General features: G+C 40.0%; 4 protein-coding genes across 8 annotated transcripts; 1 reads left to right on the top strand and 3 right to left on the bottom strand.

Moving 5' to 3' along the window:
* Positions 1–18,511: 18,511 nt before the first annotated feature.
* Positions 18,512–41,763, bottom strand: GART (phosphoribosylglycinamide formyltransferase, phosphoribosylglycinamide synthetase, phosphoribosylaminoimidazole synthetase). The gene is made up of 21 exons (XM_065876075.1): positions 41,586–41,763; positions 38,821–38,916; positions 38,172–38,346; positions 36,980–37,091; positions 35,843–35,911; positions 34,791–34,916; positions 33,856–33,943; positions 33,213–33,298; positions 32,856–33,024; positions 30,005–30,236; positions 27,496–27,590; positions 27,096–27,205; positions 26,169–26,367; positions 24,912–25,163; positions 24,600–24,752; positions 22,793–22,999; positions 21,569–21,706; positions 20,343–20,473; positions 19,954–20,095; positions 18,801–18,916; positions 18,512–18,703 (listed from the first exon to the last, which is right to left on the bottom strand). Exons 1-21 carry the CDS (start codon positions 41,728–41,730, stop codon positions 18,512–18,514), a joined length of 3,033 nt encoding a protein of 1,010 aa, XP_065732147.1. The 5' UTR covers positions 41,731–41,763.
* Positions 41,764–45,422: 3,659 nt separating this feature from the next.
* SON (SON DNA and RNA binding protein) lies at positions 45,423–76,605 on the top strand. 5 transcript variants are annotated; one of them, XM_065876863.1, is made up of 12 exons: positions 45,423–45,615; positions 48,712–48,878; positions 50,628–56,546; positions 57,878–58,038; positions 59,948–60,094; positions 60,275–60,463; positions 67,528–67,638; positions 68,610–68,726; positions 72,839–72,986; positions 74,664–74,735; positions 74,840–74,955; positions 75,456–76,605. In XM_065876863.1, the coding sequence occupies exons 1-12, from the start codon at positions 45,539–45,541 to the stop codon at positions 75,513–75,515; spliced, it is 7,284 nt and encodes a 2,427-aa protein (XP_065732935.1). In that variant the 5' UTR covers positions 45,423–45,538; the 3' UTR covers positions 75,516–76,605. The 5 variants fall into 5 exon arrangements, with proteins under 5 accessions (XP_065732935.1, XP_065732934.1, XP_065732937.1 ...); XM_065876862.1 differs by having other exon boundaries at positions 75,509–76,605; XM_065876866.1 differs by lacking the exon at positions 50,628–56,546 and having other exon boundaries at positions 45,539–45,615; positions 75,456–75,515.
* Positions 76,606–77,628: 1,023 nt separating this feature from the next.
* DONSON (DNA replication fork stabilization factor DONSON) lies at positions 77,629–86,486 on the bottom strand. Its single transcript, XM_065876738.1, has 10 exons — positions 86,181–86,486; positions 85,352–85,432; positions 84,006–84,209; positions 82,797–82,975; positions 81,184–81,359; positions 80,469–80,550; positions 80,257–80,361; positions 79,458–79,656; positions 78,525–78,737; positions 77,629–77,766 (listed from the first exon to the last, which is right to left on the bottom strand). Exons 1-10 carry the CDS (start codon positions 86,484–86,486, stop codon positions 77,629–77,631), a joined length of 1,683 nt encoding a protein of 560 aa, XP_065732810.1.
* A 661-nt stretch (positions 86,487–87,147) lies between these two features.
* On the bottom strand, positions 87,148–120,612 carry CRYZL1 (crystallin zeta like 1). The gene is made up of 13 exons (XM_065876217.1): positions 120,558–120,612; positions 112,830–112,901; positions 111,128–111,205; positions 108,774–108,846; positions 105,691–105,735; positions 104,174–104,242; positions 96,480–96,613; positions 95,307–95,418; positions 92,900–92,998; positions 91,386–91,507; positions 90,451–90,556; positions 88,232–88,277; positions 87,148–87,704 (listed from the first exon to the last, which is right to left on the bottom strand). Exons 2-13 carry the CDS (start codon positions 112,893–112,895, stop codon positions 87,605–87,607), a joined length of 1,050 nt encoding a protein of 349 aa, XP_065732289.1. The 5' UTR covers positions 112,896–112,901; positions 120,558–120,612; the 3' UTR covers positions 87,148–87,604.
* Positions 120,613–129,415: the final 8,803 nt, after the last annotated feature.

Genomic DNA, 129,415 nt, shown 5'->3' on the forward strand with positions numbered 1-129,415 from the left:
TATTATTTTCCACAAAGTCTAATTATTACCTCCAGTCTGTCAGCTGGGTTGTAGTATAATCTTACACATAACGGCTGGTTTTAAAGTGTGTTGGATTAGATGTGTGTGACATTTCCTAGTCTGGAATATCTTTTTCATAATTCCATGCTCTCAGAATAGGGTTGAGCATTTTGAAACAAATTTCCCCATAAACAAGGGAGGGTAGAGAATTGACATGAATTTAGTTAGCACACCAAAACTTAATCATTAATTCTGTTTCTGAGTGGGTGGGAAATAGATGTGTGATATTTTTTAAAAGTTACCAGAAAACAAATTTTCTTACCTTATAGTTATATTAAATACTTCACTGAGCTACTGCAAGAAGCATGGCACTACAAAAGTAACCTCTTTTCTCTTTGTACTCTCAGATGTAGTTTCACACTTTGACTAAAGCAAGTGAGGGCTTGAGACTTCCCTGGTGCTCCAGTGGTTAAGTCTCCGAGATCCCAATGCAGGGCGCCCAGGTTTGATCCCTGGTCAGGGAACTAGATACCACATGCATGCTGCAACTAAGAAGTCTTCATGCTGTAACTAAAGATCCCGCATGCTGCAACGGAGATGCCACAACTAAGACCTGCTGCAGCCAAAATAAATAAATATTAAAAAAAGAAAATTAAGCAAGTGAAGACTCTGTTTTAATCCATCTGTTTCTTCTTTTCCCCTTTCTTTCATTTGCTCGTTCTGTGGTAACTGCAAAGAAGTTGATTTATTTCCAATAAGTGTGGTGCCGTAGTAACCAAAATCACACTCCCCTCCCTGAAGATTGATTTATGGTTCCATCTGCATCCTAAAATCACATATTTTTCAGTGATGTTTGCGAATCTTATCTTCTGAAGCTACAATTCCCAGAAGCACTATGAAATATGCTTCTCAATTCATTCACTATGAAATATGATTCTCAATTCATCTGAATTCATTTTTTTGTTTATTTTATTGAAATAGAGTTGAGGTACAATATTATGTTAGTTTGAGTGTATTAATTCATTTTTTACTCTATTTGATCAAGGAAGAGTTGGCTGTAGGCAGTGTCAGCTTTAAAAGAAAGACAACGAGGGAATTCCCTGGTGGCCTAATGGTTAGGTTTCAGTGCTTTCACTGTGGAGGCCTGGGTTTTATCTCTGGTCCAGCATGCTGCACGGTGTGGCCAAAATTTTTTTTAAAAGGCAGTATATTAACTTAATTAGCATAACAAAGACCTAAAGTCTAGGGGGGTTGGGAAAAGGTACCCTGGAAAAGAGGAGATTCACACTCATTTAGATATTTTTCCATTTTCCCTCTTCGCAGGTGGGTTACCCAGTTATTGAACCATTCTAAGGTGGTCAGTAAGGGCCACACACAGGATTTGTGGACATTTGCTAATGGAAAACTGCCTTTCCCAACCCAGGATGCCAGTTTCCATTTTTGGCATCGAATTAACATGTTGATTTATTGTCATTTGAGCCTGAATTATCTGCATTTGACTGGTGCTGATCTCTAGTGCTTTCTGTTCCTTGAAACTATGAATAATGTATATACCTCACTCTACTTGCAGGCTACTAATGGGGAATGCACATCAGCTGCCTGAGAATCAAGATTTGAATTGATTCCAACCCATATTATATTTACCCAACCTGTTTATCAAAATCACTGCTTTACAGCACAACACTATGTTTTTCTCATCCTTCAAAATTTGTTTCCAGCTTTATTGAGGTATAATTGACAAAAATTGTATACATGTAAGGTGCACAACTTGATAATTTCGTATATGTATAATTGTGAAATAATCATCACAACCATGCTAATTAACAAGCTAGCATATCATCACCTCACATAGTTACCGTTTTCTTTTTCTTTTCTTTCTTTCCTTTTTTGAGATCCCAACTGCAGGGTGGAAAGCCTTCATCAATCCTTGGGAAACCTGGGACTTCATTTATAGGTAAAGAATTTTTATCTGAAGTTAAGATCCATTACGTTCTTTTTCTCTTATGCATTGGGTTTGTTCAACAATTAAAGTCCTGTGTGATCCGAATTCCCCTGGTAACTACTACCATGTACATTCATTATCTTTGGCTTTAAACATTTTGGCTCTGATGTGTCTGGATGTGAATCTCTTTGAGTTTATCCTGCTTGGAGTTCATGGAGCTTCTTGGATGGTAAATGAATGTTTTTCCGTAAAATTTGGGATGTTCTCAGCCATTATTTCTTCAATTGTTTTTCTCATCCCTTTCTCTCCTTCTGACACCCCCATTATGCATTTGATGGTGTATTTAATGGTGTCAGATTTCTCTGAGGCTCTGTTTATTTTTCTTCATTCGTTTTTCTCTCTGTTCCTCAGGTTGGATAATCTCTATTTGATCTATCTTCAAGTTCACCATTTCTTCTGCCGGCTCAAATCTACTACTGAGGGGACTTCCCTGGTGGTCCATTGGTAAAGAATCCGCTTTCCAATGCAGGGGACTCGGGTTCGATCCCTGGTTGGGGAGCTAGGATCCCACATGCTGCAGGGCAACTACCGAGCCCATGTGCTCTAGAGCCCACATGCTGCAACTACTGAACCCTCACGCTCTGGAGCCCGTGCACACAACTAGAGAGAAGCCCGTGAGCCACAACAAAGAGCCTGTGTGCCGCAACAAAAGATCCCGCATGCCACAACTAAGATGCAACACGGCCTAATAAATAAAATAAATTAATTAGTTATAAAAATAAAAACTTAAAAAAACCCCCAAATCTACTGAGTCCCTCTAGTGAAGTTTTCATTTCAAATGTTATATTTTTTAACTTCAGAATTTCTATTTGAATCTTTTAAAGTAATTTCTATCTCTTTATTAATATTCTGTATTTGATGAGACATTTTCATGATACCGTCTTTTAATTCTTTTTTTAAATATTTATTTATTTATTTATTTAGGCTGCGCCAGGTCTTCAGTTGCGGCACGTGGGATCTTTGTTTTGGCATGTGGGATCTTTAGTTGCGGCATATGGACTTACCCACAGGGAAGTCCCCCTGTCTTTTAATTCTTTGTACATATTGTACATATTTATAATGGCTGCTTTGAAGTCTTTGCAAAGTGCACCATTCAGGCCCCTTCAAAGGCAGTTTTTATTACCTACTTTTTTTTCCTGTATATGGGTCACACTTTCCTATTTTTTGCATGTCTTGTAATTTTTTGTTGAAAATTGGACATTTTATGTAATATACTGTAGCAACTTTGGATACTGATTTCCCCCCTCTAAAGGTGGTTGTTATTTGCTTTGTTGTCTGTTTGTCTAGTGAATTGGCTGAACTAATTCTGCCAAGTCTATTTCTCCACAATGCGTAGCCTCTGATGTTCTTGCTCAGATATTCCCCTCTTGCTTTTCTGTTTCTTTTGTTTTGCTTTTTGTTTTTGTTTTTTTGCGGTACGCGGGCCTCTCACTGTTGTGGCCTCTCCCGTTGTGGAGCACAGGCTGCGGACGCGCAGGCTCAGCGGCCATGGCTCACGGGCCCAGCCGCTCCGCGGCATGTGGGATCTTCCCGGACCAGGGCACGAACCCGTGTCCCCTGCATCGGCAGGGGGACTCCCAACCACCGTGCCACCAGGGAAGCCCTTGCTTTTCTGTTTTAACATGGCTATTTAGGGGTTGCCTCTGCATGGGAATAAGACACTTATTGGGCAAAGGTTGTGCTTAAGCCCTCCTAGCCAGTTAGATTTTTGCTCTTTACCATTGTATGTGTGTGTGGCTATCATGGTTCAGGGAATTTATGTTTTTGCCTCATGTTCAGCCACGGAATAGTAACTTGGAGGTTTCCTCTCTGATCGTTCCTGAAAGGGCACAGCCTTGGACATGCACACAGTTTTCAGACTGCCAGGGATGAGTATGGTATTTTTAGGCCTGGCTTCCTGGAAGTTGCTTCTGGGTCAGAGTAGCTTGTTGGTGAACCAACGTTAGTAAGAGATTGTGTTTAAGCCTCTTGTGCCCGTGAGGCTTCTGCCCTGTATGCGCAGTTCTGTGTGTAGCTTGGGGAACACTTTCAAGTTTGCTCATGTCCTGCTCTGATTGCTCCTGAGTAGGTGCAACCTACTGTGTGCACATGATCTTCCCAAACTCAGAGTTGACTGGATTCCAGGAGGGCGCTTCTTGGCCGTCTCTTTCCCTGATTAACTCCTTGCTTTGCCATTGTGTCCTGACAGATCTATTCAAGTGAAGCAGAGTGTTAAGTACATGTGCCCTGGATCCATACTGCCTTTGTTCAAATCTTGGATATGCCTAGCACTCGATGAATGTTCTTGGGCAAGTGACTTAACTCCTCTGTGCCTCAGTTTCCTCATTTATAAAAAGGGAGTGATGATGGTATCCCCCTGGTAATATTGCTGTATGGATTCAAAGAGCTAATGCTGTAAAGGATGTGGTGAGCACTGTGTCAGGGTTTGTTTTGAATTCAGTGTTTCAGTAGTCAGAATCAGGAACTTGGAGGCTCTTTCCTTCTTTTGGGCTAATCTGAATTCGAGCAGAGTAGTGTTTGATGACTGTCTTCAGATTTGAACTGGGAGGGCCTAGAGCAGAGTTCTCACCCTATAGTGTTCAAAAGAGTGACTTGAGGAGCTTCTTAATAATTCCAGATGCTGCCTCTAGAGGTTCTAACTCTGTCGTGCTGCAGAGAGCCAGAATCTGTATCTTTAATGCATTTTCAGATGATACTGATGCAGGGGTTCCATTGACCACATCTGAGGCAAACTGAGTAGACCCTGAGATCTGCAGTGCACAGGACAGCCCCTACAATAAAGAACTATCCGGCCCAAAATGTCAGTAATGCTGAGGATTGGGGATTCTGCTGTGGACCATTTTTTCTCTCTTTTCTCTTTTTCCTGTATTTCCCCCTAGATCTATTATGATGTGCTAGAGTTGGTAATCAAGGAATAGAAGAATGTTGGAACTAGAGGGGACCTTCGAAATCATGTAGTCTTACTCATCTGAGAGAGAAAAATGACATGCCCAAGGCCATACAGTTAGTGGCAGAGTCTACTGCACGATGTTTTCCTATGACCCTCCCTATCCAGAGGACAAACATGCTGAAGTGCTGCAGAAGGAAAAGAAGTGCTAGAGTATTTGCATGTTGGCTTGGCACATAGCTTTCTAAATTAGCAATCTCAACTCTAGGAGAAATTGTTTCAAAATGTAGTTAGTAGTACCAGACTGTTGTTAAGTCATTCATTAGATTTTCTTTTCTAATTTATTTGTTTTATTTATTTATTTTTGGTTCCATTGGGCCTTTGTTGCTATGTGTGGGCTTTCTCTAGTCGCCGTGAGCGGGGGCTACTCTTCATTGCCGTGCGTGGGCTTCTCATTGCGGTGGTTTCTCTTCTTGCAGAGCACGGGCTCAAGGCGCGCGAGCTTCAGTAGTTGTGGCACGCAGGCTCAGTAGTTGTGGAGCACAGGCTCTAGAGCGCAGGCTCAGTAGTTGTGGCACGTGGGCTTAGTTGCTCCACAGCATGTGGGATCTTCCTGGACCAGGGCTCGAACCCGTGTCCCCTGCATTGGCAGGCAGATTCTTAACCACTGCGCCGCCGGGGAAGCCCCATTTATTAGATATTTAAACATATTCTTTGTGTCCAAATCATCAGCTGACAAAAGTGTTAAGAATAAGAAATAATTTCTCAGCAAGCCTTTATTGCTGCCTCCTACAGCTCTGGGGCAGGTTTGGGTACTTCTCTTCATATTATAAGATGTCAATGAAAAATGGACGTTTTGCCAAAGATTAGAGGACACAGAGGGGAGGGTTCCATTCAAAGCCACCAAGCAAAACTTCCTAAAAGTTGCCTGTAGGCATCCTGTTCTCCTGCCTTACACCTCTCATCTCCTTCCTTCTCCCTGCCTTGCCTCTGAAATGCGCTCCAAGTTTCAAAACTTCATGTAGAAAATAGAATCACTGAAGTTTGCCATCCACCCAGCCTCTCAAGGACCATTTATTATCCTCAACTGGGTGCCTTGTAAAGGTGGGAGATGGGATGATGGTGTCTGTCTCATTTCCAATGCCGAGTAGTTTCTCAAAGGATTCATACCACAAAACATTTCTCTTCTCTTCTCTAGGTACAGGAGTAAAATTCTGCTAGTAAGAAAAATCAGATTTTTTTATCCAAACCATTAACGTGACAAAAATACATAAAACAAAGTAACAATGACAGAATGTTCTTAATCAATAAATTCTCCATTTAAAAGGCCGTGATCAGCATAAAAACAATTCACACAAACTTTAGGATCTTGATTACATCTGAAAATTTCAGGAAGAGGGTCCAAGAGTTTCATTTGAACCACTAATTATAAGAGCAAAAAAAGGCGGGGGGAATCAAATAACTACAGGAGATTGAAGAAATAAATTATGAGGCATCCTATCCTCTACAGCCTGTAAAAAGATTGACATGGATCTCTAGGCAAAGCCATGGAAAGATGGCCATTGTATTTTGTGAATAAATAAATATTGCTAAATTATGTTTGAAAGGGATGAACCACTTTTCACTACCAGCATATTGGTGATTGCCTGTTACTCTACACACCCTTGATAATGCATTGAGTTAGTAATCTCTCTCTTATTTTAAAAAATATTTATTATTTATTTATTTTGGTTGCACTGGGTCTTAGTTGTAGCAGGTGGGCTCCTTAGTTGTGGCATGCGAACTCTTAGTTGTGGCATGTACGTGGGATCTAGTTCCCTGGCCAGGGATCAAACCCTGGGCCCCTGCATTGGGAGTGCAGAGTCTTAACCACCGCACACCAGGGAAGTCCAGGTAATCTCTTTTTAATTTTTGCTAGTCTGACAGACTCATATGCACATATCTGTGTGTTCATGCACGCTTGCATGCCCACACATGCGTAAAATCTCTTTATTCTAATTGCTAATGAGAAATGAGTAAAATCTGTTTACCATCCAAATTCTTTTTTCCTCAAAGGCTCTCCAGAGATTTATTTATTTATTATTATTATTATTTTTAACATCTTTATTGGAGTATAATTGCTTTATAATGGTGTGTTAGTTTCTGCTTTATAACAAAGTGAATCAGCTATACATATACATATGTCCCCATATCTCCTCCCTCTTGCATCTCCCTCTAGGTGGTCCCAAAGCACCCAGCTGATCTCCCTGTGCTATGTGGCTCCTTCCCACTAGCTATCTGTTTTACATTTGGTAGTGTATATATGTCCATGCCACTCTCTCACTTCGTCCCAGCTTACCCTTCCCCCTCCCCGTGTCCTCAAGTCCATTCTCCACGTCTCTGTCTTTATTCCTGTCCTGCCCCTAGGTTCTTCAGAACCTTTTTTTTTTTAGATTCCATATATGTGTGTTAGCATACGGTATTTTTTTTTTTTTTTTGTGGTACTCGGGCCTCTCACTGTTGTGGCCTCTCTCGTTGCGGAGCACAGGCTCCGGACGCGCAGGCTCAGCGGCCATGGCTCACGGGCCCAGCCGCTCCGCGGCATGGGGGATCCTCCTGGACCAGGGCACGAACCCGTGTCCCCTGCATCGGCAGGCGGACTCTCAACCACTGAGCCACCAGGGAAGCCCCTATTTTTAGTTTTTTAAGGAACCTCCATACTGTTCTCCATAGTGGCTTTATCCATTTACATTCCCACCAACAGTGCAAGAGGGTTTCCTTTTCTCCACACCCTCTCCAGCATTTATTGTTTGTGGATTTTTTGATGATGGCCATTCTGACTGGTGTGAGGTGATACCTCATTGTGGTTTTGATTTGCATTTCTCTAATGATTAGTGACCATCCAAATTCTTGAAGGATCAGTTTGTCTACTCTTCTAGTGCACAAAGCTGATGGGATAAAATTAGTTACTTTGATTTGTTTTGAAACTTTCTCTGCCCTGGCAGTAAACGCCTATTTGAAGGGTGCTAAGAAAAGAAAAATAGAAGAGGAGAAAACATTTCCTAAATGTTCCTCATTCTCTGAGGTCAGTATTATCCTGACACCAAAGCCAGACAAAGACATTACAAGAAAAGAAAACTACAGACTAATATGCTTTATGAATATAGATGAAAAAATTTCAACAAAATACTGGCAAGTCAAATCCAGCAGCATATTAAAAGATTATACACCATGACCAAGAGAGACATTTTAGGAAAGCAAGGATGGTTTAGTATATGAAAATCAATTAATCTACCATATTGATAGAATGAAAGGAAAAAAAACACATGATCATCTCAATTGATGCAGAAAAAGCATTTAACACTATCTAACTCTCATTCATAATAAAAACACCCAACAAACAAGGACTAGGAAGGAACTTCCTCAATCTAGTAAAGGGTATCTACTAAAATCCACTTAAAAGGAAAGATTGAAAACTTGTTCCCCTAGCAACAAGACAGGATGTCAGCTCTCACCACTTATATTTAGCACTTTCTTTTTTTTTTTGCGGTACGCGGGCCTCCTCACTGTTGTGGCATCTCCCGTTGCGTAGCACAGGCTCCGGACGCGCAGGCTCAGCGGCCATGGCTCACGGGCCCAGCCGCTTTGCGGCATGTGGGATCTTCCCGGACCAGGGCACGAACCCGTGTCCCCTGCATCGGCAGGCGGACTCTCAACCACTGCACCACCAGGGAAGCCCTCTATTTAGCATTTTGCTTTAAGTTTTAACCAGGTAAATTAGACAAGAAAAAGAAATAAAAGACATATTTTATTTGGGAAAAAAGTGGGAAAGAAAGAAGTAGAACTGCATTTCCAATGACATTATCTTCTATATAGGAAATCCTAAAGGGTTGATAAAGACACTCCAAGACTTAATAAATGAGCTCAGCGAAGTTGCAGGATACGAGGTCAAAATACAAACATAAGTTGTATTTCTATAAACTAGCACTGAAAAAGCTGAAAAAGAAATTAACAATTCCATTTAAAATAGCATCAAAATGAAAAAAGAAAACAATTAGGAATAAACGTTACCAGGGAGGTATAAGACACTAAAAATTATAAAATAATACACTACTGAATGTAAAATAGATAGCTATTGGGGAAGCAGCCGCATAGCACAGGGAGATCAGTTCAGTGCAGTGCTTTGTGACCACCTCGAGGTGTGGGATAGGAAGGGTGGGAGGGAGACACAAGAGGGAGGGGATATGGGGTTATATGTATACGTATAGCTGATTCAGTTTGTTATACAGCAGCAACTAACACAACAATGTAAAGCAATTATACTCCAATAAAGATGTTAAAAAATATATAAAATATTGCTGGAAGAAATGAAAGAAGACCCAAGTAAATGGAAAGACATCCTGTGTTCATTGATTGGAAGACTTAATATTGTTAAGATGGCAATAGTCTGCAAATTAATCTACAGGTTAAAATAAATTCCTTTCAAAATCTCAGTCGGCCTTTCTGAAAAAAGTTGACAAGCTGATCATGAATTTATATGGCAATGCAAGGAACACAGAATATAAAAAATACTCTCGAAAAAGAAGAACAGGGGACTTCCCTGGTGGTCCAGTGGGTAAGACTCCATGCTCCCAATGCAGGGGGCCTGGAATCTATCCCTGGTCAGGGAACGAGATCCCACATGTATGCAGCAACTAAGAGTTTGAATGCCACAACTAAAGATCCTGCACGCCGCAACTAAGACCAGGCACAGCCTAAATAAATAAATAAATATTTTTTAAAAAAAGAAAAAAAAGAACAAAGTTAGAGAAGTCACACTTCCTGATTTCAAAACTCACTACAAAGCTACAGTAATCAAGACTTTGTGGTACTGGCATAAGGATAGACATATAGATAAATGGAATAAAATTGAGAGTCCAGAAAGAAACTCATACATTTATGGTCAAGTGATTTTTGACAAGGATGCCAAGACAATTAAATGGGGGAAAGAATAGATTTTTCAATAAATGTTGCTGGGACAACTGCATATCCACTTGCAAATGAATGGAGTCAAACCCTTGCTTCACATTATATACAAAAATGAACTTGGGATGGATCAAATGTAAGAGCTGAAACCATAAAACTTTTAGAAGGAAACATAGGTGTAAACCTTTGTGACCTTGCATTTGACAATGATTTCTTAGATATGATACCGAAAGCAAAAGTAACAAAAGAAAAAAATAGAAAAATTGGACTTCATCAAAATTAAAAATATTTGTGCTTCAAAGAATACCACTGAGAAACTGAAAACACAAGCCACATAATATGAGAAAAAATTTTCAAATCATGTATCTGATAAGGGTCTGGTATCCAGAATATATAAAGAACTCTTACAACTCATTAATAAAAAGACATTTAACTCAATTTTGAAATGAGCAAAGAATTTGAATAGACATTTTACCAAAGAAGACATACAAATGGCCACTAAAACATTAAAAGATGCTTAGTCATTAGGGAAATGTAAATCAAAACCACAGTGGGATACCCCTTCATACCCCTGGAATGGCTATAATCAAAATGATAGACAATAGCAAGTGTTGGTGAGGATGTGGAAAAATCAGAACCCTTATATATTGATGATGGGAATGTAAAATGGAACAGCCCCTTTAGAAAACAGTTTGCAGTTTCTTGAAAGGTTAAACATGGAGTTACCAATGATTCAGCAATTCTACTCCTACCTATTTAATACCCAAGAGTACTGGAAACATGCTTCCACACAAAAACTTGTACATGAGTATTCACAGCCACATTATTCATGATAGCCCCAAAGTAGAAACAACCCACATGTTCATCAACTGATGAATGGATAAACAAAATGTGATATATCCATACAGTGGAATATTATTCAGTCATAAAAATGTATGTGGTACCGATACGTATTACAACATGCATGGACCTTACAAACATTATGCTAAGTGGAAGAAGCAAAACACTAAGGTGAGTGAATGCTAACAGATAGGGGTTTCTTTTTGGAGTGATGTGAATGTTCTGGAATTAGATAGTAGTGATGGTTGTACAACTTTGTTCATACTCTAAAAATCACCGAATTGTACACTTTAAAAGTATAGTGTGTGAATTATATCTCAGTGAAAAATCAGAAGTGTTACTTTTTTTGTGTTAAGAAATTAGAGTATATTTGGTATTTTATATAGTTTAATATTTAGAAACTCACACCTAATAGAATTCTGGGACAGTCTTAAACTATAATTGAAAATGTGTAATTGAGTAATTTAGACTTTGATTTAAAATTGAAATCTTCCTAAGTTTATATACATTATTAGCATATCTAAGAGAATTTTAGCCATCAACTTATTTTGTAAGTTTAATGTATCATAGTAATACTCAGGCTTTTTATTTTCTTAAGTCAGATAATAGAAGTATTTGGAAAGGAAAACAAATATAGAAAACTTAAAATTCAGCCTCAAATGTTTTCTATTTGTTAATGGAATCAACTATTTTTAAAAATATTTATTTATTTATTTATTTATTTGTATCAGGTCTCAGTTGTGGCTCACAGGCTCCTTGGTTGCACCATGTGAACTCTTAGTTGCGGCATGCATGTGGGATCTAGTTCCTTAACCAGGGATTGAACCCAGGCCTCCTGCATTGGGAGTGCAGAGTCTTAACCACTGCACCATCAGGGAAGTCCCTGGAATCAACTGTTAACTAAAGTTCCCTTAACAATGACAGTTAACGTTTGTTAAACTTATAAATAAGATAATAAGATATGTAAGCTGAATTTCAATACTGTAACTTTAATAAATTATTTGTTTTAAAAAGCAAAATATGCCTGAAAAATCTCCCCTTTCTTTTCTGCCCCCCTCCTTTGCTGGGGCGACAGAACAGAGTTACTTGTGTCCTCATAGAGATAGTCTATACATAAGCATGCTTGTTTACTCCCACCTTTTAATTCTCTCCCTTCTTCAGAATGACCACTATGAATAGCCAACCCTGGACGGTTGTTGGGCTGGTCCTTCGCTTTGAGTGGCTGGAAGATGGCACTGCAGTGACAGCTGTCAGGCCCAGTAGGCCATCTGTGAACTTGCACCTCAGATTTGGAGATAATAGTTGTTAGGGGCTGAATTGTGTCCCCCCCCCCACAATTAATATGTTGAAATCCCAACCCCTAGTATCTCAGAATGTGACAAATAGGAAATTGGGCCTTCAAAGAAGTGATGAAGTTAAAATGAGGCCATTAGGGTGGGCCCTAATCCAGTCTGACTGGTGTCCTACAAGGAGGAAGAAATCTGGACATAGAAAGTAAAACAGGAGGGAAGGGGGCAGGGCACAACCTTTAAAAGAATGATATAGCCATAGGACATGACAAAAACTGGTTAGAACTAACCAGATCCAAGATGGCGGAAGATTTGACTTCCAGTGGACCTTGAGCCTCTTCATACACTCATTGTAATACATTAGCGTAAGGTAAGTGACACACCCACCAGTGCCACAGACAGTTCTGAGGCCAACCATCAAAGACCAGAAAGTGGGCTGTGGCCCAATTCCTGGAAATCTCTGCCCCTTCCCCAAAATAGTTGGAATAATCCTCCCACTCATTAGCCTATGAAATTACCCAGCCCATAAAAACTAACCATGCAGGCTCTAGAGCGCAGGCTCAGTAGTTGTGGCGCACGGGCTTAGTTGTTCCGCAGCATCAGCGCTCGAACCCATGTCCCTTGAATAAGCAGGCAGATTCTTATCCACTGTGCCACTGGGGAAGTCCCAAACCTGTCACCAAATTGATCTTGGACTTCCAGCCTCCAGAACTGTCACAAAATAATATCCGTTGTTTAAGACACCCAGTCTGTGGTATTTTGTTATAGCAGTCCTAGCAAACTAATACAACAGTTCTCTTTGAGCTCATGCATTCTTTCAGTGGACTTCAGGAATTTGTATTATCCAAGCTGTTTCCTCTCAGATGGAAAACTCTGAAAGCAAGTTGAAGTTTTAGCTCTCTCCTTTCCCTCTTGCAGACATGCCCTGTCCTACAGGTCTCACCCTGGGGCTGCTGCTGCCTCCTCCCCTTTGAACTTTATTCTTTCCTTATTTTGCACACCTAGCACTTATCCTGAATCTTACAGGATGCTGTAAACAGCCTCAGGGCACCAAACGGTGGCACAGTTGAAAAGGCTGATTTGCTGTGAGAATAAGATTATTCTCTTATTTGTAGAGAATAAGAAATAAATTATTTACAAAACTGGAGGTTTTCCAGTGCTTGGCTTTCAGCACAACCTAATAGCTTTGTCAGCTGACTTTTTTTTTTTTTTCCATGTGGGATCTTAGTTCCCCAACCAGGGATCGAACCCATGCCCCCTGCATTGGGAGCATAGAGTCTTAACACTGGACCACCAGGGAAGTCCCTTAGCTGAATATTTAATTAAACATCATTTTTAAATGATAGATCTTGTTTCATTTTGGTTTTGCTTGTAACAGAAGCAGTCAAGGAATTGAGTGATACTGCTACACAAAACTTTTGTTTTTTTGGCTGCGTTGGGTCTCGTTGCTGCACGCGGGCTTTTCTCTAGTTGCTGCGAGCGGGGCTTCTCTTCACTGAGGTGCGCGGGCTTCTCATTGTGGTGGCTTCTCTTGTTGCAGAGCCGGCCCTAGAGCACGTGGGCTTCAGTAGTTGCAGTGCATGGGCTCAGTAGTTGTGGCGCACGGGCTTAGCTGCTCCGTGGTGTGTGGGATTTTCCCGGACCAGGGATGGAACCCGTGTCCCCTGCATTGGCAGGCAGATTCTTAACCACTGCACCACCAGGGAAGTCCCCCAAACTCTTTTTTCCTATAAATTTTTGGAGGTTAGTGGTGCAGAAAAATTTTAAATGCAATTTGACTTTCATTGTCCACAAATATTTCAATTCATGAAACTTAAAAAAATGAAATCGATTTGGAATATTAAAATTTTCATGCAGTGCTTTATTGCAATGCTCAGAATACAGATGGGGCTCGGGAGTTAGCATTTTTAATAAGTTTACCCAGGGAACTACCAGGTTAACAGATGGAGGCTTTGAGGATTAGGCTTGCTATGCTGATGGATAGTCTTTAGTATGGTTTGGAAACCAGGGCGGGGGGTGGGGTGGGGTGACTGTGGGGCTCCCGGGCATGGAGGCCTCTTTGTGCCCCCCTTTCCTTGTAGACCAGACTCCAGCCTCCATGACCTTCCCTGAGTTCCAAAGGGCAGATTCGTACAGTTGCTCATCAAGGGAGGAGCAGCCAAGAAACCAACTGAGGTGAGATTAAAGGGACCAGAGAAGCTCATCCAGATTAAGAGACCCACGCCCGAGACCCTGCTCACACCCTCATCTAACCCCACCCTTGGAGTATTGTCATAAAACTCCTCATCATATCCTCCTGGGTTGGGACACATTTTTCGAGACAGCGGCCCGTTCCGTCCCCCTTTGCCTGGCAAGGCAATAAAGCTATCCTTTTCTATTTCACCCAAAACTCTCTCCGAGATCCGATTTGACAGCGGTGCACAGAGGCCGAGCTTTTGGCATGTTTCCGTGACAAAGTGTGCAAGTCCTGTCTGTATTCATTTAAGTGACTTCATGCTGAACGTGAAGTATTTTGTTTGTTTGTTCTGTTTTTTTGCGGTACGCGGGCCTCTCACTGTTGTGGCCTCTCCCGTTGCGGAGCACAGGCTCCGGACACGCAGGCTCAGCGGCCATGGCTCACGGGCCCAGCCGCTCCGCGGCATGTGGGATCTTCACGGACCGGGGCACGAACCCGCATCCCCTGCATCGGCAGGCGGACTCTCAACCACTGCGCCACCAGGGAAGCCCCAAACGTGAAGTATTTGAAATGTAAGCTTGATGCATTTTATAACATAAGATTACATGTAATCTTGATGTATTTCAAAAACTATGAATTAATCTTTCTACGGTAACAGAGGAGTTGTATCTCTTTTATGGGGAACAGTTTTATTGAATATAATTCATATGCCACAGAATTCACCCATTTAAAGAGTACAGTTCAGGGCTTCCTTCCCTGGTGGCGCAGTGGTTGAGAGTCCGCCTGCCGATGCAGGGGATGCGGGTTCGTGCCCCGGTCTGGGAAGATCCCCCATGCCGCGGAGCGGCTGGGCCCGTGAGCCATGGCCGCTGAGCCTGCGCGTCCGGAGCCTGTGCTCCGCAACGGGAGAGGCCACAACAGTGAGAGGCCCGCGTACCGCAAAAAAATAAATTAAAAAAAATAAAGAGTACAATTCAATGGCTTAGGTGTGTTCACGGGGTGGTGCAACTATCACACCATCGATTTTATTATATTCTCGTACCCCCAAAGAAACATTGCATCCTTTAGTCATCATCTCCAAATACCTCTATCCCCACAGCCCTGGGCAAGTATTAATCCCCTTGGTGTGTCAGGATTTGCTTATTCTGGACATGCCATATAAATGGACTCCTACATGTGCAGTCATGTGACTGGCTTCTTTCACTTAGAATAACGTTGTAAGGTTGGTCCATGTTGTAGGGTGTATCAGTATCTCTTTCCTTTTCACGGTAGAGTAATATTTCATTGCATGGATAGTCTACATTTTATTTTTCAATTCATTAGCTGGCAGACATTTGGATTATTTCTACTTATGGCCTTGTGTTGTGGTTAATGTAAGCTTTACATGGCTTGAGAAGGAATGGCTATAAGACTGTCTAAAAGAGAGTAGTGATGGAAGAGGTAAAATTTATGTACTAGATAATTGGTAAAAAGCAGTTCAGGGAGATAAAGAAGCCAGGAGGAACTGTCAGCAGAACGTGAACTTAAAAAGAAAAAACGAACAACTGGAATTTTATTAATCTTCCTGAACTACTTGCAGCTGCATCTATCAGGTGACCTGTGGAGCTGGACCTTTGTCAAATGGGGGCTGCTGAGTACGGGAATCCCTCGTTGTCTGGGGCATCCACCATTGTGTGAGAGGCAGTTTTTCTCGTGACAGCCCAAAGACCATTTTCCTGTTTTCTTTGACCCCCGGCCATGAGAGCAGGGTGAGAGACCTAGACTTGACCAATCAGATAATCCTGCCTGGGCAAGTGACCCAGAGATAGAGGCATTCTGAGTGCACTTCGATTGTGGGAGCAGCTACAAATTGAATGCTCACTGAAGTAGGGCCGAAGGAGCTGATGTGGCCACGGCAGCAATGTCCTTGCCAGTCTCTTCCTGGGCGTGATTTTGGCCGTGGTTCTGGCTGCTTAGCATGGGAGAATAGCCAAGAAAATTCTGAAAATAAGTAATGAGGAGGGACTAGCTGTACCAGTCGTGAAACTTTATTATAATTAAATACCATATTGTACTTCATTTATTTATTTATTTTTGGCCACGCCACGTGGCTCGTGGGATCTTAGTTCCCCGATCAGGGACTGAACCTGGGTCCTCAGCAGTGAAAGTGCCGAGTTCTAACTACAGGACTGCCAGGGAATTCCCTGTACTTGAGTTATTTTTAAAGTTTATGTGCAGTAGTTAAAAATGGTAAAAAATTTAAGAAGGAACATTTAGAGACTAAAATCTCTTCGAAATTATTGTAACATTCCTCTTTAGAGCATTTGGCTTACTCATCATTTTAGCACTCACATTTGAATCCTTTTTGATTGTTGTGTGTAGCCAGCAGAACTGATTAACAGTTGAACCCTCTTTCCCCTGTCCACCCCGTATCTTTCTACCTGAACACGATGTAGGGGCTCATTTGTTTTACTCCTGTTTACACAAACAGAAACAGAGACATCTATAATAAAAGACAAATATCCACATTTATTACATTAATGAAAGACTAACATCTTTGCATTGCCTTTTTCATAACTTAAATGACCTTTTTTTTTTTTTTTTTTTTTTTTTTTTTTTTTTTTTTTTTTTTTGCGGTACGTGGGCCTCTCACTGTTGTGGCCTCTCCCGTTGCGGAGCACAGGCTCGGACGCACAGGCCCAGTGGCCACGGCTCACAGGCCCAGACGCTCCGCAGCATGTGGGATCTTCCCGGACCGGGGCACGAACCCGTGTCCCCTGCATCGGCAGGCGGTCTCTCAACCACTGCGCCACCAGGGAAGCCCCTTAAATGACCTTTTGAGTATCATTATAAACCAACAGCTGCTCACACACTCAACATGTCCAAATAATATTGTTTATCACGAACTAGACAGCAGGACACCCTTTCAGCTGACTCCTCTGTCCTTTCAGTATCATCCCTGCTACTTTCAACCTTTTTTTTTTTAGTTTCTGTCAACCACGTATTTCAGACACACTTTGATTCTTCCTATCTGAAGATATTGAATCAGCTACCTTCCATGGTGTCCAGGTTCCTTTTAGTGGATATTAGTGTCTAAATAAGGGCTGGAAAATTGTATTCCTCAAGTCATAAACTCTTACTGATTTTTCTAATTTACCCTGGTACCAGCTTCTACTTTTATTACAGTATATGATTTTATCAACCAGTAACATTTTCCTTTATATCTTCTAACTTTCTAAAAACTTCATAGGCTAGTTTGGCATATACATAATAGGTGCTTATTATGTTGAGTGAGCTCTCTAGAAAAAAGTGAGTCAATTGTTTTTGCAGCAAAGACACCTATGTAAAATGATGTACCTGGACATCATTTGATGGCAGTTGCTGACTACAGTCAAGGAGAGGTAGGGTAATGTTGGCCAGCTGCCTGGGGAAACTGACTTGCACCAGAGGCAGTGATGAGGGTCTCTTGGCAAAGGTGTCTGTCCTTTTTTCTGGCACTCTGCTTCTCTTGACCCTCTTTCCTGTATTAAGGCGAGAGTTTACTCTCTTCTGTATATAACTACTGTAAGAGTCCTGTGCCATTAAGTTTTGAGTTTAAACTCCAAGGGAGGACTTGAACAGGGCTTCAAGGTACCCTTCCAGTAAGGTGCCCCCCTGTTGGGCAGGCAGAGCTCTCAGGCCACCCTGAAGGTGGCTCAGCAGTCTAAGGCTGGCTGGCTGCCTATGGGCCAGGTGGCCATTCCCTGTTTGCTCAGCGATGACAGAAATGTGGTCCTATGTGTAGGGTCATGCACATGTGGCCCAGTATGTCAACCTAGACCTCCCAGTTCCAGAACTGCATATCCACATTGGAAATGACTGGCTAGAGTGGGAAATCATGCAGTCCCATTATACTCTTTACTAGTCTGAGTAGATTGCCTTCCATCCTCCCAAACTGTGAAGCTAAAATCTGGGTGTTACAAAAATTGTCAATTATTATAGGAATGTGTAATGATATTTCAAAGTACAAAGAACACTATCCCTCAGAAATGGGAACTACCTCAAAATTTTATGACACCAACTTAGGATCAGAATAATTAGAGAAGTCTCAATTCAAATCAGTACAGATATACAATATGGGGAAGAGATATTAACTTATTAGACTTATTAGCTCTTCGAAAACGAATATATAAGAAAGATTAAGTTTTGGTATCTTATTTGGCTGAAAGTAAAAGGAATTCTGAATGCCTGTTTTGATGATGAACAAAAAGGCCCCAAACAGGTAAAACCTGAAAGACCACTGGAAGCAATACATATATGTCTTAGCTGTCTTTCAGGCTGAGTCCACGATAAAAGTCACCCTGCAAGCAGCTAGAATTCTTTCAAAGCGGGCTCCATTCTTGGATTAGGATGCTTCATTCCTCTTTGACCCAACAGATCTTGCCATTTTCTCCAAGCCGTACAGTTCCACTGGCCACCAGCTGGAGGGCTGAGGGAAATATTTTATGTTCTGCTAATTTTACTCTTTCAGATAGAGTTTCAACAGTGTCACCCCTCTTCACCGGAACAGCTTCTTGTAAAATAATTTGTCCAGCATCTACATCTTCCTGGAAAAGAAAAGTGAGAAAGTTTTGAACATTACTTCTGCCAAGTACAATTTACAGTAAATACTAATAAGATTTTGGTAGAAAGAGACATACTCACAGCTACAAAGTGCACGGTGCACCCAGTGACGGTGACCCCGGCATCCAGGACTTGTTCATGGGCATTTGAACCCTTAAACGAAGGGAGCAAGGATGGGTGGATGTTGAGCATTTTCCCTGGAAATTAATTAAAACATAGTGTTCAGAATTTAAAAACCCTATGTATTCTGTCAAAGGAACATACACCTTCCTGTCTAGAATCAGGAGTCAATAGGAGCAAGGTTTTTCTAGGATGGGTGTCTTCTTTGTCAAAGACAGAAATGAGGAAAAGTGAAATACACGTTCTCATCCAAGGAGGCCCTGGGAGCAGCAGGTTTCTGCCTTGCACAGCTGAAGACACACCAAGGGGCTTCTGAGCAGGCGCCTGCACTGACTCAAAGCTGGATGGGAGGGGTTCTAATCTGGATCATAGGGCTCTTGAAGAAAATTCAGCTTGTCCCTGGCACATAATATTAGAAAGACAGGAGGTTCCTGCGTAGTGTCTATGTGCTTGATTTCTAACCATGAAGTGGCATGTTCACATGTGACTAATCCACAGATGCCGGATTAGTCAGTCTGTGTGCCTTATGTCACCAAAAGCATTGCCTGTGGTATATTACACCACAAGTGCTCTAACTATATTCACTTAAGAAAACAAACTCTCCGAAGAGGAAATACATTTATTGACCAAATATGTGCACAAAAAAGCACCACAGGAAGCAGTCAAAACTTCTGTGGGAAAGGCATTAACAGCAGACACTATGTTATCTGGCAACAATGCCTTCCTTTCCATCTTCTGGCAATGGTTCACAGTCCCTCAGAAGAGGAACTCTATTTTGGGATACAGAGAGTCACCTTCCCTTGCTTCTAAACAAGTAAAAAAAAGTCTCTTCCCAATATTTATCCAGAAGATGAAATAATATGTTTGCAGTAATGTGAAACCAACCTAAGCTACGTTAGAAACCGTAATTACAGCAGGCCAAAGAAAACTGATAGAGACAGCAGGATAATAAATCATTATTCTTTGTGCTAAAGGCAAAGGAAATTCAGTTATGACGTGTGTCAAAATAAACCGTCACAGTAAATACCATGACTGGGATTGTCTGGCAAGTTCACCACCCTATAGCCCATTTTCAGTCAATTCCTCAATGTAGTATCAAACTCTTTTTGCTTACCATTCCATTTTCTGACAAAGGGGCCAGATAAAATTCTCATGAATCCTGCAAGACAGACTATGTCTGTGGAGAACTCTTCAAGGACTTGGTCTACTGTAGTGTCAAATGCTACACGATTTTTATATAATTTATGATTAATTACCTAGAATAGAAAAAGATAAGTACAATCCATTTCCAACAAATTACCAAAAATAATTTAAAACTCAACCTTTATATAGACTATACTTCACCTCCTTCTGAAGATACACGTGATGTCAAGAATTAAGGAATGGACAGGATGAATATAAAGGCAAGCTCAGCACCCGCCCCAAATCCAGGCATCCGAAGAACACTTGGGGGCAGATTATGAGTGTAAATAATCTTGAAGGATACTTTTCAAAGTAACTTACTCTGGTGGGAATTCCGGCTCTTTCTGCTTTATCTAAGCCAGACACTGCAGCTGTGTTGGAGATCACAACAACAATGTGTGCAGAGCTACTTGGCTCCCTAGTGCTGTCTATGAGAGCTTGGAGGTTTGATCCTGAAAAAGGGAGAAAAGCACAGGTGAGTGCACACTTCTTTAAAACGTTTATACCATTTTGAATAGGGAATGGTCAAGATTTTTGAATGAAAATGTCTTAGAAAAGATTGGCAAAATATGTGAGGCTTTAAAATTCCGTTCCTCTTAGAATAATGGATTAGTATCTTACAAAAACATAGGCACTCCTGGTTCAAGGATACGTAATTGCTCCTGCAAAATAATATGATTTAGCATACCAGTAGAAACAGTATAACATGATTTTAAAACTGATTGATGAGGAATAAGCTGCTTAATTAAGTAAAAAAAATCAACCCTCTGAAGAAGAATAAACCACTATGACCCTTACAGTAGTTTCTTTGCTTTACCATCAACTTGGGTCTAAAGTATATTGAAACCTTAAAATAGACTTGTAAAGCAATTATACTTCTGGGAAAGTTAACCTAAAGAAATAACCAGATATGCACTTACAAACTTATTGTATATTAAAAGAATGTTCATAGCAATGTTACTTAAAACAGTGGACGGAATTCCCTGGCCGTCCAGTGGTTAGGACTCTGCTCTCACTGCTGAGGGCCTGGGTTCAATCCCTGCTCAGGGAACTAAGATCCCACAAGCTGCATGGCATGGTGCAAATAAAAAAAATAAAAAATAAAAGGAAAAAAGAATCATACTATATCCATCCATATGAGAGAATACAATGCTCTTAGGACTCTACCCCGCTGTCCGCAGAGTCAAACACAAATTTTGTATTGTTACTATTAACAATTTAAAAAAGCCTCAACTGTCCTAAGACTTTTCAACTACAAAGCTATGATTCAAAAGAAGTTGGAATTTCCATTCTGTCTTTTCTAGCTTCTCTCTCTTCAACCATCTTCCCCACACCCTCTACTTTTCCTTTAGAAGCTGCTTCAAATGCCTGAGAAAGTGGAAAGACTGAGGATGTAGAAAAGATAACACTCCTTAATGATACCTAGCCCCAGTACTAAGAGTGTTCTCACAGTCGGAAGGAGGTTTTTTTTTTTGGGGGGGCGTGTGGGTGGGAGAAAAGGAAGAGCATTTCTACAGCTCTATAGTAAAGAGGAAGCCACATCTCACCTGTCCCAGATATTAAGACAGCTACTCTTGCCTTTTTTGGTTGAACAGAGACATGATTTTTCAGGGTGCCATTCTCCAACACTGATCTATTTATCTGCATGGTTTCAATCAGATGCTTGACTTTCACACGAGGAGAACCTTTGTTTCAAACACACCCAATAAATAAAAAAAGAACAACTGTGAATTAACAGTAATATGGAAAGAGAAGTATTCTATAAAAACTTTAGAGTACTGTATTTTATTCTGAAAATAAGATATGCAAGGACTAAAATAATACGTTTGCTTTACTTATCGTCACTCATTCATACAAACTTCCTGATGGTGAACGTATATAACTGCCCACTTCAACTAAAAGGTACAGCACTATATCTAAACATAAAGTGGATATGTTACTGCCTGCCAGTGTTCTGTCTCCCCTTTCCCGCAAGTCTTGCATCCACAATAGTGCTATGACCTCTTGGCTTCAAGGGGAGGCATGTGACCCAAGCAAGGCTGTTCAAAGACTTGATATAGGATGTTGAGAAAGAGAGGGCCTCTCTTACTGCAATGTGAGTTGAAGGATGTGGGCTCAAGACATCTTTCCGGTATTTGGAGAGCCTGCCTGAAAGTGAAAGCCATACAATAAAGGGATGAAAGGCAGATACAGACAAAATTAACAAGCCTTGACATCTCTGTTAGAGAAACTGAGTTGGTTTTCTGTCAATCTGCCGATTTCTAGTACTGCTAACAGGGTTCTAAGTCATACACAGTACTGGTCAGGGTACTTGCTCACTACTCCTTGAAGTGAGCTGAACCACAAAGCAGAGCCTGAGACAAGGTCTTACATGCGAGGTGATTACTTTGGGAAGTGATCCTAGGGAACCAGAATGAGGATGGGCAAGAGCCAATATAAGAGTGTGTTATTAAACTGGTCACCACTGTGGGCAACTGGGGCTTGATTCCACTGAAACCCTCAAAGGAGCCATGTAGACTGTGCCTCAGAACCGCTCCCTCCTTCTGTCCCTAAAGTGGGCATTTATTCACTAGTTCTCGCCCCGCTGGTCAAGGGCTGTCCTGCAGGGTGTAGTTGTGCATATGTGACTGCTACACAGAGGTGTCAGAGCCCTGAGGCAGAAATGAAGAGATGCATGGTATTACTGGCATGGGTGTTTTCATGTTACAGCTGCGTAAAGATAGTTGCCTATCAATGGCTTGAAACAGAGCAACTAAATAAGGAACAGTTACCTTCAGGACATGCGACCACTCTGCCGATCGCCCAGGCTTCTTCCTTGTGCTGCTGAATATCCTGCAGAATCTGCTGTGTCAGATCCTTTGATACCACGAGGGCAGCCCCAATCCCACAGTTAAATGTTCTGGCCATCTCTTCTTCAGAGAGGTGTCCTTCCTGCTGTAACCACGAGAAGATCCTGGGGATCCTCCAGGTCTGGGCATCTGAAAACAGGCAAGAGTTGTTCAATTAACCTATTATTGACACAAAGTATAGAAGTATGTACATATACAAACCTATGGAAATTAAAACCAGCACTGCTATTTTATAGAGGGTAAAACTATAAACGGGCCTTTCAGAAGTTTTTTTGGGATCCATTTGTACCTCAGGCATTAAGAACACTTTTCTTGTCACACTTGGCCAGTATTCATGACTGAGTGAAGTTTTGTGCTGTGTTAACTAACTAGAGTCTTAGAAATCCCCTAATGAATTAGATGCTCTAATGGCTGAATTCCAGTAAAGGTCGGCATACTACCCTTTTGTGAATGTGAAAAAAAAATCTAGATTTAGGTGTAAGAACCTATCCTCTAATACAACAAAAATCTCTAATAAAAAATTTTAGGTAATACCTATATAGACACACACATAAAATTCTTTTTTTTTTTTTTTTTTTTTGGCCCTGCTGCATGGCTTGCAGGATCTTAGTTCCCTGACCAGGGACTGAAACCGGCCATTGCAGTGAAACCACTGAGCCCTAACCACTGGACAACCAGGGAATTCCTAACCAATAAGTTTCCTGAAACAGCAATCTTCACTCATTGTCTCTGTATCTCTGCCATCACCTCCCCCCCCACTCCAATATATGGGGGGTGGTATCCTCACCAAGCTGCTTTTTGACACTGCTAACCAGTGTCATGTTGAAATCTTTGCTCGGAGTTGATACTTTTACATGGTTTACTGCCTGATTTTGACTATTCTTTTTTTAGAAATTCTACCTCTGCCAAACTTTAAGGTGGGTGGAATATTGAGGAACAACCTTTTGGTCCCTCCTATTCTCTCTGTGATTAACTATTACTATCTGCATATAAGTACCCAACTTAACTTCTGCTCACAAAAACACTACAATAAATACTTCAAAGATGTAAAACACTGTATTTCCACTTCCTATTCCAAATCTACTCACCTACTAAACTAGAAACTTGTGACTTCTTTTTTCCTTCTAAGCACAAAATGATTCTCCAATCTGTTTCCCTTCTCTATGCCTTGGTTCAGGTCTCCTTTATCCCCTGCACAGACTATTTAATAACTACCACTTCCCTTCCCAGCATGTTCCTGATTCCATCTTGATAGAGCTTGAACTTACTGACCCCCTTGGAGAATCTGCTTAAAGAATTTTATCTAAGTCAATCACACGAGGACTTTATGCCTTATAAACACGGCTAATGAAGCGAGAAAAGGTGGAAAAGGGTCAGTCCTATTTTTTCCCCAAGAAGCCCCAATGATTTAAGAATTTTCCAGGTAGGGACTTCCCTGGTGGTCCAGTGGCTAAGACTCTGCACTCCCAATGCAGGGTGCCCGGGTTTGATCCCTTGTCAGGGAACTAGATCCCACATGCCACAACTAAGAGTTCGAATGCCAAAACTAAAGATTCCGCATGCCACAACTAAAAAGATCCTGCATGCCAAAACTAAGACCTGGCACAGCCAAATAAAAAAGAATTTTCCACATAATCATATGTGTACTAACTACCCATAAAGTTTCCTTCCACAATGTATTTTTTCTCATAACAGTTTTCTGAGCAAACGTTCTTTTTAGCAACCTTACCTAAATCCACCCCAAATTTCTGAGGCAGGACTCTGGGGATGTTTTCTAGCAATCCCCCACCGGTAATATGTGCAAAGGCCTTAACATGTCCTGAACGCAGGACAGGTAACAGTGAATGGCTGTAGATTCTGGTTGGAGTTAGAAGTAAATCACCTGTATATTAGGAAGATGAGACAAAAACTTAGTCTATGAATACAAAACCAAAATATATGCAGTTTGTTCCATTCTAACTTTAAGTAATGAAAGCCTAACCCAACTAAGTGGTTGCTCAGACATTCCCAAGCAGGAGAGTTTAAATGTGAGTATGTTTACCTAAGGCCTGGCCACCACAGCCATCAGGTGCTGGAGAGGAGTACTGAAGGGAAGATTTCGCTACAATTTTCCTCACAAGGCTAAATCCATTGCTGTGAAGACCAGATGAAGCTATTCCAATAACAGCGTCCCCTTCAGTGATTCTTTCCAGGTGAGGGAGTTTCTGATCCCGCTCCATTGCACCAACGGCAAAACCGGCTAGATCATACTCTCCAGGAGGGTACATGTCAGGCATTTCTGCCGTTTCACCTCCTGGCAGAAAGAGAAAACAAGAGCAAAGAAATCACCAAATACTTATAAACCTGTCTAGGAAGTAGTGACACCAGCTACTCTTCATATGAACAATTAAACAAAAGCTGTATTCCGCAAACATCTAAGCATGATTTCAGGGGAAATAGCGCGAATTTCCACAAAGGGTGAGTATAGCCTCCAAACATCATTATTTTTACGGGATGAATACTCAGTTGAATATGACACCATTTCTCCAGCAGTTAGTTTCAGAAATGCTTTCACCTGTATTTGATCTTTACAATCACTCTATGTTCCAATAATGATACAGGCTTAGAGAAGTGATTTAATCAGATCTGCCTAACTCTAAATGCCCTGGCCTAAAAAATATGTCATAGTTCATATGACCACCATACTGTGTAAAGACAGGGTCTAGGCAGGCAGATCCGAATTAGGAACTGTTCTCAAAGACGGCTGAAAGGCAAGTTTGGCTTTGGGGACATACCTGTCCACAGAAATGGTAATATAAAACAGGTAGTTTTGTTCCTTGGTCAACCTACAAATTAATTGTGTTCAAAATTCTCATGTATGTATTTAATATTTCTGTAAACCTTGGGTACATTTTATTCTTAGTGTCATTTCTGTGGGAAAATAAGGCTTAAGTTAAGACTCAGAAAGCCAAGACCCGATCTGCCTCTGCTGCAGGGCCATAAGGAGGAAACAGCCCCCTACCCTGTCTGTCCAGGAGGCCACTGAGAGAGATGGGAGTGAGATGGTGGCTAAGGATCAGGGAGAAGATAAGGCCTGGGCAATGGTGGAGTATGAGTCTCAGTCTGGGGACCAAGCCTTGAGGGGAGGGTTCGAGGGCACAAAGGTCTAAGTTGTCCTTAGGTGGTATCATCTATATTTTACTTGCCTCGTCTCATGACACAGTTTGTCTCGTTAGGTATACTGGTAACCGATCATGTTTGTACATAGGGCTGAAATACATAAGAAGGTGTGATGTGTGATTAAAATGGATGATCATACCGAGGAGAGCACATCCGGCTTTTTTACAAGCTGTAGCGATTCCAGCAACAACAGCTTCAGTTGTACTGGGGTCAAGTTTTCCACAGGAAAAGTAATCGAGGAAAAAGAGGGGCTCCGCTCCTTGTGCCAGAATATCATTTACACACATCGCAACCAAATCTTGACCAATGGTTTCATGTTTATGGCACTGTTGGGCAATCTACAGAAGAATATAAACATCCACATAAGAGAATAAGCTCCAAACTATATCTTGTCAATTATCAGTGGAGGCTAACAATATTACTGACTTTTGGCTAGGTGCTCTGAACACCTAACGACAAAAGAACACTAAGTTCCGATAAGCTACTTGGTCCGAAAGTATTCCCTTTTCTCCCCTAAGATAACCCTTCTATCTGGATATAGTCTCACCAACACTGTGTTATTAGAAACACGTAGCTATTGTAGCCAACTGTATGATTACTTGGTGTGGTTCTCTTTAGTGCATATATGTCAAGAAGGGAAAGATATGTATTTTATTTGTTTATTTATTTATGGCTGCATTGGGTCTTCGTTGCTGCACGTGGGCTGTTGTGGCGAGCGGGGGGCTACTCTTCGTCACGCCGCGCGGGCTTCTCACTGCAGTGGCTTCTCTTGTTGCGGAGCACGGGCTCTAGGCGTGCGGGCTTCAGTAGTTGTGCCACGCGGGCTCAGTAGTTGTGGCTCGCGTGCTCTAGAGTGTAGGCTCAGGAGCTGTGGCTCACAGGCTTAGCTGCTCTGCGGCATGTGGGATCTTCCCGGACCAGGGCTTGAACCCTTGTCCCCTGCATTGGCAGGCGGATTCTTAACCACTGCGCCACCAGGGAAGTCCCGAAAGATATGTATTTGATACACAGTAAATTCTTTCATATCTTTCATAAAAGGCCTTTACTCACATAAGTGTCTGATTACCTTCAGTTTAGTTCCAACGCCGTCTGTTCCACAGGCCAGAAGAGGATCGTTGAAACCGGCTGCTTTCAAATCAAAAAGACCAGCAAAACCTCCAAGATCAACATCACAGCCTGTTGGAGAGAAAACTAATTACTTGCTGCATTTCAACAGCAAAGAGTTGATCAAGAAAGCAGATATTAAAGGGGTATACATATCCTTTTGAGTTTAAGATCATGGGTAAGAAATGCTTTTAGTGTTAGAGATAAGAAAGCCGAACACTATGAGTTTGGCTTAAATAGGGCAAAACTTACAGCAACTTGGCATTAATCTGGAACATTTTCCTCAGTAAACTACAAAGCACAAATCAATACACAATGTTTGTCACAGTTAATGAACTAGCAAAGGACAGGCCCTGACTTACCTGGTCTGGAGGTGGCTTTTGCTAAAGGCTTAATTTTCTTGACCAGCATATTTCCAGCTGCAATATCTACCCCAGAGTCCTTGTAAGTCAGGCCCCTAAAGAGTTTAAAAAAACAAAAGACATCACCTAAATGCCAGGGAAGAATTATTTTAACCTTAAAATATTATTTAAAGCAGAAGATATCACTAGTGATTTTCATATCCCCCAATACGCTGGGCCATATCCAGAGATTTTGATTTAGCTGGTCTAGGGCAGGTCCTAGGAATTGAAATGTGTTTAAACAACCTCCTCAGTTGATCATCACTATTTGGAACTTCACTATTTGTAACTACTTCTCTAACTTAACTATTTCTTCCAGAAGTACTTGTCACAGGCAGTTAAATATACCAATATTTGGCCGTAATATTTCTCTGTTCAATTTTGGTATGGGAAGGAAAGGAGTGCCAAAACGGAGTCAAAAAAGTGAAAATTAAGATTATAAGGACTCTACAAAGAAATCCCTCAATAATGAAACTGAGCCCTTACTGCAATAATAGAGAACTGTATGTTTCCTTATAACTAAAGACAGTAAGAAATAAGATTTAAAAAACTCTAAAAAAAGCAAAACCAGGTAATGATATTCAGTGCATCATTTCCATCTATAATAGCGCCAACAAGTTGGAACAGTACATTTAGAGATCGAGTTTATAAATGGCAATGTGAGTTCATTAGTCTTGCCTTACAAAAATGACAACTCTGGATTAGTGGGATTCAGGGATACGTGAAGAAATATGTCAAGTTTTATTAGAAGCAAGGTGCCAGGGTACAGACTTGAGAGAAATGTGGCAGTTAACTCCAATAAAGTTAGCAGTCTGGGGTCATGCTTATATAGGAAACGAAGTTCTACTGGTTGAAAACAACTCTTTTGTCAGGTAGCAATTGGCACTGTAGCCTCTCATCTTCTTCATCTTTGAAGAATCAGATGAGTATTAAGATTTCAAGTCACTTGAAATAGGTCATTTCAATAGAATCTAGTCATTTTAAAATAAAAAATAAAATTTTAGCATGGTATTTTAATGTTCAAAAAAAAATTCCATTATTTAACCTGAAAAAATTTGCCTATCGGTAACAATGTAACTTGAATTAAGTTGCTAAAAATTTCTCATTTTGTCCTAAAACACATTTATTTCTCATAGATGAACTCAATGAGCAATAGTAATTGTGATGAGGTCAAAATACCCACATTTGCAGTTAATAGTTCATTGATTTTACAAAGGAATAGTTAGTTGTATATGACAATAAATGAATCAATAAAGGGTTACAAAATACATTTCAGTAATAAATATAAATCCAGTGACCAAATGAGATGGCCAAAATTTATAGTACAATCAAATAAAGTTGCAAAGTTAGACAACCAATATTTTCATCCTGAATTCTTTGACAAAATCATGAACTAAGATAAATACAACAGGGATTTCCCTGGGGGAACAGTGGTTAAGAATCTGCCTGCCAATGCAGGGACACAGGTTCGTGCCCTGGACCAGGAAGATCCCACATGTGTGGAGCAGCTAAGCCTGGGCGCCACAGCTACTGAACCTGTGCTCTAGAGCCTGAGAGCCACAACTGCTAAGCCCGTGTGCCACAACTACTGAAGCCTGTGCACCTAGAGCCCGTTCTCTGTAACAAGAAGCCTGCGCACCACAACAAAGAATAGCCCCTACTCGCCACAACTAGAGAAAGCCCACGTGCAGCAATGAAGACTCAATGCAGCCAAAAGTAAATAAGTAAATAAATAAATTTATTAAAAAAAGATAAATACAACAGTAATATATAAATATATGATAACTCAAGGAAAAAAAACCTTCCCCCTTCTTTATTGATGAATAATTGACAACTGATTGCATATATCTAAAACGTACAATGAGAAAAAAATCTTTCAACAGCACTGATCTTATTGAGTTTTTCAAACATGAGCTACCATGAAGTTTTTTCCATTTCATTTGAATATTGCTGTAACTAGTAGTTTCAATTCAAACTAAATGCAAATCAAAATCAGATCAGTCGGGCTTCCCTGGTGGCACAGTGGTTAAGAATCCGCCTGCCGATGCAGGGGACACGGGTTCGAGCCCTGGTCTGGGAAGATACCACATGCCACGGAGCACCTAAGCCCATGAGCCACAACTACTAAGCCTGCACTCTAGAACCCGCGAGCCACAACTGCTGAAGCCTGCACACCTACAGCCTGTGCTCCGCAGCAAGAGAAGCCACCACAATGAGAAGCCCGAGCACCGCAACGAAGAGTAGCCCCTGCTCGCCACAACTAGAGAAAGCCCACACCAGCAACGAAGACCCAACACAGCCAAAAATAAAATAAATAAATAATTTATATATATATAAAAAAATCAGATCAGTCTCATAGAGTTAAGAATACAGAATGACAATGACTTAGTACAGGGTTAATGGAGTTTTCTACATCACCATTTATGCCAGTTCTGAAGCTGTGCTATAATCACCTTAGTCAGAAGTTTACCTGGGCTGCTGGAGGAAAGCTATGGCATGATAGCCAATGTCCTTCCTATAAATGGCCCCCTCAAACTTTATAGCAGCTAGTCCTTTCTTGGCTTCTTCAAGGGCTGAGATGAGATTTTCCCGGATGGCCGTTACTGTAAGGACCCTACCCCCGTTAGTCACCACTTTGCCATCTTTTAGGGCAGTGCCTGCTTGGAACACCTCTAGTCCTAAAGCTTGAGCCTCAGGAAACCCTGTAAGAGAGCATATTTGACATATCAATTGCAGTAATAATATTCTACACTGTGGCTTATAATTTCCAGAAGTTTTTTTAAATAAAATCTTTATTTCACTTAAATGAATCTTCACAAGAATTCTATCAGAAAGGAATTAATGTAATATAGTAAATACAGCCTTTCTCCTAAGAACAGTCTGTTCTGCTCTAGGGTGATAACTGTATTACTAAAACCTTGTGTTATCATAAATCTCATGTAAGAATGATTATTTCAATAAGGAAGGGAAAAAAAAGAAGCTAAGCCCTGAAAAGTTTGAAACTAGAAGCATAAAGTTATTTTCTCCTGAAAAGTTAAAAAAAAAAATGAACAAAATCTAAACATCATGAATAAATCCTGCATTTTTTCTTTTTTGTTTTTGCGGTACGCGGGCCTCTCACTGTTAGGGCCTCTCCCGTTGCGGAGCACAGGCTCTGGATGCGCAGGCTCAGCGGCCATGGCTCATGGGCGCAGCCGCTCCATGGCATGTGGGATCTTCCCGGATGGGGGCACGAAGCCATGTCCCCTGCATCGGCAGGTGGACTCTCAACCACTGCGCCACCAAGGAAGCCCTAAATCCTGCATTTGATCACATTTTTTACTGAAGAGTAAAAGAATATCTTTTTGCTTTATCATAGCCAACTAAATGAAGTTGCTTTCTTTTTTAAAAAAACCAGTAAGATCATTGCAATGCAAAACATATTCTTAATCTTTTCCCTAATACAACAATTGTAAAATTTTAACACAAATATGATTTATATTAGGTTTAGGGCTCAGCCTAAAAGAAAATCCCTGGCTTCATTTTTTCTTTTGGCTGCATTGGGTCTTCGTTGCTGTGTGCGGGCTTTCTCTAGTTGCAGCGAGTGGGCCCAGTAGTTGTGATGCACAGGCTCTAGGGCATGCAGGCTTCAGTAGTTGTGGCTTGTGGGCTCTAGAGCACACACTCAGTAGTTGTGGTGCACAGGCTTAGTTGCCCCGTGGCAAGTGGGATCTTCATGGACCAGGGATCGAATCCGTGTCCCCTGCACTGGCAGGCAGATTCTTAACTACTGTGTCACCAGGGAAGTCCCCTGCTTCATTTTCTTTTGAATTAGTTTTAAGATCTCACATATATATTTTACATTTAAAATATTATTAGACTGTGTTTTCTAAATTCTGAAATGACCAACACGGACAGTTTATAAAAAGACAACCTCTTAATTAAAAAGAAATTTTTTTTCCTTATTAATTAATTTATTTTTGGCTGAGTTGGGTCTTTGCTGCTGTGTGCGGGCTTCCTCTAGTTGTGGTGAGCGGGGCCTACTCTTTATTGTGGTGCACGGGCTTCTCATTGAGGTGGTTTCTCTTGTTGTGGAGCACAGGCTCTAAGCTCATGGGCTCTAGAGCACAGGCTCAACAGTTGTGGTGCACAGGCTTAGTTGCTCCGTGGCATGTGGGATCTTCCCGGACCAGGGCTTGAACAGATGTCCCCTGCACTGGCAGGCGGATTCTTATCCACTGTGCCAGCAGGGAAGTCCCCCCCCCAAAAACTTTCATGTCCCTAGTTTGTCCTTTTCCATTTCTCTTTTAGCACCATATTTGGTAATCTGTTAATACACATCTTCCCTAGGTGTTTTTTTTGTTTTTGCTGTATCAAATTTTCTTTAAAACATTTTTTTATTGTAGTTGTTTATAATATTGTGTCTTCTCTAGGTGTTTTTATTTTTTTAAAATATTTATATATTATTTATTTATTTTGGCTGCTCTGGGTCTTAGTTGTGGCATGCAGGTTCTTAGTTGCGGCACGCGTGCAGGATCTAGTTCCCTGACCAGGGATCGAACCTGGGCCCCCTGTATTGGGAGCGCAGTCTTACCCACTGGACCACCAGGGAGGTCCCTCCAGGTGTTTTTATAACATAGGGGCGTTCAGTCACAGGTACTCAAGTATGTGGTGGTATCAGTAACACCCAATATTGGGGTGTCAGAAATAACTATGACACCTGTCACCCCAATCTTAGGGAAATTTCACCAATACAAAAGATCTTGATTCTATCCCTTCCCTTTCTTCATTTTAAAAGGCAATCAGCTCCTAACTGCCCAGCTGCCATGTGTGGGATGCACAGGGCAATGGACTTACTGTCTGGGTAAGACAGTAAATAGGGTGTTTGTATCAAACACAGTATTGGGGTATTAAGGGAGGCCAAATGACAGCCTGCTAGGGATTTTAAAGGTCTGGTGTTGGCCTCATCGTGCTGGAACTTATTTATCCTTGATGTAATTTATATTAAAGTTCCTCCAACTCTCATACATTCCTATTATCTTCCTGGCTCTTGGAGGATGGACGAGAAAAGCAGCACTGGATGATTCTCTGGAAACTTAGCTAGGCCCACTTAAGTCTTCGCTGTGCAGGAAGAGAAACAGATGGCAGTTCTTTAAATACAGTAATTTTGGATATCTGGACACCCGTATCCAATAAGCAACATGCTTATGTTAGAAACCCCTAAAAGGTTACTGATGTCTCTAAACCCTTAAAAGGAACACAACATTGAATGGGACAAAGGCCTACTGTGGTACTGGTCACTTATCACATTGCAATCCAACCTTTTGTTCTCTAATATTCACCTGTTATCTCTACACCTTTGGTGTAGTCTCCTGGATAACCTTTACTTGCCATGACCACAGTTACGGCAGTGCGGTTGTCAAGCCAAACAGGCAGAGATGTGCAGAGCAGGCCATCTAAGGTAGACTGAATCACTTCATAAAGGTCACTTTTAAGAAGTGGGAGGATCACCTGGAAAAACATAATCAACATGGCAACTGAGAGAAATTTCAGTTGTCCTTAGACATTTTATTCACTGGGATACCAGAACTTGCATATGTTTCTCAAAGGTAATTATTTCAAGGCTGATAAATCCTAAGATTAAAACAGCACACATATTCTACAAAGTAACACTTTATATTATTATCTTTATTACTTACTTGGCACTCTGGATCACCAAAACGGCAATTAAACTCCAGAACTTTTGGGCCATCCTTGGTCAGCATTATACCAGCATAGAGGATACCTTCGTTAAAAAATGGAAAAAAAAAAATCTATAATGAAGACACTGTATTGTGACTGTGAAAATCAGAATATAAACTTATAGTACTGAAAGTTTTGGAATGGCCGTAACAAATGTTATAACAGTGGTCAATTAAAAAAAGAAAATGGTGGGCTTCCCTGGTGGCACTGTGGTTAAGAATCCACCTGCCAATGCAGGGGACACGGGTTCGAGCCCTGCTGGGAAGATGCCACAGGCCGCGGAGCAACTAAGCCCATGTACCACATCTACCGAGCCTGTGCTCTAGAGCCCGTGAGCCACAACTACTGAGCCCACGTGCCACAACTACTGAAGCCTGGGCACCTAGAGCCCGAGCTCCACAACAAGAGAAGCCACTGCAATGAGAAGCCCGCGCACTACAACGAAGAGTAGCCCGTGCTTGCAGCAACCAGAGAAAGCCGTGTGCAGCAACAAAGACCCAATGTGGCCAAAAATAAATAATAATAAATAAATTTATAAAAAAAGAAAATGGTGCAAACTTACTTTATAAATAATGTCCACAATGACATCAATATGCTTACCTGTGTATGGCACACCCTCCTGCTGCATGCCATCCACTGTCTTCTGAAGAATAGTATTTTTAATTTCTAGCAACAAATCCTTAGAAACCTAGGGAACATAGAGACTTATTTAAATGTAACTGGTATTTAGCTGAAAAAGTCCTCGTCCACACTGAGGCTCCTTTGTATACTTATAGTATATTCTATGCATACCTCATTAGCCTATAAATTGAGAATCTAGAGTTTATAAATTAATTGTAGAAATTATTGCACATGCATGCTGCAACTAAGAGTCCACATGCTGCAACTGAGACCCAGTGCAGCCAAAATAAATAAATAAACAATTTTTTTTAAGTAAAATATATATATAAATAAAATCACTTTTACCAAATGGTAGTTTTAATACACAAAGTCTAAAGTAAACCCTGTTTGGTTTTTAATCTTTTACTTAAGAAAAATATCTAAAAGGCACCATATTATTAGCACAAACAATTATAACTATCAGCAGTGAAAGGAAATGGGTGAGTTTCTGAAGTGCTAATCTATTTATAATATGCTCAATGCATATTTTTCATAAACATTGTCAAGGAATTGTTTGGAAACATGCTCTATCCGTTATGAAGTAGAAAGACTAGAAGAACAAATGGTAGTCTGACCTGGTTCTCAATTCACCATACCCACTCTTACTGAGCACTTGTGTATAGGGCCCTGGATATCCAAAGATGAATAAGGAGGGGCTAGAAGGATCTGTTCAATCGATACTTAAGTTAGTTCCTCAAAGGCTTTTAGAAAAGGTTAGTTTTAGAGTGAGACCAGAAGAGACACTTTTCATTTAATAGGAAAACCAATTTGCTGATTAGTAATATCATTTACAGAAAAAAAAACAAAGTGTCTAAGAGCTCTTTGAGAAGACCAAAAAATGACTACTGAACTTCAGCTGAGCCTCTGTGAAGTACCTGAGGTGCTGGACAATAGGCTCCCATTCCCCCTGTGTTGGGGCCCTGATCTCCCTCCAGCAATCGCTTATGGTCCTGTGCTGGGGGCATAGGGGCCACAGTCTTTCCATCAGTGAAGCACAGACACTGTAGAGAAAACAAACGGTCCACTTAACCTTAAATGCCAAAAAGTAAAAAAATAATTTAATAAGGAGAACTATATGTAACTTAACTCTAATTAGAGGAAAAGTTTTCTTTTTTAAAGTAAAATGATTTAAAACATAAATAACCCTAAGTTTCCTAGATCGAGAATCAAAAGATCCTGTATACTCTGTTCTGAAGGATCTGTAATTTTTGAGCTAGGTTGGGGGGCGGGGCGCTACTCTCAAAGTAAAAAATTTCAACCTTTCCCCTGTTTAAATAATGGGTGATATAAATCCAATTTGCCTACTGCTACACTGGGGATGATGTAAGTCCAATTTGCCTACTGCTACACTGGGGTTGATTAAAAGAAGATAAATTCTTCGGACTTCCCTGGCGGTGCAGTGGTTAAGAATCTGCCTGCCAATGCAGGGGACACGGGTTCGAACCCTGTTCTGGGAAGATCCCACATGCTGCGGAGAAAACTAAGCCCATGTGGCACAACTACTGAGCCTGTGCTCTAGAGCCTGTGAGCCACAACTGAGCCTGAGAACCACAATCACTGAGGCCATGTGTCACAACTACCGAAGGCTGCACACCTAGAGCCTGTGCTCTGCAACAAGAGAAGCCACCGCAATGAGAAGCCCGCGCATGCAACAAAGAGTAGCCCCGCAGCTCTCAGCAACTAGAAAAAGCCTGCGCAGCAACAGACCCAACGCAGCCAAAAATAAATAAGCTTATATATTTAAAAAAAAGAAGATAAATTCTTTTTTCATTTGTATCTGAAATACTAAACGTATACAAATTCCTGTGTAACTGCTCAGTTTATGCTCTTGGATGAAGCGACCAGAGTAAACCAAGCCTTTTTTGGGATCATAGGTCAGATAACACAGCTTATACTCTGTAAAAGTCCAAAAGATGAATATACATACAGACACCTCTTCTCCTTCAAGAAGTTCTTCAATGACAGTTGTTTCTCCAGCTTCTCCAAAAGCTTTATCCTTATTGTCGGTAAAAACAAAACAAAGAGAAATAAATTATAAGCTTTTACTATTTACTTAATTGGCTGTTGTCATTTTGCACCATTTGTATTATGAACCAACGCACTAGTATTATAATTTCTCTTTCTCTCTCTGAAAGCTGCAAAGGAACATATATAAATGTTTCCTATTTTAATTTTATTTATTTATTTGTGGCTGCATTGGGTCTTCATTGGTGCACACAGGCTTTTCTCTGGTTGCCCCGAGTGGGGGCTACTCTTCATTGTGGTGCGTGGGCTTCAGTATTTGTGGCTCGCGGGCTCTAGAGCGCAGGCTCGGTAGTTGTGGTGCGCGGGCTTAGTTGCTCCGCGACACGTGAGATCTTCCCAGACCAGGGCTCGAACCCGTGTCCCCTGCACTGGCAGTCGGATTCTTAACCACTGTGCACAAGGGAAGCCCGAATGTTTCCTATTTTCAGAGTTGCAATGATGTAGAGTTAGCACTGGTACAGATGAGATGAACACATCATTTAAACTCTTCTGGGGATCCAGGTTTCCAGTTTCAAATAAGGTTAACAGAAAAACAGATGTTTTCATCATTACCATTTAACTCTTATTTCTGACCTATAATTATGTTTGCTTACAATAATTATACTAATGTCTGTGAAAACAGATTTCCACAAGGGGGAGAAACCCACAACAACCAAGAAGGATCATAAAAAGCTAAGTATATTAATTCATTGCTTCACTTTTCTTAGACCTGAGACACAAAGGATAAATACTTTTTTTGTCCTCATGGATTGTTGAGTATTTATTTATATGTTCTGTAGTCTGAGGACTTTCTACTTTTCAGAGCAGACAACAAAGGATGCTAAACAGAACTTACTTGCAAAGAACAGAATCATAGTTTAGCCATCAGTGTAGATGTGTAATAACCCTTTTATAGAGATGGATTATAATACATAGTACTATGAAAAATAACTGTTTGCTATACGTTTTCCTTGCCTTGAGGAATATTTGTAAGCTTAACAGTATTTATTTATCCAGTGTGACTAGAAAATTATAAACTTTTTAAGAGGGATCAACTTACCTGCATAATCTCCTGTACAGCTTTGCAGGCCTCTTCTTTGTTCTTTGCGACAACTACCCCTTTCCCAGCTGCAAGACCACTGGCCTTCACAACCAAAGCAGGGAAGTCTGCACTGTGAAGACAGAGTAAATTTTAATATCCAATAAATCTTTAAGATTCAAAAGTTTAAAATGCTTTGGCATTGTGTAATAATATGCTATAGCAACAACTGAAAAGCAGAAAAAAAAAAAACTGCTAACACAATTCTGATGTACTTCCTGCCAGGATTTTTTTTCCTATGTATTCCTTTATAGTTGTGGTCATATGGTACATACAGTTTTGCTTTTCTCACTTATCATGAGATCATATAAGCAAAATCTTTGGGGGAAAACAGCACTTGCATAGCATGAATATGGAATGACCTTTTAAGATACAATACAAAGTAATAAATCATGCTCTCCTTCAAGTAAAAGATGTAGCTGTATAAGACCAATATAAGCATGGATACACAGATCATTTCTCCAAGTACACATAAGAAACTGTTGTTGGTAGTTTCTTCTGTTGAGTAGAACTGGAGATCTAGAAGGAGACTTACCCAAAGTAAGTAACAAAATTGTTACTTGGAAGGTATCTGGCTACTAGGAAATAATAAAATTCAATGTAGGATGAAGAAAAAACAAAGAATGAAACTGACCCAACTAAAAAGAAAACATACCAGGTAAAAAGGAAAAGTGTCAACAAAAATAGGGGGCAAAGGCATGTATCTACCAACATTCATTTATTGCTCAATGTTCTCCATATAATAGAGAACAGGATGTTTAATTTTAAGATTTAGGATTGAACAGTGGTGGCAGAAGGCCAAGTGATGATTCCTCACTCTAGTTAATTATTGATGAAAAAAATCACTATCCTTTATGTGGTAAGATGCCACTGTGTCAATTTGGCTAAGAAGGAACACCTATACAACCAAATGTATCCTTTTCCCCTAGAAACTATTCAGCAACAAACATTAAAAAATTTATCTTAAAAAAAAAATTTATCTTTCTGCAAGACCGCAAGAGTAAATCCCATTTTATTTTGATGTTGGAAAAAGGCAGTCTACATCCTATGAGTTTTCCCCTAGAATTATCTTACTAAAACTCGTAACATAAAAGTGACCCGTATATTCAAATATCATATAACAAGTGCCCTTCACAGGCTATCTTCTATTTACCTCATAATGAAGCAGCAGGCTTCTTCAGCTTTGGTGAAAGCTCTCCACTGTGCAGTTGGGATTCCATGTCGGTCCATAAACTCTTTGGCAAATCTCTTGCTGGACTCTAACTGAGCTGCTTCTGCTGTAGGGCCAAAGCACCGCACTCCTGCAGATGTCAGGCTCCCAACAATTCCTAGGGATGGAAACAAGCAGCCGTAGCCCAGCTCTCTGCAGGGCCTTTTCATTCTGAAGAATTAGGATCAGGCTAAATATACATTGAGATGAGGCAAATGGCAGAGAATAACTACGTTTTTCATGTTTTATATAGGATATAAACAAAATGCTACTGACACATGATTCAAATCCAACAAAAATCATGTGTGATATTCAAATATATGGATTATTAAATAGACACCAGAATAGAGCAGAATAAAAACAAAATATTTCCTACAGCTGCAAATTTGATCTCTCATTCAAATTTAGTCTTATTATTCATACTACTGATGCTTGGGGGGGGAATCCTAGAATCCATAAATTTCAAGAGGGTGAAAGCTTTTTCAGTGTATTATATTAGAAATCCTCATCTGTAAAATGTATTAGATGAGATGATCTCCAAGCTCCTGTTAGCACGGTGTATACCATAATAATAAACAGAAATGAACTTTACCAGCAGCCAGAGGTGCCTCTGGTCCAACAACTACAAATTCAATTTTCTCATCTTTGCAGAACTGTGCAAGGGCAGTGTGATCACTGATTGAGATGTCTGTGAAAAGAAAAAAGAAACAAACCCACCTTGTTTATAAAAACATTCTTTAAGTTAACTGTCTATCTGAAATGTAAGTACTATACTTTGGTATGCCTATTTTTTTTTTTTTTTTTTTTTTTTTGCGGTACACGGGCCTCTCACTGCTGTGGCCTCTCCCGCTGCGGAGCACAGGCTCCGGACGCGCAGGCCCAGCGGCCATGGCTCAGGGGCCCAGCCACTCCGCGGCATGTGGGATCCTCCCGGATCGGGGCACGAACCCATGTCCCCTGCATCAGCAGGCAGACTCCCAACCACTGCGCCACCAGGGAAGCCCTGGTATGCCTATTAATTGTTGGTTTTCTTTTACTGGTACAGATGAGTTTCACCATGAGAAATTCAGAGCACAGTACATCAGGCTAACCAACAAAGCTCAGTTCTCTGCTTTGTTATCACTACAGTGATAGCAGAGAACTGAGTAAGTTTTCCAAGAGCTATACTTTCTTGACTATGGTGTTCATGTTGCCAGTGTTGATTGTAAACAAAAAAGTGTACCAGAGAATATACTCAGAAACTGGTCTTTTAAATGTCATTCATTCAAGATTTACTGAGAACTGCTATATGCCAGATACTGTCCTAGTCACCAGGTTAAGATGTAAACACAAACAGGGTCCCTGTATTTAAGATGCTTATATTTCACTGTGGGAATGTTGAGTTATAAATATCCAAGCAAAATAATACAAAGTGTGAACAATTAGGCAAATCTGATGTGAGGTAAACTGGGAGGCTATTTCTGATTAAGCCAGAAAGGGTCTCTGTGCAAAGACGTTTAAGCTAAGAACTGAAGGATGTCTTTTAAGACCTAGCTCACTTCTCCAATGTACAAGCCAGGTAAATTTTCTTTCTTGATGGGAGTTCTAAGGAGTAGTAGGATCAACCATATATTAATCATGAGTAGGTTCTATAGGCGCTCTTCTGCTTCACTGTTATTTGGGCCACCATTCTTAAGCTGGCTGAAGTCTCTGTACATATGTGGTATTTGTGATGTGTAGGGGATAAGTGCAGAAAAGGCAGAGTTCTCAATCTACAGGAACTGCCTGAGTGGGATAAGGATGGAGTACCATGCACTCTGGGTTAGTAGCTGCAAACACAACTGGGCTGAACAGAGCCAACTACCTCAGCACAGCAAAGGGTGGCAAGAGGAAGATGACACACCTAACCTGTCACTACAAGTGATAGCAGCCTCATGACAGTATTGGGAGATTTTCATGGGCTGGTCTGTATAACATCAATTGCATCTAGATAAAATGTGCCATTTCTTTAAAGAAAAAAAAAAATACAATACCTCACTCCTAGAGTTAAGATCCCAGGGAAGCAGATATTTTCTTATCTTTTTCTTATTATTTTTGCTCCTATGTACACAATTATCTTCTCCCAGTTGGTACCTTGCTGGGTCTATGTTCTCTCCATAAATATTATGTGCCACGTAGGGTACTAGGCACATTGCACACAGTGCAAAATGAGACAGGAGACACAGGACTTCCCTGGTGGCGCAGTGGTTAAGAATCTCCCTGCCAATGCAGGGGACACTGGTTCGAGCCCTGGTCCTAGAAGATCCCACATGCCGCAGAGCAACTAAGCCCGTGCGCCACAACTGCTGAGCCTGTGCTCTAGAGCCCGTGAGCCACAACTACCGAAGCCTGCGCACCTAGAGCCTGCGCTCTGCAACAAGGAAGTCACCGCAATGAGAAGGCCATTCACCAAAACGAAGTGTAGACCCCGCTCGCCACAACTAGAGAAAGCCCACGCGCAGCAACGAAGACCCATCGCAGCCAAAAATAAATAAATTTATTTTAAAAAAGACATGTGACTTCCTTGCCCTCATGCAGTTTACATTCTAGAGCTTATGTTCTAGGAGGGAAATGAAGATAGGAGACAGACAAAAGTAAAAGAAGATACAGATAATAGTTCATGATTGAAAACAAATGAATTGGGGGGTGAACATGCTTTACTTAGAAACTTTAGGAAAGTCCTCTTTGAGATGGTAACATAAGTTGAGACCTGAATGATGAAGAGCCAGTCATGCTAGGAGTGAGAACGAAGTCCAAGGCAGCTCTGTTTGGGATACTGGCAGGACTGCATGGATAGGGCACAGTGAAAAGAAAACAAGGGCTATAAAAGATCAGCCTGGAAAGGCCGGCAGAGGCCAGATCACAGAGGGTTTCGTAAGGACAGGAGTTTGAGTTTTATGCTGACTACTATGAGAAGTCACTGAAGAATTTAATGCAGCATAAGAATCAATCATCTTTTCCTATTTACCAGTGGAAGAGATGAAGGCTGAGATCTATTATGGAGTAAGAATTGGCAGAACTTACATTTAATAGCACTGCTCAATTTTGCATTCCCCAAAATACACACCAAAACACCTTTAACCTATATTAGGCATTTTGTAACTTTTTCAGTGGACGTGTTTTGTAAGTTTTAAAATAATCTAAGGTAAGAAAATGATACACTCTGAACAACAGGATACCTTAAATTACAACATATGGCAAGTATTCAAATTACCACATAAATTTCTGGGTTAAAAAAAGCATTCAAATCTGAACAGCAATTGACCTTTATAAAGAAGAGATGTGAGTGACAGTTTTATCATTTACAATCGTTCACTTTTACTTCAAAAAAATGATTACCAGTGTTCGAAATCTTTTCAGAGCAGGCAGTGCCTGCATTTCCTGGGGTAACTAACACTTGTTTGACATGATTAGACTGTGCAAGTTTCCAGGCCAGAGTATGTTCCCTTCCTCCATTGCCAATTACAAGTACTCGGGCTGCCATTGCTCAGTCTGCAAAGCAGGAATTCAGCAGGAAAATGAAAGCTGCAGAAAGAAAACCACAGTTGATAGTTTAGAATACATATACTTTAGAAACCACGATTTCTAAATATGATTTAAGTAGTTATTTGTAATCATACAAATAACATTTTATCCCAGCAATTTATTTGTGAACAACTAGGATTCATAATTTGAGAAATATGACTGTGTACTCTTAAGGATTAGAGCAGTACTTTAAAGCTCCTTATTGCATTAAAGCAAAATCTATGAACAATCACCCTTCTTTGGGCTTCACTTTTATTTATTTATTTTGTCCGTGCTGGGTCTCAGCTGCGGCATGTGGGATCTTTGTTGCGGCATGCGGAATCTTTTAGTTGCAGCATGCAGACTGCTAGCTGCGGCATGCATGCGGGATCCAGCTACCCGGACCAGGGATTGAACCCTGGCCCCCTGCATTGGGAGGGCAGACTCCCACCCACTGGGCCACCAGGGAAGTCCCTGGGCTTCACTTTTAGAAGATTTAAAAATCATCAAATCTCAGTTAAAAATGAAAATGTTTTAACTTTAGACACCAAATTGAAAATAACTGTTTTTAAACCTTTAGTCTTATAAATAATAGACTTTAAAGTTACAATAAATTCAAAGAAATGTTTAAGACTAGAGCCCATAAAGGGTCAAATAGTAAATATTTTCTGAGGGCCATATAGTCTGTGTTGCAATTACTGAACTCTGCCACTGTAGTATGAAAGCTGCCTTGGACAAGAGACAAATGTGGCCTGGCTATGTCCAGTAAAAACTTACATAAATAGGCAGTTGGCTGTAGGTCATAGTTTGCCTACTTCTGCTCTAAGTAACAGGAAGCTATCAGAGGTTTATAAAGCATAACTGTGGCTGTGTTTCCATAAAACTGTATTTATGGACACTGCAATTTGAATTTTGTATAACTGTCATGTGTCACAGAAACATCACTTTTCCTTTTCTTCCCACGAACATTTAACAATGTAAAAACTATTCTTATTTGGTGGACTGTACAAAAACAGGTAGTAGGAAGATGGGCACAAGAGCAGTAGTTTGCTGACCCCTATTTAAGAAGTTAGTGCAATATGCCAGAAAATTGGTAGAGAAGGCAAAAATCAAATTTGAACACGTCTTGCTTAGTTCTGGCATTTGATCCTGGGCAGGATAGGCAACTATCTCTCAAGCTAACAGTGTGACCCTGGTTAAGTTCTTACTACCTGCAATTCAATTTCTTCACATCTTAAAAGGTGGAATTAAGAGAATTTGTCTTATGAGGCCTTGTAAGAATTGAAATGACATTTACAAACAATTAGTACAATTTCTTACACTCAGCAGTAGTAAATGCTAACCTGGTATATTTTATTTATTACTTTTGCCAAATTGATGCTTTAGGGAGAGAAAGAAATTCTAACAAGAAAACAAAAAGCCAAAGGAATGAATAACTTGTCACATTCATTTACTAATTTTCAGAAGACATGTAATTATGTAGAAGGGAAACTGATAACAGGAAAAACTGAAATCAGTTACTTCTCGTGAGATGCTAGCAATTACATGTTTAAAGAAAAATATAATTTGCTAATATAAAGAAGATTTTTTGAGCACTAACTTCGTGCCAGATGCTATTCTAAATGCTTTTCACGAATTACTTCACTTAATCTTAAGAATTCTGTGAGGCAGATAGGATTACCATGCCCACTTTGCAGATAAATAAGTAAGGCTCAGTTAGGTTATGTAACTTGCTGCAGGTCACATAGATAAGTGGGGATGTAGCCTGGATTCCAACGGAACCAATTTTGCTTCAGATACTCTTTAACACTTGAAAATATGAGGAAGAAAAAAATGACTAAATTATCATCTCGGAGAAAAACACTATTTTAGCTTACTGGAAAAGACTTGCCGCGTGTATCGACATATCTGAAATGAACGTATCTTTAAATTTAGAGAAAACATTTATGTTTAGTTTGAATAAGAGGGTCAGTGAAGGGAAATTATCCTGATTACTGCCGCGGATCTCAGAAATAGGATTAGGACTCAGCCTGAGGGAATCTACACCCAGGAGTGGCTAGGAGGCCGCCAGCCAGCGTTGCCTAGGTTTGAGTTAAGGAGTTAAGACTTCCTAGCTGGGATACCTTGAGGGACTTAACCTTCTTGGGCCTCAGTCATCTAAATGGGTAACACGAGGAGAATTAGAGAGCCAGGAAAAGCCATTTCAAAGGACTTGGTGAATTGGGACTTCCCTGGCGGTCCAGTGGTTAAGACTCTGCGCTTCCACTGCAGGGGGCCTGGATTCCATCCCTAGTCAGGGAACTCAGATACTGCATGCTGTGCAGCATTGCCAAAAAAAAAGAAAACAAAACACAAAGGACTTGGTGAATAAAATAAGGTGGAAACCAACTACAAAATGGGACTAAGTAATCTGCTAGAGACAAAGGATGCAAAATAAGAAAATATGCAATTTAGGTGCATGACCTAAAAAACCTAAGAAAAGCAGAGAGATGCAAAAAGGCCCTGACATCTTACAAAGCAGAGAAAGTGATAGATCCAATGTAAACCTCAGTTAAAACTGAAAAGCACATGGCCAACCCTCACCCACTGCGATTAAAAATGAGGACAATCCCTACCGCCAAACCAGTTCCTACAGTTTCATCCAATTCCTGATAGTAATCCCCAAACCAAACCATAAAAGTACTTTCCTGAAAAGCGGAGGAAACTTACCCACGGACCCAAGGCTGTCTGGGCGCTCGCACTTAGACCCTCGCTGCGCGCTCTGAGCCCACTCTCCCGCCGCGCGCCGGAAGTCGGCCGATGGGATCCGGCGCGCACGCCCCCCGCCCACCCGCCCCGCCCCCGGCTGGCTTCGCTTCCCCATTGGTCGGTGTGGCCAGTGGGCCCCACCGCGAGGTAATCAAGAGTGATTCCCTCCCGCTCTCGGGCGCGGCCTGAACCTCCCCCAGAGCAAAGCTCCCAAGCCCTAGCGAGTTTACAATGTAACACTGTAGTGTCAGGTGCCACGTAACGTCTCTTCGCTTCTTCCAGAGCCTCCTGAGCTCTGAGGAGGGGGAGCACCAAAATGCTTAACCCATGTTCAGCTAATTGTGTGTTGCTCACGAGTCAGGACTGACCAGCTACCGTGCAAAAGTCTCGTGACACGCCTAGCTCCTGACGAGATTAAAATGCACCAAGGTTTGAACACACGTGGTTCAGGACCTCTGGCCTAATGCTAAAACGAAAAAAAAAGCCGAGGCCAATAATAGGATGCCACGGGAGACAGATGGCGGTAAAAACGTATTCTTCGTATGGGGGCAAGCGCTGATTAATGTTTTCCCGGATGGATCTCCCTGCCGAAACTCGGGGCCATCCGGGCCGGTTGGAGGCCCCGGTCAAACACCATGTTGCCCTCCTTGCTCCCTTTCCTCACGGAATTTAATCTAGGGTGTTTAGTGACCAAAATAAACCTCTTAAGGCCCCCAAACACTGTTGAAGACTGACAGCTTAAGCTGACAGTCGCCTCTAGAGACTTCTCCTGTAATGGCGCCTGCGTCAGTCACTAACATGGCGGACATAGTCGTGCGCGGCGCAAACGTCAGCAGCTCTACCCCAGACGCTCAGAAACAGCGGAGGAGAGCGGGGCCGTGCTCACTGATTGGTTCAGAGGCGGAGCGTGCCGGACTGGGCGCTCCCACAGGAGCCAATCAGGACGGCTAGAGACGGAATTGGACGCTGCGCCTCCTCCCGAGGCATGCTGGGAGCCTGGAGGACTAGTGAGGAGGAGTTGAGAGAACGGAGCGGACGCCATGGCGACCAACATCGAGCAGATTTTTAGGTCTTTCGTGGTCAGTAAATTCCGGGAAATTCAACAGGAGCTATCAAGGTAAACGCTTCCCAGGCTCTTCTGCTCCCAAGGGACCGATAGGGTCTCACGTAGCCGTCCGTGGCTCCTTTCTTCAGGGACGCTGTCGTTCCTCGTCTCAGGCCCGGCTACAGCCCCGCCTGGGCCTGGGATCCATTTTCCGGCCCCCCCCCCATCCCCGTCCGCTCCCTCCCTTCCCAGCGAGGAACTTCGCCCTTTCAGAGGTAATCCCAGGCTCCCTCTTCTAGAACCGAGTTAGGATGCTTAGGCTTCTCCCCCGTTTGGTCATCCCCTACCATTTAGCTACTGTAGGCCTGGTTGTCCACCAGGGACGGGCCTAGTTCCTTCCTCAGCTCCTCAGCCGCCGCGGCGCTTCCCCTCCCCCTCTCTGCCTCCGCGGATTTCGCCGGCCGGTGTCTTTAACCGGAAAGGGGTCTAACGGCCGTTTCTTGGGTAATCTTAAATCCGCTTTATTATTGCAAGCTTCAGACCATTTGGGGGTCGGGATCCTTTAATTAGATTATTTGGGTCCTACTGTTCTGTGGCTTCCACCAGGTAGCATTCTAATAGTTTAATAGATTGGAAATTTAAATTAAAACAGCTCAAATTAATGTTAGCTACTTTGACAGAATATTCGAGGTGAGGATGGAAGGGGACTTTGCATTAGTGGTAATTTTTTTAATTTAGCGAAAAGTGGACTTGATGTGAAGCTCTAAATATTTTTGCCGCCCCTGACCCAATTGACATATTTGACCAACACGCTACTTTTGTCATTGCTACTGGTTTACGCTTGCTTCCCCACAATTTGAATGGGAAGAGATTTTCAAAGAAATACTTGCTTACTCAGAAACGAAAATCGCGTGGGTCATGTTGTTATTCAGTGATTGCCTTTTTACTTTGTATAACGTAAATATTTGTTCCGAGTTCAGATGTATTGCTGGTTGTATTTTAAAAGTTGAGAGCAAGAACCAGACGTAACGTGAATTTGAAAATCAGCCGAAAACGCATTTGTAAACTGAGCGCTCAAATTAACATAAGGTTACTGGGGCAATGATACAGTATTGCTGTAATATTTTTCCAGGGTATATTGTTTTTTCATTGGGAAATAGATCCTCTCATTGATTTAGTTGCTTTTTAAAATTTTGTTATATGCTGGTTATTTTTAGGATGATGATAAACGACCTGAGTCGAGAGAATATAATTTTCCTGGAAACTTTTTTATAGTTGCATATATTAAGTAGTTGTGTTTGCTGGTTGTAATGTCTTTTTTCTATACCTTTTAAAATTCCGTTTTTGTATTAGAAGTGTTATTGTCGTGGAAAGTTTAGGAAAAAAAGAGGAAAGAAAATTTCAAAACACCACATGGTTATTGATCTTTATGTTCTTTAATTTTTTCCTTGTGCATACAGATGCACATATTTTGTCAAGTGTGATCATCTTGTTTTGTGTTGGTTGTTTTTTTCATCTATATATTGTGAACACGTTTGTGTTTTATCAGTCTCGGTAGTCTTTGAAACATTTTTCATGGCTCCATAGAATTCTGTTGTAGGATTGTATTGATGGATATTTAGTTGCTTTGAAATTTCCACCCCTTTGCAGCAGTTCAGTAAGCATCCTCATAGCTTTAAGATGATTATTTTGTTATAGACTGACAGGTTTTTTTTTTTTAGCCCTACTTTTCTGATTTTTAAATCGTGGCCTTTTTAGTAAGGTATGCACTGTGAAAGTGCTTAGGAAAAATGTAAAAGAGCTCCAGGAAGAGAGTTTAGAAAGAATATTAGATAAAGCAGTTTATCACTAAGGGAATATTCAGCTTCTTTTCAAATACTATGCTATATATTGTCAGTATCAAAAGAAGTTTTTGATTGTTTGCCATTTTGATGAACTGTAGTTCCTTTTTTTCTCACTTACTTTTATGAACATGAGTTTGGGTGAGGAGACTGACTTTTAGACAGTTTAAGTTATTATATATAGATGGTTGAGTATGAGCTCTGGTTTTGAATACCAGTTTTACCTCTTAATTAGATGTATGATGTACAGCTAGGTTTTTTTGTCTTCTCTGTGCCTCATTTTCCTCATTTGATCAGAACAATAGTGCTGATATTAGAGTTTTGTTAGGATAAATGAGTTTAAAAATGTAGAACCGTGCAGCCCTAATTAATAGTTAATAAATGTTAAATATTGCTATTGTATGATTAATTGTATTAGAAAACCAAATGTTCTTTAATAACACTTGGTTAACTACTGAATTTTTTTGGGGTTTTGACCAGACTTTTATCAGGTAGTGGAGCATAATTGTCGACCCATTTTGCTACCTAAAATTGAAGTTACATTAAGTCAAACGTGCTGTTTAAAGTATTTTTCAAAACAATTTTGTAAATTTACACAAAATAGTACAAAAGACTAAGTAAATGATATGTTTTTATGTCTGTTAAGATTCTTCTGTTCCTGCGAATTGAAAATATGTTAAGTGATTAGTTTACTGTTAATATAAATGAGTTGTTTTACATGATTTTTGATAACTGGGTGAAAATTATGTAAATGTATTCTTCCTTTTCAACATTATGGCATTTCAGCAAGTCTGATCAGTCTAAACCTGATCCAGTGCTACAAGTTACCCTTTTGACTTAATGTGTCGGTGGCTAAAGTTGTGTTCCTTGATACTGCTGATGGTGATTGTGATACATGCACAAGTGTGGCTTTACTGTGGCTTTACTGTGGCTATAGCTTCTACCATAATGTTAGGTCATGTATTTTTCTTTGGTTTTGTGATTGTGATCTTAATAATAATTTTCCTCCCCTGAGATAAAAATGCTGGTTGGGGAGTATTTTGTTAAAAAAAAAAAAAAAAAAAAAAAGATGAGCTTAGAAACCTGTTTGAAAGACTTTTTCTTAACTTTCACAGTTCTGAAAACTTTAATCGTGTGAAAATAAAAATGTACCAACTGTAAGTAGATAGTGTTAAGGAAGCACTTTTGATGGGGAATAGCATCCAAAATAAATAAAAAATGGTGAAGTGTACAAATAAGATTGTTTTAATCAGTTGAGTTACAAATATTAATTTATTATATGGCATGATAAAAATATTAATGAATTTTGGTAACTTTTCTTGTGAAGTGGAAGGAGTGAAGGCCAGCTCAATGGTGAAACAAATACACCTATTGAAGGAAACCAGGCAGGTGATGCAGCTGCTTCTGCCAGGAGCCTACCAAATGAAGAAATAGTTCAGAAGATAGAAGAAGTACTTTCTGGGGTCTTAGATACGGAACTACGATATAAGCCAGGTAAGTTGGAGATAATCAGTTGTCTTGAAAACTTGAAGTTTTTTTTTTAATAGTTAACAGTAGTATTTCTTGATTGCAGGGTATTTAAGATGTTCATTAGATTTAAAACTTCAATAAGTTTAATTTTTAGTTTAATTGATTTACTGAAGACTTTCTTAAGTATTTTTTTGAAAATACAATTGTACTGGAACCATGAGCATCGATGCATTTGTTTACTTTGCTGGTGGAATATAACTATCTTTGTTTGGTTTAGTCTTACAGTGCCTCAGTGCCAGGATTTTGAATGTAGGTTTTCATTGAACAGTTGTATAAATGTCAGTTTTGGAAGGTACAGGAGTCTGGACCATATCTGTAATGATTCTAAAACCCTGGAAGGTTTTATTTTAAAGCTCAAGATTAGAGATGATCTTGTTTTTGTGTTTACTCCTCTTAAAGGTGCAATGAATGGAGAGGAATCATTGCTGGATATTTAGCATTTGGGGAATTGATTAAATAATTGATGCTTAGAAATGAAGGATTTGTGATCAGCCACAAAAATAACAATATTGTTTAGTTTTGTAAATGGGGGGCCATGGTATGGGTTTTGTTTTTTTTTATTTTTAGTATAGAGTATGGTTAAAAAAAATAGCATGGACTGTAGCCTTGCTTAGATTCATGGCTCTAGCAACTTTTTCTTGAAGTATAATGTAGCTAACATTTGGTACATAATAAACAATTAGTGGAAAATGATTAATTTTGCTTTGGAAGAGGTCTTGTCATGTGTTGATTTGCTTTTTCCATAATCTTGGTGACCTGGATTTCCGATCACCTAAGATCACTAAGGTTTATCTAATATGATATTGGCATTAGAGTAAATCTCATCTGGTTGCAAAGTGGATTATAAACCACTTTTTCTTTTAGATATGCAGATTGAAATGTTCTTAAGTTACATGTTAAGGGCTGTACGAATTTCCTTCTCCAAATGACTTTATTATCATTTTTAAAGTAGAAACATTAAAAAAATTACTTCTTAGTAATTTAGAAGAGTATTGGGGGGAAGATGTTATTTTTATTAGAATGCAACATGGGTGAAAATTCATGTTCCATATTTTACATTTGTTGTTCAGACCTTATACTATAAAAGCAATCTCTAGCATTTGCTGAGGGCTTACTTGGTGCCAGGCATTATTCAGTGTACTTTGTATGTTTTAACTGAGTTCGTCCTCTAACTCTGGAAGACAGAGTGTCAGCGGTTTGGCCACGTCTATTCATGTAGTGAGTGGTGAATTGATTCAGTATCCAAAAGCAGACAGTGTGTTCCAGAGCCAGTGCCATGTTGCTTTCTGTATAAATAAGGGTGATAAAATAGTCACAAAAGTTTTTTAACGTGTGTTTTTGTGGAAATTCTTACAGTTAATAATATGGAAGATATTCATCATAACTGTAGTTTAAAACTAATTTGCTGTATAGTGAGAGCTGGAGAAAGTAATTGTTTTAAATGAACTTAGTAAAAACACATCTTAATGTAATTCTAAAAGTTTTTGTAATAAATTAAGAGCTTATTTTTAACCCAGGCTTCAGTTGTAAAAGAAGTATTGGAAAAGTGTCAGTCTTCAGATAACTGGTTTATGGAAAATAGTTTATTTAGTAACCTTTTGTTTAACAAGAAGTGTTATGGTATCTTAACATGGATTGTAAGTTTTGGTTTATACGACTTACCTAAATCTATTTTGGGGGATATTTGACAAAATTAATTTTCCTAAATTTCAGACTTGAAGGAGGCTTCCAGAAAAAGTAGATGTGTGTCTGTACAAACAGATCCTACTGATGAAATACCTACCAAAAAGTCGAAGAAACATAAAAAGCACAAAAATAAAAAGAAGAAAAAGAAGAAAGAAAAGGAAAAAAAGTATAAAAGACAGCCAGAAGAATCTGAATCAAAGCCGAAATCACATCATGATGGGAACGTAGATTTAGAATCAGATTCCTTTTTGAAGTTTGATTCTGAACCTTCAGAAATGGCACTGGAGCATCCTGTGAGAGCGTTCGGCCTATCTGACACCAGTGAGTCTCCTGCACTTGTGCTAGAACCTCCTGTAGTATCTATGGAGGTATTAGAGCCACACACCTTAGAAATTCTGAAGCCAGCTACAAAAACTGCAGAACTGTCAGTTGCATCTACATCAGTAGTTTCAGTGCAGTCAGAGCAGTCTGTAGCAGTAATGCTGGAACCATCCACAACAAAGATTCTGGATTCCTTTGCAACAGCACCAGTGCCTACTACAACAGTAGTGCTAAAGTCATCTGAGCCGGTTGTAACAATGTCAGTGGAGTGTCAGGTGAAGCCTGGGCTGAAATCTTTGGAGAGCACACCTCCAGAGCCATCAAAGATCATGTTGTTAGAGCCTCCAGTAGCAAAAGTGCTAGAGCCATCAGAAACCCTTGTGTCATCAGAGACACCTACTCAGGTGCACCCTGAGCCAAGCACATCAACAACAATGGATTTTCCAGAGTCATCGGCAACTGAAGTGCTAAGATTGCCAGAGCAGCCTGTAGAAGTACCATCGGAGATTGCAGATTCATCCATGACAAGACCGCAGGAGATGCTGGAGCTGCCCAAGACCACAGCGTTGGAGCTGCAGGAGTCGTCGGTGGCCTCAGCGATGGAGTTGCCGGGGCCACCTGCGACCTCCATGCTGGAGTTGCAGGGGCCCCCTGTGACTCCAGTGCTGGAGTTACCTGGGCCCTCTGCTACCCCGGTGCCAGAGTTGCCAGGGCCCCTTTCTACCCCAGTGCCTGAGTTGCTAGGGCCCCCTGCGACAGCAGTGCCTGAGTTGCCGGGGCCCTCTGTGACGTCAGTGCCACAGTTGTCGCAGGAATTGCCAGGGCTTCCAGCACCATCCATGGGGTTGGAGCCACCACAGGAGGTACCAGAGCCACCTGTGATGGCACAGGAGTTGCCAGGGCTGCCTGTGGTGACAGCAGCAGTAGAGCTGCCAGGGCAGCCTGTGGTTACAGTAGCAATGGAGTTGACCGAACAACCTGTGACGACGACAGAGTTGGAGCAGCCTGTGGGGATGACAACGGTGGAACATCCTGGGCAGCCTGAGGTGACGACGGCAACAGGGTTGCTGGGGCAGCCTGAGGCAGCAATGGTGCTGGAGTTGCCAGGACAGCCAGTGGCAACGACAGCGCTGGAGTTGCCAGGGCAGTCTTCGGTGACTGGGGTGCCAGAGTTGCCAGGGCTGCCTTCGGCAACTAGGGCACTGGAGTTGTCGGGGCAGCCTGTGGCAACTGGGGCACTGGAGTTGCCTGGGCAGCTCATGGCAGCTGGGGCACTGGAGTTCTCGGGGCAGTCTGGGGCAGCTGGAGCACTGGAGCTTTTGGGGCAGCCTTTGGCAACAGGGGTGCTGGAGTTGCCAGGGCAGCCTGGGGCGCCAGAGTTGCCTGGGCAGCCTGTGGCAACTGTGGCGCTGGAGATCTCTGTTCAGTCTGTGGTGACAACAACGGAGCTGTCAACGATGACCGTGTCGCAGTCCCTGGAGGTGCCCTCGACGACAGCGCTGGAGTCGTATAATACGGTAGCACAGGAGCTGCCTACTACATTAGTGGGGGAGACTTCTGTAACAGTAGGAGTGGATCCCTTGATGGCCCAGGAATCCCATATGTTAGCTTCTAACACCATGGAGACCCATATGTTAGCATCCAACACCATGGACTCCCAAATGCTAGCGTCCAACACCATGGACTCCCAGATGCTAGCGTCCAACACCATGGACTCCCAGATGTTAGCCTCTAGCACCATGGACTCCCAGATGTTAGCAACTAGCTCCATGGACTCCCAGATGTTAGCAACCAGCTCCATGGACTCCCAGATGTTAGCAACCAGCTCCATGGACTCCCAGATGTTAGCAACCAGCTCCATGGACTCCCAGATGTTAGCAACCAGCTCCATGGACTCCCAGATGTTAGCAACCAGCTCCATGGACTCCCAGATGTTAGCAACCAGCTCCATGGACTCCCAGATGTTAGCAACCAGCACCATGGACTCCCAGATGTTAGCAACCAGCTCCATGGACTCCCAGATGTTAGCCACTAGCTCTATGGATTCCCAGATGTTAGCATCTGGTACTATGGACTCTCAGATGTTAGCTTCCGGCACCATGGATGCTCAGATGTTAGCGTCTGGTACCATGGATGCTCAGATGTTAGCATCTAGTACCCAAGATTCTGCTATGTTGGGTTCAAAATCTCCTGATCCCTACAGGTTAGCTCAGGATCCTTACAGGTTAGCTCAAGATCCCTATAGGTTAGGTCATGACCCTTATAGGCTAGGTCATGATGCCTACAGGTTAGGGCAAGACCCCTATAGATTAGGCCATGATCCTTACAGACTAACTCCTGATCCCTATAGGATGTCACCTAGACCCTATAGGATAGCACCCAGGTCCTATAGAATAGCTCCCAGGCCATATAGGTTAGCACCTAGACCCCTGATGTTAGCATCTAGACGTTCTATGATGATGTCCTATGCTGCAGAACGTTCCATGATGTCATCTTACGAACGCTCTATGATGTCTTATGAGCGGTCTATGATGTCCCCTATGGCTGAACGCTCTATGATGTCAGCCTATGAGCGCTCTATGATGTCAGCTTATGAGCGCTCTATGATGTCCCCTATGGCTGAGCGCTCTATGATGTCAGCTTATGAACGCTCTATGATGTCAGCTTACGAGCGCTCCATGATGTCCCCGATGGCTGACCGATCTATGATGTCCATGGGTGCTGACCGGTCTATGATGTCTTCATACTCTGCTGCTGACCGGTCTATGATGTCATCGTACTCTGCAGCTGATCGATCTATGATGTCATCTTATACTGCTGATCGTTCAATGATGTCTATGGCAGCTGATTCTTACACCGATTCTTATACTGATACATATACGGAGGCATATATGGTGCCACCTTTGCCTCCTGAAGAGCCTCCAACAATGCCACCATTGCCACCTGAAGAGCCACCAATGACACCGCCATTGCCTCCTGAGGAACCACCAGAGGGTCCAGCATTACCCACTGAGCAGTCAGCATTAACAGCTGAAAATACTTGGCCTACTGAGGTGCCAGCATTACCTCCTGAAGAGTCTGTGTCGCTGCCTGAACCTCCTGTGACTCAAAGTGAGATTTCAGAGCCTTCAGCAGTGCTTGCTAATTATTCAGCATCAGCATCAGAGCCTTCAATGTTAGCATCAGAGGCTTCCATGACTGTTCCAGAACCACCACTGGAGCCAGAGTCTTTGGTCACATCAACACCTGTAGAGTCTGCTGCTGTAGCAGAAGAGCATGAAATTATTCCAGAAAGACCGGTGACTTACATGGTGTCGGAAACTCCCACAACATCAGGTGAACCGACTGTGTTAACATCAGAGCCTTCTGTTATGTCAGAGGCAGCAGAAACTTTTGATTCCATGAGGGCTTCAGGACATGTTGCCTCAGAGTTATCTGTGTCCCTGCTGGAGGCAGCAGTACCTATTCCAGAGCCATCCCAGAGCACTGTAGATCTGCCAGCCATGGCTGTCTCAGAGCTACCAGCTGTGGCTGTCCCAGAGCAACCAGCTGGAATTGTCTCAGAGCCACCAGCCATGGCTGTTCCAGAGCCACAGGCTGAGGCTGTGCCAGACCCAGCAGCTGTGGCTGTCCAGGACCCACCAGCTGAGGCTGTCCCAGAGCCCCTGGCCTTGTCTGAGCCAGAGCATATTACCGTTCCTGTGCCAGTTGTTTCTGCCCTGGAGCCTACTGTGCCTGTCCTGGAACCAGCGATGTCAGTCCTTCAACCTAACGTGATTGTTTCAGAACCATCTATTTGTGTCCAAGAATCCACTGTGACAATTTCAGAGCCTCCTGTCACTCTCTCAGAGCAGACTCAAGTAATACCAACTGAGATGGTTTTAGAGTCTACATCAATGATACTGGAGTCTAACGTTATAAAAGGAATGAATTTACTATCTGGCGATCAAAATCTTGCCCCAGAGATTAGCATGCAGGAGATTCCCATGCATTCAGACGAAGAGCCACATGCTGAAGGACACCTGAAGAATGATTCTTATGAAACTGAAAGTGGTATGAATATAGACCTTAATATAAATAATCACTTAATTGCTAAAGAGATGGAACATAACACAGTATCTGCTGCCAGCAGTGGTGCTGTTGGTGAAACTGGTGAAGAGAAAATTTTGCCCACCAATGAGACTAAACAATGCACAGTATTGGATACCTGTCCTACTGTTAGTGAAACTGATGTAGGAGGGACTCTGTCTTCTACTGGTTCCCTTGCTCTTGAACCTGATGCAGTGGGAACTGGTAAGGGTCTTGAATTTGCCACAGCATCTGCTTTCAGTTCAATTAGTAAATATGATGTTGAAGTATCGTTAACTACTCAAGATACTGAACATGACATGGTAATTTCCACCAGCCCCAGTGGTGGTAGTGAAGCTGACATAGAGGGACCTTTACCTGCTAAAGACATTCATCCTGATATACCAGCTAATAATAACTTTGTCAGTAAGGATGCAGAAGGATCATTACCTATACAGGAGAGTGACCAGACATTAGCAGTGGCTCTCAGTCCTAAAGAAAGTAGTGGAGAAGATAAAGAAGTACCTCTCCCTACTAAAGAGATACTGTCTGATTCAGGATTTTCTGCCAACATTGATGATATTAATGAAGCTGATTTAGTGAGACCATTACTTCCTAAGGACATGGAACGTCTTACAAGCCTTAGAGCTGGTATTGAAGGACCTTTACTTGCAAGTGAAGTTGAACGGGATAAATCTGCTGCCAGTCCAGTTGTACTTAGTATACCAGAAAGAGCTTCAGAGTCATCTTCAGAGGAAAAAGATGATTATGAAATTTTTGTAAAAGTTAAGGACACACATGAAAAAAGCAAGAAAAATAAGAACCGTGACAAAGGTGAGAAAGAGAAGAAAAGGGACTCTTCGTTAAGATCTCGAAGTAAGCGTTCCAAGTCTTCTGAACACAAATCGCGAAAGCGCACCAGTGAATCTCGTTCTAGGGCAAGGAAGAGATCATCGAAGTCCAAGTCTCATCGCTCTCAAACACGTTCACGGTCACGATCAAGACGCAGGAGGAGGAGCAGCAGGTCAAGATCAAAGTCTAGAGGAAGGCGATCTGTATCAAAAGAGAAGCGCAAAAGATCGCCAAAGCACAGATCCAAGTCCAGGGAAAGAAAAAGAAAAAGATCAAGCTCCAGGGATAACCGGAAAACAGGTAGAGCTCGGAGTCGCACCCCAAGCCGTCGGAGCCGGAGTCACACTCCGAGTCGTCGAAGAAGATCTAGATCTGGGGGAAGAAGGAGCTTCAGCATCTCCCCGAGCCGACGGAGCCGCACCCCCAGCCGAAGGAGTCGCACCCCCAGCCGAAGGAGTCGCACCCCGAGCCGACGGAGCCGCACCCCGAGCCGACGGAGCCGCACCCCGAGCCGACGGAGCCGCACCCCGAGCCGTCGGAGAAGATCAAGATCTGTGGTAAGAAGACGAAGCTTCAGTATATCACCAGTCAGATTAAGGCGATCACGAACACCCTTGAGAAGAAGATTTAGCAGGTCTCCCATCCGCCGTAAACGATCCAGGTCTTCTGAAAGAGGCAGATCACCTAAACGTCTGACGGATCTGAGTGAGTCATTTAAAAATTTAATGGTATTAGAGAATGATTTAAAGCTGAGTTTTTTTCTGTGAGTCATATGGAATATTTGGGGTTATTGGTTTAGGATAAATATTTCTATCTTTAAATTTTTGTAGTTAGGTTAGCTTCTGTTTAGAAAATGTAGGAATAAGTACATTTGTAATTAGCGTTTAAAAGACCTGCTTTGGAGTGAATTAGAACCAAGGTATTTCCATATTTGAATGCTTTCTTTTTGCTTTAACCATATTCCATAACTAAAAATGGCAGGTAGAAGTCCAGTTAAAGACAAGGCTAGTATCTGCTCAGGTTGTTATTGTATGTATTCCAACATAAATTCTTGCAGATAAGCCTAAAATCAAATGTTTCTTTTTTAATAAGTTACATGTCTTAAACTGGCAATACAGTACTGTTAAATGTTTGTGAAAATAATTCTGATTGGTATAATGGGTGATGGAAGTGAGTAGGGAATTTTGCATATGGGGAGTTAAAGTGATTTCAGTCTGCCTTTTAAAAGATGAAGTGTTCTAATTTCTCCTAATTTTAAAAAGTGTGCAGAGGTGATTAAAACTTGATGGATCATGCGTGACTACCTGTAATAATAATGGATAATTTATCATTATCCCAGTGGATTGGACATTTCCAGGTCAGAGTTGTCTAAAGAAAAAGATCTTAACAGAACCGTAAGGGAGAATGCATTCAGTTCAACAAATGTTTCTGAGTTCTTTTTTTATTCAAAGCAAAAAACAGTATATAATTCCTGGAGTGATAACAAGTTAGTACAACAGACACAGATAAAATGCATATATGTCTCTTTTACCAAATAGTAAAACTGCCAGAAAGAGTAGAATGTGATGATTGCTGTAATTACTGGTATAGATTAGGTACTTTGGGAGCACGGTGGAGAGGATGTTAAATTCTGACTTAAGACTTGTTACTTTGAAGAGGTGGCAGTTTTGAACTTGGGCTCAAAGAGTGATTTAAAATGTTGTCCGAGATTAGAAGGAAAGTAAGGGGCGTGATAGTTGTGGAAAATAAAGTAGGTTTGGGCAGGTGTGTGTCTTAATGTGTGTGGCAGAGTGATCATTATAGTTGTGTAGTCTAGCTATTTTGTATAGTGTTTGAATGGTAAGCTAAATGTGGACTTAATTCTTTTTTAAATATGGGGCATTTGTTTTGAAACTTTGAGCCAAAGAGTGATTTCATCACAGCTGTAAGTTAGGGCAGAAAATTGATGCCTTTAATTTTGTTAGCATATGAAACATTAGATAATACAAAATGTACAGCCTTTTAGGAAAACTGCTTCTTATATTTTCCTCTTGCAGATAAGGCTCAGTTACTTGAAATAGCCAAAGCTAATGCAGCTGCCATGTGTGCTAAGGCTGGTGTTCCTTTACCGCCAAACCTAAAGCCTGCACCTCCACCTTCAATAGAAGAGAAAGTTGCTAAAAAATCAGGAGGAGCTACTATAGAAGAACTAACTGAGGTAAGCTAGACAGAATTTGTCATTTTTAAATGGATTATTCCAGTGATGTTGACTCTGGAGCGTGCCAAAACCCGAATTGTGGGCTGAACTGATAATGGCTGGCACCGAGTGGCCAAAACCCGAAATACAGACGTGGCAGCGGCAGAAGCTCTATTTAGCAGGCCATTATCCGGGATGGCTAAGCTCCGCTAGCTAAAAGTTACTTCCCATTACTTTTGCTTTCCAGTTTTAGAAGCCAAACTGACTGAGGAGTGGGACGGTTCGTTTGAATGGAGGAGGTGTTGAGTGAGCAACACGCAGAAGCTCGCCTACAGTTTCGTTTCCATTCACGACGTGTTCACTGATCGCCACGAGTGTACTGCATATACGCAAAGACACAGACAATCTTCAGAAATGATCTTTTGCCACCGGAGCTTGGAAATTAATGAGAATAGCTGGCCATTGCCTGAAAGGAACTTCTTTCGCATCAACATTTCGGGTTTTGGCTGTTTGGTACCAGCCATTGGTGATAATGGCTGGCCATTATCAGTTCTTCCTGCGGTTCGGGTTTTGGCAGTAACATATATATTTTAAACACACTTATTTTTGTTTTTAACAATTTGATCTTTTCAATTGAGGCTTTTTTTTTTTGTCTTTATTTTATTAAAAAAATTTTTTTTTGGAGGACGCTGAAATATTGCTGCTAGGATCCAGAAATACCACATTGTTTCAGATATTGAAACTTGTTATTGGCTAGCCTTATGCCAGCCTGCCACTGTCAATATATTCTGTTCCCCTTGGTTACAAGCTTGGTATATTCTGTGTTTTTGGCTAAATGAGCTTTTTATCCTATTAAAATATTTTCAATTGATAAGGGATATGACAGATTCTACTGCTAGTATAGAGACATGTCCACCCAAATTTACTCTGACCTTTTTATAAAGCCAGGTAATGGAGTCGGTTCCTTTGCTTCTCAAGGCGGAATTGACTTTGCTTTATGTGTCAGACCTCATCAATTGCACCCTCCCCATCATGCCTTACATTGCATTCTTGAGTTCTGTTCCTTTAGATAACCTACAAAACATTTATGGAAAGACATGCTATCATCTAACCCAGTTGCAAGTGTTTGAGATTTTATTTAGCCATACATTTGGGGATCATATAGTTTCTTAATCTGTTTCCTTACTTAGATTTATTACAGTATGAATTACAATTTTTTTTTAAGTTTAAGGACCTAGTGAAGGCTTCTGTTGCTTGCTTATCAAATCCAAGCTCCTTATCCAAAACCTTGTGAACACTTAGTGTTTCCCTTTATATTTTAGCCTCATCTTCAGCCCTCTGTCCCTTCTAATAAGTTTTTTCTCACCTCTTTACCACTACCTGACTAGGGTGACTTTCTTTTCCTTTCCCTGCTAATCCTTGTTCTTAACTATGAAAATCTGGCTTAGAACTCTGCAAGGAATATTCCTTGATTATCAGATTCTGCCTGATTCTGTTCTCTTAAGCTTTTGTTCTTTGAGCACTTATGTACTCAGTTTGTATTATATCAGTTTGCACTTGTTAATTGTGTTGCTCTGTAAAAGCGTTCCTCAATTATCTCATGTGTATGTATTCCGTCTATTGAACTAGATTGTAAGCTCCTTGAGAGCAGGGACCATGTCTTTTACTTTATTTTTTTTTGTATTCCCTGGACAGTGCCCAGTACAGTGCTCTGCACATAGTAGGTGCTCAATAAATGTTGTTAACTGACTGACCAGCTAGAGTGTGTTTAAATAGTAACCAGTAAGCTAAGTTACGTATCTGTAACCTATCGTTAATCTTGTTTTACTTTTGAAAATTGATATTATGTGGTTTTGATTCTTTTAAGAAATTACATGTTACTCTGCATAAAGTGTAAGGTTTATCTTTTGTTTGTTTTTACTTTTTTAAGAAATGCAAACAGATTGCACAGAGTAAAGAAGATGATGATGTAATAGTGAATAAACCTCATGTTTCGGATGAAGAGGAAGAAGAACCTCCTTTTTATCATCATCCTTTTAAACTCAGTGAACCCAAACCCATTTTTTTCAATCTGAATGTGAGTATTAGTGTTTCTAGACTAGTGAAACAGCACAACTTGTAGAACTGTTTAAGTAAAATTCAAATGGAATTTAGTTTTTAATTTAGGTTAAATACTATGTGAAATAATGAACAAAGTCATTTTCAGATTATGTTGAACATCTATTGAGTTTTAATTAAGAAAAACATTATTTTTTAGATTGCTGCAGCAAAGCCAACTCCACCAAAAAGCCAGGTAACATTAACAAAAGAATTCCCTGTGTCATCTGGATCTCAACATCGGAAAAAAGAAGCAGATAGTGTTTATGGAGAATGGGTTCCTGTAGAGAAAAATGGTGAAGAAAACAAAGATGATGATAATGTTTTCAGCAGCAGTTTGCCCTCTGAGGTAAGTAAAAGGAATATTATGTATTTTTTTCCTTTTATATACCTGAATCTGCATTTTATTGTTATTTTATATCTGATTTGGATTCTGTTTCACTCTTCTTAGGGCCGGGTTAAACGGCAGGGCCGGGTTAGACGACAGATGAAACAACCCGCAGCTTCTCATTTGACAGTAACTCGATGCAATTCACTTTGTGGAACCAAGCCACAAAGTGAAAAGCATCGAATTGCAGAGAACAGTGTTATCACATCCCTACCCAACATTGGGCCCTCCTTGCACTTGTGGGAAGGTAGCCCAAGGTACAACTATTTAGCTTCCCGTTTTGCTTCAAGGCTCTATAGCTCTAGATTTTGGTGGTAGCAAATTTATTGGGTGGAGGGATTGAGCAGAGAGAGGCAGATCCTCAGGTTCAACACAAGAACTGGATTGGAAAAGGCGTTGTAGGCTGATGTGAGCATCTTGGATACATAGCCCATTGCCCTTAAATAATGGTTTCTATTTCTCTGGGTTGTTTGTCAGATAGCCTTTAATTTTAATTATTTTCCCTTCCCTATGCTACCTTGGCCCTTTGGATTCTTGTGTTTAACCTAATGTTCAGCCTTGGTACTCCATTTCCCTTCTCCTTCCCCTTTTTGCTACTATTAAAAGTTGGAGAAGTGGAATTCACACCTTGAAATTTCCAGGAGGCTATAGTTGTATCTTGTCAAAATGACGCGGTAATAATGCCAAGTGTCAAAACAGCCCCATTAAAATGCCGCCTGATTAAATAATGTGCTGCTAAATATAGTGCACATGAAAACAGCAAGACTGTATATATATGTAAATATATATATATATATCTGTATCTTTGTATGTATCTCTGTATCTGTACCTTTGCTGTATCTTTTAATAAACAGTTTACTTTTATTTAACTTGTTGTGCAAAATCACGCTTGGGGGATCTGGGAGGGTGGAGACTTACTAGGGGGGTGGGAGTTTTAAATGATACCATAGACTAGTCATCACCTCTTGCCCTTCGTTTCCAAAGCCCAGACATTTGTCCAAGGACTGGATTAGATATCTGATGCCCTTACAACGTAGGAATTCTTCCCCAGTTCCTTTCCTTGCGGTTCTGGGATATGTGGGTCAGAGAGACCTGTACTCTTCACATACAGGTTCACTTTATTGGCCATATCATCGTCGTCCAATAAACACCTCTGATAATACAAATAAACGAATTCTGTTTATAAAGTTAAAAGTGAACAGAACCCAAATCAGAAACTTTGATAGTATTTTTTTTCCCCTGGGCTATTCACAGGTGACATTTTCACTGTGGTTTTCTTTTTACCTGTGGCATTTGAAAAGAGAGTGAGTTATATACAATGAAGCTGGACATAACTAGCCAGTGCAACTTACAGTCACTGTTGATGATCTATATTTACATGGGGGTCAACAATTGAAGCAAGTTATACCATCACCAGTGAGGGAGAGGATAGATAGCTTGTTGGGACAGTTTTTAGTGAAGCCAGTTGAGTAGCTCAGTTGCTAATTCCCAAATCAAGCTACCTGCACATTTCAAGAGGGAAAGGTTAACTGACATTTGTAACTGACTTAAATCTTGTAGAGGCTGAATATAAACCATGGTGAGAGGGCTGAACAGACTGACTTAGAAATTCTGATACATACGCTTTTAGTAATTTCTTGAAGATTAAGCAATTAACAGAAAAAAAACATAAGGGAATTATTTATGTGAGAAAAATTTTCCAACAGAGTGAAGCCCTATAAATATTGCAAAATTCCAAGGGATTTTCCTGGGAAGATAAGTGACCATAACTATTTTGACTTCAGTTGAACATCAGGAGAGTGCTTAGTGAATCCTGGTGATTATGGTTCTTACTGATTGAGAGTTTATGTGTAAATATATATATTTCGGTATTTAGCCATTTTCAGCTTTAACACTAAAACCGTGGTGCCTTACATTGTCTGTCATCAACAGTGGTTGTCAGATTTGAATGAAAAGTTGGGGGGAATTATTCCAGAGAGATCCTACGGGGGAGTAGGTGGGTATTCAGATTTTATAATAAGTAAAGGAGCCTTTTATTAAAGCAGGAGGGGAAGAAAAGTTTTGTTCATGAAGCAGATTTCTCCTCTGGGGAGGATATATACAGCTATTTGATATCAGAACTCTAAGCTAGTTTCTTAGATGATTAGACTAAAAAAAATATATGTTAACTATAATTTCAAATAAAACAATCCCAAAATTTTAGGAAGGGACAGAATTTTGCTCTTGCTTTCAGGTCTCCGTGCTTTTACCTAGAAGTAATACGAAACACCTAGAGGAAATGTTTATAATATAAAATGTTTAGTTCCATTTATTTAGCTGTATCTTATAAATATATTTGTAAGATTAATGTTCTATATTCCAGTGTTTGTAGAATACTATTGGTGACATTTTATGGGAGCATTGACTCTTGATTCCCTGTCAGGGGTTGAAATAAAGAATTTATAGAGAAAAGGAAAGTTCTTCTAAATGGTCAACATTTTAACTGAATAGTACTTTTAATTTTTTTTACCTGTTAGTCTTTTTCATTTTAATAAATGTAAACGGAATTTGCGGTTCTTTAGTTTTGAGCATGAAACATTTAGGCAAATATCACAGATTTGATCTCAGCTTTGCTATGATCCTTAATCCCCCCAATTGTTTTGCACATGAGTGCTCTTTGACATAAGTATGAGTGGATAAACGTGGATGGATCAACATAAATCCATATCTTACGGAATATCAACTCATCAGACTGTGTGCCCTACTGCCATAGCATCGTCTTCCTACCCAGAAGCCAACCAGCATCATCCTCAGTAAGGAGTGGCTGCAGAACCTTGATCATATTTGTGTCAATTTGATTTATAAATGAAATCAAAAGTGTTGGAAAACATTTTAAAAATTGTCCTCGGGGGCATTAATTCTTGGTAATAAAGTTAGCAAAGACTTATTGGGTAGAAGATATAAATGTAGTCTCTGACATAAAATTTCCTTGGGTTAACTATTTATATTTATCATAAATGTCCAGAGGTAGCTTGCCATTAAGTCTAGTGATTGTTTACATGTTAGGACAGTTTTTGTCTCTGGCAACTGTGCTTGATTTGTTATTATTGAAGAATATTTCCCTGTCCAGTGGAGCTAAAATTCCCTTATATTTAGAAGCTCTAAATTTTTGAAGTTTAGGAAAGCTGAGTTCTTGTGGTAAGATGAAAATTTTAATTGAAAATAAAACAACTAGGTCCTGGCAGTGCTAGCATGTGTTAAGTACAGCTTTGTTGTTCATTCTTCTCTCCTTAGATTCTCCTAGGTGATTAACATGGAATTTCTTTACCATTTAATGATTTATCTGTTTCTTATTATGATTCATTTGGATTAAATGTACAAGTTAACTAAGAATTGCACTAAGGAATTTTATGTGAAATAATGAAAAGGTTCATAAATCAGTTTTTAAAACCAAGCCACGTAACAACTTGAGGCAGTGTGTATTTAGTGTGGCTTTTGTTTCTGTAGTTTTCATTTTCTACATGAACCTCTTTGTATTTTATTAATTTTGGCTAAATATTTTAAAATCATGTTTTGTATGCAGGTTAGGTGCTTTTTCTTTAATTCTATTTTCTTAAAATTAAAAATTTCCTTTTTTACCATCTTTTGAGATACCTGCAGTTACCCCTGTAGAAAATAATTTGCCTATTACAGGGATTATTTTTTCCTTACCTGAGTGACCACCTTCTAATGTCTTTAGTTCTTTTATATACTTTCATTGACTTTATAGGAAATACTTAAGATAATTGTTCTATTTATATAAACAGTTGGGTTAACAAAGGTGGGGGAGGTAAACTGACTTAGAAGGGTTTTTTAAATGAAGATATAGAAGGTACACAGTTACAACTTAGGCCATGAAATGCATGTTATATGGTGTCAATTATGTTTCATTAGTCCTGACAACTTTTTAGGTTATAGAAGTAGTAATCTGCTGTGTTACTGATGTAGAGGGCTGAAATAACTTGGACAGGTTTTTATTAATGTGAGAAGTGGAATTATAATTCAGGATAGTCTTTTATGTGGATTTCACCTTTTAGAACAAGTCCTAGGGAGAAGGAAATTAAACATTTCCTCCCATTATTACTACACATTACATAGAAAGTCTGTCGTGTATTAGTGGAAATAAATAAGGCTTGATGATAGTTTGATAACAGTATTCTGTACACTTAAAGATAATTTTCCCCCCAGTTTTTAGCATTCTAAAACTTTTAGCATCATTTTGGTACCTTTTACACATTACTGGTTTTGAGCAACAATAAAAGATGATTAAGACTCTAAAGCCCTGCTACACTGTATAGTTTACTATATACTATATATACACAAATGCTATACAGTCCAATACAGTAGTCATTAAGTGAACCACTGAAAAATCAGTTCTTTAATTGCACTAGACACATTTCAAGTGCTCATTAGCTTTCACTGTAGAAAATTCTGTTGGACAGTGCTGTTCTAAAGGGTAGCTGTGATATTTTATGAGTGTTTTAATACTGATGCGTAACATTTGGTGTAGTCTTTGAATATTACTGCTTTGGGGCTTTTTATTGCATATCCTGAGTTACCTTGAAAACCTGGAAATATGCTTTTTGATACAAACTCTTGAGAATCCTTAAGAGATTAAGATAATCCTGATTGATTATACTTTGAGTATATTTTTCCACATTAAAAAGTATGAATATGAAATTAATAGTCAAATTACTATTTGGTAATAAAGTTTTGACATGAACTTACAGCTCACTTGGTAAGCCTGTTGAAGAATAAATGAAGTTGTATTAGGAAAAAACTAGTTGTAATTTTATCTAAAGTAAATTTACATTAAATCCCAATGTTGATATATTAAATAAATACTATTTAAATAAATAAATAAAAATTCCTTTCAGAGTGAGATGTGAATTTAACGTATAATATTACTGAGATTTGAATGAAGTTTCAGCCTGAGGAGGATGATGGGGTATTTAGGTTACCTACTTACTTAATAAAGGTTAAAAGAGAAAAAAGTGTGAAGATATAAATATGTCTTCAGAAGGAAGAATTCACAGATAGGTATGTTAATTTGCTTTCCAGTTGGGAAGAAGTAATTTTATTTTAGAAAAGTTGGGAGTTTTTGGAGCCATCTTAACTACATTTTTATGGCTAATTTACAGTTGGAAATTGGGGGATCGGAGCTTGGGGTGGTAATGGGTAGGTGCATTTTCCTCAGTATCTCCTCTGTGTTTCGACTTTTTAGAATAAAAACCTATTATTTTATACCTAAATACCCTAACACTTAGATTTGTAGATGGGTATGAAACCCAAAGTAATTCTGGCAAGGTTAAAGAACAGTACTTGAGATATATTTAGTGGGCTTTCAAAAATTACTTCGATGATCTTAACATCTAAGGCCAAAGGAATGTACATTTTGACCTAAGATATCTGGGTTCCCACTTAAAGTCCCAGCAGGTGATCACAATTGTAATAGAAGTGAAAAGTGAACCTACTAAGTTTTCTAGTGTTTCAATCTGGCTTTGCTTATATAGCCCCAGAAATATTCTCATTAGTGTGGATAATTTACTAAGTTGACTAAGAAATTAGGACCTTTCATAAATGAGATTATGTAAGCAGTCTAATAAACAGTTACAGAATGAATTCAGTTTAATTCTGCTTTCATTTTAAGAAGGCAAATATATAGAAATCTGTACTTTCTGGTACCTTGTGGAAGAAAAATTGAGTTTTGCTAAAGGAATCTTATTAGGTGATTCAGCAAGATAACTAAGAATGATGGAGTGATTAAGGGGTTCTGAAGATAGGGAAAAGGAAGATTAGTAATCTTTATGCATGAGGTATAATTATTCTCTCAAAGTCATACACCCTTCTCAACTATATAGGTCTTATTTTTAAAAGAAGTATTTCATACTCAACTACACAGTCAAATTACAGGTAACCTTAGTTTAGCTTTTTAAAAAAACCTTTGTTATTTTACTGACTTCCTTGTATTTGTCACATCCATGCAGTACTTACTAGTCATTCTTTGTAAATGAATTTAGGAATACTTCATGTCAGATAAGCGTTTTCCAAAAATGAATTTTCTTGGGTGAAATACTAGAAAATATTAATGGGTTAAGTAGTGTTAGAAGAAAAACAAGTATTAAGAATTGGTGAGTTGACACACATCAATCAACCTAACCTCTTAATGTTAGAACCAAAAACATCAAATTTTTTTTTCTCTGGTTGAGCCCTCCACAAATTTGGCAAATAACGGTATTTGCTCTAAAGATTATCCTTAAAAATTTCTTGGACATTATGATACTTCCTGAAAAGTTAAGTTCCATCTGCTTAGCTTAAGCTTTTTACAAGTAGAATATGAGCTTTGAAAAGGAGGACCTAAGACATTTCAAACGTATTTTAAGTGTTTCAATTAATTATGTACCCCACAGAAGTATTTTAACTTCCACCATAAATGTACATAAACTGAAAACAAAAGATCCACTTACTTATATAGTAAATATATTCTTTGAAGAAACCGAGTTCCTAAGACCAAACTATATGAACAACTGCAAGTAGGTGAAAACGTGCAGACAGACGAGTGAAGGAACGATCACTGATGTGATAGTGGTTTTCTGCTTATTTAAGAACCTTGCTTATTGCTTTTGAGGGTTATGCTGAGAAGTAGGGTAAAATGAAAAATGCTAATGAGTACAAAATTGTTAAAAAATTCGCATTTATTATAAATGACTGTTTTGTTAGTGAAGGCCAGAGATTAAGTTCTTCGTGGAACTTTCTATGATTGTAATTTGATGTAGTAGAAAGAAGTCGGATTTTAGGTTGAGTTCAACTGCTGCCTGATACTTTGTAACTTACCTTAAACAATCCTTGTCTGTCTTTCAAGGTTAGTTTCTTCTCCCTACTTTACAAAATTTTATTCTATAAAACTTATTTTGTTTTTGACATGAAGCAACTAAAGATATGAGCATTTTTCAGAATTTAGGGGGTCTGTTGTTATTTGAGATAATTATCTGTATTTTCTTTCTTAGCCTGTGGACATCTCTACAGCAATGAGTGAGCGGGCACTTGCTCAGAAAAGACTCAGCGAGAACGCATTTGACCTTGAAGCTATGAGCATGTTAAATCGTGCTCAGGAACGGGTATGTAGCAGTTTTAATATCTACATGATCATTTATCTAGCAAGCTCACTTAAAGTGATTTGGGGCTTGATCATTCAGTATATGTTGTGTACTGTGGGGCAGGAGCTGTTTCTTGAGAGAATAAAAATAGAAAAAATTATCTGCCCTCATAGAATTTATAATCTAATGTATAAAAATAGCTAAGTGCCCATAATAGCCCTGTGAGGTGTATTGAGTTTCCACTTTCCATCTGAGAAGACAGGTAAAGAGTGGTTAAATGAGGCCCAAGGTCACAAAACTAGTTAAGTAGGGAACTGGGATCCAAACCCAGACAGTCTGAATCCAGAGTCTGTGCTTTTTTAACAGTGGACAGCGGCTCCATAGGCTGCTTTTCTATGGGGAAGCAGTAAGTACATGTTCAGAGAGAAAATACATTGACTGACAATACCGGGTGTTCAGTAAATATACTTTGAGTGAATGACAGCTAATTCTTCAGTTATCACAGTGTTTGAACAATTTCCTATGTTTATTATTCTCTAACTATGTATCTTGAATTTATTCTCGATTTGTAACACTTCAAAGAAAGTAATTAAAAATTGAGGTTGTCAGATTAGCATGCGTTTATGAGATATGTAAGCAGGAGGGCAAGGATCCTTTGCCATATGAGTGATTTTCTATATTCTTCATGTATCCGTGTGATACTTTGAAGAATGAGTGTGAGCTGTGCTTTTTAGTTGTTAGAGATATATCTCAGATTTTATCAGTGGGATCCACTGAGCAGTTACTGAATTGCTGCTTTGGAATGTTTAGGAAAACAGTTTTAAAGATGTACAAATTCAGTATATTGTTTTTGAAAAGTTGAATATTTAAGTTTGTTATTAAGCCTTTTCGGGAACTAAGTAAACCATTTCATTTAGGGAATTAAATTAATACCAGTAGCACTTTAACTAGAGAAGTAATTTTACTTAATTGAGGCCTCTTCTTTTCTTCAGATTGATGCCTGGGCTCAGCTGAACTCTATTCCTGGCCAGTTCACAGGAAGTACGGGAGTACAGGTTCTGACACAAGAACAGTTGGCCAATACTGGTGCCCAGGCCTGGATTAAAAAGGTACACAGCACATGCACATACAAAAGTGTCCACGTACGAAGTTAAAATTTTTAAGAAAATGTTCTATTAAAAGTGCAGAAAGAGGCCAGTGAATCTAACCAATTTCATGGTAAATTTGCTATGTGTATATATATCCTCCAGGATGGACACTGAAGATGGATCGATTGATGAGACAATGGCTAATGTATAAATATGGCTCAAGAGCCACTTAATTTATATCCTGCTGCTCCTGGGTTTTGTGGGGGTGGTTTTTTAAACTGTGTTTTGAATGCTAACAGTGTATCTCAGGTGCTGTTCAGAATATTCCACAGTTCCTGTTGGACAACCAATCTAATGATTTCAAAGCAGTGGTTCTCAGATTTTTTTCTCATCATGGGATACTTTATTACAGGTTTATTTTTGGTGCACTGCCCCCAAGAGCCTTCTGCCACCTGATTTTCCGTTCCTCTATTCCTGTGCCCTTCTTCCCCTCTTCCTTAGTGCCTGCGCCCTCCTGTAAGCTCCCTTGGCCCCTAGTCCTCATTCCTGTTGTGATCTCCAGCCCCAGGTCCCCATGGTTGTCAGCTGTTGGTTACAGCACGTGGTTGGGAGGCCCCAGTGTTAGTGCTGCATGTGGTTATCTTGCCAGGGGTCTGGAAAGCTGGGGGAGGATGGCTGAAGTGTTGGGTGGGCAGTGCTGAAGGGTGGGGAATCGGGTGGGACGGGGATGGCGAATACTATCTGTGGACCACCATTTAGGCCCTGGTGGCCTCTGGTGATCCACAGGTTCAATTTGAGAACCGCTGATCTCGTGAAAAAACAGGATATGTAAGACCTAAATTCAAGGGAGAGGACGGACGCCTCGTGCTGTGAAGATGTAGGTGCTCCTGGTTTCAGATTCCTCCTGCAGTGAGACGTGTGCACTCCACCTACGGCTGCCTCATTGTTGGGGGAGTCTTAGGTGGTTACAGAGGGCTTTCTGAAGAAAATGTATTCTGGTGAAGGGAGTGGCTTGGTTGGATGGGTGATGGGGAAATTTGTTTCAGGAGTACTGGCAGCATAGCAGTGCTGAAACTGGGAGGCTGTGTGGTCTAATGGATTGGGAAGGTTTCTTTATCCTGCTGTACTCCTGACTCCTTTTGTGATTGTGGCAAGTAATTACTTGGAATTTCAGTCTGCAAGTGCCTTCTTCCTGCCTCGCAGGGTGGTGATCAGTAATGGGATGGGTACCTATAGAAAACTGCTGAGTGCCAGTGAGTGAGCTGAATTTCTGAAAAGTCATATTTTTTGTTGCTTTGGACCTTTTAATCTCAACTTTTTTTTCAATTTTGATAGCATTATCTCTGGTGATCTTATTAACAAGTTAATGTAAAGCATATCCTTACTTTGCCTGCCTCCCTTTTTGGGGGAGGGGGGAATAGTTGCACCAATATGTATATAGTGAGTACACAATCAAGTTGGTTAAAAAAATTACAACTTAGTTTACTAGGGGTTGATGTTGGAAAAAAGATGAAAATCTAGCAAAATATTTTTAAGCTTGAATTAGTTTTGGACTAATTATATTACAGTATTTAAGATACCAAAGTGATTCATGTAGTACTTGAAAAATGGCTTTCACCTCATTGGGAATAATTATAAATGTACATCTATTTCTTTAACAATTTTAGTTCTTTAATACTATTTAATGTTGAAGTTGAGTACTCCATATTTCAGAAAGTTAGACTTGAAGTTTATGTGGGTGTTTAGCATATAATAATTAAATAGTCATGTACATTACTAGGTAGAAACTTCAGAATGTGATTCCATTGCAAAGTTGGTCTTCATTTGTGCAGTGAAGTTCAGATCCATACATAATGCTACAGACTTCTAAACGTCATCGCTTTAACATAACTCTTACAAAATGATTAAATTGGTTCCCTGTAAACTTTCCCTTAATTTTTTTTGATTTCCAGTCTTGTAGACAGTTGGCACATTTTAAATAATTTACATCATTTAAAATGTAGACATAAGTCATTTTTGATAAGTTATCACAAGAGAAAGATGTGTTCATTCATCAGACCAAATTTTTAAATAATTATAGAAGAAAGCAGTGTTTTCAGTTCCATTTGTATGTTACTGAACAATATATGCTGCTAATATCAGTTAAGGCCAGGAACATTTTATTTATAAAAATGAGCAAAAACATGGAAAAAGTCATTAGGCAGCTAGAAATTTAACATTCATCTTCACTGTCAAGTATCACAAACTGTCTACTTGTTTCATTTAGAAAACTTTTTCAGAATGTTCATTTGGTGTTTTCTTGCCTTGCTGTAGGCCAGCACCCTCTTTTAATGTTAAAGAGTACATGGAATGCCAACATTCTCCATATTCTTTTTTAATTTGCTGCAGTGTATTCTTAGATGAAAAAGTATGAGACTTTATTATTAGTAAAAAAAAATTTAAATGGTTGTTGATTTGAAAGAAGCTTTATTTTCTGGAATGAAATGATTTGGACATGACCTGATGAATATTGTTTACTTTTGTAGTCTCATTAATTAGCTTTTTTGTTGAACTGTATACACACTGGTGTAAAGATTTGAAGATATTAGAGAATGGAAACAAAATCGGAAACCTGCGTTATTGGGGATTTGTATTATACTCTGCACAGTTGCCCTTTTTTTTAGGAGTGTTTCCTGGAAAAGAGGGGCGGATGAACCTGGAAGTAAGTAAAAGTAACTTTAGGTGTGTAGCAACAAGGCAGTTGGTATCCAAGCATCAGCTAACTTTTCTCTGTCCACCAACACTGCATGGCCTGCACCAAGTAAGGAACTGAACCAGGGGTATGTTTTTACCTCCACAGCTGCCTCCTTCCATCAGAGTACCATGTTGAACTTAATGTCTAGTCACACTTCATTGGCATGTTTTCTCCCCAGCAGATAATTAAAAAGCTGGGAAAAAATAACAGTACACAGTTTTACTATGGTGTAAAACCAAGATTTAAAAATTCAGTATTAACTTATCAGTAGAGGAGATTAATGTATACTATTTCTAGAGCTACCAAAATTTTTGACTGCCTCTGTTGATAAGTTAATGACTTTTGCTTACATTTGCTAGAGAATGTAAATCTAGAATGTTTAATAACAAGGGGAAATATAACATGATTTGGAGATGTATGTTATAAATTTTTAAAAAATGGACATAAAGATCAACAGTAGAATTCAGTGGTTTGTTACATGTACGTGGATGCCCTTTAAAAAGAGGCATCACATAGTTCTTAACGTGTGAAAATAACTGTTGACCGTGCTAATGTACATAGTTGTGCATCTTACGACATTAAGTGGTTTGCTGCTTTGATGGAAATTATGGTTCAGTGGGTTGGATACAAGAGAGATGACTGTTCACAGAATAACCTGTGAACTTTCACCCCTCTGTATGGAAACTTGTTTCAGGGCCAAATCCTTGTAGCTGTCTTCTTGCCCCGGTCAGTGCCAGCCCTACTATTCACAACACTGCTGCTACCGAGGCCTAGGTATGTAAACGTTTAAGGAGTTTTTTAAAAGTCTTTTTAACATCAAGTTAGGTTTTAAAAGAATTCAAAATTCAGTTTGGTATAATTACAGGGTATTTTATGTGTTATCTTTTTGCTTCATAGGGATTTTCTAAGTAAAAAATTTATACTTGATTTATGGTAGAATGGGGGGAAAAAACTTTGGATGATAACAGTATGCTTCTTCAGTGTCCAGACTATTTCTAAATGATTTCTAGGCTTTATTCATTAACTAGGTACACCTGGGACAATTAATATTATTGACTGTTTTAACATTGCCTTCTTTTTATTTTGCAAGCTAAGAAGAGATACCAGTGAACCTAAATAGTGGACGAAAACAGGAGTGTTCTAATTTTTTTTTTGGAGGGGGGCACAAGGGCCACCGTTTTAAAACTGCCATTTGACTTTGAAAATACTGTTACGTTTATGTGAAAATAATTAGATCATACACACTACAGTATGTATATAAGTATAGAAGCATTTAATTGCTGTAACTATAACAGATCTAGAAGTAAAATAAGCTTTCTTTCTTTAAAAAGTTGCACTGAGTTTGTAGTCAAATTCTAACTATAAAATGGGGATATTTTACCTTTCTTTCTTTGGATAGGATCAGTTCTTAAGAGCAGCCCCAGTAACTGGAGGAATGGGAGCCGTTTTGATGAGAAAAATGGGCTGGAAAGAAGGAGAAGGATTAGGAAAAAACAAAGAAGGAAATAAGGAACCTATCCTGGTTGATTTTAAGACAGATCGAAAAGGTAAGTTTTTTTAGAATGTTTATTATACCTCCTCTAACATTTAGGATTTCATTACTACCATAAATTCTTCTGATGTCAGTGATCCTGAACTGGAGGCACTTCTTACAGTATATATAGCTTTTTGTTAGGAAAAAAATGTTTAACCCATTTTCAGAAGCTTTATATATAGATGGAGACACTAATTTGAGCGTAAAAGGCAACAACCTTTGTTATGTGCAATATATGATTAAGTTTTTAATTAGATTTCATATTTAGATAGAATTTCCATTTTGTTTTCTCTTGACAGGGAACATGTGCTTGTTTTTGTTTCTAGGATTTATTTTTTCTTTCAAAGATATTTATCCCACATATTCTCATTTTCCTATTAGAGAGTTCTGTTTAGTCTTCACTTTCTAAACCCCTTTTGCACATCCCTTTTTTCAAGCTCAGTAATTGAGTTCTGTTGGGTTGGGACTGGAGAGTAGACCCACTGCTGACAGCAGTGTTACCTCTTCACATTGCATTTCTTCCCTTGGAATAATGTCTATTGTAGAATCACATGGGGCTGCCAGCTAAATGTGATTTCAATAGCTTGTTTAAACCTGATTTTTAAAAACTGGAAAATTTAAAACTAATTTATTTTCCTTATCTTTGTAATCAGAAAGTTAAGTTGAAGTTAATGCAGTTAAATTACTGTCCTAATGAATTTGGAAACCAACTAGCTCTGACTAAATTATGTATTTTAAAAAAATGTTTTGCATCAGAATTTCTACATTGTCATCTACCAAGAGTAATATGTTGCCATTTTATTCCAAATTGGAGAGAATTTATTCTAATAGTGATACTCGGAAATAGGCTGGAAATAACACAATCATCCAATAATGCAGCATTATTGCAAACTTTAAATTAGAAAACGACATGGTACTTACTGTCACATTGACATTATACTGCTTATACAAGTTGCATAGATTGTGTGTGTCATAAAAGGTGGTTTATGAGAAGACAACATCTGTGGGTGCATTGCATAATTCCAGGGAATAGTCCCTTTGGAATTGTGCAGTGTGGCCTGGGTTTGAGAAAGCATAGTGGCAGAATTGGCAAAGAACTGGTTGAAAAATTCCCCCTAGGATTTAAATGATTTTAGTTAGGAATGTAGCTAAATAAACCCCTTTTGGAAAGTGAGGCTGAGGCTGTTGGTCTTTTGAGTACATCTCACGTTTGAAGTCAGAAAGGGCTTGTTGGCTGGAAAAAGAAATGGACCCATTTATCCACGAGAGCCTTTCTCACTTTTTTTTGGCCTAAAATCCTCGACTTCTGGGCAACATACTTAAACTGAGCATCATTTTTCAAGGGATGAGAAACCTTTAGAAATCATTTGCAAAGAGCCACTACTTTTTAAACTTAGGAAGAAACAGATCTGGAGTTGTTGATAATTATAGCAATTTATGTATTCACATTAACTTCTCTGAAAATTTTAATTTTGTACAATTTCCAATACTAAGATAAATGAAGACAATGTATAGATTTATGTATTGAAACAACAAAATAGAAGTCAAGATCAAGGGTAGTGGGTGGGTGTTGACTTCTATTTGAGGGCCGGGATTGAGGTTCAGTTTCCTATAGAGGGAGTAGTTGTTTCGCTATATTGTAATTTTAAACGCTTTGAAATTTATTCAGTGATCATTGTTTTTTTTTAAGGTCTTGTTGCAGTAGGAGAAAGAGCACAAAAGAGGTCTGGAAACTTCTCTGCCGCAATGAAAGATCTGTCAGGTGAGAGTAGTTTTGAATTTCTTCTTGTTCCACCTTCCCCTTGAATTCAAATTTGTTGCCTCAGATGTGGAGATAATTATAACTGGTTATTTTTTTCTCTGCAGGCAAACATCCTGTGTCTGCCTTGATGGAAATCTGTAATAAGAGAAGGTGGCAACCACCTGAATTTCTCTTGGTCCATGATAGTGGCCCTGATCATCGCAAACATTTTCTCTTTAGGGTAAATATGAATTTCTGCATTAATTGTATACATTTGTTAATTTGATAACTTGATGTTAGAGGGTGAGGGATAAGCATTACATGACCACAGGATTAATGTATTGTTTGTGGGTTGGGAGTGTGTATATGTGTATATGCTTTAATGTGACCTGTTAATATCCTATTATTTTTTAAATGTTGGCGGGAAAGATGTGGGCAAAATCTGGTGAACAATTTGTTGACCTTTCCTAGTGGAATGTGGGGAACTAATTGTTTTTATCAGGCTTCCCTCCCGCCGTGCCCCCCCGCCCCCCGCGCTTCAATTTGGAGACCTGCTCTTAATTTGCAGTCAAGTCCCTTTTCCCAAATGATTTGCTTCTTTTAGGGTTGAGAGTTATTTGACTTACATGGTATGGGTTTTATATTTTTGTAAATTATCTTTCTAGCATTTAGTGAAAAAATTACAAAGCTAATAGATATTAAAGTTTGATGCTGTTCTTATTGTATGTTTTTCTTGAATAGGTATTGAGAAATGGAAGCCCTTACCAGCCCAATTGTATGTTTTTCTTGAATAGGTATTGATAAATGGAAGCGCTTACCAGCCCAGCTTTGCCAGCCCTAATAAGAAGCATGCTAAAGCCACAGCAGCTACTGTGGTTCTTCAAGCAATGGGCCTTGTACCAAAGGACCTCATGGCTAATGCCACTTGCTTCAGGAGTGCCTCACGTAGATAGATTGAGGTTTTATATTAATCATTTCAGATAATTTTACTCTGCATCAAAATGTATTTCCTCTTTAATGTTGTAAATATTTGGCAATTTAAGACATTGTGTAAAAAGCAATCTGTACAAACATCTCCAGGCTTTGATTTTTGTACCATGGAAATTGTATTTAACCATACAAGGTTTTGGTATGTTTATATTGTTTACCTTAGTGATGTATTTGTTTAAGTGGCTAACATCCAAACGATTGTTTGAAGGCATCCGTAATCTTCAGTGTGGAATGTTAAATAACGCTTTTATACTGTATTTTGTACTATGATGTCAACTCCCCTTACTTATGGCTAGGCTGCTGTAACACTTGCCTGTAGTCAGTGAAGGGCTGTGCACCTTGTACTAGTTCACAATGGGTTCTGCTGGACAGATACTGGGCCAGTGTTATTGAGGTAATCAAGCAAGATCTGTTCCACAGGGCTAACGCCACTGTATCCCCTTTAAATTTTGTAGAGGTTATAAAAAAAAGAAAGTGGTATGTTGTGTGATGGTCAGCACTAAGTCCTGCGTTTCTGTCAAAAGCCACTTGGGCCATGAATGAGAAGGGAGTTAAAATGAAGTCTGACTAGAATTTTACTGCAGAGGCCAAGTACATTTAGTATGGCATTGAGTTGTGATATAGTTTTACTTTGATGTGCATTTTGAATTTCAGCTACACCTAGATAGACGTAAAATGATAATTAAAATGCTGTAACCAACTTATCTAATAAAATCGGCACCCAGCCACTATTTTGTTGACTATGAGAAAGTTTAAGTTTATGTTAATTTTTAGGGTCTGATAGAATATTTCATGTGTATTACAGTGGTATTCATATGCTATGTCTCTAAACTTTATTTTCAAAAGCTTAAGGCCCAAATATAAACTTCTCTGGAATAAATGTGGTGGTTTATTTTCTGGATTACAAAGTGAACACATACTTCTTCACTACTGTTACTTCTTTACCCAATGCTTTTGATTTCTAAGCACTTTTATTTAAGAAAATTTGAATTATATATATATATATATACACACACACATACACAAATACCTACAAGAACATATTAAATACTACTTTGTCATGACAGCTGAGCATACTTTACAACTCTTAACCCTATTCTATATGGAATACAAAATACCCTTATCTGAGTTAACATGCATTAAAACAAGTAATATGTATTGAGAATAGAGGAATTGTAAACAGGTAGGAAAACAACTAAGGTGGAAGCGTCAACAATCAGCTCAGTAGATACTGTCTACATTTGTTTTCTACCTTTATAACTAGAACTTGCTAATAATCCTAAGGAAATTGTTAAAGATAATTTTGCCCTGATGCTGTTAGTCACAATGGCATGAGATAATTGATACTAAGCCTCAACTTCCATTTGCAAGGAAACGCTCAGTTTTCTACCCAATTTATAATTAGGTTAATGGATCTAGAATTTTCATTCAAGGTTTTTGAAGTTTTTTTTTTTTTGCGGTACGCGGGCCTCTCGCTGTTGTGGCCTCTCCCGTTGCGGAGCACAGGCTCCGGACGGGCAGGCTCAGCGGCCACGGCCCACGGGTCCAGCCGCTCCGCGGCATGTGGGATCCTCCCGGACCAGGGCACGAACCCGTGTCCCCTGCATCGGCAGGTGGACTCTCAACCACTGCGCCACCAAGGAAGCCCGGTTTTTGAAGTTTTTAAAAAGTTTATCTTCATATCTGAATATTTAATCAAAAGAGTAAAAACAAATGTTGATCTTGAAACCTTAATCCTATTTACTGCTTAGTGCATGTAATAAAAGTATTGTAAAGGTTAATGTTTGTAAACATTTGAGTATTTTTAAAGCTATATTCCTTTAAACTTCCAAAGTGAACTTTAAAGCCAAAGATACAAGTATCTTGAATTTCCTTGCTAGAAGGCTTTTTTCCTCAAAGATTCCGTTTAGGCTTACTTTGGTGTTCAGGATCTCCAATTATAAATGTAGTCACTCATTGCCACATGCCGTAAAGATGATTTCCCCAGTATCGGTGTTTGACTAAGGTGGTCCAGAGTTTTAGGGTGCAATCCACAGTTGGCAAGCTCCTCACGAACAGCCTCCTGTGGAAATTTGTATGCAAGTCAGTAAAAGCACTGTCAGAGTCCTTGAACACTGATGAGTTTTTAAAATTACCATGGGCTCTGACAAATAGATGCCTTACTCAGTAAGGGCAAATTCATTGTTACCATTATCAATAGAAGCTCATCCTAAGAATTTCTGCATAATGACAGCACCCAAAAATAATAATTTTGGTTATTTTTATAAGTCTGGCAAACGGATAAAAATAGTTTTAAAGGTCTCATTACCTCTAAGTAAAAAGCTATATGTCCAAAATTAAAAGCAGCTATGTTGTAAAGCAGCCACTTCAATTTTATTAAAGTGTGGATACAGATCTAGAAACTGCTGGATCACATGAAACAAGCAGCTCATTCCTCCCCGAATCTAAGAAAAAGTTCTATAGAAAAAAAGGCCTATGTGGCTAAATAAACACCCATAATTATTTATTTACCCCCGCCCCCACAGTTAGCAAGCAGGCACTGTTAGGTTCTGGATCTGAGAGGACAATGAAAACTTGCCGTTTGTTTGGGAAGTCCTTTAGTCAGTGTTGAATGCAACAGCCTGAATTCATAGAATTTACCTCACACACAAAAAAACTTTATAGTCATTATCCCTTCCCTCTTAGAAACTGTAATTGACAATATGAAGCAGTACAGTTTTAATAACTTGAAACACCAGTTTGGCTCATCATAAATGACTGACTTCATCCATTTAGTTTGAGAAAACTGCAACTAAATGTGTTTACCAGCTGTCTACTTACCTTATCCAGTACTTTATCCTTTGGTGGGCAGATATTAAATACAGCAGTTGGCTCATGTGTATACAGTCCTGCAGAAAATGACCCACTCTGTGAAGATCTGAGTAGCATAGTCATTGAATGTAGAGAATGAGGCATGACAGGACCTGTAATCTCCAAACTAAATTGATCTCTGTATCCAGAAGGAGCTTGTGTCTTCACGTTTACACTTCGCGCCTTCAAAAATAATTTAAAGAAAATTATGGTCATCTCTCAAGCTTTTGTCCCTAACTAAAAATGTGATCAATAATTTCTCATTTGGGTATTCCTCTCTTTAACAGTTAAGGAACAAAAGTAGTTCATAAGACATCAAAAGAATGTTACATGAGTAAAAAATGTTCAGTAATTCTGTTTCCAGCATCCTCTCCTCCAAATTATGAGGCTGTCAATTTAAGTATTCTAGAGAATGTAACTTTAATATGGTATCCTTTCTGATTAATGCACTTTCAATGCATAATATTAGGAAAATAAAAATTAGATTCTGTTGCTATTACCTTCAGCATATGTAACACACATGAAAATTACATGTGTAATTCTTCAACAATATGGATATATAGTTATTCTTTTCACTTATCCATGATCCAGTTTTTGAGACCACCTATAATTTAACATAACATTCTTGGCTCTATTCTTTCACTGGTTATGAAAGACAAACTTTAAGAAAGCAACTTTTCCTTATGGCAATAATTCAAATAGAACTTTTCATATAATTCCTTTGATAATAACTTTGTATCAAGGAATTTTTTTACTGGGAGGAAAGAAAAAATATGCACCATGTAAAAATGTCAGGAGTTACTAAAATACCAAGAATTTATCCTATCAAAAAAAGGAAAAGTATGTCTTTAAAGCTAGGTTATGAGGATCAGTGTAGAATTTCTTTTTTTTTTTTTTTATTACCTTAAGCATTTGCATTGTGGCGCCTCGGAAAGCTATAGGTGATAAGAGGGTTGGTGGAAGTCCTGCCTGGGGACCTGAGGTAGCAATTAAACTCTTACAGTTGATCAAAAAATTTAGCAATGTAAAGGTATTCGTTCCCTTCACCAACACAACAGACTCGGGTCTGTGATCCATTTGTACTTCATGTATCTCTTTACGCCTGGACATGACAATCAAGGAAACTGCAAATGCAAATCCCATACCAAAAGGAACAGCAGTTATCTTAATCCTGAATCACCTGGAACCCTCTTCCCCCTCTCCGAACTGGAAATGCTCTTGCTAATCCTCTTCACTGCAATTATAAGGCATCTGAATGATCAAAATGATTTTTTTGACCATCTGAATTAGCCAGAAATTGATACCTAACAAAAACTGATTTCTTCTCTAGTCAAAAATATGTTCCAGTTCCCTCACAAACTTAACCAAAATAGAATATTTTCACTTAAAAAAGTTTAATAATTGTTCATGGCTTTTTGGTACTTAGGGGTTTTTTAATGTCATGATGGAGTATCAGTTTTAATATCTTAAAGATAGTTTAAGATTATAGTTAAATAAAACTGTCAGTCAGTATTACATTGCTCAAGGGAATTCCCCGGCGGTCCAGTGGTTAGGAATCTGCGCTTCCACTTCAGGGGGCAACTGGTCGGGGAACTAAGATCCCGCATGCTGTGTGGCACGGCCAAAAAAAAAAAAAAAAAAATTACATTGCTAACTTAATTCAATGAAAATAAATTCTAGTTAACAGCAACTGAAAGGATACAGCTTGATAGAAAGTACATCTGGTTTTTTAATTTTATCTTGCACACCCATCTCTTCCAGCCAGGAAAAACTTTCTTCTTCATCCTCATCGCTGACTGCTTGCTCCCTAGGAAACTGCTATAGTTAGTCAGGGTTCCCATTTCCTAAAGCTATTTCCTCTACACTGAATCCATAAGTCACCAAATGAGGTAAAAGGTTATTTTAATCACATACTCCCCATGTTCCAAGCTTGTTCCAGACTCTTTCCTCCTCTCATGGCCACTTTCTTTTATTAAAGGCAAAGAAAATTCAATACCTACATGAGAAAAGAAAAATATAACTATGTTTTCTTTAATATAATCTGAAGGAATTAAACAGGCATGCCTGATTTGTAGAGAGTATATTTGAAAATGAGTTTTTACTCCTGATGTATTAAAGCAGTACTTTTCATGCTTTCTTGACGGCAGCTCACAACACACATATCTCCTTGAAACAAATGGTTCAGGACAATACATAGTCTCACTACATGTGGTACTCTTTCATCAAGCATATACTACTCTATTTCATTTTTTTATAAGGTGCTGAATGAGTCCACTGAATAGATTTCATGACCCACTAATGAGCTGACCCTCTTTAAAGATCATGTTATCAAAAGGGGGTAGATAATTTGTACTATAAAAGAATTTCTATAGGAGTATATTCAGATTGGGACATTCCAGCTTGATATATGTTTAGAGATCAGAGAAGGGAACACAACTTAAAGCTATGTATAATGGACAGCTTAATTAAACGCTGGAAAAAAAATCAAAAAATGAATAAAATAATTCTTAAAACAATTAGATAAAACTGGTAGAAGATAATTCAACTGCTAAAAGACAGTTCAAATTTTAGCTTTTAAGGAGTGTTCACTATATAGTGTGGTATTCTCACTTTAAACCTATAGTTTTACCTTCGTTTTTCATAGCTTCTCTTATACCTCTAGTTGTAGGAGACATGAGAGCCGTGATTACATCATCTGCTAATCCCGCTGCACGGAACAGGATAGTAAACTGATAGGTACAAACGTAGAAATAGGGGCAAAGTTTTGTCTTCAGCAGATTATACAGAGAAGTAAAGCTCACACACCTATGAAGAAAAACATTTTTCTTTAGGCATTGTTAAAACTAACTCAACATCTAAAATTTTTTTTGTATAACTTAATTTGATACTCACCTGATTTAAAACACAAATATTACAGATAATGGTCTGAATTTTTGCCATGACATAGAACTTGGCTTTTTAAAGGACTGAAATTGGTCACAGGACTCACTGATGACTTCTAAATACTTTAACGAACAGTGTTTACCATTTAAACACTAGCCATTTTTTCTTTAAACAAAACTTAATTGATAAGTGGTTGCTGACTTTTGTTTTTTAAATAAATTTATTTTATTTTATTTATTTTTGGCTGTGTTGGGTCTTTGTTGCTGCGCACGGGCTTTTCTCTGGTTGCAGCAAGTGGGGGGCTACTCTTTGTTGCGGTGCGTGGGCTTCTCATTGCAGTGGCTTCTCTTGTTGCGGAGCACGGGGGCTCTAGGTGTGCGGGCTTTGGTAGCTGCGGCACACGGGCTTCAGTAGTTGCGGCCCGCCGGCTTAGTTGCTCCGCGGCATGTGGGATTGTCCCGGACCAGGGCTCGAACCCGTGTCCCCTGCATTGGCAGGCGGATTCTTAACCACTTTGCTACCAGAGAAGCCCTGGTTGCTGACTTTTTTAAAGCTTTTTTTTTTTTTTTTTGCGGTATGCAGGCCTCTCACTGTTGTGGCCTCTCCCGTTGCGGAGCACAGGCTCTGGACGCGCAGGCTCAGCGGCCATGGCTCACGGGCCCAGCTGCTCCGCGGCATGTGGGATCTTCCCGGACCAGGGCACGAACCCGTGTCCCCTGCATCGGCAGGCGGACTCTCAACCACTGCACCCCCAGGGAAGCCCTGGTTGCTGACTTTTAATAAGTAGCTTCCACTGATGAGAAGGGAAGCAGCTACTGGCAAAAAGTATAATAACGTTAAAGAATTAGGTCTCTATATATTTATCAAACACTTATATATATATTCCACAACTACGTGAAGAGTGAACAAGAGCTGGGAATTCCCTCCCCATCTGGTGGTTAGTACTCTGCGCTTCCACTGCAGGGAGCATGGGTTCGATCCCTTTGGTCAGGGAACTAAGATCCCACAAGCCGTGCAGTGTGGCCAAAAAAAAAATTAAAATTAAAAAAAAGAGTGAATAAGAGCTAAAAAAAGCAAACAATTAACATTTTTTTTTCTTTTTGGCTGTACCACGCAGCATGTGAGATCTTAGTTCCCTGACCAGGATTGAACCTGGGCCACAGCAGTGAAAGCGCCAAGTCCCAACCACTGGACTGCCAGGGAATTCCCCAAAAGTAAACAATTTAAATGTTAGTTATTACAGTTTAAATAATTCAGAAGGACACAGAAATCCATCTACTACTGCTCATCTCCACATCATAAATAAAATAAGGAGAAAATACTGCTAAAATGGGTTGCACAAATTTTTACTAATCTTACCAGTCACTCATTAAAATGTGTTGCAGGGTTTCATCATTTGACCAAGGGTTTGCCTTTCCAGCCATTTTTCTGTCAGCTCCAATACGAGGGAACAATGGTAGCCACGACAAGGCAGGGTGGAGCCAATAGATAAGGCTCTGCTGGAAGGCACAACGGAGCTCAGTGGAGAGTTTGGGATCCTAAAATACAAAGATGATATTGGACAGTTCTTGCCCCAGTAGAAATACAGAATTTAATTAAAAAGACACTGAATATACCAAACACTTATTCTCAGGATCTTTACTGCTTCCTGTAAGAAAGTGTTAATAACTGTTACAGGGGCTAAAATGTAGTTTATTATTGTTTGGGAAAACCTTCCTTCCCAGCCATTACAGTCTGTTAAACCACATACCAGAAGGGATGCTTAGACGCAGATGGGAATATTCGCCTGTCTCTACCATCCTCGAGAACAGTGACTATCACTCTTTATCACCAGGGCGGGTGGTGGTGGTGGTGGGAGGGGGTGGCGGCTGCGGCGGGGGTGGGTGGGTGGGTGGATGTGTGTGTGTGTGTGTGTGTGTGTAACACTATATTCAACCCCCTCCCCTCATAGCACTGTTTCAAAAGTAGCCAATAAAAACCGATAATCCCAATCACAAATCATATGGATCTATTTATCAAAAAAGATGTACCAAGGCCTCTTTCAGGTAATCTTTTAACCTAGTTTGAGTTGATGAGCTGCTTGAAAGTAATGCAATTACATTTCTCTCTAAAACCTTTCTAGCACTCATTAACTCTTGTAAATTTACAACAGACCATCACCCAGGTGGTAAGAATTAGTGCATTTAAAAAATACAGTATACATTATGTGAGAAAACCAGTAAAATAACCAATCTGTCTTTGCAATCCTACTCCTCAATTGCTTTTCATTTCCTTATATTTTCTTTCTCAAAAGGCCTTAGAAAAGGATAGTGTAGTTCAAACAATTCCTGCCTGCAGCAGTGACTAATTCTCAGGACAGGTCTATAAATTTAACAGGCAGTTACTAAATCTGATTTAAAAAACACTATGAAAGCAGCATTTGAGAAACAAAAAATTTCCCAAGTCTCTGTGTCTTTAAATGTCAAAAGAAAAACTTAATGGAAGGAAATATCTCTGATATTTTGCAGAGAAGTACATTTTACACTTAATTTGTTACTTTTAAGCATAGCTATTTTCTTACAGAATTACCTGTATACTTTGAGGCAAAGTAACTTCTGTTGCCCTACAATGCTGGATGACACCTTGAGCCTCTTCCTGTGCTTTCAAATGATCTGCCCAGGTAAAGGGTTGAGAAGAGGCGAAAAGGAGTCGAGTTTTAATACTCCAGTCCACAGGTAACTCAGTACTTTCTGAGGATGGAATATCAGATTCGGCGAATGATACATGAGGAGTCTTTCAGAAAACAAAGAACACAAAAATTAGTAGAGTACCAAGGAAAAAACCCTTCAATTTATAGAATTCATCAACTAACATACTCATGACCACTGAAATTTCAAAATGTTATGAACGGTACAATAAATAACACTGAACATATACTACACACTGTGAAAGAGTCTGGAAAGAGCCACACTAAACCGTTAACAGTGATGTTATCTCTGGAAAGTGGGAATTTCTTGTTGAGGCTGGTGGAAGGGCAGGTTTCACTTTTTAGTTTATTATAGTTCTATATAGTTTAGTTACAAGAGACATACTATTTTCACGATCATGATTTAAAAACATCTACTATTGATACTGCTATCAAAGCAGAAATGTTCCAAGTATTTTTTACAAAGCACTTTTTAAGCCTCTAAAACTCTGGAACCAGGTCTAAGTTGCTCTTGCAGGTAACTCAGGTTGGGTTCTTAGAGGCCATATTTAAGAAGCATTTGCCGACCTCAAAAATTCCTCCCGAACTGTTTTGCTGTCAAGTCAGTATTCTCCACGTTACAATAATTCTTCTAGATGACATTATTAAAAAATAACGGGGAAGAGGGAACTATTTCCAAGAGACCCGAAGGCCATTTATTTGCAAGAAAGGGAGACTGGGTCTTGGGAACTCTTCTAGCCTGCTCCCATTAGGACAATCTATGCATTTGTTAAACTATCACGAAAGAAGCAGCTGAGGAATGGAATCAAGAAGCGTTTCTGTGTGTATGGTGGTGGTAGGGAGGTTCAGTGATATACCACAACCCGTGGAACTCATTTGGGGATTTGGTTTGAAGATGCAGTGAAGGATTAAGTTCAAAAAGCAGCTGAGCCTGGAGGCACTGGCTCTGAGTGATGAGCTGGAGTTGTCACTACCTACAGAAGAGCGTGAAAACTGTTGGGGGCAGAAAGAAAACCCACATCTATGCCTGCTTTGGCACTGGTGCCATTATAAACATTACCACAACATAAAAGTCCTTTACCAAGGCTGATGCCTGCCATCTTTTCAACCCTGGTAGAGATGATCACTTGGGGCTCTCTGTGAAACTATTTTCCAGGTAAAACACTTCTGAGAAGTATACACTTATGTTATAAGAATATACACTCTAATGACATTTAAAAAGTATTACCTGGGGTAATTCAGTAACGGCTGTTCTTTCAGGAATCTTCTCTTCCCAGAGCAAATCATTTTCTTGATTAGAATCTAAAAACTGAGGTTAAAAAATGGTCCTTTTAAATTATAAATGATGCTGGAGTTCGCTTTAAACATGTAGACCTTCACCTGGCATACAAGTTTCTCAGCAAGTGCAGGAATTCACGTGAGTGCAAATCAGTACAACAGAGGATTTCACTTGTTTTGTGCCTGAACCTTACTATCAAAATGGACCAAGAAAAGGGCAGGTGATTTGCGCAACTAAGAACTCAGTAATCAATAATCTCAGTTCAAAAGATCCAAAAGGTTGTGGGGTAAGACAAATACTAGTAAATTCTGACCCCATCAACACTCAACATTCCCCCAACCCCAGAATAGTTTTGAGCGCGTGAGAAGGCAGGCACTGAATCACGCAGGAAAGAGGGTCCTGTAACCTTCCCATCAAACGGTGGCCTTCCAGGAGTAGTGCCAGGATTACTCGGAGCTCTCTTCCCACTGATCTCCAACCCCCCACCAGATGGCTGCAGCCCAAACTCCCCCGCCGCGCGCCGGGCGGGGCGGCGGGGTCCACTCCTCAGGACGGGAAGGCCCCGCAAGTCCCGCGGCAGCTTGCGAAGCGCACTTCACGCCGCCCCGACCTCGCAGGGCAGCCACCCCCAGGGCTCGGGGCCCCCTGAGGCCGCGGGCGGCTTCGGCTTCGCGCCCATTTCGCTCCTGGAACGCGAGAACCCGCCATCTCTACTTCACAGCCGAATCGACCCACGAACTACGAGAGCCCCTCGGCTGCCAGGCACGAAGACACTCACCGGGCCCGGCGCCTCCTGCTGGCCGCGGGACGGCACGCTGGGAGGCTCGGCGGCGGCCCGCGGCCGGTTGTCCAGGCGGGCGAAGGGGTTCCTTCGGGACGCGGCCGGGCCGCCGCCGCCTCTGCCCGCTGCCGGGAAAGGGCGGAGGGGCAGCCCGGCCTTCAGGGCGGCGCGGCGGGTCGCCGGCTCGGGCCGCTCCTCGGTCGGGGAGGCGGCCCCAAGGCTCCGGCCCCTTTTCCGTCGGAGCCGCAATGTCTCTGGCGGCCTTTTGAAACTGGGCGAGTAGCCGGGCACCGACAGTGCCATCACGCGCCTCGGAGGCCGAGGACCCGACCCGCAGCAACCGCTGGCGCTTCCCGCGCGCCGCGGCCCCGCCCCGACGTAGCCCCGCCCTCGCGGCGTCTCTCGGCGCGTGTGCCTTACGGCGCTCGCGAGACCCCACCCCCGGCTGTGTTCCTCTGAGGCGGAGGGCACGGGAGGGCCCTGGGCTTCGCCGGGCGCCGCGTTGGCGGTCTGGTTGGGTCCTCGGCTGTAGTCGGGTCGCCGGGTGCTAGGTGGCTGGGAAGCACGCGGTCCTGCGCACTGGAATAGATGAGCGCTGTTCAAATCCGCAGCAGGGTGTGATGAGCACCAGGCACGGCGCCAGGATGAAAACGAAACGTCACACTTGAGCTGCCCCTTCGATAAGCTTCCAGAGCGCAGCGGCGACGTCCAGAGCTGGAGAGGGAAGCCTGGGCCTCCTTCCCCTTCCCCCGAAACAGAGAGCCCCAACAGGAAATCAGCACGCCGGCTACGCAAGCGCAGTCTCCCGCCCCACTTCCCAAGCATCGGCACTGCAGCCTTCCACGCAAACACTGCAGTGGTCACGGACGAGTTACCGTGATGCTCCCGTTCGATCCTGAGGAAACCCTGGAGTGAATGAATATTTGAAAAAAAAAATTTAGCTTTCAGTGGGCTAGATCCTTTGAGACTTGAAAATACATTCAAAGTATTAAATTACGACAGCAAAGGATGTAAAAGAAGGAAGGGGTTGAGAATGGAGTTGATAACAAAAGTAATGTTATTTTGACATAGCAAGACTCCAACAGCTTTATCAGAGTAGCGTGGCTTCTGCTGAAAGCAGTCTTCTTCATGTAAAGAATTTTATAAGAGGCAAATATATAGGAACAATAATTTAAAAGGCTTTCAGAATATTCCCTTTAGATGTTAAATTTTAGAATTGTCTTGACCCGTCTGTACGATGTTTCCAAATACTTTTCAAATAACTTCAGATAACTCTGAGCATCATGTCTCAGCAGGAAAACGTGCTTAAAAACATAAAAATTTGCTTTTATCTTCCTTGACTTTTCTGAGCAATTTGCAAGGAAACTCTGGCTTCAATACTGGAATAGGTTCAACCAACTGAGGTCTGAGAAAGAACAAAATTAAAATTGAACAACTTGCTTCTTTCTTCCTTGATTTTTCTGAACAACTTCCATGGTAACTTTTGCCTCGTATAGTGGAATGGGTTCATCCAACTGAGGTCTGAGGAAGAATGAAATTATTAGAAATGTCTAGTTAAAGACGAATAGAGCACATAGCATAGTAGTTTAAAGTTGCCATAGTTCAACTCTATTACTTTAAATCAAATTTGTCCATTAATATTTCCACTGTTAAAAGCAGTTAAATTTTGAAGGGGGGAAAATACCTATTTTATGCATTCTCTCTTTTTTGATAAACAGATCCAGCTGAAAAAAAAATTATACTTTTCTTCTTGTCAACCTGTAGGTTATTTCAAGTTGCTTTGGGAGGGGTGATGAGGATAAGCAAAGGGTGAGGTACAGTATGGAATGGAGTAAGGAAAACTAATGAACCACGTCTATCTTAGGGAACGCATACTGGTGTATATACACTTCGAGAAATACTAAAGAGCAGCTATTTATCTAAGCAAAATAATAAAATATGGAGGCAAGAGGTGTACTGAGAAAGCGGAAACAAAAATGGGAATGCCCATTTTATCTCCTGGAGAATAGAAAAATAAACAAGAACAATAATTTGGTCATTTAGCATACCTAAAAACACCAGTTGATAACTTCTCCATCACATCTTTTAAGATACGTAGCTGGAAAGACTGTTAAGGTGGCAATGTAAAGGAGAGAGGAGTAAATAAAACCATTTGATAAGCAGAAGGTACTAGGCAGCTCACCTATTTTTTTTTTTTTTAATAGAAATTCTGTAAGCTGTCATGTTTACCTCTAAAACAGGAAAATGGGGGAACTGATTTGAGAGAGACGGTGACATAATAGAGCCTGAACTTCTAAGGACAAGACATGAAAGAAGCCTAATGCCTGTCATAAGTAATGACTAGTGTTATCCCAAATGGATGGTAACAGAATGGGGTCAGGGTTTCATTTTAGCGCCACTTACGTTATTTTTAGTTAAAAAACAATTTTAGCACTTATCTCTCTTACTTTGGGTGCACATTTATTTATTAAACCAGCTAATAAATACATATGCAGGGAAGTTAATAATCTGTGTGTGTAATATATGCCACTAAGAGAATTAAAAAGCAGGGTAAAATTTAAAACTCTAGTCATTTACTTGAAATTATAATATTAGAACTGAGAGTCTATATAACTGCTAGGACAGGAGAATTATTTATGGCATATAGTCACACAACTGGAAGGAGACTGCTATGTTAAATCACAAGCAGCAACTGGCTCGTGTGATGCAGCTGAGGGGGTGTGCACGAGTGAGGACTGAAGTCTGATCCAGGAAATTTAACATTTCATATGAACATAGCATGTTTCAGTGTGGCCCATGGATTTGTCAAACAGGTTAAAATCTCATGGTGGGGAGAAAGGGGAGCAGGTGAGAGATTTAAGTTATTAAGTAACGCAGGCATAGCAGCCAGGCCACCTTCTGACATGAAAGATTCAAAACATACTAACTTATGTTACTTTTAATACATGGTCTCTGTCATTAACATCTCATGGTATTCTTGATAATTACAATGTTATTGAATGTGTCATTATTTAAAGTTGAAATTTAAAGAATTCTTTTAGAAAGTTAAAAATTAAGTTTATTTTCCAAATTTAATATGAAAATATTTAATCAGAAATACATTAAACACATACATTCACTACATTAAGGGGACGTTCTGGTTTTGAAATGTGTACTCTTTAAAACTCAACATATGCAGTATACTAATTAAATATTATTCAACTATTTGAAAGCTCTGTATTAAGTCTGCCATTGCTCTTAGAGGAGGCTGGCCTTTGTACACGTCACGCGTTTGTAACAATGCACATTTAATAAAAATAAAGAATGATATTCAGTGAGACAAACATACGGTTGTGCAAGTCTCTTTCTTCACGCACAATTATATTCTATTAAGTAATGAGAACTTATTTTTTATCCAATATATTAAAGTTTTTACCACGTACAGCTGCCTTTAAAACAGGCATCTTAGAAATAAAACGTTTATTCTTAAGTTGACCCTGCTCTAAAGAGGTCTGGACCTTTCTTTTGGAACTGCTCTCATATTCTCAAGAAAACTTTTCATTACTTTTACCAAAATGGAATGATCAATTTCATTCACTAGATTTGTTACTGAATCACTTTCATTTAAAAAAATCAAACCCATCTTCATTTGATGAAGATTTCCTAGTGTTGATATTCTTAAAAACACCCCATATGGGACTTTCTTGGTGGTCCAGTGGTTAAGACTCTGCCCTTCCAATGCAGGGGAGGCGGGTTCAATTCCTGCTCGTGGAACCAAGATCCCACAAGCCGCGCAGCCAAAAAAAACTCCCCAAAAAACAAAAAAAAACACCCCACAAACTCTTAACTTTGATAACTATTCTGAAATGTTTAACACAATGGCACCACCATAGGAGTAAAGATGCAGCCTGTCAAAGTGATCTGTAATTTCCATAATGCCAGGTTAAAAACGAAGCAAACTCTTCCATGTATTCTATAGTTTCTCATTCAGAAATGAGCAAGACTGCCTGGGTGTGATTCCTGTCCTGCCACTTGCTAGCTACATCCTTAGGCATGTACTAACCTTTCTATCCTTCAGTTTCTTTACCTGTGACACAGGGATAATGTAGTACTTAACTTTCACAGGGCTTTTTAATATTTAAATAAATTAATACCTATAAAGCACTGGGAACATTGTTTGGGATGTTCAATGAAAGTTAGTTGCTATTATTATTATTAAAGAACTTAATGATGAGAATACAAGGTAAATTTCAAGCCAGAAACTCAAGTCAGTGGAAAAAAAGGATATAAAGATATTTTCCCTGTTGTACATTTGACAAATTCCAAACTTCATCATTAAGGAAAGCCACCGTCGCTCCCTTGAGGAAAAGGCAGTGGCTATCTGGAGGATCCAGCTTGGATAGAATGCACAAAGAATGATCAGTTACTGTGAGTTTAATAGCAGAAGAATGATTGGTATCTTCAGCCAGAAAAGCTTTTACACAAATTAAATAATACCCAAATCACAAATAATCAGCACACAAATTTTAATAATAATAGGTATACTATAATGTTTTCTTTTCTAATGTATTGTCCAAAATGATGAAACAGCAAGGTCAAATGCAAGGCCAATCTAGAGGTGATGAAGCGGTAGTAGGTATATGTGTGCGGGGGTATGTGAGAGAGAGATATTTCTCGTTGCTACTCACCAGTCATCTTCATGAGGAAGTTGGAAAACTGGTGAAGCTTGGTACATGAGAATTATGGTATTTGCATATCAACCATGATAAAAATACTTGAATTGAATTTTGTTGAGAAATGTAACTTTGGAAGACAATGTGTATACACACACACACACACACACACACACACACATATATATAGTAAATCCTAATTTGAATTAGGAAATTGTCATAATTTTATATAGAAATATTTTAAGTATATGTCAACAAGAATGTTTGTTACTAAAGAAAAAAATCTTATTTGAAACACTATTAAAAAATTCATGTCACTACTTCCAAACCACTAAATAAAAGTTAAATGAACTCCTCTGCTAAGCACTATATTTCGACATTTGGCCAACAGCTAAAAGTTAAAACAAATAAAGCTACATTTCTTTAAAAACAGGATATAATTCAGAATTTATACAAATTTAGCCACATCTTGCTAAAAGACTTAAGCATTATTCTTTGTTAATTGCATCCTTTTGGTATATCAGTAATGCTTTATTGTTTCTGATAATACCTGCAGGTTTTCTTCTGTCGTTACCCAGTGGCCTCCAACACCAAGAAGGGTGATGATATCATGTTTATGTGGTAGTAGTTGTAATTTTACAGCTGGTTCATCATCTTTACTATATAATCTCACTTACAAAGGAATTGTTTAAAGAGAGAGAGGGAGAGAGGGAGAAAATGTATTTTATAGTAATCTGATAAAAATTTATTCTTCAAACTAGTTCTCTTTACTTTTTAATGTAGTAACAAGTAACAATTTTGTATTCAGACACTTAAAATATATTTTTTGCATTAAAACTGGTCATACACTTTAGATTTAATTATAAGTGATATAACTAAAGATAAAAAGTCTATTTTAATTTGAAAATCAGGCAAGATAACATAGCACATAACTAAGTCTGATAGTTTCAATCATAACATTGATAGCTTAATACTTTGGGAAAAGTTGACTTCTGAGTAAGGAACTCAGATTCAAGACAGTCATACTGGGACTTCCCTGGTGGTGCAGTGGTTAAGAATCCACCTGACAATTCAGGGGACACAGGTTTGAGCCCTGGTCCGGGAAGATCCAACATTCCGCGGAGGAACTAAGTCTGTGCGCCACAACTACTGAGCCTGCGCTCTAGAGCCTGCGTGCCACAACTACTGAAGCCCGCACGCTTAGAGACTGTGCTCCATAACAAGAGAAGCCACCACAATGAGAAGCCCGCGCACTGCAATCAAGAGTAGCCCCGGCTTGCTGTAACTAGAAAAAGCCGCGTGCAGCAACAAAGACCCAATGTAGCCAAACAAACAAACAAAAAAAAAGACAGTCATATTTTGACATAATTATTGAAATGTCCATTTGAAAAGTTAATGAAGTATACATTCACTTCCACTGAAAGATATTTCTGAGTTAATTTCGAATCTTGAAAATACTGGCTAAAAAGGAATACATATGGTCATAGCTGTATTCATTACGATTCTTAGGATAGAAGATAAATTCTAACGAAGTATAAACAGAATCCCTTTGCAGGCTTGTGAAACCTGTTCTTTAGGTGTGATGGCACTACCTAAGAGTGTAAAGATTAGGTGTTAAGTAGATATTGGTTAAACTACAGAAGTTCAAGCAAGGTGAAAATGCAACAAAATTCTGTGCACTTTCCAAACAAGGACTGCAGAAATCTACCATCCAATAGAGGGCAGCCATACATAGCAGAACTGACTAATTAAGCAACTGGCTGAGACCTGAACTAATCTAGGAACCACTAAGGAGATCATGTCTGCAGATTTCTTGTAGAGATACTTAAAGTCCAATGCCTACACTTTAAAAGGCAAGCATGTTCTCTCTTCCAGACAGTGCTTACAATGGGAATAAAATGAAGAAGCGCCAATTTAAATAGAAAAGTTCAAAAATAAAAAAAACCCTACACATCAATTTAATAATATATAAATAATTATTTCCTGGTTATATATTTTTTTCCCAGGAATTCACCCATCACAATAAAAAAACTACAGAGACTACTGATTTAGTAAAGTACCCACCTCCAGCATCTAGGACAATATCTACTCCAAGGCCACCTGTTTCTTCTAAACAGCTTTCAGCAACCTGGGCTTTCCCATTGGACACATCGATCACTCGGGCTGTAAAGGACAGGAAGTCAGGCAATCTGTGTGTGATCAACACAACTCAGAGAAGAAGAGAAAGAAAAGCAAATAAATATTTCTTCTCTGAAATGAATTAAATGGTTGAAGGAATTACTGAATCAAATTATACTTTTTCTCATCTAACCAGTATGCTAAGGATCAATTTAAATGAAGGAACTGGTATATTCAATAAAATAAAAATATGAGCATTTTGCAGATAATGTGTCCCAACGTTGGTTTGTTGACACAGAGGATTGTTCTTTACAGCTAAAGGATATTTTGCCAGAACTGAGAATCTCTAAACCACAGAGGTACATATATATGAAGATGTGGACTGAAAGATTAAGCAATTTCTTAAGTATGTTCAGATTTAATAGAGTTTAGAGCTAAAAAGTACAAAGATATATTTATGTGATTTGGTACTTCTCTGTTAGAGGCCGTTTTAACCTTTCTCAGTCATAGAGATCCCAGCCCACACCCGCATCTCCTGACTTTGCCCTCCAAAACAAAAAAAATCCCGAAGGTGAAAAAAAACCCAGGATTATTTGAAGCAGGGTTAGTAAAAATTAAACTAACTTTAACTGGTTGCTTTAATGTGTTAATACAACAAGCCAGTGAGAGAACTAAAAAAAAAATCTCAATTTGAATTGGCAAACGAAGACACATGTTTATATTTCATTTTTGTATCTTTTAACACCTTCTCAGCAAAGAGAATTCCTCTCAGAGATTCTCAGATTGGAGGTGTTGTCCAGTAGTGACTGAAGTCTCGGGGGATGGAGGTGAGGGTGGGGGGACTCGAGGGAAAGGGGGCTGAAGCACCTCAGAAGGGCAGGGTTAACCAAGAGGAAACCGCTCCCTTCAACAATACTATTCATGCTACCCACCCCCTTCCATTTTCAATCTCTTCTTCCTTTTTTTCTTATTTTCCTCCTTTCTCCAGCCCCTGTTTTTTTTTTTTTTTTTTTTTTTTTTTTTTTTTTTGCGGTACGCGGGCCTCTCCCTGTTGTGGCCTCTCCTGTTGCGGAGCACAGGCTCCGGACGCGCAGGCTCAGCGGCCATGGCTCACGGGCCCAGCCACTCCGCGGCACGTGGGATCTTCCCAGACCGGGGCACGAACCCGTGTCCCCTGCATCGGCAGGCTGACTCTCAACCACTGCGCCACCAGGGAAGCCCCAGCCCCTGTTTTAACCTTCCTTCCATTTCTTGGTTATCTCTGCCAGAAGCATAACATAACTATGGAAATAACACAGGCTTTACTATTAGGCAGGCTTGGGTTCAAATTCCATTCCAGGCCTAGTGGTACATCTAGTGGTACATCCTTGGACAAGCTAAATTCTGAGATGCTGTTTCCCAGTTAGTTGACACTGGGTTGTTGAGGATTTAAGGAACTATCATCCATATTAACACTCAATGAACCTTACTTTCCTTCCTGCCTGCCCCTCACTTAACACTCTGCTCATCTTCTTTTCTCTTCATCTGTTAAACTCCAACATTAATTCAGTTAACTCCAGTCTGTAAAATTCCATTCCTCTCTTTCTTCTCTTCTTTTTCAATCTCTATTTTCTTTCTCCTTTCCATATTCATCACTATTCGTATACGTTCAATCTTTTCAAGAGTTCCCCAACCTCTACCATGTCCTATTTATCCTAAACTATATCTGACCTGGGTTTCTGTGTAAGTGGCTCATCTCCCTTCCTAGTGTATCACAGGAAACAGACAAATTTAGAGGCATATCACTGGGTAAAAGAGGTTGAGAAACATGAAAAGTGATGCAAAAATATATTGATTTATTGACTAAAACCAAAGAGGCATCAGGTGTTTCTCAACCGTGTCAAAGTTCACCTAATTCAAACTTGGGTGAGTTGGTAACAATGAGACAAAGAAGAAAAAACACTGAAAAATGTAGGTTTAAGAAACAAATCATTAAAATTTAAACTATAACTTATGTAAACTTGGACTTAGCACAGATACTAAGTGCATTTTTTAAATGACATGCATTTGGCAGTTTGTTGGTTGTTTTTTTTTTTCGGTATGCAGGCCTCTCACTGTTGTGGTCTCTCCCGTTGCGGAGCACAGGCTCCGGACGCGCAGGCTCACCGGCCATGGCTCACAGGCCTAGCTGCTCCGCGGCATGTGGGATCTTCCCGGACCGGGGCACGAACCCGTGTCCCCTGCATCGGCAGGCGGACTCACAACCACTGTGCCACCAGGAAAGCCCTGCAGTTTGTTTTACAAGTGCAGTTTTTAAGGTGATATCTCTTCAAAATTTTATGTTTTAAAGTCTGTGTTGAGTACTATTACCCACCTATAGAAGGCCTACATCTTTCAAGACACTGCTTGTCTTCAAGGCTGCACGCTGTTGAAATCACTTTGGCTCCTCTATGGTGTGCTAACTGAATAGCTATTGTTCCAAGTGCCTGTGTGGAAACAAATACACGATGGTGTTATAGATATAGGGCAGAGGCCGTATCTAATTCATTTTATATGTCGTTTAATAAACTGTAATAGTTTAGTGCTACCTCAGTATATTTTAAAATGTTGTCTGATAGAAAAAGAAAAAAATACGGATAAGTTTAGAAGTGGAAACATTTGACACACTCTTCCTCAAGAGGGGTGGTGGAAAAGCTATGTGTGCCACAGGCTCTCAGCCAGTCTGACTGCAAGCAGCACACAATTTCAAGGACAGAGGCCGAATTCAGAACACGGCCTTGGAATGAGATAAATGGGCCATTAAGGGCCTTGCCAGCATAATGTACTAAGCTAATTATATAATATCAATACATATGCAAGTCCAGCAACCTCAACTTCAAAAGTTCCATCCTTTTGCTGACCTGTGGAGTAAGTTCAGGGAAACACTACTATCCTGATGTAGGACATAAGGATGAAGCCAATGCTGAAGGCAGTTATGCCTTTTTTTCAGTGAAAAGCAGGGGAAAAAGCATTTTCATCAACAGCCAGTTAGAAAATAAAACTATAAAATCAGCCCAAGTTTTGTGACATTTTTCGATTATATTTTATGTAATCTCTTTTAGTATCTTGAACTATATTTTGAAGATGTATGTAATATGTTTAAATTAGCACAGTTTTGAGCTTGTGTGATCTATCTATAAATGTAACACCTTAATCACATAAGTGTAAAGTATGAGGGATATGATACAAAATTGGCAGGGAGTGCTGGGGTCTGGCTTCAAAGACTATGAGCTATTTCAGGCTTTGTGTAACAGACATGAATAAAAGTGGCTTGTCTTTTTTTTTTAAAGTACTAGCAGATTCAAAGTAAAAAGAAACTAAACACAGTAATGCTAACTTTTATCTCCTTGATAAAAGCTGCTTATTTTAGAAAATGGGAGTTTGGTAAATGTATCAGTGAATAAGCTAACTGGCAACAAATTTGATTAGCAAATGGATGGCCCATTTCTCAATTCCCTAAGTTTATTTGTATTTTGGTCTGTTTCTTAACAAAACCATTAGCACCTACACTTGCTCCGTCCATTATCAGCACTGACTTTCCAGGAGAGAGATGAGAAAGATAATGCAGAGCTGTATAGGCTCGTACTCCATCCCGAATGGTTCCAGCAGCTTCTGTCCACGTAACTTTTTCTGGTTTGTGAACTATCACAAAGAAAAAGAGGAAACAATCTGTTAGCAAGTCCCATTAGATCTGCTTCCTGGATCTGTTTCCCTCCATCTCTGCTCCCACCATGGCCCTGGTCCAAGCCTACTTCTAGTATCTCTCACCACATTACAGTTTCTCTGCTTCCATTCTTACCCATGCATACTCCACTTTCAGCATAGGAGTGTGTGTGTGTGTGTGTGTGTGTATTTTTTAAACGTTTTATTGTTAAAGTAAAATGTATGCAGAAAAGTACACGAAATAAAGTACAGCTGGATGAATAAATATGAAGTAACCACCATCCTGGTTGAGAGAGAGGACACAGCCCTCACGCCAACAGCCTCGCCTCTCCGGCCAGAGACGTTTTTTTTTTGTTTGTTTTTTTGTTTTGTTTTGTTTTTTTGCGGTACGCGGGCCTCTCACTGTTGTGGCCTCTCCCATTGCGGAGCACAGGCTCCGGACGCGCAGGCTGAGCGGCCACGGCTCACGGGGCCAGCCGCTCCGCGGCATATGGGATCTTCCTGGACCGGGGCACGAACACGCGTTCCCTGCATCGGCAGGCGGACTCTCAACCACTGCGCCACCAGGGAAGCCCCAGAGACGTTTTTTTAAAAATTGAGATATAATTGACATCAGAGGTCACCACCATTCTAATGTATTTTCTTATTCACCTTCATAGTTTAATAACTCAAGTATCCATTCCTAAACAATATAATTTTGTTTTGCCTGTTTCTGAAATTTATCTAAATGCAATTGTACCATACACATTTTTTCTTTTTTGATGAACATTGTTTTTTAAGACACATCCTTTCTTGTTACATGTGGCTATAGTATAGTGCTTCCATTTTTTTTTGTTGTTTTTTCGGTACGCAGGCTTCTCACTGTTGTGGCCTCTCCCGTTGCGGAGCACAGGCTCCGGACGCGCAGGCTCAGCGGCCATGGCTCACGGGCCCAGCCGCTCCACGGCATGTGGGATCTTCCTGGACCGGGGCACGAACCCATGTCCCCTGCATCGGCAGGTGGACTCTCAACCACTGCGCCACCAGGGAAGCCCAGTGCTTCCATTTTTGATGTCTTTGGCAACATCAAATTTCATAGAATGGATTGGTTATCCACTCTCCAGTCAAGGAACATTTGTGTTTTTTTCCCCATTTTTGGTAGTTAAGCATTCTTAACTAAGAATGCTCTTGTATAAAAGTTACTCTTAGGGGCTTCCCTGGTGGCGCAGTGGTTGCGAGCTCGCCTGCCGATGCAGGGGACACGGGTTCGTGCCCTGGTCCGGGAGGATCTCACATGCCGCGGAGCGGCTGGGCCCGTGAGCCATGGCCGCTGAGCCTGCGCGTCCGGAGCCTGTGCTCTGCAACGGTAGAGGCCACAACAGTGAGAGGCCCGCGTACCAAAAAAAAAAAAAAGTTACTCTTACACTGGTACACAGGTTTTCTCCAGGATATTTACTGAGGAATGGAAATCCCAGCTCCAGGATATATTACCTTCGACTTTATATTTCCAAAGTGGCTGTATGAATTTACTCTCCCACAGCTGCTGTTGTGAACGTCCTTGTCAACCCTGGTATTATATATTTTTGCCCATCATATGGATGTGTAATGGTTTCTTACATGTGATCTTATTGATAATTTGCTTTCCCCTGACTACTAATGAAGTTGAGTACCTTTCTGTGTTTGTTGGCCATATGGAATTCCCTTTGTGAAGTGACTGTTCAAGTGTTCTATCAATTTTTCTATTGTTGTTGACTTTTTCTTATTGATTTGTAAAAATTCTTAATATATTCTAGATGAGTCATTTGCTTGTTTATGTGTTATAATTATTTTCAACTTTATGGCTTCTCTTTTCAATCTCTTTAGTGGTGTTTTTGAAAAACAAGTGTCAGAATGATCTTTTAAAAACATAAATGACATCCTAACACTTCTGTGTTTATAATTAATCAATGGCTTTCTATTGCACTTGGAACAAAATGCAAACTCCTAATATACTGTAATTTAAGCCATATTAGCTTTATGTTTTCTGACCATTAAGCTGCTCTTTAATATGTTTATTTAATTTTTGTTTTTATGTTGTACACTGAATGTGATTTTTTTCACAGTATAGGCAATACTTTCTCATTTTACCTACAATCAAGTTTATAACACTTTCCGTAGTCTTTACCAGGACTATTTTTCCTCTTATGTCAACAGATTCAGATGGGTTAGCATGGCCAGTCAGCATTGAATTTACCAACTAATTAGTGCCATCTAGTGGGGAAGCAAAGCATCCAAGCACATGATGAAAATGTTCAGACAAGCAAGGCATTAAAAGAGTAAAACAGGGGATATCTCACACAGTACTTTATTCCTTACCAAACTCAAGATAGCTATTTTCCCACTTTTACTGATTATGAAGTGGGGTTCAGGGTAATTAATTTGTCTGAGGCCACAAGTTTCAATGTCTGACTTTAAAGCCCATCTACTCTAACAGTGCATGTTCAATCTATGTAAAATTTATTTATATGGAATTTTTTGGGAACATCTTTCATCATAAGAATTGGGACTACCTATACTTTCATTAGGAAATAAAAAATTCAGTGCTTAAAAAATTCTAACAGTAATAAAACTACATCTAAGATTGCAGAGGCTTTAAAATTACATGGTTGGACATGGTTTAACGTTGAGATCCTTGCTTTTGTGTTAGGTGGTACACAAGTGTTTATTATGTCATAAAAACTAAGAAAATAAAAAGAAGAGAGCCATGTATGGATCAATAATAACAGTATGTCAGAGCCCAAGAATTACAATTTCAATTCTTTCTACCTCAGGTCCAAAGGAATAATGCTGAAAATGTGTGCCAATTTTTAAAAAATTTAACTTTTATTTTATATTGGAGTATAGTTCACTCACAACATCGTGCTTGTTTCAGGTGTACAGCAAAGTGATCCAGTTATACATATACATAGCCATTCCTTTTCATATTCTTTTCCCATATAGGTCACCAAAGAATACTGAGTAGAGTTCTTTGTGCCATACAGTAGGTCTCCGTTGATCATCTACTTTGTATGTATCAACAGTAGTGTGTATATGTTAATCTGAAGCTCCCAGTTTATCTCCCCCCCAAATTTCCTCTTTGGTAACCAGAAGTTTGTTTTCTAAGCCTGTGAGTCTGTTTCTGTTTTGTAAATTTGTATCATTTTTTTAGATTCCATATATAAGTCACATCATATGATATTTGTCTTTCTCTTTGGTAACCAGATTTCCTCTTTGGTAACCAGAAGTTTGTTTTCTAAGCCTGTGAGTCTGTTTCTGTTTTGTAAATTTGTATCATTTTTTTAGATTCCACATATAAGTCACATCATATGATATTTGTCTTTCTCTGTCTGACTGACTTCACTTAGTATGATTATCTCTATGTCCATCCATGGTGCTGCAAATGGCATTATTTCCTTCTTTTTTATGGCTGAGTAATATTCCACTGTGTATATGTACCACATCTTCTTTATCCATTCCTCTGTCGATGGACATTTAGGTTGCTTCCATGTCATGGCTATTGTAAATAGTGCTTCAATGAACATTGGGGTGCATGTATCTTTTTGAATTATGGTTTTCTCCAGATTATGCCCAGGAGTGGGATTGCTAGAGCATATGGTATCTCTATTTTTAGTTTTTAAGGAACCTCCATATTGTTCTCCATACTGGTTGTACCAATTTACATTCCCACCAACAGTGTAGGAGGATTCCCTTTTCTCCACACCCTCTCCAGCATTTATTATTTGTAGACTTTCTGATGATGGCCATTCTGACTGGTGTGAGGTGATACCTCATTGTAGTTTTGATTTGCAGTTCTCTAATAGTTAGCCTTGTTGAACATATTTTCATGTGCTTTTTGGCTATCTGTATGTATTCTTTGGAGAAATGTCTATTTAGATCTTCTGCCCATTTTTTGATTGGGTTGTTTTTTTGCCATTGAGCTGCATGAGCTGTTTGTATGAAAAATAAAATCAGAATGGCTTGAGAACTGAAAGCACAAAAGATCTGGAAGAATTACTCAACTTTTTACCTTTGTCCTCAATATTTTGAAACAAGATTAATAAGACATCTTTTGGGAGTTGTTTGGAGCCTGGTTCTTTGGTTTGGTAAAAGAACTGACTTACTAGAAGGTGACTGAGTTGTGAGCTTTTATTTTAAAAAATCATCAAATAATTAACAGGAACTAAAATAGAGTCATGAGCTAAATTATTCCAGGAACTAAATTATAATTATAACAGGAACTAAATTATTTCTCCCTGCAAATCTTCAGGGGACATACTGAAATTATTTTCTCTTTCATAGAATGTTAGAGCTACAGCAGAGATTAGAGGTTATCTAGTTTGGCATGCTTGTTTAAAGACAAAGTAAAATGTGCCCAGGTCTTGCCTAAAGGTCACACAGTTAGCGGTCATTCTTCTTTTTTTTAATTTGAAGTATAGTTGATTTACAATGTTTCAGGTGTTAGTGGTCATTCTTAAAGTGCTTCTTTTAAAGAAACATTTTGTTGTGTTTCCCTTCTCAAGGAATATCTATCAATAGACTTGCTTTCTCTGTATATGTTGGTGGATTTTGGGACTATAATCCTCCTGATTTGTAGGAAAATAAAAGGTCACTTGTGTGGTTCTCTTGTCTTAGATTAAGCTTTATAGCTAGAAAATTTTGATGTTCCAGTTTGCTGTTCTTCTTCTGGTCCATCTTATAATCCTCCAGTGTTCAGCAATGCTTAAGGAAATGCACCTTTTTTATTCTTGGTTTGTTTTTTCAACAGTTAACTTTCTATAACAATTTAATTTAGTTTACTTTATCAAAACTCAAGCCTAGGAATCCAAACTAAAGGTTTTAGTTGACTCCATATTTACAAGGTTCTCAAAAGAACAGGGACAATAAGGGCCCAAGGGGGACTTCCCTGGTGGTCCAACTGGTTAAGAATCTGCCTTCCAACACAGGGGACGCAGGTTCAATCCCTGGTCGAGGAACTAAGATCCCACATGCCGCGGGGCAACTAAGCCCGAACGCCGCAACAACTGAGCCCGCATGCCACAACTCGAGAGAAGCCCACACGCCACAACTAGAGAGGAGTCTGCACAATGCAACAAAAGATCCCACAAGCCACAACTAAGACCTGATGCAGCCAAAAATAAATAAATAAATAAATATTTTTAAAAAAAGGGCCCAAGGAAATTCTGGGATTAAAAATAGTAGAGCTTCCCATAAAAGAGACAGCAGCCATCCTCAATTTTCAAACTGCATTATATCAAAATAGTCATGGATCAGAGACTTTCACTGCACGGTATTTGGAAATGAGATTTACCTTTGAAAGGAAGACACATAGTTGGCTCCATATGTAGGCTTAATATATACATAAATAAGCACAGGCCTCAGACTTCTGGAAAACTGTCTTTTAAAGTTAATTTTTAAGGGACTTACCTGGTGGCACAGTGGTTAGGAATCCGCCTGCCAATGCAGGGGACACGGGTTCGAGCCCTGGTCCGGGAAGATCCCACATGCCGCAGAGCAACTAAGCCCGTACACCACAACTACTGAGCCTGCGATCTAGAGCCCGCGAGCCACAACTACTGAGCCTGCACGCCACAACTACTGAAGCCTGTGTGCCTAAAGCCCGTGTTCCGCAACGAGAGAAGCCACCACAATGAGAAGCCTGTGCACCGAAACAAAGAGTAGCCTCCTCTCACCCCAACTAGAGAAAGCCTGCGCACAGCAATGAAGACCCAACGCATCTAATAAATAAATGAATGAATGAATGAATGAATGAATAAAATTTAATAAAAAATTAATTTTTTTTTTTTTTTGCGGTACGTGGGCCTCTCACTGTTATGGCATCTCCCGTTGCGGAGCACAGACTCCGGACATGCAGGCTCAGTGGCCATGGCTCACGGGCCCAGCCGCTCCGCGGCATGTGGGATCTTCCCAGACTGGGGCACAAACCCGTGTTCCCTGAATCAGCAGGCGGACTCTCAACCACTGCACCACCAGGGAAGCCCAAAAATTAATTTTTAATAAAACAAGATGGTATTACTTGGAAATTTTAGACATAGTAAATGTCATTAATTTAAATATAAATTACTTAACAATTTATAATTTCAAAAATGAAATGCCAAAGATTTCCTACCCTAGTTCAAGTTACTATATAGACTCAAATGTACAAATTTACTATTTTTAATAGTCCAAAATCCAAATTGGCCCATATGGTCTGATTAGCATTTATATCATTCAAGAAAGAACTTAGGAAAAATTTTAATAAAATAGTTCAAGAACACAAAAGGTTGTATAATAACCTATAGATAAGATATGAAAAACAACATGAATCCCAACATAAGGAATAGCCGACTGGCAGTACCACTGTAGTCCCGTGGATCTACTCTGATCACATCCTCTTGCCTTGCCCACAAAGGTAACTTCCACATGACTTTTCATCCCTACCTGTTCCTTACATCCTTAAATAACACATGCTTAATTAAACTTTGTATGTTTTTGAACTTCATAGAAATGAAATGGTATCACACTGTTCGTATCGTTCTGCAACTTGCTTTTTTCACTCAGCACAGTTTGTGAGGTTCATCTGTCTTGATATGTTTGACTGTTATTTATTCATTTTCACTGATGAGTTAATTAGAAATATCTTGAGTTATCCATTTTCCCAGGAAGAACATTTGGCTGTTTCTCTTTTTATTCCACAATTACAAACCACGCTACTATGAACTCTTGTGCATGTGCTACTGGTACACATCAAGCTTCTCTGGTGTATGAAAGTACCAGTGGAATTACTAGGTCTGAGGTGTTAATACTTCATTACCTTTATTAGATCATGCTGTTATTTTCTAATGCATTTGTACTAATTTACACTCCCAGTGCATAAAAGGTTCTACTGCCCCACATCCTTGCCAACACCTGGGATGGTCAAACTTTATAACTGTCATTCTCATGGATGCATAATGGTATCTCTAAATGGTTTTAATTTGCTTTCCCCTGATTACTAAGGAGATGCAGCATCTTTTCACTATGGTTTCATGAAGAGTGTCTGTGTTTATACATTTATTCATTTAAATTTAAATATTTAAGAAGTAAATTACTGTAGAAAATTTTTAAATTAACATTTAAGTTACAATGAATACTGGTCAAAAGATACTACCAACAGAAACAAGAATAAGTGTTTTTGAGTCTTTCCTGACTCAGACTCTACATGTATTGTCTAGATTTTATACATTTAAAAATTTCAATTAATAACCAAGAATAAGAAGTAAAAAATTTTGATTAGTGATATAATTTCAGAGCCAAGCAAGAAATGGCTTTTCAAACCTCTTACCATGAGCAGTGTAAGGGAAACTTAAAGGTCTAAATACTGTTTAGCTTGAAAATGGATTTTATGGATACAAAATATAAGCTAGAAATAGTCATATGTCCACCCGATAGTTATTTCCTAGGTCCACTCACAGCAGATGAAAATAAATCATACTGTTACTAAAAACCACACACATCTGTGAAATAAGGCTTACGTGAGTTCCAAAACACTAGACTACCACATACCCAAGTAATGTTCATGTACTCGAACAGCTTCACAAAGTCCAGGGTCTTCAGAATCCAAGGGTAAAATTCCTGAAAGTTAAAACGAGAAACTTTAGGGGCACAATCCAAAAATGAATTCACTCCTAATGAGATGCCAGTAAGTATTAGTCTAAATTTTCCTCAGTGGAATTTTGAGGAAGGTTCCAGTACTAGTGTGGAGAAGGGAGAGATTTCAGAACTAAGGAAGGGAAGTAGATAGTTTATTTTCTGATACGAACACTATAATACCTGTACTACCTCTTTCCTTTTCTTCCTTTTCTCTCACCTCTGAGTGATGATAAAGACGATGGCTGATGTACAGAACAAAGTCAGAGTCCTGGGGGCATCTGTGCTCCTCATTAAACTTGTCCCTGATTCACGGCTCCCTTCCCAGAGTTTGGTTCTATAGGATAGTGAGGTATGCTTCCAGTAAAATCCCATTTTCCCCTGAGCTAATCTGATTTTATTTTTGGTCTCTTACAAAAAGGATCTTGTTCTTTTTTTTTTTTTTGTGGTACGTGGGCCTCTCACTGTTGTGGCCTCTCCGATTGCAGAGCACAGGCTCTGGACGCGCAGGCTCAGCGGCCACGGCTCACAGGCCCAGCCGCTCCGCGGCATGTGGGATCTTCCCGGACCGGGGCACGAACCCATGTACCCTGCATCGGCAGGCGGACTCTCAACCACGGCGCCACCAGGGAAGCCCCAGGATCTTGAATAATACAATGTCACTGACTTCTTGGGCAGATAATAAAGATAAGATAGAAATAATAAATTCTCAAAGAAAATACCCAAGTCAAAGGCAATTGTGTTAAAAGCTGATGAAAACTTTCCTATAAATTTATTCTTAACAGCTTCAAGCATGCTGTAAAGCTATACATTTTCTAAGTCTATATGAATATTTTCCTATGAATATTTTCTACAGAGAATTGGCAATTTCAGACTACTACTAAATGCATACTTTATATTTGTGTGAATGTCTAGGACACAAGTATAAATGTATATTTTTGCGAAATGGTATTAACTATGGATTAAAAAAGAAAACCAATAAATTAAATGTCTCCAGTAAATTTTTAGTTTTACGAGGGTAGTAAGGGAGCAGCTCTGTACAATTCAAGTCGGATGTGGAGAGAAGAGCTTCTATGTAGCCAAGTCAGTCAGTAGTCTTCAAGCATATGGACTGTGACTTTTCTTTTCTCTGGAGTCTTCAGTCTAACTATAGACCGGGGTCCTGCCAGTGAAGGGCTGCGCCAGGGACAGTAACAACTATGGTCATCTTTCTATCGTATCTACAAATATTGAAAAGTTTTAAATGTTCTGCTATTGTGATCAAACTCCCAATTCTCTTCATCAATGGATATTTGAGAGTAAATTCCAAAACTTAGGTAAGTACTTGTATATGAAGAAAGGTCACACTAAGCATCAGCAATTGTATAGAAAAAAAGAAAAAGAAACAACAGTAAGACAGACGACTTGAAATAGGACTAGGACCTATAACTTACCAGCTACTTCATCACCTGGTTGAAAGAATGATACCTTGCTTCCAACTAAAGAGTGGAGAAAATTAATAATCATTATTTTGAGGTTATTAAATATAACTGAACGATTAAAATAAATTTTAAAAGCCATGGATTAATAAAAAGTCACTAACTCAGAGAAAAAGTCAAGAACTTCTAGGACATTTTGATAGTCTGTAAGGACAGTAGGAAAGAACATCTCAAATCTGGATTTTCTCCAATATCTGGGCCATGTGGTTGTTGACACCGTGGAGCAGGATATCTCTCTGTTCAGCTAAGGATGAAGGAATAAAGGAAAATAATCCACTCCACAGCTCTTATGATAATGACATTGGGTACACTGGGTTCCACCCCTCCTGAGGCTCGTCCAATCTGTCATTGTTTGAGTTGTAAAATCTCTGACGCACAGTGGGAATTCTGGTTAGAATCACATATAAACTACTTTGATTTGGGATTATGGAAATAAGTTCAGAATGGTGCCAAGAAATTTTGGGGACTATACAGAAGTGATAGTTACATTTTCTCTTTGCGTGTAGAGAAAAGTCCTATACCATCAGTCAATTCTTTAGAATATTTTTGTTCAAATAGTTACAAAAGAAAATGGGAGGAAAAAACCCAAACCTCCATGAAGGCCTACTTGTGCCCAGCATTTTACCGTGTTATCACATTTAATCTTCATGGCATACCCATTAAGTATCTATTATTACTCCTATTTAACAGACAAGGAAACTGAGATGCAGCAGTGAAGTAAGGTAGAGCCTGAAATCTGGAAGCGGCACCTCAGGCTGGCTCTGTCTGCAAAAGGGCCCCAGTTTGCTGCTTCTTTGGATCTCTTCTGTGCCATTATCCCCCAATAATTTTGGCTTCTGTACTTTTCTTTTTCCCTCCTGCTGAGGATTCTTGTCTACCTGAAATCACCCTGATCCTTTTTTCTTGGCTTCCTTCATACTCCTCTTAATTGTCCTTCAAACAGTGGCATTGCCAAGGGTTCCATGCTGTGTCTCCTTCATCTCAACTCTCTCCCTGGATGAACTCATCACCCTTCTATAGTTTCAAACACAACCTATAAGCTGAGAACTTTCAAATGTAACCAGAATCTTGTAAATCATTTCCTGCTTTTACCTGTTTTTAATTTCCCCGTTCCAGTCAATTATTAAGTTCTGCTGGCTTTACTATTTCTTGAATACATTCACTACATCTGCCGCCACTGTCTAGGTTATGGTTGTTTTTAATTAATTATTTATTTTTGGCTGCACTGGGTCTTCGTTGATGCGTGCGGGCTTTCTCTAGTTGCGGCGAGCAGGGGCCACTATTCGTTGTGGTGCGCGGGCTTCTCATTGCAATGGCTTCTCTTGTTGCAGAGCACAGGCTATAGGCGCGCGGGCTTCAGTATTTGTGGCATGTGGGCTCAGTATTTGTGGCATGCGGGCTCTAGAGCGCAGGCTCAGTAGCTGTGGCTCACGGGCTTAGTAGCTGTGGCTCAGTTGCTCCGTGACATGTGGGATCTTCCCGGACCAGGGCTTGAACCTGTGTCCTCTGCACTGGCAGGCGGATTCTTAACCACTGCGCCACCAGTGCGCCATCATGCCGTTTCTTGCCTGTTGGTCTACTACCCAAACAGTCCTCTTGCCTACAGCCTGGTTTGCTTCAAATCCACCCTTCTTATGGCCACTCTAATACTCTCTCTACAACCCAATCTGAGATAGGAGGCTCATCATGAGTCTGGCCCTTGCCTACCCTCTTGTCTCATGTTTTGTGGGGGAAGGAATCAGTGTTCCTATCATCATGAAAAGATTCTGTTCAGTATCTTTTATTCTGTGATCTCTGAAGGAGAATTTTCTTGACACAGTGGTTTTTTTCTGCCAAGTACCTTGCCTATGACTCATGCCCAGAACTTAATTTTGCTCTAGTAACACCAAACTCCATAATTCTTACATACATCACGTTATTACCTGCTTCTGCGTCTTTGCTCACGCTATCTTCTCTGCTGAGCGTGATTCTTGGAGAAGAATTCTCCTCCTGCCCACCCCTTACTGTCTGGTTAACTTACTCCAAGAAGCCTTTCCTGTTTCTGCTGGCTGGTTGGGCACCTCTCCTTGGAGCTTTCAGAATGAATCTGCCTATATGTGTTTGTCTGCCTCTCCCCTAGATTGTGAACTCTTGGAGGGCAGGGACTGTCTTATTTATCTTCACATTCCAAGCACTTTGCAAGTGCTCATTAAATGATGAATAAATAAATAAATAAATGAATGAATGATTGAATAATTGATCATCTTCTGGCTATTATAATTTTTATTTTCGTACAATCCAAGCAGAAGAAAGGAGAGGAAATAAAATTATGATTTAGTTATGTTAGAAGATTTCATTAAGAGTATCAGATGTATTACAGACTAAATCTACAGGTGAAATTCAAATAGTCTAACCCACGTGATAATGCTCATTCATCCACTCACATATGCAAGAAGAGCAACCATAAACTGACTGATCATGAACTACTAGCAGAAAATATGAACACTACGTTTATTCAGAAACTATTTCAAGTACTTAGGCTTACTGTTCTGCATGTTAAGACCATTATTTACTAAAATTTTTCTTTATTTAAGGCAATCATAAAATGTTACTGGTTATTTCTGCCCAGAACCAATTTCAGATGAGCAAACTGTTTACCTTTTAAATACTCCATTTTAGGCATACTTTAAAAATTTAATGTGAATGTAGTTACTGACCATTATATAAATTTTGGCCCAAAGCCAACTTACACAAGTAATTTATGCTGGTCTGCAAATACCATAAAAAGGACAATACTGGTCATTCTATTCAATGTGATTACTCATGGATTTAAATACATAATCTCTAAATATTTACTAAACTGTAATAAGCTCTTCAATTATAAAATACCAATATTGTTCTAGTTTTTTTTAATTAAAAAAAGGGAAAACACTTCTGCATAATTAACTTTTGTATTTGAAGAAGTGTGTATAATTTTATGTGTCAGTAAACCAATTAGCTACCATTTAATTTCTTTTACCTTAGAAAAGGAATACAGATACTTATATCTGTAAACTTACCATCTAACACAATTCCAGCAACTTCTCTCCCAACAGGAAAGAAATCCTTCTCCATCTTCATTTCTGTTAGAAGCTAAATAATGACAAAGGCTTGAATTTATTGTCAAGAATAAATCCGAACCTCTTTTCATACATGAGGAAAGCAGGAGCAAAAACCAAACCAGATAAAAAGCAAATATGACTCCATTTTTGGCGTCAAGACAAAAAGCAAGTAACTTCACAAAACAGGTTCCTCTATAGAGTAGGAAACCAAGTTTGCTGAGGAATTAGTGGACATTAGGGCTTAGGTATGAGTATTACCATTCAAACCACCATCAACATACTTTAACATCTTTATTCTGCCAAATATGAAGGGAAATTATAGCCAGAACAATTCTCAGTTGGCTAAACACTTTGTACCGGTCACCTCATTTGGGTGGGGTGGGTTTGAGTGTTTCTCACAAGCCTTGGGTTAGGGAGTAGGTGAGAAGTAGTGATGGATATACACAGGGAAACTGCGACATAATCTCAGGCTGGAGTTTCTTCTTTTAAAGGATAAATTATTTATTTATTTTTCATTTGTTTATTTAATTAATTAATTTTTGGCTGCACTGGGTCTTTGTTGGTGTGCGCAGGCTTTCTCTAGTTGTGGCGAGTGGGGGCTACTCTTCATTGCGGTGCGCGGGCTTCTCATTGCGATGGCTTCTCTTGTTGTGGAGCCACGGGCTCTAGGCGCACGGGCTTCAGTAGTTGTGGCAGTTGGGCTCAGTAGTTGTGGCTCACGGGCTCTAGAGCGCAGGCTCAGTAGTTGTGGCGCACGGGCTTAGTTGGTTCGCGGCATGCGGGATCTTCCCGGACCAGGGATCGAACCCGTGTCCCCTGCACTGGTGGGAGGATTCTTAACCACTGACTACCAGGGAAGTCCAAATTACTTATTTTTGAGAGATTAGTATGTTGTTAGATTCTGACCACATTCAGCATTTGATTTTTAAAGTGACAAGAGGGTACGTAGATAAGCCTGTAGTTTAAGTTCCTTTTATACTTTTCTAAAAGTATAAAAGTTACTATACTTTTATAATAATACTAGAGATGCTGAACATATTTGTAGATATGTTAATATTTTAGGAACAGTAAGTAAAAAGAAATTGAAATAATTTTCTTGTATATTTTCCCTTATTTTTCAATTCTTTGATCTCCTATACATACGTCATTGCCAGAAAAGTCTCTTTCTCAATATGGAACTTTACCCTTTTCCTAAGATGTTCACACAACGTTCTTACAGAAATACTCGGTGTTTTACAGTGTTTATTTTTTATGCAGAGCTAAAATCATGGTTATGGCAATTGCACCCTGTTCTCCTTCACTTACCATAAGCATCTTCTCATATTCCTAAAGTTTTCATAATCATTATGATTAATAGTTGTTGTAAAATCAAATTTATTTCACTGTAATTTACCATTTCTTTCTGTTAGACATGGAGATAATTTCCTAGACCAGCATTTGAATGGATTTTTTGTAGTTTTAAAAAGAACATCTTGGAAGGGCTGAACACAGATCTCTCCAGATAAGGAACAGTAGATTATTCGCAGTGAAAGGACTTCAGGGCATCTCACTAATTCACTTCTCAAGTCATACTCATGTTACAGAATTGCCCAGTGGAAGCCTATCCCTTTGTTCTGTAGCTTCCCTAAATGTGACTTTACCGAAGAAAACTTTTAGATCCCTAGAAGTTATGCTGACATTATAAGCCAATAAGTTAAGGGTCCAATAAAACTATAGTATTCATCTTTATAAAACTGAGTAAATGGGCCTGCTCTATTTATCATGGCACATTTAACCATACTTTATTTATTTATCATTTGAAGACTTTCCATGTACTTCGTGGTCAATAACGGAAGATTACTGTGGGGTGGTGTGAGGTGGTGTATGAGAGAGAGAGACAAAGAGAAATGACAAGAAGAATATGAACCCTATCAAGACACTGACTAGAAATATCTACAGACTAGAGACTTAATAAATTAATTTTAGGTTTCTAGTTTCTATTTTTACTATATTTAAACACTCACTTCTTCCTTGATTATAGGCCTTAGTAATTATAAATTCTCAGCTTTTCACAATGTAAAGGAGTTTATAAAATATTTTCATATAATAATATAAAATGCATGACTTCAATTAGGCTAATAATTTACCTTAATATAGAAATACACAAATGAACATTTAATTTTTTCCTAGCTGTTCTATTCTTCTAAGAATGATAATTTCTTTGTACTCAGAAGTCAGTTGTTATTATTATAATTTTTGTACGCTAAATATATTGTGAAACTCTCATTTGACTTTTGGCCAAAATAAAAGCACCAATACCTTTGGATTTATACCTTTGTATTTATCTGGCTCAGAGCACAAGCTTTAACTTGAAGCTTCACATAGTTATCCTCTGTAACAGGAAGATTTTCCTAGAACCAAATAATAAAATCATTACACATTCCTTTGAGAATATGCCTTCATGTCGCAAAAATTTTCACACATAATCGAACAAAATCAAACAGACTCCAAATCTTACACCTAACTTAACTGAAAAAGGTACAAGCAATTATCCTATAGTATATAATACAAAAGAATATAGGGAATCTCGGGGTAAAAATTTTAAAAAAGCCTTAGTTAGGGTACATATTTTGAAAAGGTACCTAAGATACTGACAGGGATATATGTGTAGGCAATGAACACAGGATAACGAAGTAGAGCAACAAATACTGTACCTCATTTTAATTTAAATAATCTCAAAGCATCAAATCTTCATGCAGGGATAGCCTTAAACACATACACATAATATATACACCGTACTGATTATGGAGTTTTCTTAATGCTATAAATAAAGTTCATTAGTGTCATTTATTAATCTCTGCCTATTTAACATCTTTTTGGACATTTCAGCATGCCCCATGGCACTCTGGGGTCAAAATACAAATTTAATGGAACTTAATTATTCCTCATATTCCACAGCTAGATATAACTTCAAAGGCAAAGATATTTCAGACTCAGGTACTCAATGTCATCCACCAATGACACCAATAATTAAAATGCTTTCTTCAACCCTTGATATGCCCCAATATTAGATCAAAAGTTGGCTAGAACAGCTACTTTGCACAGTGCCTCCTGTGTTCTATCAGAGGGATCACTGTGTTTAATTTGATATGAACACAGTACTCTGGGCTATCCCTTTTTAAAACTCAGATTTGATAATATTTGGTGATAACACGAATATATTCAACAATATCGATGAATTTGTGGATTTTACTCATGACTGTGTGAACCTGGTGATGATTGCTCCTGAGAGCCAATCAAAACTTTAGACCTTTCATCCTGACCCAATGGTAGAAACCAACCTGTCTGAGGTTTAGACTCCTAACTTAAATGATTTTGGAGCTGTAGAAAGATAACACAGAAAAACTGGATTGTGTTCATGAGCCGGAAATTCTTATTACTACTATGAAACACATAGAGCACTTAGTTTTCATCCCTAAATTTACAGTGCGATAATGACTCTGGCCTGCCACAAACCTTTCAGTCACCAATGTATGAAAATTCTACTATCTATGCTTAAAGTGGTAAAAAACTGGAAACCATTTAAGGCTTAGTGAACGAGGTAACTTCGCACAGCTCAGAAGTTAGTGGGAAAAACAACGCTTTTCCACCTCTTTCATTTCCCAATATGAGAGAAAGTATTTTCTGAAATATGCCTACAATCTGAAAACTCACTTTACTGTGGTCTTCAGAATAAACTGGGTTAATTTTGCAACACATAAGACTACTGAAGTTGTTCTGTTTTCCTAATATCTTTTATGCCACCACCCTGAGGAACTAAAAACTCTTTTGTAGCAACTCTTTTAAAAAATATAGTTATACCACAATATGGACCACTGTTTTCACATAAGATTAATTTATAGGGTTTCACTTAAGTAATTTTCACTCATTTAGTTCAACTCAAAATAATTTGTAACAGGCCATTTAAAACTGGGTCTGTCACATATGGAAAATACACTATCTTGTTTCATTTAACGATTAAACAATTTTTCTTACCCTTTCTTGGAACACAAATGTTATTTCTTCACTTGTAGAACTCTGTTGAAAATATAAGCCTTTCATAGTCACCTAAAAACAAAAAAAAGAAAAAATATACATGAAATAAACTAATCAACAAAACGTCTTCCAGATCAAATGAAAGTAAAAATTGAAAAATAGTGCTGGCAAAGGATAAAATGACAACTCTAAGTGTTGTCTTCAAATGAATTCAGGTAATAGTTCTTGAAAGCAATCAAACAAGATAGTATGCAACAATCTCTGGTACGCATTTGAGAATGGGCTTATAGTTCAACCTTTCACACAAAGGTGAGCATGTGCTTAACTCCACTTTACTGTTCAATAAAAAGTTTGAGATGTACTTGAAAAAATAAAAAAAACCTTATGCAGGCCAGAGGGCTCAATTTTAATAACCAAAGGTGTCAACGAAAGGGCTTTCAAAGTCTTAAAAAAGACCATTAAAAAAGGAAAAAGTGGACAATCAAGACACTCATTGAAACTGTACCCCTAATTCCTCTGTATCAGTTTATAAGCCATTTAATGAAAGTATTTAAACCTGTATTCTGCAGACTTCTTGTGACTGCATAGGTCCCGTGCTCATGAAGCCGGCCCTGAAAGCAGAATCTTAGTGGATCTAATGGATCTGTATAGTGGATTTTTCCTGAGCAGTTCAGTAATGGTTGCTTTCTAGAAGGTAATAATCAAATGCTGGAACTAAGAGAAATGAGTACACATTCCAGACATTTATAGAAATTATGTATGTAGCATCTATCAACAAAGTATATAAAGAAAAGAAGAGCCAGGTAGGAAGATTAAATTAAGTCTAGCCCTCTGGTTAGAGAAGCCCTCTGGGGTGGGTGTGTGCGCGTGTACATACATCAATATGTTTGCTGGGGTGGAGGGGAGAGGGGAAGAACCTAAGCACAGAACAGCAGCTATGCATTCCCTTTTATAGAAATCTAAGCTCTTCTGCCTAGTTGTCAAGGCTGTCTAGATGCATACCCACTGTCCCTAATCTACCTTACTCCCCCCATTTTTCCAACACATACCCTGTCTGATCTAGTCAGCATGACTTCACACCATATGGCCACCGCTGTCTCAGGGCTCCAAGGCACTGCCTGCTCTCTGAGACTGCACAGTACTTACGCTATAGATTCTGTGAAGTAAGTAAAGCTCAAGTCCTACTCCCTATCTGAAATCACCTCCCAGTGACTTGCAATCTACCCCATCTGTCCCATGCTTCTAGATTTCATTGTTACATACTAACAAACAAAGCCTTGCTTTATTCACTCACTAACTAGTGGGTTTTCCCAGCTATTGCTTCGAAGAATCAATATTCCTTATTACGAAGTAAATAAACCTCTGCTCCTACTCAGTCTGGAGCTACTGGAGTTGCCTTTTTGAGAAATGAAATAATTACACATCAACACCTCGATTTCAAAGTGTCTCCCTTTGTAATTCTGGAAGCCACTGTCTTCCCTGCCCATTGCATCTGAGAACATACGGCATGTCTCCCAGATCAGCAGTCACATGGATCTCATACTGTATGCACCTCCAGTTTCAAAGACCCTGGAAGCTGTTTGTGTGAACCCCTAGTGTCCCTTAAGACAACTGTTATATACATAATACTGCCAGTATTTTTGGTATGATCGTCCTAAATAGTTCCTCCAAATTAGATTACAATCAATCTGGCTGGTAGAAAAAAGTAATGTTTAGTTGGTCCAATAAGAAAACATGTGGGAGCAAAAAAACCCCTCCAAGTTACAAAGTGAAGAAAGAGAAGTGTTTTTACAAAAGCGGCCAGAAGAAAATTGAGGAACTATTACTTGTTTTGCAACCCCAAAAATGAGTACTAAGCACTTTTTAAAAAAATAATTAATTAATTTATTTATTTAGGCTGCGTTGGGTCTTCGTTGCTGCACAAGGGCTTTCTCTAGTTGCAGCGAGTGGGGTTACTCTTCGTTGCGGTGCATGGGCTTCTCATTGCGGTGGCTTCTCTTGTTGCAGAGCATGTGCTCTAGGCGCACAGGCTTCAGTAGCTGTGGCAGGCGGGCTCAGCAACTGTGGCTCTCAGGCTCTAGAGGACAGGCTCAGTAGTTGTGGCACACGGGCTTAGTTGCTCTGCGGCATGTGGGATCTTCCCAGACCAGGGCTCAAACCCGTGTCTCCTGCACTGGCAGGTGGATTCTTAACCACTGCGCCACCAGGGAAGTCCCAATACTAAGTTCTTAACAGGGAAAAAATGGTAGAATGGATGATATTCAAGTCCCACTAAGTTTCTTAGGCACTGGTCCAGATTAAATGGAACACTTAGTCCACTATTTAACAAAATTCTTATTGAATGTAAAGATATTTGCATACAGAAAATAAAATAACTGAACACCTCATAAAATAAAAGTATAAATTAAATGTATACTATTTATCATGCCATTTCCAAGGATGAATGTTATGCAACCTCAAAATTATATATTCTACTGTAAGCTTTCCTTTATCAAAGAAGCGCTACGGGGCCTCCCTGGTGGTGCAGTGGTTGAGAGTCCACCTGCCGATGCAGGGGACACGGGTTCGTGCCCCGGTCTGGGAACATCTCACATGCTGTGGAGCGGCTGGGCCCGTGCGCCATGACCGTTGAGCCGGCGTGTCCGGAGCCTGTGCTCCGCAATGGGAGAGGCCACAACAGTGAGAGGCCCGCGTACCGCAAAAAAAAAAAAAAAAAAAGTACTACGTAAAACTTTTAAATAAAAATAAATCTGTTTAAAAATACAGGCTGATGTAAAAAGCCCTATAAAAAGCATAAAGATTTAAAAGTTTTCCAGGTACATCTGATTTTAAATATATTTGACATAAGTCCACAAATTGAAGATTATGATTGTAATATTTAAAATTTTTATAATGGTAACATATTAAAAATTTGGAGAAACAAACATTAAGACCTCTATTTTAAATAATTTTTGGTACAAAGCAGAATAAGGAATTTGCATAAATTCAACATTTACCATAAATAACACCAAGAAAGTAGTTAAAGAAAGTACTAATCTTTTAAGGAATTTCTAAAAAAAAATCAATGGGAAGAAATTTCAAATGGTTTCATCTTAGCTATAACAACATGAACTCCACTTGCTGTTCCCCTGCTACACTATGCCCCAAGGAGCTCATCTATTAATAATTGTAAATAAAACCTCTACAGATCATTCCTTATCTACACTTTCAGACCAAAAGTGTTCTGAGTATCAGATCAACCTCAAAATCAATGGACATAAAACTAGACTCGTTTTTTTTCCCCCAAACAAGATTTTGCTGTACCAAACTTCAGTAATCGAGGATATTTCAGAATCTATCATAATTCCTTCCTCTGCATTAAGTTATCAACCATAAGGCTTCCTTTTCCTTTATAATGTCCTGGCTTACCTGCTCATTTTATTTGTTAGCACAAGCGATGGGCTAACACTGCAATGCCTCAGGCATGCGCTATGGCCACAGGCTGCTGAATGGCTTCCTTTCTTTCCTTCATCCAATACACCTGTTACTCTATGAACAACTTAAGCCTGAAAGTCCAAACTCTTCTTATATGCTCAATTTTCCATTTTTCCTCAACACAAACTTTACAATTTGGTGGCCACTTCAGGTTCGGGATTCAGTTTTTTTTTGGGGGGGGGGTATGCAGGCCTCTCACTGCTGTGGCCTCTCCCGTTGCGGAGCACAGGCTCGGGACGCGCAGGCTCAGCTGCCATGGCTCACGAGCCCAGCCGCTCCGCGGCATGTGGGATCTTCCTGGACCGGGGCACGAACCCGTGTTCCCTGCATCGGCAGGCAGACTCTCAACCACTGTGCCACCAGGGAAGCCCGGGATTCAGTTTTAATGCTTCTAACCCACCCTAATTTATATTTTAAGGAAAGCACAGATACACTGTCAAGCAGCTAGGCTGCCAAAAAAACCAGATGAAGTCAACTCTGAAATGTTGGCCCATCATGCTGGGCCTAGTGTACAGCATTACGATGCTAGCTGGATTGTTAGGGGTAAATCTTCAGTTATATTGAAGAGGTGACAATACTAAGTTTTAACAATGTTCCTACCCAATTGTGGGACTTTTCATACATAGCTACATATCACAGAAAGAAGTATGTCAAACCATGTACCCATAAAACATACGGTCAGCATAATCCAAGTAACTAATGGAGGTTTGGTTCAAATACCATACTTTGCAGGTTGTGGAGGAGACTGGTAGCCCTAACTAGATAGGCCAGTGCTGCTTCTTAAAGAGGGAGGCATATCTCTACATCGTGCAGGCAACAGTCTCTGGAAATCCGTATATTTTAAGGACACTTTAGATAAGCAATGAATACACAGGTGTTCGGCTACACACTGTACTGTTCTCCTGGGTCTGTTACAAGATGGGCATGGGAGACACTGTGATAGTGGCTCATACCTACCTAAACCTGGAAAGCATTTCTAGCTAATAACATGTATTATAAGAAATTTTTTTTTTTGCGGTACGTGGGCCTCTCACTGTTATGGCCTCTCCCGCTGCGGAGCATAGGCTCCGGACACGCAGGCTCAGCAGCCATGGCTCACGGGCCCAGCCGCTCCGCAGCACGTGGGATCCTCCCGGACCGGGGCATGAACCTGTGTCCCCCACATTGGCAGGCGGACTCTCAACCACCGCGCCATCAGGGAAGCCCCTATAAGAACTTTTTATTTCACATTTTAGGTATATGATTTAAAACTTAGGAAAATGCATGAAGTTGCAATGGTTCCTCTTACTAGATGGATTTAAACTAGAGGCTGGATACACATTTACAGTGGCATCATAAGGGAGATTCAAGCATCAGTTGAGGGGGTCGGGGGATGAGATGACCATAACAGTCTCTTCTAATTATGAGAATCTAGATTTATATGAACAGTATCAAGACATACTCAATTGAATTTATACAAGCGACGCATAATCTTTACAACTCACACAACCTGAGATCTAAAGATAGGTGAAGAATTAGGAAAGGAAAAAAAGTTTTTTCGATATGGGCTTTAGGTGGACGCAACAACAAGAGGCATTTGATTGGATGCGTCAAATTGTTGGCTATACATGCAACAAGTGGCTTCAGCAATGACCTCTTCTGAATCGCAAAAGAATTTCTGATTATTTCTCCTGCCTCCAAGAGAGCTTAACTATTGTTATTTGTTGATTTACAAAATACCTTTTCACTTAAGAATTCTTACTAGTAGGACCCCCTTGCTAGTACTACTGGGGGGTAGGTAGTGGGTTGATTGGGGAAGTGGGATGGTTATTGAAAGATTAGAAATTTTTGTTACAGTTTCTATTTGATATAGGGCCATTTAATACAGTAAGATCTAGAACGACAGAAACTTAACTTTCATTTATATTTCTGAATTAGCATAATATTTTCCCATATTGTACTACTGGGGAACAGTGGAGCCAATGGTGGCATGAATGACAGTCATCCCTTCCTGCTGGCTTAATCATGTGACACTGGGACAATGAAGGTGATGAGGAAGATAAGCAATTGAGGGACCCTCCCTGTATCTCTAATACATTCTCCCTCTTCTGCAACTGACTTAAGGGATGCTCTTCTCCACAGACTAACATTATTGCAGTTTGTCAACACTTAGTTTTCTAAATCACTATAGGAATTTAAATCAATTCTTACTTCAGATGCAAAGTAGGAACTGTAATTTTGATTAAATATTTACTAATAAATTCACAATCAAGGGAAAATAATACACGAGATGTCATCTTTATTATAATGTATAAAAAGAGAAGAAAATTATTTTGCAAAATACTACATTTTAGCATTATGTGGATATGTGTGTTTTTGCTTTTCTACTCATAAAACTGTCATTAGCTCAATGTATACTGTTTATTGGGTCTAGAAAAATCATAAATAAAGCTGTCTTTGAACTATTCTATGTGAAGTTCACAGGAGCAAGAAAACATTTTTATCAATTAAAAAAAGATTTCATCAAAAACAAACCCCCAAAACACTGTGATTCCATAGTGAAACATTTTAAGAATTCCCAAGCCTTCCCTTTTTCCTCCTTCAAGGAGGTACACAAATGAACCAAGACACATTACTGTCCAGGGTATAGTACTGGTTCAAAGGCCTATATATCTCCTTGAGGTTTTGTGCACTCTTCTTCAATCCAGAACTGTGATTTTGAATGCACAGCACAGAGAGTTGTAAAACTACCAAAATATTTCACTGCAACTGACAGGCAACTTTGCCTTGTATGGTGAACCTTCTCTTTCAAATCTGAATGTCTCATCCTCTGCCATCTAGAGCAGAGGCATCAATAAGTTGAAATTAGTGATAAAAGGTAATAATTATACACTGCAGTGATTGATGGATAAATTGAGAAGTCATAACTGACCCTACCCTGAAACCTGGCTTTCCTACTTATTCACTGTATGACTTGGGCTACGTAATTTTAACCTTCTGGGCCTTAGATTCCATACCTATAAAACAGGAATAATAACAGTAGTTACCTCAAAGGGGTACTGTAAGGCTTAAAAAAATACATGCAAAGCCCTCAGTACAATACCTGGCACACAGTAAGTGCTCAATAAACGTTGACTGTTTTTACTATTATTTCTGTAAACTGAGCAGAGAACTTGTAAAATATCAAGAGTTCCAAAGCCCATCTCACAGAGCAGCAAGGGGTTCTGTCCAGAGCAACTTGAGTTTTAACACCTTTTAATTTTGGCCGTGGGCTATGATACCATCTAGATCTGTGCCACTAGCCACCAAGGAGCCCTTGAACTGTGCCTAGTCAGAACTGAGATGTGCTGTTAGTGTAAGATGCACATCAGATTTCGAAGACTTAATATGAAGAAAAAGAGAATGAAGAATATCTCGATTTTAAAATGTCTGATTATGTATCGAAACGATAATATTTTATTTTTTATCTTTGGCCACACCGCGCGGCTTGTGGGATCTTAGTTCCCCAGGCCAGGTATGGAACCGGGGCCCTTGGCAGCGAGACCTCAGAGTCCTAACCACTGGACAGCCAGGGAAATCCCGAAATGGCAATATTTTAGACATCCTGGGTTAAATGAAAGTTTAAAATTAATTTCATGTTTCTTTTTTTTAAACGTGGCTCTCATTAAATCTGCACTCAGAGCTGATGGCGAGCTTGTCAAACTGCAGATTCTCAGGACCGCTCAGACCTACACAATCAGCATCTGAGCTTCAGTATGATTCTGAGGTGGTTCTCACGCACTGCTCCAGTGTTCCTCTGTTGAGCTTACTCTGGAGGACAAACCTGGCCCTACAGTTACATAAATGCGAATACCCTGGCTTTAAGTAAGTGCTCGCCGAAAAAGAAAAGTGGAGGAGAAAGCGGCGGTAGGGAAGGAGTAAGGTAGAAAGAAAAAGAAACTCCAAGTAGAGGAACAAAAAGATGCAGGAAGGGGAGAAATCCAACCTGGGAGATTCAGTGGAAGGGAACTTCCAGACTTCTGCCTCCATAAATGTGGAGAGAGATACAAACTGAGGTAAAATCTACCATCCAAACCCGTAAGGACCAGGAAATCGTCAGTCAATTCAAGTCTTACCCGCCCCTCAGCGGCCTCAGCTAAGCGAGGCCTGGGCCCGAGAGATCTGAGGACGGTAACCACCATCCGCCCCAGGGCTCGACGGTTCGCCGGGGAGTCTCCCGCTCTCTCCCCCAAGGCCCGGTTGCCCAAGACACGCAGCGCGTTTCCCGGCACTCACCTGCCTCGGAGCGGCTCCAACGGCCTGCACCTTCACCACAGCCACCTTCGAGTCCTTCTGCAGAGGGCCCGCCCCCTCTGGGCCAGGGGCTGTTCTCATTGGCCAGGCCGCTCGTCAGTCTCGGAGGCTCTCGGACTCCCCGAGGCTGTAGGGAACGCCATAGCAACCGAACATGGAACTACATCTCCCGGCATGCTCTAAGGCGATGCATTAGGGGCTACCAATAAATGCGCGAAGTCCTAGTTGCCGAAGGGTTCAGTTTTATGCAAATATCAGTCAAAGACCACACCCTTCCTCATTCCAACCGTATCCCCATCATCTTCTTTGGACTGTGCCCCGCCTCCCTTTTGCCTCCACATTGTTCTTTCCTTTAACACTTTCCGTTAGTTAGTTGAATGCATCCTAACTAGTGTCTCGCCTCGCACGGCAACGGAGAAATGCACCGAAATCGTGGAACAAAATATGCCTAAACCCCGTCAGGAATATCCCAGACCTGACGTCTCTAGTTACGCCTTCAGGAAAGGGGGTGGGGAGGAAGGAGAGCCCAGGTCACGCCCCCTTTGAACTTGCTGATTGGTTTATTCGGCTGTCACTCCGTCCTCTTTCATTTTTTTCAGCTGCCCCTCCTTTGGTTCCCCGCGGTGGGCGGGGCTAGAGGTAGGGGGCGGTAAGGAGGTGTAGGCCCCTTCTTTCGATTGGTAGATATTTTGTCCCCACCCACCCGGGGGCGGAGATGGAGGGGTGGATGGGAGCAGGGGAGGCAGCTGAGGGAGATGAGGAGATAGGCGGGAGCGAGGGAGCGAAGGAGGTAGAGAAGAACGGAGGAGAGGGGAGGGAGCGCAGCTTGGTTGCTCCGTAGTACGGCGGCTCGCAAGGGAGAATCCCGAGCGGGCTCCGGGACGTACGGAGAGGCGGGCGGGCGGGGATGGTGTGCAGGGCTGCGGCTCCTGCGTTCCCTCCCGCTGCGAGTGAGCTGCCCTGATTTGTCCCTGGGGCGGCAGCGTGGACCCGCCTGGAGATGAGGTGAGGAGCGGGTTGGACCGCGGCGGCCTGGACCGGGAAGGCGGCAGGGGCGGGGGTCGGCGCGGGGGTCGGCGCGATGGCCGCCTGGGGCGCCCGTTCCCCGGGCCGGTGCGCGTCCCTCCGGGCGCCCTTCACCCTTTGCCGCACGGTCGGGAGGCGCGGCACCCGCAGACCCTGTGCCTCGTCCTTCCTATTCTCCCGGGGGCTGCGGTGGGGCGGCCGGCTGGCGGGCGCCGGGAGGCCAGGGCTCCGCGGCGGACTGAGGGGGTGGCGGCTACGGGACGGGCTTCGGGTTGAATGGGCGTCTGCAGCCGTGGCCGGCGAGCGGGGTCCCTCCTTCCTCAGGGGGGACGTGGGGCGGTCGGTCCTTCCAGGGCTGACCTCGCTGTCCTCGGCCGCCTGAGCCTGGCGGGCTGGCCAAGCCTTGCTTCCCCGCCAGCCTCCCGGGGATCCGGAGCTCGCGGGGAGCGGCGTCGCGCCTCCCGCCTTTCTCCCCCGGCCTTGAGTCCCCGGCTCATCCCTTTTTCTCTCTCCTGTGCCTTCAAAAGCCCTGTCAGTGAAGGACAGTCAATGCCGTTTGGCCCTCAGTCTTCCTGCTGGGGCTGTCTCTGATGGTATTTAACGGAAAGCGACTCTCCTTTCAGTGGGAGCGCGTCCCCGGTGTCTGCCGTTCCCCTTCCTTTCTTTACGCACAGACACGGCTTTACGGTGTGGACCGAAGGCACAATTACCGGCTCTAGCTTGAACGAGGAAATGTAATCAGAATCCCCAGGAAAAGGAAACCAACGAGGAATGGGTTGCGCCTTCCTTTACTCCTTGTTTGCCTTTGGATTAGAAGGCAACTTCGTAGATTATATTTCCTATAGACATCTTTTGTTGTGATTCAGACTGAAGGCGTTGCTTTTGAAGAAATAAATTAGCGGCTTCTATGTTGAGTTGAAGACTATGGAGATTTTTGATGGCCTCTTAATATGAAAGTTTCCTTTAGAACTTTGCCATCATCATTGCTATTCTGAAGGCAGCACCAGCCTGAAATTTTAAATACATGCAGACTCCGGACAGATGCGTTTCTTTGTGCTTATCTGCTGGCATCCTACTCTTAATGTTTCCGTGGTCGGAACGTACAGATAATAAAAACAAGTACAATAAAAAGTATAGATACTAAAAACAAATACCATACCAAAAAATGCATCTGGAAAATCTCAGTTTTGTCAACGGGGAGGCAGTTTTTACTAATCCCTTTGAAAGGATGAAGACCAGGCTCAGAGATCTCATGGATTATGTGGTGGACAGGATCTGAGGGAAGGAACTGGGGCCATGGATCCAGCAGGCCAGCTGGTTTATGTAGTGCTACTCTTAACCTCTGAAATAGGAGGAATGTATTTGTTGGGATACCTTTATTTTGAGATGACTTAAGGTGCAGAAGCTTAAACGCCCCCAAAGTTATGATTTCTACCTGTCACTGAGAACAAAATGCTATGTGTTTTTGTTCTCAAATTTTTAATAGTTTACTTGAAACATTTATGTTGTTTTGATGGTTGTTTGCTTATTACTAAAGAAAAAACCATTTTAAAATATTGAGTTCTTTCTGTAGGAGGTTTGTAAAGAACCCAGAAACTTTAGGTAGTCTAAATTGAGAAATGAGGGACACTAATTTAGTGATGGTTTAAAAACTATTTAAAACTTCTTTAAGTAGCTCCAGTAAGGAGCATTTCTGATACAACTTTTTTTTAAAGGCCATTTCTTTATCTAAGAATGTTATCTATTGAAATTGCTGAGGCACATGGTACCTTCACAAAACTCTATTATTATTCTGCCTGAGTAAGAGAGGAAATGAACAAATTTTTGATGTACTTTGGAACCCTGTGGATTGTTCAGATACTAAGCATTGTGAAATAGGGCATAAAATGAGTGGTAGCAAGTTAGTTCCCTGAAATGTTTGTCTCTCTTAGCTAATTTTCTTTTTTGCAGTTGACTAGCAATTTCCTTTTTCTTAATGCTTATCCCTAATATTGGTAGTAAAATTCTGCGTAGGTTCATGTTTTCCCCAAATAACTAGATTAAGGCAAACTCGAATCTATAATGGGGGTTAAGAAGGCGGTGCTGGTAAATCCCTCTACTCTTACTCAGCTTTTTTTTTTTTTTTTCCTCGGTACGCGGGCCTCTCACTGTTGCGGCCTCTCCCGGTGCGGTGCACAGGCTCCAGGCGTGCAGGCTCAGCGGCCATGGCTCACGGGCCCAGCCGCTCCGCGGCACGTGGGATCTTCCCGAACCGGGGCACGACCCCGTGTCCCCTGCATCGGCAGGCGGACTCCCAACCACTGCGCCACCAGGGAAGCCCTTACTCAGCTTTTTAATTTGCTAGATTTGTGAATTATAGGGAATTAATTACAGGTCAGTTGGGTTTATATTACTCAGTTCACATTCCACTGCCATAGAGCTTTTCTCTTCTGAATGATCATTCTCTTCTGAATGGTTCCACTTACTGGCGGGTTTCTCAAAGTCTGGACCTCAGAACACCTATATCAGCATTGCCTGAGGTTCTTGCTAAAAATACAGACTCCTGGAATCTGATCTCCAGCAAGTCCTCCAGGAAGGTTTCGTGCACAGTAGCGTTGGAGAACCACTGGCATTGTGCTTCCTTCTCACTGAGCGTGTCCTAAGACCATGCTTTGAAGAGGAGAGCAAGTTTTTTCAAGAGACAATAACTTTTATCCCTTAGGCTGCTAATAAAAAACTATGACATTCAGGTATGTGACACACCTATAATATAAATTTCAGAAGGGCAGAGACTTTGGTTCATCACTGTAACGCCAGTGCCTAGAAGAGTGCCTGGAGGAGCTTCATGAAGCACTTGAGTGAATTACATCACAGTGAGGCCACGTCTTTAAACCTTTACTTGTAAAGTTAATCTTACCACTTTGTAGTCATTGATTTTAAGCTTGGAGCCGCAAGTACTGTACCCCAGTCATTTCTGTAAGTTTGGTTGGCTCTGAAAGGAGAGAACCTTTCCCAAGCTTAGACTGCTCAAGGCGATAAGCTGGAAAGAAGGCTCCTAGCAAAATGTTTGCTTAGACTCAAAATACAAATTTAAGTCACAGTATAGTGGTAAATTACTACGTTATCACTACATTAAAATGCCATTTTATAAGCTATGATAAGCCCAACATAATGCAATAAAATTTGGTTTCCAAAAAATGTAGAAAACTGGTATGTTTTCTGATTTTATTTTTCATCCTCGTAACATATGACCTTCACTCCTTTTTTTCAGAGTCCAGCACAGGACTCAGTCCCATAAATAACAGCTTCTGTTGTGTAGTTGAGGGGATGGATAGTTAAGAGTGCAACATCTAGAGAATATTGGGTTTGACACATAGTCTGTGGCTTTGATCTAGTCACCTAACCTCTCAGTGCCTCAGGTTTCTCAGCTGAAAATGGGAATACTTGTAGTAAAATTTAATACTTCTAAGTGCTTGCTTAAGTTCTTCAGATACATTCATTTAATAAATGGTAGTTACGATGATCATAAAAAGTTGAGGTATATAAAAATATATGAAACTCTAGCTAGTCTGCTCAGTTTTTGTACTACTGTACGTTATGGTAGTAAATAGAAATCCATTGCTTAAAAAAGAAGTCCCTTGCTAATTTCTTGCACTAAATATGTATACAATTTTTAAATTATAACAATAACTAAACATTAAAAGTATTTAATAAAACATCAAGTTCTATGCAAATTTTTTTTCTAAATAAAGATAAACCTGTCATCACTTTCAGCTTAATAGTATTATTTCAGAAAGAAACTAATAATCAGTTTAGATAATCCCTTGTATTTTAAAGAATCGCATGTTTATGGTAGAACAATTGAAATACAGAATAGCAAAAAGTAGAAAACGATAAAATACTTAGAGGTCCACTACCTGAATACATTTCTCTCCAGACCCTTTTTCTGTGTGTATGTGGCTATTTATATACAGTTTTTGGTAGCAAATATGGGATCCTGCTATACATGATTGTTTTGTAACCTGTACTTTTTTTCTTAACATCTTACATGAATCTTTTCGTGTCTGTATAGTCAGTTATAATAGTAGTTGAATAATATTCCATTTTATGGGTCTGTGATAATTTATCCAATTTGTTTTTATTAAACATTAGTTTATTTTTTTCCCACCACTATAATCAGTATCTCTGCAATGACTATCCTCCATGCATCTCTATATATACTTTTGAGATTTTTTTTCCTTAGGATAAATTTCTAGAGGTGTGATTGCCGGATCAAAGTGCATGCTATGGTTTAAGAGTTTTTGATACATATTTCCAGTTTGTCGTTTTGAAAGGTTGTAGCAATTTACACTGTTAGCATGGTGTATGAGAGTTCCGTTTCCCTCCCCCTTCCTTTTTTTGGGAATGACTTAACCAGTGACAAACCTAGTGAACTGTTTTCATTTTTAGGAAGAAGAATGGGATGTTATTGTGACCAGTTTGATGGTGTGATATGGAAAGTCAGAAAATTCATACACCTGTCACAATGATAGCTAACTTTTTTTTTTTTGGCTGTGCTGGGTGGATTGTGAGATCTTAGTTCCCAGACCAGGGATTGAACCTGTGCCCTCTGCAGTGGAAGCATGGAGTCCTAACCACTGGACAGCCAGGGAATTCCTGATAGCTAACATTTATTGAGTCCGTTTACAACATTTTATAAGCATTAACTCACTTAATTTTCACAAATTCTCTGTTCTTTAGATGAATATGACTTGGAAACCAAGGTACCTGCAGTTAAGTAACAGAGAGCCAGCAAGTGACTATGCAGATTTGTTACTCTAGAGCCCAAACTCTTAGCCACAGCACTGGATTGCCTATTTCCTGCACATGTTGTATGGCACTGGGGGTACTTTTTACATTCCTGATTTCTGTTTTGAAATAACCTAGCAGTTTCTTGGCGTGCATTAATTTATTAAGTAGGTGGGGCACAGATTTGAAGCCCTCTCATTGAGGAGTTCATCGCCTAAGTTAGCACATAAACAAGCCTCATGTCCTGTCTAGCACCCACCTCTCAAAGCAGTGTGCTACCCTTTCCTCTGTAGTGGTTTTCCTAAAGCACCCCTGCGTGAGAAACAGGATTAGAGTCACAGAGAAGACTAGCGAAATTGGAAAAAGCAGTTTACTTGTGGTGTGGACTTGCCTTGGAAACACGAGACAACGTACAGAAGTGTGATTAGGGAGACAGCCGGGAGTCTGTCCAAACATTTCTCTGTCGGCCGGTTTGGAGATTTGAAGTGCCCAGTGGAAATTCAGTTCAGGAATGCAAAGGCCTCACTGTAGAGAGCTGTCACCCATCCATTGGGAGACCATTTAAAAAAAAAACCCTTCTATTCATAAGTGTGATGGTAGAATATCGTTAAAGTTTTGTTGCTCATGACTGTAGCCCTCTAACAAGGTGAATTTCCAGTAAGCTAATCTGTTTGAATTCATCACTGCTCTTTTCACCTTTTTCTAGTAGGACTAATGATTGGCAGCTTACCTGACTAGCTTATTGCCCAGAGAGAGGGCTGGTGAAATCATTTTGGCTTCAGCTCTCTGGCCTGAGTTTGAGCTGCTCAGTCAGACAGGACAACCCACCGCTCAGTTTTAAGCTGGACACCAAAACCCACTCTCACTGTTGTGAGGGCTGGAGCTCCACCCAGGCCGGGTGGGAGTGGTCCCGGGGGCACTTTACTCCTCATCCAGTGGTGGAGCCAGGAGGTGAACTGAGGGATGCGGTAGAGTTTCGGATTCAGCTGAATTTGAGAAAATATTGTTGGCCAAAAAGCTCATTCGGACTTTTGCATAACATCTGACAGAAAAACCCAAACGAACTTTTTTGTGAACTCAATAACAAGGTCATAGCAGTTGGTCAAAGTTTTTTTTAATCCTTGGTGGTTAAAATTAAACGTCTTCTCCCTAATGCAGCTAAAAAAAAAGTTAGCTATCATTGTGACAGGTGTATGAATTTTCTGACTTTCCATATCACACCACCAAACTGGTCACAATAACATCCCATTCTTCTTCCTAAAAATGAAAACAGTTCACTAGGTTTGTCACTGGTTAAGTCATTCCCGAAAAAAGGAAGGGGGAGGGAAACGGAACTCTTGTACACCATGCTAATGCAGGAGGGCCAGCTTTGGATCCTGTGTGCCTTGGTGAACCCTTTGACTTGTTTCTCTGTCAGGGATGGTTTTGTTCATCCCAGCATTTTGTCTGCAAGTCCTTCTGGTGACTGGTTGATACAGGGAAATGGACAAGGCCAACTGGCTTTTAGTGTCATGCTTTCACCAACCTGGTTACGAAGGACACTGATTCTTATGATAAAACCTTGGAAACAAGATGTCATTGGAGCCATTCGTTTTGTGTGTGTGTGTGTAGAGGGCTAATCACCTCTCTCTGAGGCAAATTTCCCGAGCAGTTTTATTCTAACAAGGGTAATGTGTTGTATTATAAGAGATTGTATAAACACACACACACACACACACACACACACCCATTCCTGTGCATTATCTATAATAAGAGTTTTGTAGATCCACTGTTTTATAAAAATCAATTCATTTCTGCTGTAATCTTAGGATAATAGATTTTAGAAGCAAGTAATCTTTCAGTTTCTGGAATCATTTGAAACTCAACTGTTCCACTCTTACAGAATTAGGGTATTCCATTTTGATCACTGACATATAAAAGCTGTATAGCTAGTAATGAGAGAAACCTTGAAAAGTTGACAAAAAAATTAGCACCATTCATGGTATATATACCAAGTTTCAGTAGTTAAAGGTACACCCTCCTTTATTTCTCCTCTTTCCTTCACTTACAATAAATAATATTAAACAAAGTCAGTAAATAATAATATGTCTCTTATAGGTAGTACTGCTTATTTTCAGATACCTTGAGATATTGTCATTAAAGTTGCTGTTTTAATATTCTTTAAATGATTAGAGAAATTGAGGAGGGAGAGAACTTGGTAGAGGGGTTGACTAGGGTGTGAGCTCCACGAGACAGGGAGTTTTGTCTGCGTTCCTCTCTGCCTTATCCTCAGGACCTAGAACAGTGTCTGGTGCACAGTGGACACTCAACAGTCGCATGCTGGCATGTTGAATAGATTAGTGTTTGAGGCTCTGTTTACCTGGAGGCCCGAGTCACCCAGGTCAGGTGAGCACTGGAGAGACAGGTGAGGAATAAAGGAGACAGGAGCTGGTTTGGATTTTATTCAGAGTCAGTGGAAGTAGGAAGCCAACATCAGTGTTGTTTTTTGTTTTTTGTTTTTTTGCGGTACGCGGGCCTCTCACTGTTGTGGCCTCTCCCGTTGCAGAGCACAGGCTCCGGACATGCAGGCTCAGCAGCCATGGCTCACGGGCCCAGCCGCTCCGCGGCATGTGAGATCTTCCTGGACCAGGGCACGGACCCGTGTACCCTGCATCGGCAGGCGGATTCTCAACCACTGCACCAACAGGGAAGCCCCCAACCTCAGTTTTAAGCAGGGGAGTAGCTTTGGTTTGAATAGATTCCTCTGGATGTCATGTGGGAGTGGATTGGAGGAGAGCAAGAGAGAAATGTTGAATTGACCCTGCTTTCAGTTATCTGAAAGTTGACATTTCTACCTGGCCTTGTACTTTTTCTTTGCCATGAGGGTAATAAGATTTACTCTTTGATGGGGTGAGATGAATAGTGATTTGTATAAACTTTTGAAGTTCTCTGAGGAAAAGAGAACCCCATAAAACCACTATTCTTATGGATCAAATAAAATAAAACAATGTAAAATAAAGATCAGGAATTATTTAACTTTTTAACCATTAATTTAATTGAGGTTATGA

Source organism: Phocoena phocoena, chromosome 4 (genome assembly GCF_963924675.1).
Source record: "Phocoena phocoena chromosome 4, mPhoPho1.1, whole genome shotgun sequence".
Taxonomy (NCBI): domain Eukaryota; kingdom Metazoa; phylum Chordata; class Mammalia; order Artiodactyla; family Phocoenidae; genus Phocoena; species Phocoena phocoena.

Excerpts from the sequence above, each read along its gene's own strand:
- GART (XM_065876075.1), bottom strand. The coding sequence starts at position 41,730 with ATGGCAGCCCGAGTACTTGTAATTGGCAATGGAGGAAGGGAACATACT. Across the intron at positions 38,347-38,820 it reads AGAGGCACCTCTGGCTGCTG|GAATTGTTGGGAGCCTGACA; the intron begins GTAAAGTTCATT and ends TTCCATCCCTAG. Across the intron at positions 23,000-24,599 it reads GAAATTTGGGGTGGATTTAG|ATGCCCAGACCTGGAGGATC; the intron begins GTAAGGTTGCTA and ends GCCTGTTTTCAG.
- SON (XM_065876862.1), top strand. The coding sequence starts at position 45,539 with ATGGCGACCAACATCGAGCAGATTTTTAGGTCTTTCGTGGTCAGTAAA. Across the intron at positions 67,639-68,609 it reads TAAATCGTGCTCAGGAACGG|ATTGATGCCTGGGCTCAGCT; the intron begins GTATGTAGCAGT and ends TCTTTTCTTCAG. Across the intron at positions 74,956-75,508 it reads GCAAACATTTTCTCTTTAGG|GTATTGATAAATGGAAGCGC; the intron begins GTAAATATGAAT and ends TTTCTTGAATAG.
- DONSON (XM_065876738.1), bottom strand. The coding sequence starts at position 86,486 with ATGGCACTGTCGGTGCCCGGCTACTCGCCCAGTTTCAAAAGGCCGCCA. Across the intron at positions 80,362-80,468 it reads ACAAGCTTGGAACATGGGGA|GGAGCAAGCAGTCAGCGATG; the intron begins GTATGTGATTAA and ends GCAGTTTCCTAG. Across the intron at positions 79,657-80,256 it reads GATGTACTTTCTATCAAGCT|GCGTAAAGAGATACATGAAG; the intron begins GTATCCTTTCAG and ends TGTCATGTCCAG.
- CRYZL1 (XM_065876217.1), bottom strand. The coding sequence starts at position 112,895 with ATGAAAGGCTTATATTTTCAACAGAGTTCTACAAGTGAAGAAATAACA. Across the intron at positions 108,847-111,127 it reads TGAGCCAGATAAATACAAAG|CTTCTAACAGAAATGAAGAT; the intron begins GTATAAATCCAA and ends GTCATTATTTAG. Across the intron at positions 87,705-88,231 it reads TTATCAACTGGTGTTTTTAG|ACCTCAGTTGGATGAACCCA; the intron begins GTATGCTAAATG and ends ATTCTTCCTCAG.